Genomic DNA, 119,448 nt, shown 5'->3' with positions numbered 1-119,448 from the left:
GGGTATGGAAGATTTCTCTGCGCACCCCTCCTAAACATGCTCACCTAAACTGTTGACATATATCCTGTTAGAATTATAGAGTTAGACCACCCGAAAAACAGCCAGGTTCAGCGAAATCATGCTTCAATGCTATAAACTGCTAAAGGCTAAAATTAAAATAGGCATGAGACAGCTGAATAGTAATCTAAGCCATTTTAAGGTGTATAGAATACGGTTGAATGTAAACCAAAATTGAAATGTCTATGAAGAAGTCACAGGTTGTGGTTGAGAACCTGCATTTTCCTATTAACATATTGGTTAATCAATACCATGTCAATTAATGCCATAATGTTGTAAATAGTTGGAAATATTATGTTGGGACTTTTAATTGATTGGAATGATACTCTGCCGGCTCTACCTTCAGACCAGAGATGGTCTCACCAAGAAACCATTGAACTTACCAGGACAATAAGATGCTGGACTTTATGCTTGGTAAATACCTCCAATGAAAGAATGTCAACTGAATTTGAACTATGGAAATGCATGCAACAAAGTGGAGCAATCCACCGTGGGGGGAGGGTTTTGGGAGGGGTGGGGGTAATCCCAGTGCATAAAAAAATGTATCACATAATGCAATGTAATTAGTTTAAAAAAAAGGAAATGTAATAAAAATATATGTTAAAAAAAAAGAGATTAAGGATGTCTGAACTGACGTACAAAGTAATACAGGGAAAGGAAGCAACACAGAAAAAAAAACAATTAATTGCATTTTTAAAATTATCTTCATGAGAATTTCAATGAATGGCCATGAGAGAAATGAAGCAAAGAGCCACAATACAATTGGCAGAAGAGAAATAATAATCAAAAGAGAGCATTTTTCTTCTCTACAAGTTTTCTTAGAGCCTCTTTGACATCTTTGTTTCTCAGGGAGTAAATCAGAGGATTCAGCATGGGAGTGACAAGGGAGTAACACAAGGAGGCCACTTTACTCAGCTCAGGAAACCTGTCAGGTGTGAGGTACATAAAGAAGACGGCGCCGTACAGCACACCCACGACCCCCAGGTGAGAGCTGCAGGTGGAGAAGGCTTTCTTCCGGCCCTCCGTGGAGCGTATCTTTAGAACTGCGGACACAATGTACACGTAGGAAACAATAATGACTGTGACGGTAGGCAAGATAATGATACCGGATAAAGAAAAAGATATCACTTTATGAATAAAGAGGTTAGAACAGGACAACCTCTGCAGTGGACGAGCATCACAGTAGAAGTGGTCAATAGCCCGAGAAGCACAGAATGATAAACTGAAGGTCATGCTGGTCTGAAGAACTGAGGTGAAACAGCCACAAAAATAGCAACCAGCCACCAGCTGAGCGCAGAGACGTGTGGACATCTGGACAGAGTAGAGGAGTGGGTTGCAAATGGCAATGAAGCGGTCATAAGCCATGGCTGCCAGGAGGAAGCCTTCCGTCACAATGAAGAGTGCAAAGAGAAAGAGCTGGGCCACACAGCCTGCAAAGGAGATGGACTTGCTTTCAGACCAGAAGTTGGTCATGGCCTTGGGTGCAATGACGGACGAATAGAAGAGATCAATGAATGAGAGGTTGCCTAGGAAGAAATACATTGGTGTGTTCAGGCGGGGGTCAGTCACAATAATGGCCATCATCCCAACATTCCCCAGGAGGATCATGGCATAGACAAGCAGAAAAATCAGGAAGAGGAGAAGGTGGAGCTCTGGGTGGACCCTGAAGCCTACAAGAATGAAGTCGGTCATTTCTGAGTGATTGCTCGTTCCCCTGTCACCCATGGCAGACACCTGCTGAGAGGCACAGGGCAAAATGAACAAATGAACTCCTGGCTTCATTTCTAGTTTTACAAACAACGTCTTACGTTAGTAGGGCTTATCAGATTATTCTATAACCATTAATTTCAGCCTTATGGAAATGCAATGACAAATTGAAGCAATTGATTAATGCAAATGCTTGTTATTTCCTAGTTCTTGCAAGTGGCAAAATTCTTTGCCTGTAAGCTGACTACCAAGGTGACTTTCACACTTCCAAGTATCACTTTTCTCTATATTTTCCTCATAGTTTGCCTAGTAAATTTAACATCAAAAGCCAGTGACTGTAAGAGGGTACATTTGATAAATGGTATTCAGGAAGTAATTTAGCTAGTCTGGCGTTAGAGACAATGGGGATTTTGGTATTGAAGATGAGAAAAACATTAGGGCTTAATGTGGAGTACCAATAGATATAAAGAAATTGACTAAGTTTAATATTTAATATGTGCAATTAACTCTTGTGAGTCATGGAAAATTTGAATTCTGAAGGAAGATAAAATGTGTGTGCTATCAGACACACAAAAAATTAGTATTTAATTTTCTAGAATCTTTTCAAGATATGCCATGAAAACTTCCCTGAGGAAAAATTTTCTCTTTCCTGTGCTTTTTTATTTTTTAATAAGATGCGTAGAGACAATTTAGACAGAATAGCTTCTTTAGGAATGGAAACCTAACCAGAGATCCTTAAGAGAGTCTTAAAGACTGTGCTCTCACTTACACTGAAAACAGTGTCATCATTGATTTATGTTTTAGCTTGCTCAAATAAATTTAATTTCTTGTATGAGAAATCTTCTCTACATTAATGGAAAATACACATTTTAAAAATCATGCACAGATTTCAAAAATTTATTGCACCATAATTTATCTTTAATTCCACTTTTCCATGAACTGACATATCCTCATATTAACATTTTTCCTCTTCTCTTGGAACTGTGCATGACGTTGTATGGGAAATTAAAATAATAGTAAACATTTATGTGGCATTACTTAATATGCCAGACACGTTTCTAAGGGCTTTCATGGGACCTCGTTTAATCCATACCATAATGCTGTGGGATACATGTTATCGTTTCCCAAGTTTCACATGAGCAAACTGAGGTTTAAAAAAATGAAATCTGTTGAAATTCACTATTGTAGTTATAAGAGGAATTTAAAACCAACAAACCTGGCTCTCGAATCTTTGTTCTTAATGATTCTTTTTAAAGTTTATCTATATTTCACAGTTTTGAATGCAGAGACAAATCATCTTCTTGATCCATTGCTGCACTGTGTAATCATTTGAATAGGAAGGCTTCTGGTTCTTTTAACGGACTTGCACCTGTCATAGAAAATGAGTAGAAGGATGTATTTCAGCAGGGGAAAACAAATATTTGTAATCCATATATGGCTTTTTTTAAAAAATTGTATTTTTCATGAACTTTTTCAACACCCCCTCATACCTCAGAAAAAAAGTTAAAATTTCTTTTCATTAAAATACATTTTCTACTTCTCAATCCATGCCAAAAATCTTTTCCATTTCACAAGTACTATCATCACATATTCATGTGAAAATAAGTTTCTTAAGATTATATATAACTGGGCCTGGCAGTGTGGCTTAGCAGTGGTTAAAGTCCTCGCCTTGAACGCACCGGGATCCCATATGGTCACCGTTTCTAATCCCGGCTGTTCCACTTCCCATCCAGCTCCCTGCTTGTGGCCTGGGAAAGCAGTCGAGGACAGCCCAAAGCCTTGGGTTCCTGCATTCACGTGGGAGACCCGGAAGAGGTTCCTGGCTCCTGGCTCTGGATTGGCACAGTACCAGCCGATGTGGTTACTTGAGGAGTGAATCATCGGAGCGAAGATCTTCCTCTCTTTCTCTCCTCTTCTCTGAATATTTGACTTTGCAATAAAAATAAATAAATCTTTAAAAGAAAGGTTATACATAACTTCTACAAATATTGTCAGTGTAGCATTCTGTGTCTGGACTTTAATTGGTGCAGGGGGAATCAGTGATAAGCGTGGAGCCTGTGCAGTCCCACTGTAGTCAGCACTACTTTCACTGTCAGACAGATTTGGGTTGGGGTCTAGTTCAGCTTCTTTCACTTTCTCAATGGGATCTAGGACAAATTTCTTGTACTCTCTATACAATAGCATCCCCGTAGTCAGAAGAGAGACAAGAATTCTGCAATCCTCAAAGATTTTTGCAGATAGAAAATGAACAATGTAACATAAATCAAAGGGTACCATTATGGCCCAGTAAATATTCAACAAGTGTTTATCATTATTCTTTTTATTACATTTCGGTATGATGTTAAAATTCACAGCAGTCCTGTTTAAGTTGAAACATAATGACATATGTGGGTTTTGTTGGATAAACTTTTATAAACTTAAATTTCTATTAATTGTGGGACAGAATCAGAAACACTATTAAAAGTCCAGAAAGAATACAAAAAATATCTGCGGAAAATGTAATATTTTGTTTGAGGAAAACAAAAATGACTAAGGGGAAAATTACATGCTATGTGTTACCATTACGTAAGATTTCTTTTTTAGGGCCCGGCAGCGTGGCCTAGCGGCTAAAGTCCTCGCCTTGAAAGTCCCGGGATCCCATATGGGCGCCGGTTCTAATCCCAGCAGCTCCACTTCCTCCTCCAGCTCCCTGCCTGTGGCCTGGGAAAGCAGTTGAGGACGGGCCAATGCATTGGGACCCTGCACCCACGTGGGAGACCCGGAGGAGGTTCCAGGTTCCCGGCTTTGGATCGGCCCGTTGCAGCTCACTTGGGGAGTGAATCATTGGACGGAAGATCTTCCTCTCTGTCTCTCCTCCTCTGTGTATATCTGGCTGTAATAAAATGAATAAATATTTAAAAAAAAAAAGATTTCTTTTTTAATGTAGAGAATAAGGTATTCACTAACCCCATTAAAAATAAATATGCAAATAGCTCTATTTCAAAGGACCAATATTTTACATTAGATCATCCTTAGGGTCTGTGGAGATCTAGCTGTGTGAAAGACAGCCAGAATCAATCATGTAACATTATTTTTGAGAAATTTTACATTGACATTTTGCTAGTTTCACATCCTAGCAATGACTTACATTACTTTAATATTTAGGATTCATTCCTATCATGTATATTCCAATGTCATAGTCTTGCATTACTATTAAATATTTATCATTCATTCTTTGACAAAATTTTCTGAGTATTTGTTGTCAGTATAATGCTTAACATCTGAAAAATGACTATTAATTATGATATATTTATTAGGTGGAATGAGAGAAAAATGCTTAATAATCTGTCATAAATGCTATAATAGTCATAATGTCATAAATATTAATATAGTTGTGACTGAATCGTATTTGTCCTATTTATATGCCTGGAAGACAGAGTTCTTCCCAGGTAGTCCACAAGCAAATAGCCATTCAGATTTATTATTTTTCCAAATCTCATATCCTTTAAAAGTTATCTTTACCTTTTGCTCTTTGAACTTTTATCAGAGTCTCTCAAAAATGAAGCAGCAAATTCCAGGGGTTTTCTCTTTTTATTCTTTTAAGTCTATAAATGATAAGAATAAAGTTAAACACTTACTGTCATGACCACAAATACTGAAAAATTGCCATTTTGTGGTAAAATAAGCCTCTTTCCCCAAAACACATTCATTACCCCAGTTTTAGAGTCTTCCCTTAGAGAAATACAATCTGTGTTTCCATTGCTGTATTTTAAAAGTTGCCTTTTCCAAAAGGGAAAAAAAATTGCCTTTTCCTTCAGCAATAGATCTCTTGAAGCATTCAAAATGTTCTCGTCAGAAGAGAATTGCAGTAAATTATCTAACTGATGTTCTGCCAATGCTAAAACAACCCCAGGAATTACACTCCATAGTTACGTAACTGGAACCTGAGCCATCAATCCACAGGACATTTACTACCCTGCTTTCTCAGATGTCTGTGCGCTTTAAGGAGGGAGCGAAGATGGCCATGCATGAGAAAGTGGAAGCCCTGAACCATCTGGAATTGCTAACAATTTGCCAAAATATCGATAGCAGTTACCCAACGGGCTTCGGTTTAGGTATAACCATGTAACTTTTCCAAGTAATTGAAGCGTTGAGATTTCTGTCACCTTCTGGGACAGTGTCCTCCAGAGAGCAGAAAAAAATAGAAGTCAATTACTGAGACTTCCAGGTTTTGGAGACAAGGTCCGTAGAGGACCATGTAGGCTCTGGATGTAAAAAATAAATTAAAAAAAATAATTTTGTTAATTTAAGCTTCATTGGACTTAAAATACATTAGAGAGGTTTTATTTTTTCTTTATGTGAATCCTTTGAATAGAACCATAAAAATGTTTCAATATCAATTTTCCACTAAAACAATGATTTTCAATTTACAATAAGTTTTTTTTGGTAAGAAATTAAGTGTTTTAGTTCATCAGAAACTTGATAGGGAATTTTATGGTCCTACATATAACCAGCTGCAATGGCCAGAGCTGGGCCAGTTGAAAGCCAGGAGCCTGGAACTTCTCCAGGATCTACCATCTGAATGGAGAGGCCCATCTTTTGATGCTTTGCCAGGCAGATTAGCAGGGAGCTGGACTGGAACTGGAGAAGCCAGGACACAAACTAGCGCTCATACAGTATATGCTGGCACTTCAGGGGAAGGCTTAATCTGTGAAATCACACACAAGCCCCTTGAACTGTATTTCAACCAAGAGAACAGTAAGACATGCAACTTAAATTTATGCCCATTAGGAGTATTTTTTTTTAGTTCAGTACTCTTTAGGGAGCACCTTTGAGTCATATTTGTATGACAATAGTCTTGTCCATTTCTTGCTGCTGCCAGGATTACATGCAGCACCTCTGTAAACTTGACCCAACATCTTTTATCTCAGAAGCTGCAAGGAGGGAATGTCCCATGTGATCACAGCTATATGCTGAAAGATAGTTGGCTGTTAGGAGCAGGTGTACTGGAAATGGTAGTCACTGGTCACAAAATCTATTTATGATTTTGAACATACTTGATGTAGACATGACAAACATTGCAGTCAGTAACTTCATGAAGTACCTGCCTACAAACCCGGACTAATGCTTCCTTGACGGGACAGACCTGCCTACAAACCCGGACTAATGCTTCCTTGACGGGACAGATGCTAACTGTTCAGGACACTGCAGTCACACGATTATTGCAATCGAGAGCACACTCTCTATCAGGGTTCACATAGGACCTATTTCCAAAAAAGAACACGTGCATCAAGCTCACGTTCCTCTAAAGCCTTCAGGAGCCTACACTTTGATTTTCCAGTCACCATTTGCTGGTTTCACAGACTATCAGACTATCAGATTCAAGTGTTTGTGAGTTCCAATGGACCTTACTCGGAATCCTGATCCATGTGAAAAGGGCTGGCAGCATTTTATGGATCAGGTCATTTTATATGTGTTGTGACTACCCACAACAATTATAAGCAATATACAAGTATAAACATTAAACAATATATTGCCTGCTAAAACCAGAAAAAGAAACATTTAACTCTTCATGAACGGAGATGGCTAGGTAGACATGAGCAAATGGACAGGAGCCAGAAACCCTCATGTAGGGGAGGGATCAGGAACTCTGTTGTGTGCCAGGATAAACTTGTGGGTAAGTATCGTGATGAGAACTCAGTCCGACTAGAAAAGTCTGGCTTGAGGCCACGTGTACAGTGATCCCAAATGTGAGCCACATGGCCAATCAACCATCTACTTCAGGGACAAAAGTGCCATGCCAAGACGTTGGCTTGTCATGTGCTCTGTGTCCTGGGTCACTGCTTCTCTGAAATATATTCTAATGACCTTTTGTTTTGTTGTCCCTTTTGTTTTGTTTCTGTCTCTGAGCAGTAATTCATTTTTGTGACAAGGCTGGGAAGAGGAAGGGACAAGGATCAGCAGGTGCCTGAGCAACCCCAGAGAAGCCCCACACCCCCTCCCCGGACCCTGTGATAACTCAGGGATGTGTGCCTGAAAACCTATCCTATGAGAGACTCCGGGAAGCTCTGTTCTTGGGACGGTTTTCTCCGTTGGCTGCATTCCATCCCAGTTCCTGGAACGCAGCCTTCACCTGTTGACCTGTAAAGACTAATGTTTGTGAGAAGAAACACTGACATGTGTTCTGTAAAACAACCTGGTGAAAGTTCATGTGCATGGCAGATTGCTTTGTGATGATATTCTACTTAGCATTGTTCAGATAGCCTGGCTTTGCATGAAAAACATAGTATAAAAACATGGTGCAATGAACATTTGCACCTTGGAATCATAGACCGTGGACCCTGTGTCTTTATTCAATCAACAGTGCTCCCGTGTACCAAGCTCTGAGATCCCTGAGGCCCACACATTTTCTCTGTCAGAAAAACAGGAACAAAAGACACCGAAACTTACGGAATGCAAAAAAATGTTTTAAGAGGGAAGTTTCTGAACGTCAAAGTTAAAAACTAAAAGGAAAAGCTCCTAATCTAACTTTAAATTCTAAAGAACTAAAAAAGAGGAAGAAACAAAAAGCAAAGTTGGCAGAAGAAAGGAAATAATGCAAATTAGCCCAGAGATAAACTGAGACCAGAGAAACAGTAGATAGACAAAATGGAGAAACGATTCTTAAAAGATAAACAAATTGGTAAACCTTTAGTTATGATAAACACATAAAAGAGAGAGGCCAAATGATTAAAACTAAAACAACAAAAATTATAATTGATATTCTGGAAGCACAAAGCATCGACAAACAATTCTATGAACAAATATGTGCCAAAAATTGGACAACATCAAAGAAACAAATGTACTCCTAGAGACAAGATTGAATCTTAGAAGAATCAGAAAATCTCTTCAGAACAACAGCAAGAGATGGAGATGGTGATCAGAAATCTCCTACAAAGAAACATCCATGGTCAATAACCTTGACAGGTGAATTTTATCACAAATTTGAAGAATCTATCTCCTTTTTCCTCACATTTTTTGAAAAAAAAAAAAAAGAAAGAAAGAAAAAACTTGAAGATCACTTCCAAATTCCCTTTATGACACCAGCATTACTCTTGCATGAGAACTAGATAAGGATATTACAAGAAAAGAAAGTTAGAGATTCGTAATCCTAACAAACATAAACTCGGGCCCAGCGTGATAGCATAGTGGTTAAAGTCCTCGCCTTGCATGCCTGGGATCCCATATGGATGCTGGTTCTGATCCTGGCAGCCCCGCTTCCCATCCAGCTCCCTGCTTGTGGCCTGGGAAAACAGTCGAGGATGCCCCAAAGCCTTGGGACCCTGCACCTGTGTGGGAAACCTGAGAGAACCTCTGGGCTTCAGATTGGCTGAGCTCCAGCCGTTGCGGCCGCTTGGGGAGTGAAGATCTTCCTCTCTGTCTCTCCTCCTCTCTGTATATCTGACCTTCTAATAAAGAATAAATAAATCTTAAAAAAAATAAACTCAAAAATTCTCAAAAATATATTAGCAAACTGATTCCAACAACACAAGAAAAGGTTTCTGCAAAATAATCTGGTGAAACTTATCCTAGGAATGTAAGCATGGTTCAAATATTCAAAGCAATAATATGATCTCTCTATCAAAGGTAGTATTTAAAAATCATAGGTTAATCTCAATGGGTGACAAGAGTACATTTGATAAAATTCCATATTTTCATAACAAAAGATCTCAACAAATAAGTATATAAAATATCAACATGTGTGCAATAAAGTTCATATATGAGGAACTCACAGCTTAATACTCGTTGTCAGCGTTTCCCCTTTTGGTCAGGAGCAGCCACTGCCCTGGTCCCAAAGCATTCAATTCTTTAACTGAACCATTTGTTTCAGAATGGGCATATAGGTTAAGACACTAACTAGGGCAACCACATCCCTTATCAGGGTGTGTGGGTTGAAGACCTGATTCCACTTCGAATTCGGTTTCCCCCAAATGTTGTGGGCTGAGGAGTTGATTTACATTCCTTAAGCTGAGCACTCAGGAATCGGGCCTAAGGCAGTAGCACCTAGCCTTTGCAGATTCATTGGCGTCCTATTGTCCTGTTGATGGGCTTGGGGGAAAGAGGAGAGAATATGGTAATAAAGAGGCTTGTTGAGGACGGCTCGGGGGAGTCGGCTCCCAGCACTTGTAACACCATCATGGTCTCCGTGTGTCGGTGCTTTTCGCTCGGACATTCGCCGTGCCTACTACGCCGGCTCAGCTAGCCGCGACACCCAAACACGTCCCTTTGGATGCCGCATTGATGCCGCAGGAGCCTTCATCCCTGTCGTGCACGTGGGAGACCCAGACTGAATTCTGGACTCCTGCTTTCAGCTGCCCCGCCCCCACCCCGCCCCCGCCCCGCCCCCGCCCTGGAGTTACGAGCATTGGGAGTGCATCAGAAGATGCATCATCTCTCTCTATCCCATTTCAAATAAATCAGTAACTTTTTTTAATCCTGTAAGCTGTGGATTTTTCAGAGCCTTTTAGCCCATTGTGGAAATCAATTTTAAATATTTTGACTAGAAAGTTTCATTTGTGACTTGTAGTAGAAAAAGATGTATTCTGAAAGAATGAATCCACTATTTACCCAATCACAGTATTTGAAAATAAGACTGCATTCAGCTTAGCTATAGTGTGTCACTATAGGTAAGCTTTTTTCCAATATGTGCTCCTGCTCGATGTGCTATTACTAAGAACCACTGGTATAGAGAAAAAAATTTGTAATTCTATTACTAGTCAAAAAAGTTTACTTTTAAGATGTAGTCCCCGAGTATGTAATAGTTAAATTCGTTTTGTGATTGGTTCAGGAGATATTCAACAGCAAATATTTATAATAGCAGGCATCTGTTGGGAAGCACCAAGCTCCCAGTCTGACTGCTGTGGGGAGAATGGTCAATCACAGAACCATTTCAATGGACTGGGATTGAATGTTGGGAGGAATGACTTTTCTACTACAAATCATATTTGTTCAGAGGACTATTTTGTTTTCAGGTCTACTTAAAATGAATATAACTGTGTGCATAGTGAGAAGTGGGGGCTCAATGGAGTGGAATGATAAGAGAAAATATAAAAATCTCGTAAGAGAAAATGTAAAAATTCAGGTAAGTTAGCAAAGCCCACAAAGACTACTGGAAACACTGAAATCGGCATGCATTCTACTTAGCTACTGACATCTATACACTAGGTGCACCTCATGGGTGTAGATGCATTTAAGAAGTCTGAGTGTGCGTGTGTGTGTGTAAACATGGTAAGCAAAATGGTGTAAGACACGCTTCATTCAATAGAAATGTGATTAATATAGTAAAGATTAGATAGTCACATTAGCCCATTGTTTTCTTTGCAGCATCCTAAAACAATGGCCATTAACAACAAGAACAAAAAGATGAAAAGTAATGCGTGCTAGTGAGGATTCAAAGAAATTAAAACAGTTAACGGGAATGTAAATTTAATACAATCATTATAGAAGAGAGTATGAAAGCTCCTTACAAACTGTGAATAGAACCATCATATGATCCAGCAATGCCCCTACTGGATATATATCCCAGAGACATGAAGTCATTTTCTCAAAGCCATATCTGCTGCACTGTGTTTACTGCAGCACAGCTGACAACAGTTGGAAAATGAGATCAAGCAACATGTCTGCCATCAGTTACATGGATAAAGAAAACGTATATATACACAATGAAATTCAGCTACAAAAAGAATTAAACGCTGTCATTTGCAATAAAATGGATGGAACTGGATGACATCATTTTAAGTGAAATAAACACGACATAGACAAATGCCACATTCTGAGCCTCACATGTAGAAACTGAAAAAACTCACTCTGGCCACAGAAAAGTAATAACTAGAGCTTGGGGTTAGGGGGAATTTGTAAAATGAGTAGCAAATCAATTAGATCAAAGGAAAAAGTTTCAAACATTACCCAGTAGAGTGGGAGTGATGACAACCCACAACCCATTACGTTATTTTATGAGCAAGTGAAAGAAAGGCACCCCAAAGTTCCAATCATAAAGTAATATGAACAAAGGACAAGTGTTGATTGCATTGATTTGAACAGTACACTTTGTATACATGTATTGAAATATTACACAATCGTACATAAATATGTATAATTCTTAATAAATATTTAAAGAGAAGTAATAATACTATAAAAATTTAATAATCACTGAGACTAACAATTTGGTAGAATATTTCCTTTTATTATTTATCTAAACACTTTCTGCTTTATCCTGAAAAGGATGGATCTCAGACCATGTCTCTGATGATAGAAAAACTGTAACTAAATAATAAACGATTGGTAAAAATAACACAAAGTTCTTTTTCCTTTATTACGTTATTGTAAATATCCTCTCTGCTTCAGGAAAACAAGGCAGTTAAGCAACTGAGAACAGAAATGTGCTTTATGGATCTTGCTGTCAATTTTTGAGACTGTTTCTGTATTGATAGACAATGTTTTAATACACATATTTTGATTCTTAGAAAGAAACTGGGCCTAGAATATGGTCTGTGAAAATCACACCAGAGTCACTGAATTCATTCTTTTTGGTTTCACAAACAATCCCAAGATACAGGTTTCCCTTTTCATCCTGTTTCTGGCCATATATATGGCCACTTTGTTAGGCAACTTTCTCATTGTCACAGTTACAAGTATGGACCCTGACCTTCACACGCCCATGTACTTCTTTCTCCAAAACCTGTCACTTCTGGAAGTCTGTTTCACTCTAGTCATGGTGCCCAAGATGCTGGTGGATCTACTGTCCCCAAGAAAAATCATCTCTTTCGTGGGTTGTGGAATCCAGATGTATTTCTTCTTCTTCTTTGGGAGCTCTGAGTGTTTTCTTCTCTCTGTGATGGCTTATGATCGCTTCGTGGCCATCTGTGCTTGAGGATGGCCGTGGGCTCTTGGATGCCTGGTGTCCCTGTATCTATGCTGCAGACAGGTTGGCTGATGGCCCTTCCTTTCTGTGGACCCAATGCTGTAGAACATTTTTTTGGGGGGGACGGTCCTCCAGTGTTGAAGCTAGTCACCGAAGATACAACCACATATGAAATGCAAGCACTTGCCTCCACACTTCTATTTATCATGTTTCCTTTCTCCCTTATTTTGGTCTCCTATACCCGCATTATCATAACCATTCTGAAAGAATAAAGAACAATAAAATAAATAAAAATAAATTTTAAAAAACAGAAAAAAAATCATAACCATTCTGAGGATGTCTTCTGCTACTGGTCACCAAAAAGCATTCTCTACTTGCTCTTCGCACCTCATTGTGGTATCTCTCTTTGATGGAACAGCCAGCCTGACCTACCTTTGGCCTAAATCGAATCAGTCCCCTGAGAGCAAGAAGCTTGTATCATTGTCCTATACAGTCATCAGCCCCATGTTGAACCCCATCATTTATAGCCTAAGGAACAGTGAAGTGAAACGGACAGTCAGGAAGATAATGACTCACAAGGTCTTGCACAAGACAGAAGTGTTTTTGTTTTTTTTTTAAGATTTTATTATTATTGGAAAGCCGGATATACAGAGAGGAGGAGAGAGAGAGAGGAAGAGCTTCCATCCGATGTTTCACTCCCCAAGTGAGCCGCAATGGCCGGTATGCGCCAATCCGATGCCGGGACCTGGAACCTCTTCCGGGTCTCCCACGCGGGTGCAGTGTCCCAATGCCTTGGGCCGTCCTCGACTGCTTTCCCAGGCCACAAGCAGGGATTTGGATGGGAAGTGGAGCTGCCGGGATTAGAACTGGCACCCATATGGGATCCCAGCAGGGCTTTCAAGGCGAGAACTTTAGCCGCTAGGCCATGCCGCCGGGCCCCAGAAGTGTTTTGAGTCCTATAGTAAAGTGTGCTCTAAACAACCTAGGAGAAGCAGAACCCACTAACAAAAGCTACAGTGGGTTACTTACTATCACTACCCCCTACTACAGTCAGTGCATCTCAGTGGATATTTCAGAGTCTTACTGAGAAAGAGATAAGTATGCTTACCTGGGAAGACAGGAAAAAAAATTCTGAGAGGACTATTTAAAAACTGAGTCAAGGGCCCAGTGTGGTAGCCTAGCAGCTAAAGTCCTCACCTTACATGTGCCAGCATCCCATATGGGCTCCGGTTTGTGTCCCCGGTCACCCAGCATCCCATCCAGCTCCCTGCTTGTGGCTTGGGAAAGCAGTTAAGGATGGTCCAAAGCCTTGGGACCTTGCACCTGCATGGGAGACGCAGAAGAGGATCCAGGCTCCAGGCTTTGGATAGGCGCAGCTCCGGCTGTTGACCGCTTGGGGAGTGAATCATCGGACAGAAGAGCTTCTTTGTCTCCCTTGCTCCCTGTGTATCTGCCTTTCCGATAAAAATAAAACGAAGCTTTTAAAAATTGAGTCAAAAAAGAATTAATTCCACCTGCCTTAGCAAACATCATAGCCTAGAAACATAGTTCACTATAGCACATTGATTATTTAGCTTCATGATTGTGGGCTGACTGAGAGCTGTGACTGAAGGATGCTCCCCAGCTGCCCAGCATTGTAACAGAGTATCTGCCACATATTGTGAGTTTTAGAAAACCTCAACATTCAAAACACAATTTCTATGAAATAAATATCTTCTTGACACCATAATGAAGTAAAAACAAACAAATCAGAAGTTAAGCCATTGTCAATCAGAGGCCACCTGACTGGATGAAGGTGGCCTTCTCAATCTTACTACGTTCTGATTCTCTTAGTCTGCTGTTGGCTTTTCTGCTTGGCCCAACCAGATCTGAGATCGCTGGATGATTTCAGCTCACAGATCATACGGAAGGGTAAGAGAGGTTACAGAAGGTAAATAAAAGTCACCCTGCAAATCATTGTATATTCTGCAGCTGATACAATGCAAAGATGGATTATACACTGTGTTTTAGTTACTTAAATGAGAGGGCAGTACTTGATGATGCAAATTCTTTATATTGATTATATGTTTAAGTTAGCTTATTATTAAATAAATTACTTTGGTACTAATATTTAATGACATAATTCTGTATTTTTTTGGTCATTGTCTAAATTATCCTCTAATGAACTATTCTTTTATAGGAACATTTGCTTGATATCAAGGTAAAGCAAATTACTAATGCTGATAGAAAACACAGTTTTTTGTGGCACTGCCTTTAACACATGCCTTTGCAACCACTTAAGAGATAGATCCTAGTATATCTTTATTTGCCTACAAGCTCAATTAGGAGCAGAAAATAATTAGCTTTCAAGGCAAAGGTAAGTATACGCAATGACTTTTAATCTAGAGGGTAGGTATTATGGTGCTAAGAGATTGCTTGTTCTGGCATCTCATATTGAAGCACCAGTTCTATTCTCAGCTGCTTTACCTCGGATTCAGCTCCGTGCTAATGCACCTGGGAAGACAATGGCCATTGACCCAAGTGTTCAGGCCTCTGCTGTACACAAGGGAGACACAAATGGAGTTCAAGCTCTTAGTTTCAACCTGGAAGATACTCCAGTCATTGTGGCTATTTGGGGAGTGACCAGTGCATGAAAGCATGCAAGCTTTCTCTTCCTGTCTTTTTCCCCTTCACTCTACCTTTCAAAATATAAACAAATATTTAAATAAATAAATAAAATTTAAAGAATATGAATCCAGATCCCTCTAAGATTATAATCGATTATAATAAATCTTTGATTTCTGGTTACATTTTCTCAGGGTCATCTCCCCACCTGTGTGGGAATTTGGTTTCCACAACAGTGGAAGAGACAAAATAAGACTGAGCAAAACTTAATTTTGAAAAATGCTTTGTATGTTCAGTAGCACAGCATATTGGATTTGAAAATACAAAGTACACGTAGAAATATCAGTTCACTTATATCTTAATTGACCAAAGTGTCTCATAACTGTCCAGCTTATTCATCATGTGGTAAATTACATCCATCATTTTTTTTGGTCAAATTTCAGGAAATTCAACAGTCACCAGAAGTTAGCAATTTGTAATGATTATTTGGATCCAATTGCAATTTGAATTTAATTGTGTGTGTGAATTTAATTGTGCATATCTATTGAACGAGATGAGAGTTTGAAGCAGTTCATTTCTGTTTCTCTCTCCACTCAGAGTGGGCATTTGGGAAAACAGTTAAGATGCCTCATGGGACATCTGCATCCCATACTCGGGGTTGAGGGCTGGCTTCTCTTCTGATTCCAGCTTCCTGATAATATGCACCCCAGAAGGCAGAAGGTGATGGCGTTAGTGCTTGGGTACTGATTACCAACCCACTTGGGAGGCTCACATTGAATCCCTGGCTCTTGGCTTCAGCTTTACTTAGCTTTGGCCGTTATAGGCAACTGTACAGTGACCCAGCAAATAGAAGAAAATTGATCTCTAGCTCTTTTTCTCTTTTTCTCTCTCGCCATTATAGATAAATAAAAATTAAAGTTCTATTTAAGTACTTCTCCTTTAAGCCTTTTTAAAGCTCAGCTCAAATACTCCTAAGGTACTAAGCACAGTGATAACCTGGTGAAGTTCTATTGCAATGGTTTTTCTGCTGTGTATGACTCATGAGTATATCATGAAGTTGTAACAGTAGTTTAGCAGTGCAGTCTAACAAGCTAGCACAGTAGAACAGAAAAAGAAACACATGAAAGGTGCTTTTGTAGCATGTGAGACGTAATTAACATTCTCCAGGTGTTTGATAGCCTGATTAGGAAAACAGATAATACAGAGTAGCAAAAGATCTGATTCATTGTCCTGCAAATTAGATCCTTACTTGTTGTCATGTTAAAAACTTAGCTGAAGGGCCCTGCTGCAGTGAATCATCAGACACAAGATCTTCCTCTCTGTCTCTCCTGCTCTCTGTTTATCTGACTTTGTAATAAAAATAAATAAATCTTAAAAAAAAAAAAGTTAGCTCAAGATGGATCAAAGGCCTAAATTTTAGATCTGAGCCTGTGAGGTTTCTAGAAAAAGACATAAGAAAAAGACCTCAAGTCATTGGTGTGAATGATGACTTCTTCGATAAGACCCCCCCAAAGCACAAGCAACAAAAGAAAAGCTATGTGGAATTACATCAAGCTCAGAAGCTTCTGCAAATCAAAGGAAATAATCAGTAGTGTGAAGCACTCTGACAGAACAGAAAAGCACTGTTACTTATCCAAAAAAAAAAAAAAAAAAATGAATATCCAGAGTATATCAGCAACTCAAAAAACTCAGCCAGTCCAGGTAAGAAATACGAAAAGGACCTGAAAAGATGGTTCTGGAAACAAGAACTATAAATTGCCAACAACCATATGAAGAGATGCTTAATAGCAGCAGCCATCAGGGAAATACGAATCAAAACCTGACCCCTGTCAGAATGGTGAGTATTAAAAAGTTAGAATAACAAATGCTGATGAGGATGTGGGAAATGTAACTTTTATGCACTGTTGATAGGAATGTGAAGGAGTGCATCCATTGTGGGAAAACAGTATGGATATTACAAAAAAAAGCTAGAAATAGACCTGAAATATGATCCAGCAATCCTGCTAAAGGGCATATACCAAAAAGACATGAATATATTATCCCAAACAGACCTGCAACACAATGTTTATAGAAGCACTGTTCACCATATTCAAAATATGAAATCAATTAACATGTCCTTCATCAGAGAAATGGATAAAGAAAACGTGACATGAAAAAATTCTTGCTAAGTCATGTACTTGTTACATATAGCCTGTGATTTATACTCCAGGGTTCTATGAGGGACTCCTAAGTTTAACACTAATTGACCGTGTCCATATAAATGATCTCAACTATTATTTTGAAGAAATTCCAAGAAACTCCTCTATAGATCATTGTATTGTAGTGTCAAAGGCCAAACAGAGCATGCCCAACAAAAAAAAAAACTAGGTAGAAGATCATTGGGTTACATGTCATGCAACCCTGCCACACATACAGGAACTAAAGTAAGAAGAAAAAGCAGTTCATCTACATATTTTAGCATCATTTAAAAATTCTATCTTCGGGTTATGTATTGACACTCAAGTCAAATTCATATCTATGATCTATTGTGCAACCCTTCTGTTTTAAAGGGCAACAAATAAAACTATCCTAAGGAGTTTTAAATTTTGTTGAGAGAAAACTTAAGCACAGTTAGAAAAATAAACGCGTGTGTTGAGTTGTCAATTGTCAAAATAAATTCAACCCAAGATACATAAAAATAAACTCATAAATTAATCTTGAGGGTGGGTTTGGGATTTTTCAGATACTAGAATAAAAGTTACACAAGATAGGTTGTAATAGAATTTTGCTGTGCAACACAAATCACAGACTTGGTAATAGTCATTTATGAGTTTGAATCCAGCACCAAACACTCAGGAGCCACAAAAGATGATAAGGAAATGTGTATCTTCTTGTGAGTCATGTTCCTACACAGGTTTATTGTAAGGTCATGTGAACTCTGCTTGTGCTGTTGAGTTGGTATGTGCACTAGGGAGGGGCAGGAAGGGCTGCATAGCTTCTGAACTTGATTTTATAAGCTCTCATGGGAGGCAGAACTACTTCCCGGGGAGAAGTTGTGAATGCCAGCTGTACCAAATTACCCTTCAATGATAATTTCTGGGCTAGTAATCCAAGCTCAAATAATGAGGTTTTGAGTTGCAATACACAGATGTAAGGAAATGAGCACTGGGGCTTCACGTGGAACGTGTATTTTTCGGGGTCAGGAAGGGACGGAGACAGCCATTGCAGTATGACAACCAATGTCCAAGTGCAGACGCGGCAAACGTAAGCTGTGACATGTATGTTTTCAATTTGGCCACAGCAGTCTGGTGTATGCCTTTTCTATTTTCCCTGTGGTCCTGGCTGTACAGCTATCAATTTTCCCATTTTCCTTCCCATGTTTTCATGCTGTGCCATTCTGTGATATCTTTTCAAGATTTTCTTCTCTCTGTACAAGTCAGCAAGAATCAGTTTGCATTTTTTGGCAATGAAAAATGTTTATAGGTATAACCATAAAAATCTATTACTTGTAAGTAGCCAAGATATTTCAACAACTTAGTCTTACTATGAACAAAATCATATGTGAATGAAACAGAATTGAACATCATAGGACAAAAAAATAACCAATCTTAGTTTATTTGCTTATTTTTAAGAAATAAGTAAACTTCTATATATTTATGTTGCGCAATATGGAATATGTAAGGAGACGGCAGCAGAGTTGTTGAGAGTTTGCATTCTTCTTTTACTTTCACTTAGCGGTTCCTGGTTCCCGGCTTCGGATCAGCACAGCACCAGCCGTTGCGGCTCACTTGGGGAGTGAAACATCGGATGGAAAATCTTCCTCTCTGTCTCTCCTCCTCTCTGTATATCTGACTTTCCAATAATAATAAATCTTTAGAAAAAAAAATCAATTCCCCCCCCCCCCCAATTTGCATCGTCTTCAGTTGTGTACTGTGGAAGGTCTCCTAAGTGTATTTTAGAATATGCAGATCTTGTTCAGAAGGCTGGAGATTCACTCCTGGAGGTGCCAACGTGATCAAAGCCAATTACTCACAAAAAAGGCTTAAAAGACACAGTCATGCCACTAGACTTAGGATATGAGCAATGAGGTGGTTTTTAAGCAGGATAATTAACGTAAAATTGGAGGCCTCGGGGGCAGGCTTTGACTAGTAATGGGTTAACCTGCTTCTTGCAAGTTCAGAAGCTCCGCTTCTGACTGCTCCAATTCCAATCCAGATCCCTGCTACTGTCTGGGAGATCAGTGGAACGTGGCCCACATTCTTGGAGACCCAAATGAAGCTCCTAGTTCCTGGCTTCAGCTTGGCCCAGCCCTGGCTTTTGTGACCATTTGGGAGTGAACCAATGAGTGGAAAATCTTTCTGTATGTCTCTCCCTTTCTCTCTGCAAATCTGCTTTTCGAATAAATATTTCTTTAAAAAAAAAAAATAAATTGAAGGGTTATCTGCGGGGTGGGTGCTACATCCATGAACCCCAGGACTGTGAGTCTGGCTGGGTCTGGGCCACCTGGCCCAGGTCTGTGGGCCCACCTATGAGAACTCCACAGTGTAAAGGATGGAGTGCTGGACAGCAGACCATGGTGCACACAGAGGATATGGTAGCCCATTGGGGCATGCAGAGGATACCTGGTACCATAGCAGAGAATGAAGAAAAGAACAACTACCCCAGCCAAGCAATGACAGCAAATATCTGGGCTAAAGACTCTAAGGTTGATTATCAGCCAATGGACATTGGAAGGGATTTTCACCCACAGATCTGCCGGATCAACAGCATTTCACAAATAACACATCCACTGGGGCAGACTCTTCTGAGCATGTGCCACATTGGGACCCTGGGTTGATATCAGGTGACTGTTCCCCATTCTCAGGATGGTGCGAGGCTCAGTATGGCTTCTCCCTTATCTCCTCCACGCCCCCCAGGAATGGGAAGAAGAAACAGGAAGTCCGGAAACAATCATCATGCCCACTTCTCCCTAGCCCTAGATCCTTCCCACCCTGATCTACTAATTAAAATAGCAATAATAATAAAAGAAATTGGAGGACTAAGACTGAAAGGTGGGGAAAAAAAAAAGCAAATATTTGATTCAGAGCGATTAAGAGGAGTAATATTGTACCATAGGTGGTATGAGATGTTAAGCCCGTGTTATGGTACAAGCGGAGAGATGGAGAAGAGAGGGAGGAGCAAAACGGAAGTCATATGGCAGACATTTGCTAAGCTGCTGGCTTAGTGAGACAAGTGAAAGAACAGCAAATGTACTCCAGAGACGAGGAAGAGTGGATCCAGACAGATTACGGGCCTCCTTCTTTTTTTTTTTTTTTTTTTGTAAGATTTATTTATTTTTATTGGAAAGGCAGATATACAGACAGGAGGAGAGACAGAGAGGAAGATCTTCCATCTGTCTGATGATTCACTCCCCAAGTGATCACAATGGCCAGTGCTGTGCCAATCCAAAGGCAGGAACCAGGAGTTCTTCTGGGTCTCCCACGCAGGTGCAGGGTCCCAAAGCTTTGGGCTGTCCTCTACTGTTTTCCCAGACCACAAGCAGGGAGCTGGATGGAAAGCAGAGCTGCCAGGATTAGAACCGGTGCCCATATGGGATTCGGGGCACATTCAAGGTGAGGACTTTAACCACTACGCTATTGTGCCGGGCCCTACGGGCTTCCTTCTGTATGTGGACTTAGAAGGTAAAGGAAAGGAAAGCTTTGAAAGACCAGTTTGTACGTGATAATGTTATTATAGTCCTTTTGAAAGTTCCTTCTTTGTTTGAATCAAATAATAAAGTTGAAGAATAAAATTATGAATATTTGATGTTGTTTTTAAAATATGGACCCCAAAATACTACAGAGAGATAGACTAAACATAATATTTCTAATAGTCAGTGTTGAATGAGGGTCAGAGCTGTGGCACTTCAGGTTAAGCCTCTGTGGTGCTGGCATTCCACACGGGAACCAGTTCAGATCCCAGCTGCTCCGCTTCCAATCCAGCTCCTTGCTTATGCCCAGGGAAAGCATCTCAAGTACTTGGGCCATGCACCCACATGGGAGACACAGAAGAAGCTCCTGGTTGTTGACCCCTGGCTTTGAATCAGCCTAACTCTAGCCATTGCAGCTATTCAGGGACTGAACCAGTGGATGGACGATACCTCTCACCTTCACTCCTCTTCTCTCTTTACCTCAGCTTTTTATTTTTTAAGATTTATTTATTTATTTATTAGATTTATTTTATTTTTACTACAAAGACAGATATACAGAGAGGAAGATCTTCTGTCCGATGATTCACTCTCCAAGTGAGTCACAACGGCCGGTGCTGTACCGATCCGAAGCTGGGAACCTGGAACCTCTTCCAGGTCTCCCACGCAGGTGCAGGGTCCCAAAGCCTTGGGCTGTTTTTGAGTGCTTTCCCAGGCCACAAGCAGGGAGCTGGATGGGAAGTGGAGCCGCCGGGATTAGAACCAGCGCCCATATGGGATCCCGGGGCGTTCAAGGCGAGGACTTTAGCCGCTAGGTCACGCTGCCGGACCCGTTAAGATTTATTTTTTTTTATTGCAAAGTCAGATACACAGAGAGGAGAGACGTAAAGGAAGATCTTCTGTTCACTGATTCACTCCCCAAGTGACTGCAATAGCTGGAGCTGGGCCGATCCGAAGCCAGGAGCCAGGAGCTTCTGGGTCTCCCATGCAGGTGCAGAGTCCCAAGGTTTTGGGCCATCCTCAACTGCTTTTCCAGGCCACAAGCAGGGAGCTGGATGGGAAGTGGAGCAGCCAGGATTAGAACCGGCGCCCGTATGCAATCCTGGTGCGTTCAAGGCGAGGACTTTAACCACTACGCTTTCATGCCAGGCTCTACCTCTGCTCTTAAAATAAAAATAAAATAAATCTTGGAAAGGCAGATACACAGAGAGGAGAGACGTAAAGGAAGATCTTCTATCTGATGATTCACTCCCCAAGTGACCGCAATGTCCTAAGCCAGGAACCAGGAGCTTCTTCCAGGTCTCCCACATGGGTGCAGTGTCCCAAGGCTTTGTGTTGTACTCAACTGCTCTCCCAGGCCACCTGCAGGGAGCTGGATGGAAAGTGGGGCTGCTGGGATTAGAACTGCTGCCCTTTTGGGATCCTGATGCGTGTAAGGTGAGGACTTTAGCTACTAGGCTACTGTGCCAGGCCCAATTTTTTTTTTTTTTATAAAAATTTTACTATTATTGGAAAGTCGGATATACAGAGAGGAGGAGAGACAGAGAGGAAGATCCTCCGTCCGATGTTTCACTCCCCAAGTGAGCCGCAGAGAGGAGGATCTTCCTCTCTGTCTCTCCTCCTCTCTGTATATCCGACTTTGTAATAAACTGAATAAATCTTTAAAAAAAAAAGATAGAACATTAATCAATGCTGCAATAGACATCGTCCTGTAGATTATATATACTAATGACATTAACAATAAGATAAAAGCAAACAATCACAACAATAAATAGTGTAGCATGAATTATCTTGTGAAAAAGAATAAAAGAAACTTCAAAAGGTTATGGTAAATAACTTAGTAAGATCAACTTCCAAAGTAAGATTGACTGAATTCAAATCCAGTTCTGTCTGAATCTAAAGTTTTCACAGGTGCGCCAGATTATGGGAGCTTTAGAGTTTGAATTGGGTGGTTTCACCCAGTTGGTATTGCAATGTATTGAAATATATTGTTTAAATATTGTCATTTAGCCTATGGGACATGCCATTTAAAAAAAATCAGGAAAATTCTTGAATATACTAATTATGAACCTTAAATATGTGTTACACTTTAGCATGTGGCCCAGTACAGAGTTAAACTGCCAAGAAGAACATAATCATTTCTGTAAAGCCATGCTGTACCCACCATTACTGTGGCAGAGCCAGGCATCAGGATATTTTAAGGCTGCCAGCTGCCTGCAACACACAGGCAGGGCTCAGAACCACAGACTCCCTGTTTACCCATGGGGAAGTTGAGGTCAGAGTCCGAGGCCACCTACTTACTCCCCCAGGCACAGGTGGCCAGACTGGCCCAAGAGCTCAGCTCTTCTGCCTTCTGGGCATCCAAACGCCCTCAGGGAGAAGGGAGGGACTCACTGGAGAAGCGCTTGAGGCCACTGAACAGGCCCCATCTCCTTTAACAAAGGCTGCTGTCAATACCAACAGCAGGCTGGTAGCAAGGCTCAGGACTCTGCCTGACTCAGCCTCCCACCCCCATGGACTTCTTGTGTCCTGGCCAGTGTGAGAATAGCTGCAGTAGAACGCCCAATGAGGCACCATTAGGATAGAGAGGACAGACCTAAGAGCAGATACGGGTCACCCAACAGCTAAGAATGTCCACCCACCCTGTCCTGTCCTCTTCTGGTTACAGCTGAGTCAAAACTCTCATAGCCTAAATTGTATCAAACAACAACAACAACAACAACAACAACAAAACCCCTCATAGCCTCCTTTATTTTAGGTCCATTACATTAATTTTACTGCTTTTTAAGAAGGAGTCCAAAGAGGGGAAAAAAATTGTAAGATTTACCAATTTGGGGGCTGGCGCGGTGGCTCAACCCACAAGTGGCAGCACCCCATATGGGTGCCAGTTTTAGTCCTGGATTCTTCACTTTCCATCTAGCTCTCTGCTTATGGTATGGGAGAGCAGAGAAGGATGGGCCAAGTACTTGGGCCCTGCACCCACGTAGGAGACCTGGAAAAAGCTCCTGCCTTTGTATGGGAGCATGGCCATTGCAGGCAGCCATTTGGGGAGTAAAACAGCGGATGGAAGCTCTTTAAATAAAGAAAAGAGAGAGAGAATGAGAGTCAGACAGAGAATCTTCCATCTGCTGGTTCATTCCCCAAAAGGCTGCAACTTGCCTGAAGCCAGGAGCCAGGAGCTTCTTCCAGGTTTCCCACATGCATAAAGGGGCCCAGCGCTTGGGCCTTAGTTGCTTTCCCAAGTTCATTTAAAGACAGCTGGATGTGAAGTGCAACAGCAAGAACTCAAATCAACACCCATAAGGAATGTTAGCACCATTGGCGTATCCACTATGCCTCAATACTTCTCCCCTCCCAACAAAATTTTGTGTGATAGATTCTCTCAATCCAGAAAGAGTGAAAATAAAATTATTACCATTTATTTTTCACAATGAAACAATATTACAACTATGATTACTAATCTGTGGTGTTTCTTGATGTTTTGTATTAAAATCTGCATGTCCTAGTCATACTACTAAGGCATCTGGCCTTTATAAAAGCCATGAACTTCTCATGCTTGTGTAGAAGGACATTGTGACCCTGGAAGGTCAGTGAGCACAGGATTACAACTGACAGGATAACATTTGTATGAGAACTGGATGGATGCCATCTGTGTGATTGATTGGGTATCATTTGTATGAGAACAGCTGAGTGGACAGCATGTGAATGAGAACACTTGGTGGGATATACAAAACAAGAGCTCCAAACAAGAGTATAGAAACAATTGATGGGTTCCGTAGATAAGCTCAATACCTCCTCCCTTATCCTAAGTGACCCTCTGGCTGTAAAGTCTGATGTCACTAATAAACTTTGGTAGGCCATTTTTCTATTTTAGCTTGCTTAACCTGGTAAATCCTTCAAACAATCTCATCAACAGTACTGCAGGCTGGAAAAATTTCAAAACTTTTTCCTAGGAGATCATATAGTTAAAACATCCACACACTTGGGTTTCCAATCCAAGTTTTTGATTTCAGGGTCATTTCTTTCAACAAATCAAACCGACATTCTCATTTTGGAAATAACAGACCCTTTGTAAATCCATGTCTGAATGGGTCACTTTCAGGTATTGATCCTAGCCCTCACTTACTCAGTGTTGCAATGTGCTGGCCACTTTCTTGGATACTCTATTTGCATAATTCCATTTAGTTCTCACAAAATTCTGTGAGTTTATAATGTCTGTCACAGAGGAGATGACTGAGGTAGAAAGTTGTCCAAATTTATACAACTCCACGGGTTCAGTCAGCATTCCTGACCCAGGGCTTAGAAATGTGAATCAATCTAGGCTGTTAACTCTTGGATGGCAAGAACTGGTTTGTTTTCTTTAGGCAATACGAAATCCTTGAAGTGTCTGGTTCACTTCTTGGCAAACACAAAGCAAGTAAGTCATCCCAGGAATCTTATCTTTCCATTCTTCAAAAGGGGTTCAGGATATTGAACTACACTTTTGCCCTTTTAGACATATCTCTGGTCACTTAACCCTCTGAAAAACGTTGTTTTGAAGCTGGGTGGGGTGGATTTCAACAATTTCCTTGCTAGGGAAATATCCAAATGAGTTTGACACACCTATTTCTCTAGATACAACCCAGTGAAGTAAAACTGATAGGATTAACCTGTTTTTGCAGATGACTCAAGTGAGGCCAAAAGTTGAGAAATTCTTTTCCAGGTTGATCCAACTTAAAAAAAAAAAAAAAGGAAAGAAAGAAAAAGAAAAGCTAGACCTAGTATTTCAATTTAAGGCTTCTAGTTTCTGGGTCTTAGACATTACTGATACACATCGTGGACTTTCATTTCTGCTCGGATTGGAATCATTTGGAGGAAATATCAGACCATAGCAGTTGGCTAACGTAAAGCAGAAGGCACTGAGCGAAGTCCGTAAGGAAAGCTAGTTAGGTTAAGAGAGCAATGCAGCTTTCCATTCTAAAGAAATGAAAAAAAGAAGTGGAAGTGTGGAAGAACTTCCACAACACGGTCCCGGGGAAGTGAGGGAGGATTAACGCTTCAGCAGGTCCCGCGATTGGCAGTCCCCAGACCCTCATAGCTGGCAGACGACCCTGCATGAAGGACCACGCCAGGAGAGCCAAGCGGGGCTCACCTGTCCCACTTAGCGTGCGCGCCGGCCCCGCCCACAGCGCACTGGCTCCGCCCGCTCCGCCCACAGCACTCGCCGACCCCGCCTCCTTCAAACCCGCTCCGCCCACAGCGCGCGCCGGCCCTTCCCACAGCGCGCCAACCCCGCCCACAACACGTCGGCCCCGCCCCCGCGCTGCCGCTGGTCTCTTAGGTGATGCTGCAGCCAAGATGGCGCCTGCGGCGGCCGCGGTGGCCTGAACGTCATGCTCCGGGTCCTCGGCAGCGGCGGCGGCTGTGGCCTCGGCGGGGGGCTCGTGTCTCTCCCTGCCGTGAGCGCCCAGGCATCTCTCCTGCTGCCGGGCTGCCCTGGACAGAGAGGAGACGGCCACGAAGAGAGGAGGCAGTGAGGAACAGCTAGAGAGAGAGCGGCGGCGCCTCCCGTCTCGGCACCATGGCTGGGATCATTAAGAAACAGATCCTGAAGCACCTCTCCAGGTCAGTCAGCGCCTCTGGCGTGGGAGCCAGTTGGCCTCCGCGCCCGCCTGCCGCCGAGAGGGCAGCCCGTGGCCTCGATAGTGGCGGACGCTTTGCAAGTTGTGTGGGAGGCGACTCCTTGGGTTGCCCGGGTCCAGCTGAGGGCACAAGTCGCGGCCCCGGCTCTCCCTTGGCTTGGGGCGCCGGGGACTGGGCTGACGAGTCAGCCCCTGCCTGGGTTCCCCACCTCGGCCCAGTGTGTCCAGGGAGCTTCAAGTGCTCTGGTGGGGTCGACCCGGGACCGGCTCTCGAAGGCTGGATTTGACCTGGCGCTGCCCGGGTATCCGGTGGCTGTGTGGGCTCGAACCCGTGCTCCGAAAGGAGCCTTTCCGTTACCTGAGGGCTCCTAGCCTGGTGTAGACGCTCAGGGCCAGGCCTGGGTGTGTGTGCTCAGTGAAACGTTAACCTTGTGATTGTTCTGAATTCCTCCCCCTAACCTCCGGCTCGACGTTCCCTCTCGTGCATACGGGTGTGCCTGTTTACACAGGATTCAGGGGGATAGCCAGCCTTGCCAGCCTTACCCAGTTCTCTCCGGGGTCGCAGTTCCACAGCATTTTGCTGTTTTTAAATCGAGACCCTTACATTCAAGGAGTTAACATCTGTGCTGATTCAACGCAAGACATGTCATTCTTTCCATTTCATAACACAGTTTTAGTCAGAAACATGACTCAGGAGAGCTGGCAGTTTGCGAACTGCTCCTGGCTTCTCCATATTTGTCTCAAGATCCGGGCTAAATGCAGGGTCTTGTCCCAAGTTGACGGCAAGCGTGGAGCGCTTGGTTGCTTTCTCTGTTGTTTGTCAGTTAATGATTACTTTTCAGTGATTGCAGAGACAGACTGGGGTATAATGATAGACTTGTACAGTAAACACAATCTTTGATTCTCCAGACTGCTTTATACCAGAGGTTATGGATTGGAAACCAAATCAATACATCTGTGGCTCAGCAAATCAATTACTCACATTGAACAAGATGTGAGCTTTTGAACAAATATCAAATCATAGCATCCCACATGAATATCCGTTTGCCATAATATCTAGTTGGATAGTTTGTTTTAAAATTTGGTACATATAATGAAATACTGAATGATTTATTTTGGTGGAAGGTCTTACTTGTCTTCTGAAGTTAGTGTTTAGGTCAAGTCTGGCATCAGTCGCCTTGCTTGTTTCTTGTACCCTGTCCACAAGGAAGTTCAGACCTGCAGAAAAGACTCGGATGCCTCTTCTGGTGCTCTCTCAAGGATTATGGTACCTGGTTAGTAACATCCTAGATGCTCAGGGAAAAGTTAATCCAATCAGAAAATGCCTTAGGACAGTAGAATTTCATTCTCTTGCAGAATTCCGTTTGAGACTTTCAAAAATTAAGAACGAAGATATCATGGTTTACTTCATAAAAGATAACACACCATTCAGAATTGAATAGTTAAGGTTGCTTTTTCCATTTGTACTGCTTCTTAGAGTTGTGTGGTAAATAATAAAGACTTTTTTTTTTTTCTAAAGATTTGTTTATTTACTTGAAAGGCAGAACTACAGAGAGAGCCAGAGAGAGAGGTCCGTTTTTTATATGCAGATTCACTCCCCAGGTGGCTGCAGTGGCTGGAGCTGGCCTGGCAGAAGCAAGGAGCTTCTTTCAGGTCTTCTGCTTGGGAGGAGGATCGGAAGTGGAGCAGCCAGGACTTGAACTGGTGCCCGTTTGGGATGCTGGCACCACAGATGGTGGCTTTATCCGCCGTACTACAGTGCCAGCCCCAATAGTGGAGATATTTTTGAGAGAGAAATCTAAATGCTGTTTATAATAGACAAGCATGGCAAGTGTTGTGATTTGTTGTATTATTCAAATAGAAATGAACTTTTGAAATTTTGTGGGTCCAGTTTAATTTTACTGATTATACATTGTGTGTTTTTTAAAATTTATTTATTTTTTATTGGAAAGGCGGATATACAGAGAGGAGGAGAGACAGAGAGGAAGATCTTCCATTCAATAGCTCACTCCCCAAGTGACCACAATGGCCGGAGCTGAACCAATCCGGAGCCAGGAGCCAGGAGCCAGGAGCTCTTCCAGATCTCACACGGGGTTTCAGGGTCCCAAGGCTTTGGGTCGTCCTCAACTGTTTTCCCAGGCCACAAGCAGGGAGCTGGATGGGAAGCAGGGCCACTGGGAGTAGAACCGGCGACCATATGGGATCCCGGCATGTTCAAGGTGAAGACTCTAACCACTATTATCGCGCCAGGCCCACTGATTATACATTGTAATGAAAAGCTCAATATATTGATCTAGTGGTCTGGGTTACAATTTCAGACAGTTTCACAAGAAATATGTAGAACACAGTTCTTTTTATTAATGCACAACTCCTGTGCCTGTAGATTCGGCTTCCCTGACCACACAGTTTAAAATTGTGAACTCTCATTCCCACTGTCCCACTCATTAATTTCCTCTTTTCCTCTCATTCTCATCTGTTGTTATGTATCCGTGCTTTTTTTCTGTTTGCTCCCCTATGTTCGGATGTAATACGGGAGCCAGGCTTTTTGTCTCAGGGCAGGCACGGAGTTGGCTCTTAGTAACTGCTGAAGGAATAACATGAATGAGCTGCTTCTCCCTTACCACTCTGTAACTGAGGGAAGGCTGTATGCTACTATTGTAGTTGGCCAAGGTCAGGGCAAGGTACAGTTCCCTGTGGTTTTAGGAAGCAGTGGTTGATTGAATCATTGTGTAAGTGTGATACCATGGATGTCCTGGAAAGGCAGAGCTAGGCAAATGACCTAGTTTTTATAAGGTCTTACATATATAGGGGATTCTTCAGTGAGGACACGACCTAGTTCTCAAATAGGGGTCTTCCCCCTGAGGAAGAAGACCAACAGGAGAAATAAGTGCTCACTCCTAGCCTTGACATTGATGTACAGTGAAACTCCGAAATTGAAACTAGTGTTGCCTGGATGCAGGTTTTTGAGAATCTCTTGTATTGGAAAAGTTAAGAAGAGGAATTGTTTGTAAAACATTAATAAATACTTCAAGTAAGTGCTGAGCCATTTGAGAAATGCAAACCTGCTGACTCACTACTTATCTCATGGTTGAGTTTGCATTCCAGCACTGGTGAAAAGGCTTGTCTTGCAGCACCAACAAAAAGCTTCTGCACTTCATTCATCTGAATGGAGGACACGGAGTGTGTTTGTTGCGAGAGGGGAGTTAGAGCAGTGACATTTTTAAGAGAAGTCAAAGAGGAAAAACCCATTAAGGAGGAATTTCTTCAATGCTTCAAACTAGAACAGCATAAAGCATGTTTTGGGACTTTGCTAGGATAGTCCTTTTTTGAGAGAGTGCAATGCTCTGAAGTTGTAAGAGAAGAAGAGAAGTAGGCAGGGGCTGCCTTTCAGCCCAAGGCCTTATTTACTCTGTGTGTCCACGTGCATAGGTGTGCACACAGGGCCAAAGAGGTTTGTATATTTAATGAAGCAGAACCTCACAAAGAGTGGGAAAGGTTCAGATGTAAATACCCTGGACCTTTGTAGTGCATGAGGCTCAGGACACCAAGTGCTAGGTGCCAGGTTTATTGGGGAGTTAAGAGTTGACTGGGCCTACCTGTACCCCTAAGCTGAGTGGAGTTTTTGTATAGTTTAAAAACCATGATCAACCAGGGATGTTTTTACTCTTTGGGAAATCTGGCAATGTTTGGAAACATTTTTGGTTGATAGATTTTTGGGAAGGGGTGTGATTGACTTCTAGAAGCAAAGGACAAGGATACCATAAAACATCCAGTAGTGAATACGACAGTTACACCAACCATTTCTTGGCCCTCATGTCTGTAGCTTTGAAGGTTGAAGCACAGGTTCAAAGTATACAGATATAGCAGATACGATCAGGTGACTGAGCTGGAGCCCTATGCCAGCAAACAATAGAGAAGTGCTCCAAGTGAAAGAAAAGCAACAGAAAGTGCATTGGAGTGGGTCACAGAGCCGGAGGGAGACAGGAGCGGCCTCACCAAGGGAAGGCCAGGAGCCCAGGCAGTGCTTCCAATCTCATTCCTCTTGCAGCCGGCACTGTTGACATTTTGCACTAAATTCTTTGTTTTTGGAGAGTTGGTCTCTTCGCTGTAGAATGTTCAGTGCCTCCAGAGGTTGCCACCTGCCACCTGGGGGAGAATTGGCTCTTGATTGGGAGCCACAGCCTGGAAGTGCTGTCAGCTTCCTGTTGCTGATGTCTCCTGTCAGGTCTTAGATCCCCAGCACAGAGAATCTGTGCAGCCCAGTTCTGGCTACTCGCAGATAAATTAGCAATGGGTTTGGGGAACTTTTCTTTTTTTTTTTCTTAACCATTCCAGATGTTGTATCTTTTGAAAAGAGAAGTCCCCCCCCCCTTTTTTTTTTCAAGTTTTATTTACTTACTTTAAAGGCAGAGTTACAGAGAGGAAGATCTTCCATTCACTGTTTCACTTCCCAGATGGTTGCAGTGGCAAGACTCTGCCCGATTACTGCAAGGAGGCAGGGACTTCTTCCGGTGTCTCATGTTGGTACAGAGGCCTAAGAACTTGGAAATAGCCTGGATCCATCCCAGCTCCAAAGATAATAGATAAGGAAAACTACCTACTTGATCGTCTAAACTTGACTTGCTTATTAAACTAAGGAGAAGGAAAAATTGAAAAAAAATTGTTTTTTTTTTTAATTTTGAAAGGCAGAGCTAGAGAGGGAGAGAGAGACAGAGAGAGACAAAGACAGACTTCTACCTATTGATTCACTCCCCAAATGATTGCAACCATTAGGGATGGGCCAGGCTGAAGCCAGGAGCCACAGACTCCATCTGGGTGTCCATTGTGGTAACAGGGATCCAGTTACTTGAGTCATCACTGCTGCTTCCCAGGATGTACGTTAGCAGGAAGCTAAGCAGAGGTAGGACTTGATTCCAGGCGTTCTGATACCAAGTGCCAATGTAACCTGCTGTGTCACAGTGGCTATTGTGGTAATGTGAATTTTGACACTAGATACACTAGTTATTTGTTTCACAAATAATTACCTGGATGTCTGTTTTGTAATATGTTTTGTACTAGGTACTGCTTTGTAGTGCTTGTAATATAGCAATGAACAAAATAGGCAAAAATTCCTCCTTCATGGAGTTTACATTTTAATCAGAGGAAACATATATTAAGGAAATACATAAGTGAAATCCATGGTATATCTGTTTGAATTGTATGCTGTCGAACAGAAAAACTAGCATAGGGAAAGAAAGGAATGTGGAGAAATTCACAATATTTTAAAAATTATTATCATTATTTTACAGTGTAGTTCCTTAGGCTCTGAGGTTTTCCCTTCCCCAAGTGGTGATCCAGAAGGCCTGAGAAGAGACCTGAAGGAGGTGAAATGAACAAAGACAAAGGGAATAGAGTTGAGATCTTGTTTCTCATTTTTGAAATCTATCGAGGCTACCAATAATTAAGTTGAGTGAAGGAGAAAGTGAGGGGAGGATAATGTGATAGAAGGAGACAAAGATCAGATTCTGTGGAGCCTTGTAATCATTCTTTCACCCTCAGGGAACATGGAAGCCTTAGAATCAACAATGATTCTGGCAGCCATATGGGAGATAAATGGGGCTGAGGCAGAAGTGGGTCCCCAGTTAACAGGTCAGTTAACACCAGGTTATCTATCCAGGCGAGAGGAATATTGGCTGTGAACAAGGTAGGTGTTGTGCACTTGTAGGGGCGGATCTTGATGCATTTTGAAAGTAGAGCCAGGGTTGACTAAGAGAGAAAATGAGATTGAGTAAAAATTGAGATGATGCCTAAATTTTGGTATAGCAATTGAAAGAGTGAGGTAACAACTTACTTGGAGACAACTGCAGGAGGAGCAAGCTTGGGAGAAGAGCAGCAGTTTGGTTTTGGAGTGAACATTAGATATCTCCATGGACATGAGAGCCATGGAGATATCTAATGTGTGTGTGTGTGTGTGTATATATATATATATATATATATATATACACACACACACACACATTATGTTTATATATATATATACACACAGAGAGAGACATATGCATATATATACATATACATATGTATGTTAATTATTTGAAAGAGTTGCAGAGAGTGAAAGGGAAAGAGAAAGACCCTCTGGATCACTCCCCCAAATGATCACAATGGCCAGAGCTGAGCCCTTCTGAAGCTGGGAGCCACAAGCTTCTTCTGGGATTCCCACATGGGTGCAGGGGCCCTAGACCTTGGGCCGTGCTCCTCTGCTTTGCCAGGCCAGGACTAGCCCCAGCATCCATATGAGATGCTGGCACAGGCACTTCACTAGCTTGCTCTCGCTATACCACTGCACTGGCCCTTTGCTCTGTATTTTCATTATGATCTAGTCAGAATGACGTAGTTTAGTGTGGCAGCAACAATGGCAACACTTTTCTGTGATTATCCTTTGGTTTATGCAATAGGTAATTATCACATGATTATTTTGGTAGGAGAGGGATTTCGGGGACTCTAGAAGTATCTGACCTACAGCAAGTATCTCTTGCATTAGATCAAAACTAGACAGTATGACCCGGTGCCGTAGCGTAGCAGCTAAAATCCTTGCCTTACATGCGTTAGGATCTCATATGGGTGCCGGTTCTAATCCCGGCAGCTCCACTTCCTATCCAGCTCCCTGCTTGTGGCCTGAGAAAGTAGTGGAAGACGACCCAAAGCCTTGGGACCCTGCACCTACATGGGAGACCCGACGAGGCTCCTGGTTCCTGGCTTCGGATCGGCCCAGCTCCAGCCATTGCAGCCACTTGGGGAGTGAATCAGTGGATGGAAGATCTTCCTCTCTCTCTCCTCCTCTCTGTACATCTAACTTTTTAATAATAATAAAAAAGGCATTGATTTATATAAACGTTACTTTCAGGAGATTGAAGGCTTCAAGTGGAAGGGGGATGGATGCTTGTTTTAGTAGATGTAATGTTGCCATCTAGAATTCTGAAACAAAAGGAACCTGTTCTTGTCCCAGAAAAAGAAATCAGTACAAATGTTGACTTGCCCAAGTCCAGTGGTGTTGAGGGATGAATTCACAGAGCCCCTGTCATGTGTGTTTGACTTGCTATATTGCTGGTGCAGGTGGTTATTCCTACCTAATAGTTTGCATTTCTTTTACATGGCAGTTTTCCACACTTCCGCTACTACTCTTTTATGATGTTTCACCAACCTACTGCCGTAACTTGAAAAGATTGTGTTATTACTTGAGCACGCTTTAATTCTCCAGTCTTTTCAAGTTGGAGATCAGGGACCTTGACTCAGCAGTTCTTTAGAGTTGGGAAACATAATTTCTCCATTCACTTCTTTTACTTGCGTAATTCTGCTTTTTGCAACATTATACTTTGCCTTAGTATTGCAGTTGCCTGTAAATATTTCTTTCCCTAGTTAATCTCTTGCATGCTGTGAATATTTATGTGCCTAGGATGAGTATTTAATATTCTTACTAAGTGTTGGTATTTAACAGTTTGCATATAAGTTACAAGTGAAGACTGTTTCCATGAGTGAAAGATGAGGACAGAATGATTTATGTTTTTTCTTTTAAATTTTTAAAATACGCTGATAGTTTAGTTAGTTACTGATTCATGTTGAGATGTCTCCCAGCCAAGACGAATGTTGCCATACAAATTCTGCATGTCTGTATCTTGTCCTGTAAGATTTAATTTGATTTTTATATGCATGTATCTTTTATTACACAAATGTATCATTAAGAAGGGATCTCTGACTCCAGTTGCTTTTGCTAGTATGGCATGAAGTGTTATTTTCCTGTACTGTTGTCTGTGTATGATTTATTATTAATATTTAGAAATAAACTGGATGGAAATTGAGCCATCTTAAAATCTGACAAAACAGTATTTTTAGATGTTAAATGAATTTATCCCAAATTTTTACTTCTGCTATGATTCAACTTTACATACAGCAAAGATGTACTGTGAAAATTAACATCCATAAAATGCAAGGTTTATCTTTATTTTTAAGGAATGATTACCTGACTCACTCCATTAAATGGCTCATAAGTTAATTTTTTTCTGTGTATACTTAAAGAGAGTTCTATAACATATAAATAAGATTAAGTTATAGGAATATCTTTTGGGAATGGTCTGGTGGATGAGTGAATAAACAGAATTCAAGATAGAATCATGTGCGAAGAACGATGCAGCTTGAACAGAAGCAGACAGTGAGGCATAGGCCGTCTTAAATGTTAGATGCTTATAACAAATAATGAAATAAAAGCACATGCATGGCAGCTTGAGTGCATAAAATGAATATTAATTGAGTCTATTTCCTTTGGCTAGGCTGTGATACATAGAAAAACATATTTCAGGCAGATATCTGGATGAGTTAAGAGTAGTTTTGTTAGGTTGTCCAGTTTGATTTTCCAGTACATCACTTTTCGCCTTTGTGTTTTTTCCATCCACCTTTTGTTTCCTGTTTCCTGCAGACAAGTTGTCTGCATCCTTCTGTGACAGACCATCTTCTCGCAGGCTTCATTTTTTTGTAGTGCATAGATAACTTTAATTTGTCTTCACTGATTTCCATTTTTGAACCACTTTAAGTATTGAAATATATCCTGCTTTTTCTTTGGAGGGGTTGAAACAGGCTTTATTTTTGTTCTGTGGCTTGTCGTCTCAGAACAAAATTGCCTTGGTGGGTCATAAGAGCAGTGACTCTGCTTGTCTTGTTCGCAATTGTATTTTTAGCATCTGTCACAATACTGTGGTATGTTGTTATTCAAAAACGTGTCTAAATGAAGAAAGAAATTTAACTACCATGTATATTGATTATCCAGAATACATTTTTGGGAGGTCTAAAAAATTGACTCATATCCAAGAAACTAGCTTAAATTTTTTTTTCTTATAAATGCTGTAGTTCTGCAGTTTACTTTTGAGCATTTATAAAGGGGTCTTTCAGAAGTTCATGAAAAGTCCGTATTTCAAAAACTATACATGAATGTCAAAAATCTTTTGCACCAATGTGTTTATCTTCCAGTGACATTCTGTGAAGTTTTGAAATACCATGCATATATCCGTTGTTGATTCTGTCTTTGGCTTGTGGATTGTTTTTCATAGGTAAACTTAGGCCTCAGTATTCTCTGTAACGTGAGGATTACAGTATAACTGGGGCTTCTGGTAGTTAAGCTAAGCTGGTAATTTGTATTTATAGGTTGCTTGGTTTACAGAGTGGTCAATTGCTTTCATGTAATATTAAATCATAACTTTAGCCTTTGTAACTTGTGAAATGTAACTTTTAATTTTTGTTAATTGTCTTAATTTGAAATGATTTTAGAAAAACACGAGTATAGTAGTCACTGGTAGAGAGAATGAAAAACATCCTAAAATTCATCTTAAAATTTAAGCGATGTTTGCCTTTAGTTAATCCAGTGTGAAGTACAACTGTCTTTTTAAAAGTGCATCACAGCTAAATATTTTTATCGTATCATTCCTTTCCTCCTCCTTCCCTTAAATTTGCTCCCTTCTGTATCCCCCTGTGTACCCATCCCCTGCAGCGTCCCCTGCTGGCTGTGGTGGAGATTGGTGTGCTGTGAATTGCATAATCACCCAAATGAGTACCAGAAGAGTCTAAGAAATCCTGGCAACTGACTGCTTGCTTTCACCAGGAATAGGTACCTTTTGTGTGAAATTCCTGCCCTCAGGTAATACTTCTATTCCCCAGCTTTTTTTTTCTTACTATAAATGCAAGCACTTAATATACCCTCACATAAAGATACTTTGAGAATAGTTTCTGATTCTTACAATGTTTTAGTCAGATTCCAATTTCATTTTTTTTCTTTTTTTTTGTGATTTATTTTTTATTTATTTGAAAGAGAGTTACAGAGAGGTCTTTCATCTGCTGTTTCCCCACCTCCGCCTGCCTGCCCCCTACCCCCCATGGCCACAGTAGCTGGGACTGTGCCAGCCTGAATCCAGGAGCCCAGGGCTTCTGCTTATCACACATGGGGGGCAGGGCCCAAGCACTAGGTTCATCTTCTGCTACTTTCCTAGGAGCATTAGCAGGGAACTGGATTGGAAGTGGAGCAGCCGGGTTTCAACCTCATAGTGCTCATATGGGGTGCTGGCATCACAGGCATTGACTTAACTTGCTGTCCTACAATGCTGGCCCCAGATTTCATTTTCTTTATACCATGAAGCTACAAATTTATGCAATGCAGCTCCTATTATGTCTCTTCCTACAGATAAGATTTGCTAGTGTACACAAGGTTATAACCAGCTCTTGCTGGTATTGGAAGGCAAAGTTTTATGATTTACAACCGACTATTTGGAAATAATAATTAGCATTTGCTTTAGTTTTTAAGGGAAAGGCTTCATAGACTTTTAAAATATATATATATATTTTTTAAGATTTTTGTATTTGAAAGCTAGGATTACAGAGATGGGGGAAGATATACATACATGCACAGAGAAAAGTCTTCTGCCCACTTGTTTAATCCTCAGATGACTGCAACAGCCAGGGCTAGCCAGGCTCAATAGGAGCCAGGAGCTTTTGACTGTCTCATGCGGATGCAGGGACCCAAGAATTTGGGCTATCTCCCACTGCTTTCCTAAGCACATTAGCAGGGAGGTGGATCAGAAGTGGAACAGCAACTCGTGCCCATATGGGATGCTGGTGCTGCAGCTGGCAGCTTACTGTGCTGGACCACAGTGTGGGCCCCAAGACTTCAGTGTTAATGAATCCAGTGAGGTATGAAGGCTCTTTTGGAACAGAAAGTGCTTTTGATCAGTTCTTTCATTTAGCATTGACAGGTCTAATTGATGGAGCTGAGAGCCTATTTTGTGTGTTTAATGTTACAGTCTTCATGAGAGTATGAGATAGTATAAATGACAATGCAGATCTTGAAGACTACAGGGAGTTTGCCCATTCTGTTCTTTTAACCCTCCTCTCTACTCCTTTAAAAAATATGGTCACTGGGGGAAACAAGTATGTTATATAACCAGGCAATGATGCTGAATTTCTTTCAACGTAGGATTTAATCAGCAAACTAAAAACTGGTGCTGCATACTTTTAATCATTGGAAATTTATCCACATAAATACTTTGAACCTATTCCAAAAGCCTGGTTTAAAAAATGTTAATTAATAACTAATCGTGAGTGGAATTTTGTGACTCATTACATACTTGCCATAGGAGTCATAGGGCAATTGATAAACTTGTTGGCCATATGCTAACTAGTAGTTATATGATGACTTAAATGTTCTCCATTCCTGTCTGCATTGATTGCATACTATTAATTGGGAATCTGGATGGCACCCTTAATTGCCAAAGGAGAAATGTCCCACTTTAGGCTCTGGTAGATCTTTGAGATTCACTCCAGTATATTGATAGTTTAGGTCTTTTGTTGTTTATAGTTACATTCAAAGGATGGCTCTTGTTTTGCATATACGTGCAGGAATTCCTCTGTGTTACCTATTTAAGTTTAGTCACAACTGTAATGCTTTGCTTTTTTTTAGATTATAACTGCTTAGCATATCTTTTTTTTTTTGACCTGATGTGAACCAAGTTTATAGAAGATGAGTTGTAATAATCATGTTCTGAGTTTAAAGTACAACTAACACACATTAATTCAAGTTACTTTCAAAATTTAATTCTTTTTTTTTAATTGTCTCATTTTAGGACACTAGTCATGGATCCGTTATATTTAAATAACTCTTGAATGTATCCTGCTGTTACAAACCTAGGAGACAGCAGCCTGCTTGGCACAGATTTGAATATCTGTTGACACTACCCAGATTTAATTCAGCATTTCTTACGTCAATTGTTGTAACTAAATATTCACATTTCCTTCTGTTCTCATATTTCTCTTCCATTCTTGACACTGTTACCAGAGAGAGGTTTCCAAAATGTTAATTTTAAGTTTCTTGCTAAAAATTTGTTCAAACTTTTCTATTTTTTTAAAGCCATATTGATAACAGTAGAATTTTTTTTTTTTTTTTGCCTGAAAATAAATTTAGGGAAATTTCACTACATAAAATAGATAAAAGAGATGCTCCTCTAGTTGAATTGTTTTTTTTTTTTTTAAAGATTTATTCATTTTTATTGGAAAGCCGGATATACAGAGAGGAGGAGAGACAGAGAGGAAGATCTTCCGTCCGATGATTCACTCCCCAAGTGAGCCGCAACGGGCCGGTGCTGCGCCAATCTGAAGTCGGGAACCAGGAACCTCCTCCAGGTCTCCCAACGCGGGTGCAGGGTCCCAATGCATTGGGCCGTCCTCTACTGTTTTCCCAGGCCACAAGCAGGGAGCTGGATGGGAAGTGGAGCAGCCGGGATTAGAACTGACGCCCATATGGGATCCCGGGGCGTTCAAGGCGAGGACTTTAGCCGCTAGGCCACACCGCCGGGCCCTCTAGTTGAATTGTTAACAAAAGCTTGGTCACTATCTCCAGTGCCAAATCCGAATAGCAAGGACAAGGTTTGGGGCTGAAGAGAACATTTAATCTGTCGACAAGCAAAAGAGTAGCATGTCTCAAGGACTAGTGCTTCAGCTGCATAAGAGTGGGAGTTTAACAGGGGCCACACAGAGGGGGCAGGGTGGTGTAATCACCAGAGATGCAGGTCCAGAACCAAAGCTTGTTTTGTCAAGGTGATCCTTGAGATCTGCAGGTGATAATAGTCCATGCTTGACAGGTCCTCCTGCTCTGCAAAGAAGTTGAAATGAGGAACAAGGCAGTCTGTCTGTGCCTTAGGACATGCGCAAGCTTGAAGGCAGTAGTCCAGCTCTGCCTCCTTGGCTTCCTGGCTTTACAGTTTAGTAGGAATTGATTGTGTATGTTACTTTATACTTGACCACAGAATTGGTAATTGGGAAGAGATAATCAAGCATACATTTTCTGTTTTTGTTTCTTCCATTTTGGTTGAATTATGAGCAGCCATCTCTAGAGACATTGTGGGAACAACCCTGATACAGAGGATGAAACGAATGTTCCTTATTATGGGAAACAAAAATCCTTCATGATCTGACTTCATTTAACTTTTGGCATATCATTTCTTTCTAAACTGTCTTGTGCCTTCTGCTGTAGCTTTGTTCACTGTATGTAACCCTATAGCCGTGAGCATGCTGCAACCTTTATCGGAAAGGTCCTCTGTGCCTTATTCATCTGGCAAAAACTCACTCTTAAAACCCTAGCTCAAATGCTTCCTTCTTTGTGAAGTCTCCTCAAAGCTGTCTGCCTTGTTCACAGAATTGATCACTGTCTCCCTTGAGCCTCTGGCTGTCCTATTCTCATGTTTGTTGAAATCCCTAACACAGTGTGTGGCACACAGTAGTATTGCAGTGTCCTATAGTGACTTGTATAGTGATAAACTCTGAAATCCTTGAGCGCTGGGATTTGTCTAACTAAGATTTGTCTCAGTTTGCCAAGAGCCTGATGAGTTTTTGCCATAAAGGTTGCTTGTCTAGTTTTATCATTATCTTCTATTACTTCAACAAAATCTAGATATCCAGATTTTGATGTAAAATTAGCCTATTTGAAATGTTTGCAACAAATTCAGATTTTCTGAAAACATTGTGCAGGCCAAACAAAACATATCTGTGGGCAGAGCATAGTTCACAAGCTGTTACTTTACAACCTCTCATTCTTCTAATATTTATGTGGAAAAACTGGTTACACAAGATTGACTTTTTTATGTGCCTTTACACAAAGAAGCAAACCAAACAAACTTTATTTAAAATTGAGAATTCTAAAAAATGAGGTAATTTAGGTTATTGTGAGTACCTGTAGATCCTTGTTTTTAGGTTTTATTCTATTTTTAAATAACTGTGATCCTTTGAATATATATGCTGTACAAATTGACACAATAGGCTTCTTGAGAGTGAGAACTGCAGTGTTCTCTCCTGGTGCTTGCTACATGCTCAGTAAACTTGGTTAAATACAAAATTTATCAGTATGATAATGAAATGAGAATTGGTTCTAAAATGCCTTTGAAACTAAAAATTATATTTGGGTATAGTTTTAAATCTTCTTTGGTGTGACCTTGAGCGGCTGACCCAACTTCTGTTGTCATAACACTGTCTACTGTCAAATGTGGAGATTGTGTTAGAGGAATGTTTCATGTACAAAAATCAACAAAATGAATTGATCCTTGGCTAGTATGATGCGATGCTCTCTTTTCTAACGTAAATTTGCTTGTAATGTCTTTGTTGATTGACAGATGCAGTGGAGTAGCTTTTTATTATTCTAACAAGTCCAGTCATTCTTTATTAAGATGTGTATGCATGCACATATAGATGGGTATATGTATACATATAATATAATCAGCTTTATTGAATATAACTAGTATATTTGCAGTGAACTATACATGTGAGATATACACTGTCACAGAGTTTTGACATATGGATGTGTTCATGAAATCATCACCATAATTCAAAAATACATATCTACACTCCTAAGTTTCCTAATGCATCGTTGTAATCTTCTGCCTCATTCCTCAGCAGCCACTATTGTATTTTATTTACCTAAGTTAGTATGCATTCGATAGTTTGTTTGAATTTTACTAAATGAATCATGTAGCATGCTATTTTCCTAGTGTCTTTTATAATATATATACATACATATACATATATGCATATTATACACACACACATTTATTTATTTGAAAGAGTTGCAGTGTGAGAAGAGAGAAGCAGAGAGAAATCATTTATCTGTTGATTCACTGCCCAAATGGCCACAGTAGCCAGGGCTAGGCCAGGTAGAAATCAAGAGCCAGGAACAACTTCTGGGTTTCCCATGTGGGAGCAGGGGCACAAGCACTTGGGCCATCTTCTTTTTTAATTAATTCATTGATTTTGATGATGTTTACACAGTGGATTAGGGTAGGAAGGGTTGATTGAGGACTAGGGGAAAACGGGTAAGACCACTACTTCCATAACTTCCTTACCTTCTTCCTATATGTGGTTGGGAGAGAGGAGACAAGGGAAGAAGCCACACTTAGCCTCCCTACTGCCCCAATACCCAGGAATGGGGAACATCTACCCGATGTCACCCCAGCGTCCCCAATAGGGAGCATGTCCGGGGATTCTGTTCCGGTGGTTTCGATAGTTCTGACATGCTGTCAATCTCACAGATCCAAGGATGAAGAAATTCTTCTAAGATCCTTTGTGTAGTGCAGTCCATCCCAGAGTCTCCATTTGCCCAGAAATTTGCCATCAAGCTTCTCTGGGAGTAGTTTATCAATCAGATGTTCTCTGCAGGCTCCAATGGTCTGACATATCCTCCATGTGCATCTGGGTATGCTGTCCCCTGCTTCCATCTTCAGTAACTGAGAAGGTCCAGTTCAGACACATGCACTCCACTGTCAGGTCACAGGTCCTGCCACTCTCCCCATGGTTGGAATTCTGAGTCCAGAGGTTTAGCTGCGGGGACCCTCAAAAAAATTTCATCTGAGGTGATCTCACACCTGACTCCTGTGTACGCCTGCCAGTACCGGGTCTGGCTCATTCTGTCACCCATATCAGCTTACACACACTGCAATTGCTAGGTCCTTTCTGTCCCCAGCCCCATCGCTTATGCAAATCAAAGGGTGATACAGCACGGTTCAACCCTGCCCAGCACACACTTGGTCTCCACATACGCCATTGGGAGCTGCAGCCAAGTCAGAGCGATCCCTAATAATCACTATTTGGCTGGCCCGAACCTTGGTTCTTGTGCCTAGTCTGGTCTATTCCACATCACATTCAGCTCTCATACACATCATTGAGTGTTGAAACCTAATTCAACCCAACTGACTCCACCCTCCAGCCCACATTAATGCCAGCAGGTGCCACCACCTGCCTAGCCAGGCCTGTCCTTGGTCCTGGTTCTCGTGCTTGCCAGTCAGAGCTGCAGCCCATTAGAGAAGTACCCACAATTTCCCTACGACCCACTCCATACCCTGGATCTTGCACTCTTCAGGTGGTCTGTGTCTAGCTTGACAGGACTTGCCCACAGTTCCAGCAGTTGCCAGCTAATGCTGCCACAAAGCCCAACCAGCCTGCCCTTACTCTGGCTCATTCCTGCACCAATGGATATAGTTGGTTAGCTCGATCTGGCTCTCCCACTAACACAGTTCACATGCAGGTGTTGTGACCCTGCTCTGCCTGGTCTGCTTCCAGTCCCAGCTCTCACACTCACCAGCAGGAGCAGTGGCCCAGCAGGGGAGTCCCCACTTCTCCGCTACCAGGACTAGCCACACATGTGCTTTGGGTCTGGTATGGCCTGCTTCTCCTTGACATATGCCAGTGAGTGCTGTAGCATGGCCTGTCCCATTCTGCCCCCAGTCACGGCCCTAATGTGAACTGGCTGGTGCTGCAGCCTGACCTAGCCTGTCCCACACCCCCATCCTTGTTCTCAGATCTGCCAGTGGGTGTTATGACCTGGCCCAGTCTATCTTGCTCCTAGACTTGACCTATACGTTTGCTGGCAGATAGTGTGTAACCTTGGCTGGTCTGGGCTGTTCCCTGTCTTGGTTCTTGCGCTCACCTGCAGGGACTGCAACCTGGCAAAGGAGTTCCCCAAGCTCCTCTATCAGGTTTCCTGCCAGTGGTAGATCTTGCTCATACCAGTGGTTCCTTGGCCCGGGCTGACATAGTCCACCTTCTGTCCTGGCAGAAACAGTGGCCTTGTGCCATGGAAGTGGAGCAAGGGAACAGAAACTAGTGCTCATGTGGTAAGCTGGCATTGCAAAGTGGAAGCTTTAGCCCCTACACCACAGCAAATAATTATCACCGCAGCATAATATATATATATATATATATATATATATATATATATATATATATATCTCCAGCATTTATTTCTGTTTGTTTGAAAGGCACAGTTAGAAAGAAAGAGATCTTCTGTATGCTATTTTATTCCACAATGATTGCAACTGCTAGGGCTGGCCCAGACCAGAACTAGCGACTTCTTAAGAGTCTCCTGCATGTATCGAGGGATCCAAGCACTTGGACCATCTTTCCAGAGTACATTAGGCTTTTCAGGCACATTAGAGATCAGACATGGAGCAGCATTGGGGTGAATAGGTTATATTTGAAGTATATGTATAACCTTTTAAGAAACTGCCAAACAGCTTTCCAAAATGATTGCAAGGTGCACATTGCACGTTCTATTCAATTAACAAGATATGAGACTTCCAGTTGTTCCTTATCTTCACCAATTCTCAGAATAGTTAAATTTTTAATTTTTAAAAAAGATTTATTTATTTTTATTGCAAAGTCAGATATACAGAGAGGAGGAGAGACAGAGAGGAAGATCTTCCATCTGATGATTCACTCCCCAAGTGACCACAACGGCAGGTGCTGCGCTGATCCAAAGCCAGGAACTAGGAGCTTCTTCTGGGTCTCCCACGTGGGTGCAGGGTTCCAAGGCCTTGGGCCGTCCTAGATTGCTTTCCCAGGCCACAAGCAGGGATTTGGATGGGAAGTGGAGCTGCTGGGATTAGAACTGACGCCTATATGGAATCCTGGTGCGTTCAAGGCGAGGACTTTAGACACTAGGCCATGGTGCCGGGGCCCTAAACTTTTAATTTTAACATGCAAGTGGTATATGGAATTTGGACTTGGCTGAAACTAGGAGTCTGGAGCTGTATCATGGCCTCCTATGTTTAGCACAGTGTAGTTATTAGTACAAGTTATGGGTTTTTAGTGAGATGGCCACATAAATAAGTGTTATTTTTCATGAATTTTTGAAATTGCTTCAACATGATATTAACTATAGATTTTTTAAAAGATTTATTTATTTTTATTAAAAAGTCAGATATACAGAGAGGAGGAGAGACAGAGAGGAAGATCTTCCATCTGATGATTCACTCCCCAGGTGACCACAACGGCCGGTGCTGTGCCGATTCGAAGCCGGGAACCAGGAACCTCTTTCTGGTCTCCCACGCGGGTGCAGGGTCCTAAAGCATTGGGCCGTCCTCGACTGCTTTCCCAGGCCACAAGCAGGGAGCTGAATGGGAAGTGGAGCAGCTGGGATTAGAACCGGTGCTCCCAGGGCATTCAAGGCGAGGACTTTAGCCGCTAGGCCATGCCACCGGGCCCTGTAGATTTTTCTTATATCTGTTGTGTGAGAGTGTTGACTTTTGTCAGATGCTTTTTATTCCTCAGTTGAGCTCATTGTGTGATTTTACTTCTGATGCAGTGAGTTATGTTAGTTGATTTTAGAATGTTAAACCAACTTTATTCCTGGAATGAGCACTTGTTCATCTAATATTCTTATTTATAGTTGGCCTTCTGTACCCTCAGGTCCTGCATACATATGTGCAATCCAACCAATCTCATATAATAAATATTTGGAAAAATTGTGTCTGTATTAAATGGGCATAGAATATCTTGTTATTCATAAACAATTCAGTGAAACAGTTGTTTATATGTCATTGATACTGTACTGGATATTATCAGCAGCATAGAAACATGATTGAAAGTATACTGTGGGATGTGTGGGAGGATATTACATAGATTATATGCAAATATTACACTGTTTTTATATTTGGGGGTTTTCCTAGAACTAATTTTGGCACCAATTTGGTTACCTAGGAATGACTATTATTTCAAATTGAAGGTCATAGTTTGTCTTGTGAAATCAATTTAGGGGGTCATAATCACTTTTTAGAAGAATAAAATAGTCTAATTTTCTTTTTTTTTTTTTAAGGTTTCTTTTTTATTTGAAATACAGAGCTACAGAGAAGGAGAGAGAGAGAAAGAAAAGGAGAGAGATTCCATCTGTTGGTTTACTCTCCAAATGACTGCAATGGCCGGAGCTGAACTGATGCAAAGCCAGAAGCCAGGGGCTTCTTCCAGGTCTCCCATGCAGGTGCAGGGTCCCAAGGCTTTGGGCCATTGTCTGCTCCTTTTCCAGGCCATAAGCAGGGAGTTGGATTGAAAGTGAAGCAGCTGGGGTTGAACTGGCATCCACTTAGGGTGCCAGCACTGTAGGTGGCAACTTAGCCTATTACGTTGTCCTCAATAGTCTACTTTCCTGATACCAATCTGATAGAAATGTAAAGAACCACTCTCCTGTTTCCAAGACGAGTAAGCAATTGTAAGGCATTTGTGTAAAATTGAAATACATATGTTAAAGCCAACATACAAATAATGAGAGATAACTTCATATATATGCTATCTATCCTGTATTCTGGATATATATTCTGGAAATATCTATGTAAGCTTTCTAATAGCAATGTCTGTGACAGTTGCCAATATGTTTTGTATCTATCTAGTATAGTTATGTATATAATACATAGTTATCTTTTTAAGGTAAGATGACATATTTGAATAGATGAATAATCATATGGTTTCAATATTAGTTTCACAGCTTAGCCCTTCAAAAGGTTTTGGGCCCGGCGCAGTAGCCTAGTGGCTAAAGTTCTCGGCCTTGCAGGGTCCCAAGGCTTTGTTTGGGCTGTCCTTGACTACTTTCCCAGGCCACAGGCAGGGAGCTGGATGGGAAGTGAAGCACCCAGGAAATGAACTGGCACCCATATTGGATCCCAGCACTTGCAAAGTGAGGATTTAGCCATTGAGCCTTTGTGCCAGGCCACTTTTATTCATTTTTAACTGAAGGTAGAAATTAGATTCTGTAGATAAATGACTTAAAAGGTCCCACCATAATCTGGCCTCTGTTAGATCTCAAACCTCATCCCTTTTTTTTTTCTTATTTTCTGCATCCACATTGTCCTTGTTAGCCCTCATTAATGCTAAGCATGGAAATGTGTAACTAACTCTCATTTGATTTAGATCTTTCCCAATTGCTATATTTTTTCCTGTGAGATTTGTCCTGTCTACCTCCTCCACTTAGACTTCTTACTGTTGTACGGTCCTGTCTCCTTATGTCAGGATCTGAGCTATTGTATATCTGTTTGAATTCTTTGCCTTCCCCCATTACACTCCATGAAGGCAGAGGGTTTTTTAATTTATTTTTTATTTTTTTATGATATAATTCCATAGGCTCTGGGGTTTCTCTTGTCCGCTTCCCAAACTACCTCTCTCCCACTGATTTCTGCCATATTTTAACAATGGTATAGTCCTTCATAAGCAGTCATAAGTCCTTCATTCTATCAAAGTGTATCCCGATGCTGTGGGTACGGACAACAGCAGACAGCCAGCATCCTATTGTCAAGGTACATTTAGAAGTTTTATTGGGAGTGCATCATTTTTTTTTTTTTCAATCTGCTTATTTTAAAATCCTCATGGAGCCAGTACTGTGGCTCAATTGGGAATCCTCTGCCTGCAGGGACTAACATCCCACATGGGTGCTGGTTCATGTTCCAGCTGCTCCACTTCCCACCCAGCTGTCTGCTTATGACCTGGGAAATCAGCAGAGGGGCTCCTGCACCCACATGTGAAATCTGGAGGGCGCACCTTGCTCTTGTCTTCTGATTGGCTTAGCTCTGGCCATTGTATCCGTTTGGGGAGTGAACCAGCAGATGGGAAGATCTTTCTCTGTCTTTCATCTCTGTTAATCTGCCTATTCAGTTAAAAAAAACACATGTTTAAAAAAAGTCCTTAGTACCTATTAAATTACAACTGCTAACATTGAATGAATAAATGAATGAATGAATGAATGAATGAAATGTTCAAAACGTTAAATAATTGTTCACTTCCCTGCCTCTTTTTCTTTCCAAATTTGTCTTCTGATCATCTAGACCTCTTGCTACATGTGATTCTGTTTTATATCATGTTTCCTCCTGTCGCTGAACCTCCACTTGGTGTAGCTCCTCTTTGTTTCTTTCCTTGTCAAGCCCCTCCTCCTTCTTTTCTTTACCTATTTAATTTCTACTCGTCCTTTAAATATCAACTTACAAAGAAGCTCCACAGTAAGACCCCTACTAATTGCTCTCTCAGTTGTGCTAGTTGATATTCTTTCTCATAGCTACTCTGAAGACTGTGTGGGCAGGACCTGAGTGTAGTGCTTACTAGTGGATTGGAATAGCAAATCCCATGAGTTCTCATGTTAGTACTCCCTTCTAATGGGAATATTCTGTCTCAAAGAACTGACAGGGCGTATATGCTTAGGAATGACAGCCTGTCAAACTTTATGGTCTTGAGTCACGATTAGTGGTGAATGTACAATCCACCATCTTTGGTCAAATATGGATTTTATTATGTATTTTTTATTTCTCTATTAGAATTTTATGAAAAAAAAAATCCAGATAGTTACCTGGTTCAAGAAATTGGAGTTTGGGGTCCACTGATCATGTGTATATTAATATTCTTACTAACCTTGTAGGGCATTAAATGATCTAATATATTTGGTAACCTTAATGTTTAACTCCAGAAAATGGTGAAAAACTGATTAACTCAATACTTTTTCAGTCATTTCACTTTTGAAAAATTATTTGCTGAGTAGAGTTAAGAATGTTTCATTTTCTAGGATTGTTTGAAGACTAAATACGTATATGAAGGTATTTTAAATTATACCTGCTGTTGTTATTATTACTTGCTACATTGCTTTATTATAGCTTGCTACATTTATATCTATTAGTACAAAAGAACAGATTACATAAATATAAGTTTCAGAATATAAGCACACTTTTAATTTTCCCTCTCCCTTCCTTCATTATTTTTTTAAAAGAAAGTGTTTGTTTAGAAAGAGAAGCATTGGGCACGGAGCAGTGGCCTAGTGGCTTAAGTCTTTGCCTTGAATGCACCTGGGTCCTATATGGGTGCCAGTTCTAATCTCGGAAGCCCCACTTCCCATCCAGCTTCCTGCTGGTGGCCTGGAAAAGCAGTCAAGGACGGCCCAAAGCCCTGGGACCCTGCACCCGCATGGGAGAGCTACCTGGGAGAAGCTCCTGCTCCTGCCTTGGGATGGGCTCAGCTCTAGCTGCTGCGGTTGCTTGGGGAGTGAATCATCAGATGGAAGATCTTTCTCTCTGCCTCTCCTCCTCTCTGTATATTTGACTTTGCAATAAAGTAAATAAATCTTTCTAAAAAAAGAAGAGAGAGAGAGAAGCATTGTTCCAGTAACAGTCTCTTAATTTACTTTATGATCTCAGGCTTAATGCTTGTCTAAACAGGTCTTGAAAGTAAAAGTAGAAAGATCACTGTACCACAAGAATATGGACAGGGCGATAAACAGTAATCAGATCATAGTATGTCAGCTTTGCCTACACACATTAAGGTTTTGTTTTATCTCTGTGCTCTATATTAGCTATCTGTCTTTTGGGGTTTAACTTATTTCAATAAACATGATCGTCTCCAATTGCACCCCTTCTCAGCACTAATTGTTCAAGGGACTATTGTTTCTCCACGGATTGATTTTAGCTCTTTTGCTTAGATGTGTTGGTTATATCTGTGTATATTAATTTGGTGGTTTTCTATTCATTTTCATTGGTCTGTATGTCATTTTGTTTTTTTAAGATTTATTCAGTTTCTTTTGAAGGGCAGTGTTTCAAAAGTAGAAAGGAGAGACATAGACTTCCTGCACTTGTTCACTCCCGAAATGGCTGGCCCAAACTGAAGCCAGAAGCCAGAGCTTCTTTTCTTAATCCTGTGCGGGTCCAGGGGTCAAGTACTTGGGTGATCTTACCCTGCTTTCCTAAGTGTTTCTGTGCCAGTATTAGGCTACTTTGTGTACAGGTATCGTGTAGCTTGTCTTGAAGTCTGGTGCTGTAAGGCTTCTGGCTTTGTTTTTCTTGTCTAAGATTGCTTTAGCTAATAGGGATCTTTTGTCCTTTATGTGAATTTTAGAATTACTTTTTTCTTGATCTGGGAAGATTGTGCTTTGCATTTTGACTGGGATCACATTGAATCTGTCAAATGCTTTGGGTAGTACAGACACTTTGAGGATATTTATTTTTCCAGTCTATGAATATGGAAGATTTTTCTGTTTTTTGATGTCTTTTTTTTTTTCCCTTAATGTTTTGTAATTTTCACTATGGTGCTGTTTCACATTCTTGGTTAAGTTTTTATAGCTGTTATGAAGGGACCTATCTTACACTTACTTCTCAGCCTTGGCATTGTTTGTGTATCCAAATGCTGTTGCTTTTGTGTGGTTTTATATCTTACAGCATTGCTATCATCTCTTAAAAACATTTATTTTGTTTTTAATGTTGTTTACATAGTTGAGAAGAATGTATGCTCACGTGGGCCACTGGCCAGGGTGGAGAAGGTTGAGGCATGGAGGAAGGAGGAGGGTGGGACAAATGTTTCCAGTTTTGTTTTTTTTTTTTGCTGTTGTTCCCTTTTTCTCCTGTATCTGTAGTGGCTGCAGGGTAGGGACCTGCTCCGTGCTGTCAGACTACATCAGCACCCAGGAAGGGAGGACCGTCATTTGATGTCATCTTAGAGACCCCAGTGTGGAGAAGAATGTTCAGAGGATATTACTTGAGTGCTTTTAATAGTTCTGAGATGTTGGATTCATTGATCCTAGAATGAGAAAATCTTTCCAAGGTCTGTTGGTTGACAGCCCACCTTAGTGCAGCCACACACCCAGACACAAGCCTGGCCACGAGAGATATCCAGCCTGTTCTGCTTTCCATTCTCTGCTGTGGCACTTGACCTCCTCTGCCTGCCTCAGTGATCTGGCTGTCATGTGCCCTGTGTGCATCTGTGTATTCTGTCTACTACGTGGGCACCAGCAACTGAGGAGGCCCAGTTTCAATAACGTGTGCTCCAAGGTCCCACCACATATCCTGTGATTTTTCCCTGTGGTTGGAGTTTGAGTCCAGCGGTCTAGTTTGGGAGTCCCCCAAAAAACCTCTCCTGGGGTGACCCCCAGACCTATCTCTTGTGTGCACCAGCTAGTGTGGTATCTAGTTCAGTCCGTCACTCACATTGGCCTACTCAAATACTGGTGAATGCCATTGCCTGTTTAGTTCTGCCCTTGACCCCATCTCCCATGCAAGCCAACAGTGTTGCTGCCTAGCCCAACCCAGCCCACCACAAACCCAGACCTTATGCACACTGTTGGGAGCTGCAGCCCAACAGAGGAGGGCCCACTCCCAGGACCAGATCCTGTGCCTTCCAGGGAGCACTGCAGTCCAGCCTGACATGACTTGCACCCAGTTCCAATACTTGCCAGTGGGTGCTGTGGCAAAGCCCAGCTGTCCCAAGCTTAACTCTGGCTCTTGCATGTGCCAGTGGATGTTGGGCCCGAACCATGCCAGCCTGGCCCTCTACTAAACCCAGTCCACATATGTGCTGACAGGTGCTGCAGCCCTGCCCAGCCTGATCCGCCTCCAGTCCCAGCTCTCATGCTTACTAGTAGGAGCAGAAGCCCAACAAGGGAGTCCCCGAATTTCTGCCTCCAGACCTTCCCCAGCCCCAGGTCTTGCATGTGCTTGTGGGTACTGCAGCCCAGTCTGGCATGGCCAGGCTCACTTTGGCATTTGCTAACGGGTGCTGCAGTCTGGCTCTGTCCTGCCTGCCTGCAGTTCCAGCTTATGCTGGTTGGGTTACTGTGGTCCAACCCAATCTGGCTTGGACCCCATCCTGGCCCTCGGTTCTGCCAGTAGATGCTGCGGACTGGCCCAATCCGGCTGACCCACATGTATGCCAGTGAATGTTGTAGCCTGACCTGGGCTGCAGTCTAGCGGGAGTTTCCCAGGTTCCCCTATCAGACCAGCTCCTACCTCTGGGTGTTGGTGTGAGGAGAAGTGGTGCTTGGCCTAGCCTGATCTGGACTGCCAGCAATCCCGGTATTCTTCGGTAGGAACTGCAACCCTGCCTGATGCGCCCAAATACATTCCAGCTCTCACTGGTGGGTGCTGCAGCCCATCCTCACCTGGCCCAGCCCAGACCTGGCTGTTACTTGGCCCGGTGGGTGCCACAGCCCAGGCCACCCCAACCCAGCCCACACCTACTTGGGCTCTCACAAGCACCTATGGATGCTAGGGCCTAGCCCAGTCTGGCCTGCCCCCAGTCACAACCCACATGCATCCCAAGGATTGTGCCCGGTCTTTCCCCAGCCCTGGTCTTTTACGCTCACCAATGGAAACTGAATTTAGGGGAGTTCCCTTTGTTCCTCTACCAGGCCTGTTGCCAGACCTGATCATGTGCATTACTGGTGGTGTTCTGGCCAGCTTGGCATGGCCCACCCCCATTTTCAGCTGTGGCCTAGCCCTGCCCAGCCTTCCCCCATTCTTTACTCTTTGGTGAACCATTGGGTGAATAGCCTAGCCTGGCATGGCCCACACTCTGTCCTGGTTACCGCATGAGCCAGTGGATGTTAAGGTTTAGCCCAGCCTAGCCTGACCCATCCCTCTAAACACATGTTGATGAGTGGTGCATCCCTGCCTGGCCTGGCCTACCGCCATCCCTGGCTCTCAGGCTCTTCATTGGGAGCTGTGACCCAGCAGGGGAACTCCCCAAGTTCCCTCACCAGGCCCGCTCCCTGGCCTGTATCTCAGTTTGCCAACCCTTGCTGGCATAGTCTACCCTGGTCCCTGCCTTTGTATATGCTGGTAGGTGCTACAGTCAGCCTACCCCCAGACCTGATTCTCAGGTTCACCCGGGGCGACCTGCTCCCAATCCCAGTTCCTGCAAGTTTTGGTGAGTTCCATGATCATGCCTAGCTTGGCCCATTACCAGGTCCGGCTGTTGTGAAATCAGCGGATAATGCAGGCCCTCAGGAGTGAGCTGTCGTATCTCCTACAGAATCTGCCTCCAGACCCAGCTGTCTTGTGTTCTGGTTGATGTCATGGCCCAGCATTGCATGGCCCATCCCCTGCCCCAACAGTGGTGGGTACTGTGGCCTCACCCTGCCAGGCAGGTACTCTTCATGTGCGCTGGCTTGTGGTGGGCGATCCCATCGAGGCCAGCCCAAGTCTCCCATATGCGAGCGTGCATTGGTCTGACCCAGACATCCCCTCTGGTTTTCTCTCTCTACACTACTTGGTCTCAGCTCTCTTGTTTACCTGAGAGTGCAGAGACCCAGTCATTGGGAGCCCCCAGAAGTCATTCCACACCTGTAAAGTACTCCTTCAGCAGCCTTTACTTCCACATATCTCCAAATCCCCTCCTTGGGTTACTATGACCAAACCAGGGTCATATTCTCATGGGTCCCTCTTGCCTTTGTGTGGCAGTAGTGGCGATGGTGGTGGAATAGGCCCCAGAGTTGACTTCCCCACATATCTTGAAAAAAAAAAATAGGCAACTATGCTGTCATTCTGGTATAGTTAGCACAGATTTGGCATTAACTAGGCCCAGAACCTGCCAGTTGCTGCTTTTCTCCCAGCAGGATAACACTTGCCTAGGTACAAGGCAAATACAGCTGGGGCAGCCTTGCTGTCATCTTCAGAGTTCCAGTCTCTTAGTGGAGCTTTTTGTTCCTTTAGATATAGGATTACATCATCTGCAAGCAGGGATACTTTGACTTCTTCCTTTCCAATATACATCCCTTTGATTTGTTTCTCTTGATTAATAGCTCTGGCTAAAACTTACAGAACTGTATTGGATAGTAATTGTGAAAATATGCTCTGTCTCCAGTTCTTAATGGAAGTGCTCCAGCTTCCTTCTTCAGTATGATGCTGGCTGTGAATTTGTCGTATATTTCCTTGATTGTTGTTGAGGCCTGCTCCTTCTGTACCCAGTTTGCTTAAAGGTCTTTTAAAGAAAATTATTAAGGAATGTTGTGTTTTATGAAAAGCTTGCTCTGTATCGATTGAGATAATAATATGTTTTTTATTCTTCATTTTGCTAATGTGATAGGTCACTTTTATCAATTTGTGTTTGTTGAACTGACAATATCAGACAGCTGTGTGTTCCTGAGTGCTGATGTGGTGTGATAGCACAGAGCGATGCAGTATCCTGCACCCCCACAAAGTTGAGAAGACTGAAACCTTTGTTTCATCCACCTTCAGCCCCCATCCTGCTTTCATCTTTCATGATGCTGGTTATCTGTCCCTGTTTCTGTGTAATACTTCCTAAGTATCATTTGTAAGGCTTGTCAGATGATCACCACATTCTTTCCATTTTTCTTTGTTTTGGAAGGTCTTCATTTCACCTTCATTTATAAATGGAAGTGTCTCAGGATAAGGTATTCTTGATAGTTTTTCTTTAAGGACTCAATGTACCTCTTCATTGTCTACCAGAATGTTGGATTTGTAATAAGAAATCTGCAGTCAATCTAAATGAAGATCCTTTGAAGATAATCTGGTATTTCTCTCCTGCACATTTTAGAGCCTTTTCTTTATGCGTTACTTTTGAAAGCTTGAATGTAATGTTGTGCTGAAGATCTTTAATCTATGTCTTTGGGGTTCTGTGTGCTTCCTGTACTTAGGTATCTTTCTCAAAGGAGGGAAATTTTCCTATTTTCCTGCAGTTGTTTCTCTGATTAAGTTTTCTTAGCCATTTTGTTTTTCATTCCTTCAGAATTCCTAAGATACATATATTTGATTGTTGACATCACATTCCTGAACACTTTTTTTGTTTTCTTATTTTGTTCCTTATTCTTTTTATTTTTTTCAGCCTGACTGAGATTTTCCCCTTGGATATACTTTTCTTCTGCATCACCTAGTCTGTTGTTAAGGCTTTCTACTGTATTGTTTGTTTGACATATTGAATCCTTCATTTCTAATATTTTTGTTTAATTTTTTCTTGGACATGTTTGTCTTCCTGTACAATTTTTTGTCCATGTCTGGTACTGATTTACAGTTAACTCCAATAATTGTTTCTCTGTGCTGTGAGTGACCTTACAATCATTCTTTTGAATTCTTTTTCAGGTATGTTATCATTATCCTGGTCTTCAAAGTCTAAGTATTTCTGGTTTCATTTAGGGAGTCATATTGTCTGTCTTGTTCATGTTTCTTGTATTTTTAAGTTTATTGTTATGCATCTGGGGAAGCCCTTGTTAATATCTCCTCTGAAGCCTTTGCTCTTGGAAGGTTGTCTGTATGATGTCGTGGCATGCCTACAGCTTCACCAGGTATCCAGCTGTATATGCTGGGTAGGGCCAGGGAACTCTGGCCAGTGTTTGTGGGTGGGGCAAGAGTCCAGGGTAGCAGTGAATTAATTCAGCAGGGTGAATCTCCTCTGTTGTCAGTATGGGGAGAGGATGGTCCTGCTGGCTGGCATGTTGGCTGACTGAGCCCTTTTCTGAGCCCAGGTTAACCAGCTGCCAAGATTGAGTTCATGGTGCCCACAGAGCTCACCCACTCGGTTCACACACTTCACAAAGGGTCCGAGCACTCCGAAACGTGATCCCTGAGCCCTCTGTAGGTTCCTTCCCCTGCACGTGGAATTCTGAGCTTTGGGAGTTGAACTGAGCAATTGCTCAAAGATTAGCAACATTTCAGTCCCATCTCAGTCTCCGAGCCTATAAACATCACAGTCACAGGATCTCTACAGTCACAGGGTGCTGGGAGCCCTGCCCACAGCCAATTCTCCAGGCTGAACTCAGTGATCACCTCAAAGTTTTCTCTTAGACAAAAATCCACCAATGGTTGTGCTGTCGGGAGATGGCATTCCCCCTGCTAGCCACCAGGTGCTTTAGTGGAAGGAGCAGTGGGAGGGAATCAGCATGACCTCTCTGACTATAGATAAGTGGGTACCCTCCTCTGAACCACCTCTGTAGGTCTGACTCACAGTTGGGGTCTGTGGGTTCTTCCTCAGATAAGGTCACCAGTGGCACTCTGGTTGGCACAGCCTCCTTTCTCCTTGCTCTGGACTGAGGACATCTGCACTGCCAGTCATGGGAGTCCTTGGGAGCTTGCTGCCAGCTGCGGCACGTTGGTATACTGTTCACTGCTCTGTGAAATCTCTTCTCATGTACACTTTCCAATGAAAACTTCTCTCCAACTGTCTTTAGGGAACACAGACTCCCCTGTTCTGGTATATTCCTGTGGTCAAAACCAATGTTATCTTTCCCTTATTCAGCCAGCTTGGAACTCCCAACATAGACTTTAATCTCTTAAGTAAATGGTAATTGTGTCTTCACTAAATCTGTTGTTATCATTGTTTAGGCAAGTGAATTCAGATTTATTTTTGTTTGTTCACTCAGTGTGAGAATAAAATTAGTACCAAATGTAATGATGTAACGTGCGTGCAAAGAGCCCAGTTTCTGATTCATTTGAAAATACTATTATGCTTAATTTGTAAGTTAAAGGACTTTTGCTTTAGCCATTGTAAAGAATTTGAGTTCTTTAACTAGGAGACTGCTTTTTGATTAAGCATTTTGGGCATTTTGATTAAGCATTTGACTCTTAGAGAAAGACTAAATGGTGCACATATAGCTAATTAAGTGTTCTAAATAATTGGCGTTTTTAAAAGTGAAACAGCAAAAATTAACCCTGAATATAATTGTATAATCCCTTTCCTCAAAATCTTAAAATTTTTTTTATGCCTGGAATGATTAGTTTCTAATACCAGGAGCCAGTCAATGATTGTAAAGGAAACATGGATGTCCTTTGGTCATTCAGTCTGAAGACTGGATGACATCTGTTGCTGCTGTTGTTACTGTTTGCTGCAGGAGGGTATCTCTCATTCCCTTCTTTTAGGTTGGCTGACAGTGTAGGGCTGTTCCCTTCTGTGATGTGATCCCTAGGGAAATGAACAAAATGTAATTGAATGTTGCTCAAGCCACCATTTCCTCTCTTGCATAGTGCCTTGAAAATACTGGATACCCACTAAACAGCAAGTTTGAAAGGCTGTAAGAACCAGTGCTTGATCATATATGGGAATATGATTTTCAAATGAGACCTCCAAATTGTAGGCTTTGAAGGAAGGTATAAATAGGAGATATCAAGACAGCACAACACACTGTGTGCGGATTAAAGCAGAGGTGGATGGCATTGTTAGCAGAATGTGCAGCTGGAGTCTCAGCCTCTCCTCTTCTTACCCAGTTTCCTGCTGCTGCCTCCTGGAGAGTGCTTGGGCACCTGTCCCTCAGGTGGGACAGAGTTGGAGATTCCTAACTTCAGCCCCATCTAGCCCTGGTTATCTTGGGCGTTTGGGGAGTGAACCAGCCAATGGAATAGCTGTCTAATCTTCTGCCATTCTAGAAGAGGTTAAACCTTTTTGTTTTAACGTGAGGCCTATCACTGTGGTTCTGTGGTTCTCAGTGCTGCTGCTACATTTTTAATGCTCTGTATATTTACAAGAATAACTATGGATTACAGTAACTGACACTCAAATAAATCTCAATATATATATTCTCTTTCAGGTTTACCAAAAATTTATCTCCTGATAAGATAAATCTAAGTACTCTTAAAGGAGAAGGTGAACTGAAGAATTTGGAGTTGGATGAAGAGGTGCTGCAGAATATGTTGGATTTGCCCACGTGGCTTGCTATCAACAAAGTGTGTTGTAATAAAGCATCCATTAGGGTGAGACTGATATCTGTATTTTCTTTTTCTGTTTAAAAGGAATATATTTCAACTAATTTTTAAAGAAAAGTTTTAATTAACATAATTTAGAAAAATTCCTCTATGTAAGCAGTCGTATGCCTGTACCTTTTGAATGTGATTGAATTCATACAAGTGTACTTTACAAAATTTATTGAAAGTGAACATTATTTATAGTTTAATTGTATCCCAGACATTTTGAAATACCCCAATTACTTCTCAGCCTTTTGTCTAAGATCAAGCGTACATTTTGAAATACCCTAATCTATTAATGTTATTAATTTATGTATTTTAATTTTAAGGTTATCAATACTTTTCTAATTAAAATTTTTAGTGTATTTTATTGTCATGAGATTCTTTAAGTTTGCAGTGAGGAAATCACTTTATTTTGAGTAAATACAGAGGAACTGATAAGACATGCTATACACTTTGTCTACTTTCATTTGAAATTTCTCTTTTCATTTGTTTATTTTTCATTTTGAAGTTTAAAAATTTTCTGTTTACTGCTATTATTATCCTAGTGACAGTATTGTTTGATTAAGGATGCCATTTATATCGTATCTTGCTCTTCATTGTCATAGTTTGCAAGTCTGCCTAGTGGAAATACTGTGTGCTATCTTGCTGCATAAAATGAAGATACAGCTACTCAAGAAAAAGTTGTAGAAAATTTTCCTATATTCTTTGCTAGTTTTTTTAAAAGGACCTTTTTCAAAAATGTTTTTTTCTTTATAAATGCAAATAATTACAAAGACATGACATTTTTAGTTCATTTGCAGCATTTTGAATGTTATTTATTTGGTTTTGCCTACATTTTATGTTAATGAACTCAACTTTTGTATTTGGCTATATATAAAAACATTTTATGATTAAATAAGTTATTAAATGAACAGAATATTGATTATACTTTGCTGGAAACTATTTAAATTATGAGACTAAACTATTTCAGGACTAAGAAAATAAAATAACTTGAAGTTCCTGAGTTAAGGATAACTAAGAAAATAATAATTTTTTGTATTTCTTATATAAAATGGATAACAGCTTGTTTTAAAATTGTAGATATGTCTCTCATTCTATTATTTATAATTTTAGAAGAATGCCGTGCAGTCCAATTTGATGTCTATCACTGTATTAACATAATATTTGTTTTGCATACTTTCATTTTTGAAAAAAGTTACATGTTTTAAAGAAAAGTGTTTTTATTTGTAGATCCCGTGGACAAAATTGAAAACACATCCCATCTGTTTGGTGAGTTTTGAAACAGCCTCAAAAAATAAACATTTGTATATATGCATTATCTATTCTATTAATTTCTTTTTCCATGCAAATAATTTTCTGGATTTTTCATTACTTATCTTTCACTTTATTTTGATAGAACCTAATTTTCTTAGACATTAAATGAAAAGGAAGTTCTTGAGGTCTAGTATATTAAGATCTAAGTAGATATATTACATGATTAAATGCTTTATTGATGGGATTTTTCCTTTTTTTTAATAAACATTTTTGTTTATTTGAAAGGGTTACAGAGAGAGACTTTAGAGAGAGATTTTTCTTCTGCTGGTTCACTCCTAAAATGGCCACAGTGGCCATGGCTGGGCCAGGCCAAAGCCAGGAGCCTGGGGTTTCTTGCAGTTCTCCCACATCTGTGCAGGGACCCAAGCCTCTGGAACATTGCTGCTGGCATGTTAGTAGGAACCTGGAGTGGAAGTAGAGCACCCAGGTGTCAAGGTGGTGCGTGTGTGGGAGGGATACTGACCTTGCAAGCAGCAGCCTAAACTGTACCACAACGCTCTCCCCAGTGGGATTTCTCTTTAATCTTGTCCTACCTATCTAGTAAATTAAGTAGTGTGTTCTTGAGCATACAGGAGTTAATGAGACAGAGCCAGCAAAGGGGCGTGGCTTTTTCTGTCTGTTGGTTTACTCCCCAAGTGAGCATGCCTTGGCCAGGCTGAAGCCCAGATCTTTGTCCAGGTCTCCCACATTGGTGTAGGGACCAGAGCTTTCCAGTCACATACCAGAGGCTGGGTGGACAGTGAAGTAGCTGGGGTACAAACTAGCACCAAAATGGGATTGCAGTATTGCAGGAAGCAGCCTAATTTGCCAAGTTAAAACACTGGTCCCCAAATACACTTTGCTTGTTAAGGAAAATTGATCACTTTATGATTTAGTGATTCATTCCTTCTACAGACACTTGTTCAGCACCTATATAGTTGGCTGAAGAAATGTGTTTAGTCTTACAATGAATAATTCAAAAAATAAAACAAGATTGTTTTAGATGATAAATACATAAAATAGGGCCCAGCGCAAGGGCCCAGCGCAAAGGCCCAGCGGCTAAAGTCCTCGCCTTCAACGTGTTGGGATTACCATATGGGTGCCGGTTCTAATCCTGCAGCCCCACTTCCCATCCAGCTCCCTGCTAGTGGCCTGGGAAAGCAGTTGAGGACGGCCCAAAGCCTTGGTACCCTGCACCTGCGTGGGAGATCTGGAAGAGGTTTCGGGCTCCTGGGTTCAGATTGGCTCAGCTCGGCCATTGCAACTGCTTGGGGAGTGAACCATCGAACGGAAGATCTTCCTCTCTGTCTCTCCTCCTCTTTGTATATCTGACTTTATGATAAAAATGAAATAAATCTTAAAATATATTATACCTGTATAAAAAATACAAAAAGGAGAAAGACTAGTTATATTCAGCCAATAAGGGTGTAAGGTCTTTCCTCAAGAAAGATTACTCTGAAAAACAGCTTTTTACATTATGAGAGTGTTTACCTTTTCACACCTCCTTTGTCATACATCAAAGCTCAGTTCTTAAATTGAATAAGGTGTTTAAGTTTTTAGAGTAGTCCAATGCTATTAATATTTTGTCTTTTGACATTTATTTTTATTTTTATCTTTTTGAAAGGCAAAGCAAGAGCACTTGCCTGTGTGCATATGCATATAAAAGAGAAATTTTGCTGATTTGCCCACCAAGTGGCTACAATTGCCAGGGCTGAAGCAGGCCAGAGCCAGGAGACAAGAACTCTTTCTAAGTTTCCCCCCTGGATGATGGTGGCTAAGGGACTTGATCCATTATCTGCTGCCCCCTGGGATGCCTTAAGCAGGAAGCTGGGTCAGAAGCAGAGTTACCAGGACTTAAGCTGGCTCTCTAATATGAGATCCTGGCATTGCAAGCAATAGCTTAATGCACTGTGCAATAGCTCCCATCTTTATTATCATCTCATTTGTTCATTGCTAATATCACACATCCGAGATGAGAAATTCTGTTTCCATGACAATCTGATCATCTCAGTAGTTAATGGATACTTCCTGATTTTAATGTTTAATTTTCGTTTTTTAAGAGAAATAGAATCTTCCATCTGCTGATTCAATCCCAATATTCTTGCAGTAGCTGGTGCTAGGTCAGGCTGAAGCTTGGCACATGGAAAACAATCCAGTTCTCCCAAGTGGGTAGCAGAGATACAAAAGTTGAACCATTAGTGACTGCCTTCCAGGGTGCACATTAGCAGGCAAGTGCATCACAAGTGGGCTGGGACTCCACCCAGGCACTCTGATGAGGGGTGCAGGCATTCCAAGTAGGTGGTGTCTTTAGTGCTGCCCCAAATATTTGCCCATTAGTTTTGCTTTTGTTTTGCTTTTTTTTTTCTTCTATTTTGTTTGTTAATACATATAGAGTTTCCAAAAGTTAACAGATGCCTTGAGGGAAGACAGCCCTTTTTTCCTTTTTCATATTTGTCTTTTTAGGCCTTAAAATAAGCAACTGAAATGACTCCTCATTTACTGTTTTATTTTCATTTGTTGCTCAAGAAAAAAAGAAGAAATGAAAGCTAGAAGTCTTAAAAAATACTTTTGTAATTTAAGGAAACTATCTTACTTTTTAAGTATCTTTTTAAATATCTTTTTAAGACTTTGGATAAAGTAATAATGGAAATGAGTACGTGTGAAGAACCACGAGCTCCTAATGGCCCATCCCCAATTGCAACTGCTTCAGGACAGAGGTAAGCTGTGTAGCTGTCACAGTGTGTGGTTTTCTTTTTTTTGTTGTTTGTTTGTTTTGTTTTGTTTTAAATAGTTAACTTGGTCATCTTCAGTAATGGAACAGAAGGAAAATAGAATCCCTTATCCTCAAACATCTTCTGTTTCAGTTATTGTCCCATTATACATTTTATAATGTTAGTTATATACACTGTGAAAATATCAGCTTCTTTTAATATTTTTTCTGTTCTTACTGTTAAGTAACAGTAAGTAACCAGGACAGAGCAGTAGCAAGTAAAGAGCTTTGGCATTCTGTAAGTCCGTCTCTTAGTCTTGAATATATAATCCCGTTGTTTTCCATGATTTTGCTTAGTGCAGTTTTAGGCTGTGGTCAAATATGATCCAAAAATACTTAATATTTCATAAGTTTTAAATTATATATCTGGTCTGAGTGGCATGGTGAAATTTTGTGTGTCATTACTCCACTCTTCCAGGGATGTGAATCATTCATCTGCCCATTGTAACCATGCTGTAGATGCTGTTTTCCCGTTAGTCACTTAGTAGATTTCTGGCTTATCAGGTTGACTGTCATGCACCACATTGTGTGTGTGTTCAAGTAAGTAACCTTTATGAACTCTAAGTCACAGTGCCCATCATTCATCATAGAGTATCTTACTGAGTAGCCATTGTATCATCTTATCACAAGAAGAAAGGTGAGTATAGTTCAGTAAAATATAATTAAACATGTTTTTACTTTTAAAAATAAGATTATTTATTTGAGTGGCAGAGTTACAGGGAGAGAAAGATCAGTCCATTGGTTTACTCCCTCTGATGGCTGTGTTTTCTGGGTCTGGACCAAGTGGAAATCTGGGTCTCCATATGGATGGTAGGGTACAAGTAATTGGGCCATCTCCTGCTGCTTTTCACAGGCTGTTAACAGGGAGCTAGATATGAAGTGAAGCAGTTGGAACACACCAGTGCCTATATGGGATGGCAGTATCGCAGGCAACGACTGTACCCACTGTGCCACAATGCTTGTCCCCACATTTTTACTTTTTATTTTAAAGATAGAGGTATTTTATTTTAAAAAGGGTTTATTTATTTATTGGAACATTAGAATTACAGAAAGAGAGTCAAAGAGCTCTTATAGCCACTGGCTCATTCTGCAGTGCTGAGCCAGGCTGAAGCCAGAAGCCAGGAACTACTTCCAGGTCTTGTGTGGTTAGCAGGCAATCAAATCCCTGGGCCACCTTCTGCTGCTTTTTCCTGGCTGTTAGTAAGGAGCTGGATTGGAAGCAGAGCAGCTGGGACATGAACCGACATCCATATGAGACACTGGTATTGCTGGTGGCACCAGCCTGGAGACACAGCTCTTGTATCTCCTGGTTCCTGTAACCCATATGCCTGCAACAGCTGGGATTGGGCCAGCTGAAGCCAGCAGCCTAGAACTCAAGGCAGAAATCCCAAGTAGGTAGCAGGGGCCCAATTACTCGACCCATTGGTAGCTACCTCCTCGAGTACATTAGAGAATTAGAAGTAGAACTGTGATGTGAACCCAGGCATCTGACATGGGATGCAGTTAACTACTACACCAAATGCCTAAACCCAGTGAAATATATATTTTTTTAAAGATTTGTTTATTTGACAGAATTAGAGATGCAGACAGGCCATGATCTTCTATCCGCCTGTTGGCTCCCCAAGTGAGTGCAGTGGCTAGTGCTGGACTGAGCCAAAGCCAGGAGCCTGGAGCCAGGAACTTCTGGGGCTTCTAGTGGGTAAAGGGGTCCAAGCAACTGGGATGTCTTGCTGCTTTCCCAGGTGCATTAGCAGTGAGCTGAGTCAAGTGTAGTAGCTGGGACTCAGACCAGCATCCATATGGGTGGGATACTGCCACCGCAGGCAGCAACTTTACCCTGTATGTCACAGCACTGTCCCCCCCCAGTACAATATTCTAAGAGAGAGAGAGAGAGAGACCACATTTGCATAGCTTGTATTACAAAATTGTTTATATATGGTAAGTGTAGTACTACTGTGTTTCAGGCTTCCACCTGAGATCTTACAATGTTTCCCTTTCAGATGAGAAGGAACTACCATAGTTTCTTTGCATGTCATTTCCTGTACATCATTAGAACTTTTATGACTTTCAAGGTTTGGATTGATTGATGCCATAATTAATTGAAATCCGTTTGGATTATCCTAAAATTCAATATAAAATGTTAACACTTCCCACAGGTTGAATTTTGATAATTATTAGTAAATAATAGTGTAGAAACATTGGGCTAGGCTCAATTTTTTTATTTCTTATTTATTTATTTTTATTTATATAAAAACAGAGAGAACCTTCTCTTGGTTGGCTCATTCCTCAAATGCCTACCACAGCCAAAGATGGCCCAGGCTAAAGCTAGAAGCCAAAAAGTTGATCTAACTCTCCTACCTGATTAGGCAAGGACCCACCTGCAAATGTGTGCGTACAAAAAGCTGAGATTAGGGGCCCGGCACGATAATGTAGTGGATAAAGTCCTTGCCTTGAATGTGCCCTGGTCCCATATAGGTGCCGGTTCTAATCCTGGCTGCCCAGCTTCCCACCCAGCTCCCTGTTTGTGCCCTGCGAAAGCAGTGAGGTCAGCACAAAGCCTTGGGACCCTGCACCCACGTGGGAGACCCAGAAGAAGCTCCTAGTTCCTGGCTTTGGACCATAGCGCTGGCTGTTGTGGTCACTTGGGGAGTGAATCATCGGACGGGATCTTCCTCTCTGTCTGCTCCTCTCTGTGTATCTGACTTTGCAATTAAAACAAATAAATCTTTTTTTTTTTTTTTTTAAGAAAAAGGCTGAGATTAGGAGCAGAGCCGAAAATTGGGCTACAATATGGGACAGGAGCATACCAAGGAACATTTTCATGGCTATGTCCAGTGCCTGACCCATAAAACTTTCTTGAAAAGTTAGAATAATATGTTATGAAATTTGCTTGTTTTTGTAGTCAGTGGATCATGTAACATTTTCTTAATGATTGATGCCTATATTATGTCTAGATTAGTTAAAAATTATCTCATGTATTTTTTTCACATTTTATATTTTATTATTATTATCATTTTATGATACAGTTCCATAGGCTACTGGTATTTCCCTTATCCCAGCCCTAATCCCCCCCACCTGGTTCCTCTATATCATTACTATAGTATAGTTCTTCATACACAGTCATATGTCCATCACTGCAGGCATGGACAATGGCAGAGAGTCCAGCATCCTATTGTCAAGATATAGTAAACAGTTTCATTGTAAGTCCATCTTTGTTTGGAAGTAGAGATGCATACTACCTTGTAGCCTCACATCTGGATATGTTAGTCTCCATTTCACAGCTACTGTACATCCCCTCAATTGAAAAATCGTAATACAAAATCAACAATAGAAAGAAAAATAGAAATTTACAATGCCATGAAGTTAAATAGCATGTTACTAGATATGACAGTCTCCATTACACAGTTACTATATAATCTCCTTGAATGAAAAGCCACAAAATAAAATCAACATCAGGATAAAAGAGATCAGCAACACCATGAAGTTAAATATCATGCTACTAAATGACTAACGTGTAGTTGAAGAAATGAAAATCAAGAACCTTCTTGAAGAAAATGATGCTACTGTATGATCTAGGAGTCTGAAAAATTTAATCAGAAGAAAGTGTTTTGAAGAGGTGAAACTAAAAGAAAACATCTAAACCCATGTGGTATAGTTTCGCTGATTTTTGTTGGTGAAATGTGTCTCTTCTAGACGACAAATACCTGGATTTTGGTTTTTAATCCAGTCTACTAATCTATGATGTTTGATTGAGCTTAAGCCAGTTACTTTCAGGGTTAATATGTATGGGTGATAATTTGGTCCTGTCAATTTAGGAATGGGTTGTTCATTGGTTTGGTCTTTTGTTGTCATTTTACTGGGATGTTCTTCCCGTTTGCCTTTGGTTTTGTTTGGTGCTATTCCTCTTCTCTGTCAAGAGAACGTCTTGAAGTATTATTTGTAGGGCATTTTTGAAAGAGGCAAATTCTTGTAACTTTTCTTTACTGTGGAAGAATTGTATTTCATTTTCAAAGACAAAAGAAAGCTTTGCTGGATATGTTATCCTAGGCCGACAATTTTTTTTTCTTTTAGAATCTGGAATATGTCACCCCATTCTCTTCTTGCCTGTAGAGTTTCCTGTGAGAGATCTCCTGAGTTAAATTGGCATTCCTTTATATGTCAATTGATCTTTTTCACGTGCACATTTCAGGATCTTTTCCTTATGTTCAATTGAAGAGAGCTTGATGATCTTGTGTCTTGTTGAAGAACACTTTTGATCAAGCCTGTTGGGAGGTCTGTGCCCTTCCTGGATCTTGTTTCCCAATTCTTTCTCTAGATTAGGGAAATTTTTCTTTATTATTTCATTAAATACATTTGCAAACTCAGCTTCTCTTTCTGCACCTTCTGTGACTCCCATAACTCTTTTATTAGGCCTCTTAATAGTGTCTTTCAATTCTTGAATACTTTTTTTTGGCCTGATCCAGCTCTGCTTCTAGCTTTTTGTTTGATTCTCCCTGATGACAGGAAATATCTTCCAATTCTGAGATTCTTTCTTCTGCTTGCTTCATTCTATTTTGGAGACTCTCCACTGTACTTTTAATTTGCTCTACTGTGTTCTTAATTTCTGATATATCAGCCTTGATTTGCTTTATTGCTTCCTTAAATTCTTTGAACTCTTTTATGTGCTTCTCATTGTGGATCAGAAGCTTTAAACTGAGTTTTCTGAATTCTGCGTGCCCCATTTTCTCTATGTCTTCCTCAGTTGACTCTGAGGTTGGCATAGGATTTTGCTCCTTTGCAGGGGAGTTTTCAGTATTATTCATTGTGCCTTTGTCTCTTCTTTTGCTCTTGGTCATTGCACTTATGGTTAGCAGAGTCTTCTTGGGGCAGGTTTCTAAGCTGTATCACCCACAGGTCTACATTGTGATTTTACTTTTTGCGGTTGGTACACAACTCTTTGCTTGCAGCCAATTGTGCCACTCCCTCAAGCGAGTTCCAGGTCTGGGTTCCTATGTTAGATTTCCACCAAGAACTCCGTAACCCCAACTCCTGGCTCACCACTCTCCACCTTCTGTGATACTGTGCTGAGGCTGCAGAGCTGTCTCTGCAACCTTTCTCCCACTTCTGGTTGGAGCAGGTCCCAGGATTAGGGAGACACCGGGTATCCTATATAGCTTGGTTGTTGGTGGCACTGATCTTGCTGGTACCTGTTGGCCATTAGGTCTGGGTGCCACACGGACCTATTTTGAGCTGCACAATGCCACAGTTGGTATTATTTTCCTGTGGGACCAGTGCAACCCATAGAAATCAGTGAGTTCTCACAAGCTCAGCACATGTGCAGTTCACTGTTGTCCCCTGCAGTCCTAAAGCTTTTGCCACAGTGTACAAAATGGCACCTAACATACCACTACTAGAATTCTTGATCTGATGGCCGTCAGGTCTGAGGTCTACCCAGACCTGTCTTGGGTGGAACCTGTGGAATGCCACGTTGCTGCAGTTCACTGAGTCAGAAATGAGTTCACTTCCAGCTCAGCGTTTGCTCAGTACTTTCCCTTGCCTTTGCCTCCTTACTCAAAATGGCTCCCAGTTCGGCTCTAGGGGGCTGACTGGGATGTGAAATCCACCCTGTTCTCTCACTGCCTGTCTGGGATGTGCTGCTCTGTCTCTGCTCCTGGTCAAATCAAACGGACCAGCAGGGCAGACAGTTCTTTGTCTGGGTTCACCTCCCAAGCTCCCAGTAAAAGTCCCTTCCCACCTGGTTGCTGCTGGAGTTCCGGCTGCTGGTGGAGTTCAGATGGCTGTTAGCTGAATGATGCTGGAATATCAGTCACTGCAACACCACACCATTGTTTTCGCTGCTTTCCTGTGTCTGTCAGTCTCCAGGTACCCCTCTGCTGTTGTTCTGTCCTCTCCTATTTCCTGGAATGTGTCCTCTCTGCTTCATTGTGATTAAATGTTTCTCTGCCCGTTTAAACGTGTCCTTACCCTATTCCGCCGTCTTGATTCTCATCTCCATGTATTTTAATGTGATTATACTCCCTCAAGTTGTGTGCCATATGAATCTGTACATCCATAATATCCTAGATGCTTTGTAAAACTACTAGTAAAACTTCTCAAGGGTGAATATCATCATGTGCACACACACAGTCATGCACTCCTCTTTCACAAAGGTTAATGCACATATGTGTTAATGTGTTGCATGAAAATGCCTGTATTTAAGCAGTCACTTTCTACATGAGAAAATAATGATGATCCATCCTCTTCTTAGGTGTTGACTAAAAGCTGTGTTTATCTGATAAACAGTTTATGTTTGGGCTACAGTAATGATAAACTTGAAAATGATATTCCAGATTAACTTTGCAGTTTATGCAAAATCTACAAGTTGATTTTTTAAAAAATTTGCTTGTTTTATTGGTGAGACAGAAAAAGCTCCTACCCACTGGTTCGCTTCCCAGTTGCCTGGAAAGGTTATGGAGGCTGAAGCTGGCAAGCTATAGCTATCAGTATCTGAGTTGCTGCTACCCTTGTGGGAGACATGGATGGGTCTGTGGGTCCTGGGTCCCTGGGTCCTGTCTTCGACCCCCCATTGTTGTGGATGTATTCTCTCTTTCCTGTCTTTCAAATAAAATAATTTTTAAGAAAATTGAAAGAGGAAAAGAAAACTAATAAGAAGGAATGAGTTTTTAAAAATTAAGTATTGCGGAAATGCACCATTTTGTCCATGTATGCTTAGTGTGTTTGATAATATTCTTTGTAATTTATGTTTGTTGTCATATTAGCAAGCTTTTAAATTTTGGCTTTGTAATCATAGTAATTGTTGAATTTTTACAAATGACGATATGGTTAATCTATTTAATGTATTCCAGAATTGGTCCAAGTTTACTGTTTTGAGTGATTACTGACACATTCTCTTTTAAGCTACTTCTCTTAAAGTTGTGATTCAGTAGGTCTGGAATGGATATGGAGAATTTGAATGTGTAGTAGGCATTTGGCCGAGTGGTTCAGCTACGCGATGTCTGTGTTCTATATTTGAGTGCCTGGGTTTAATAACTGATTCTGGTTCTTATTCCAGCTTCCTGTTCGTGCAGACTCTGGGAAGTACTGGGTTCCTGCCACTCGTGTGGGAGATTGGGATTGAGTTTCCAGCTCCTGCCTTTTTTGCCGGGTCAGCCCCAGTCGTGGTTGGGAAGTGAAATAACAGATGAAAGATCTATCTGTCTGTCTTGCTGCTTCTCCCATAAGGGATTTTTTGGGGTGCAAGCACTTGGTGTGTCATTCATCATTTTGCTACTGTTAGGCTGGGTCAGAGGCAGAGTAGCAGGACTTAGAGCAGCGCTCTACACAGGTTGTTGGCATCACAAGCAGTGGCTTCACTTGCTGCACTGTGGTGCCACCTCACATAGGGAGATGCACTCCTCCACGAAGGTGATCAAACTAAAAACAAACAAACACCTTAATTATAAAATATAACTCCATCTTCTTGGCAGGATTTCAGTAGAACCTTAAAAATAGGCTATAGTCATTGATTCTTCTATATATTGGTAGGTCCTCCAATATATGTATTGTAAAATTTTACTTTTTTTTTTGTTGAAGATATGTATTTTTTATTTAAAAGGCAGGGCATGAGGGGAAGAGATGTTCCATCCAGTGACTGCAGTGCTGAGGCTGAAGCCCAGAGCCAGAATGGCATCCTGGTCTCTGTGAGACTGTCAGGGACCAAAGGATGGGTCATACTCCACTGCCTTTCCAGGCAAGCCAGCAGGGGGCTGTCTAGAGTTAGAACAGGTAGAGTTAGTTATTCCTAAGGCTTCCCTCAGGCAATTGTGATGGACATATTCTTTTCAGCCACAAGAATATTTCTGCATTGAGTGACCTGTATTTGCTCTTTGGATCAAATCAGCTACTCTCTAGGATGAAGACGAGTTCTTTTTCTTCATTTCTCAATTTTCTAAACTCAGTAGTTGATCACTTCATTTTATACCACTTCATTTTATGCCAGAATTACCTCAGCAAGCCAAGGAGTTTGTAAGTTTCTGTACCTACATCAGTTCATTTAAGTACTACAGCAGCCTTTTCAGGCAGGTGTAGTTTTTGTTTTCTAAGTGAAGAAACAAATTTTAAATAGTTTGTTGATAATTATATGGGTATTGTTATTTTATTATGAGTGATGCTTATATTTTAGAAAGTGTCATGAATTAAGACTTCATTTACTTGGTTCATTTGCTCATTTTATGAGGTATTACCCCATTTGAAAGATAAATTTTCTGAGGCTTAGAAAATAGAAATAATTGATGCATTCATTAAGATAGTGCATACACACAAAAAACCAGCAGGTATAGAAGAGGGACATGGGTGATGTATTCATTTTACATATAGTGGATTTCAAATGCGTGAAAAATAGCTGGGTAAAAATATCTGGTGGGCATTTTAATTTTACAATTTGAAGTTCCAACAAGAAATCTGCTTAGGTGTATAAATTTAGAAATAATAGACATTTAGGCAAGCTTCTACCATTCTTGCTACCAAATTACAATGATAGTGTACTGTATTCTAGTCATCTTTTACTACTCATCAAAATGTGACCTCTACTTCCCAGATCCGGCCATCACATATGCTGACAGGCGCTGATCTGGTCTTGTCTAAACTGGTCCAGCCATGGTTCTTGCGCTCACCAGCAATAAGTACAGCCTAACAGGAGAGTGCCCACAGTTTCCCTGCCTTGCATGTTCTCAGCCCTTAATTTGTGTCTTCCAGGGGTACTATAGTCTTGTATGACATGAATCACATCCTGTCCCAGCACTTGCCAGCTGGTACTGTGGCCTAGCTTGGCTGACCTGCACCCATTCTGCGTCTCATGAATACCAGCAGGCATAGCAGTCTAGCCTGTCCCCAGAGCAATCTACCTGTAGGACTAACTCTCACCAGTGGAAGCAGCAACCCAGCAAGGGAATCCCCAAAATCCCCCAACCAAGCCCACTGCCAGCCCTGGGTTTTGTGTTTGCCAGTGGGTGCTGCAGCCCAGTCTGAGATGGCTCATGCTCAGTCTTGGCATTTGCCAGTAGGTGTTACAGCCTGGTTCAGCCTGCTCCACCCCCAAATAATCCCCCACCAGTGCCAGCTCTCATTAGCACTGTTTTCTCATTACCCCAGTTCTCATGTAAATTGGCAAAAGTTGTGGCCTAACCTGGCCTGGCCTGCACCCTGTCCTGGCTCTAAGTTATGCCAGTGTGTGTGCTATGGAATGACCCTGCCTTTCCCAGATCCAGCTTGCACATGTGCCAACAGGTGTTAGAGGCCAGCTTGCTCTAGCCTGTTCCCAGCTCTGGCTCTTATGCTCCCTAGCAGAAACTGTGCCTAGCAGGAGAGTCCCCACAAGTTCCCCTACCAGGTCCACTCCCAGCAGTGGGTCTCACATGTGCCATCAGGTGCTGCTGAACAGACTGATGGCTGGCTCCTTATCCTGGCACCCAAGTAGTAGATACTGCAGCCTGTTCTGACTGTCCAATTCTGATTCTTACCAGTGGGTGCTACAGCCTATCCGAGCCTGGCTCACCCCTAGACCTGGCTCTCATGTGATCTGGTGGGTGCTGCAGCCTATCCTGGTCTGTCCCACACTCATTCTAACTTCCATTAGCACCAGTGGTTACTGGATCCCAGCCAAGTTTAGCTTACCTCCAGACCAAGCCCACACACATTTTGATGATGTGCTGTGACCTTGCCCAACCTAGTCTACCCACAGCCGTGGCACTCATGCTTACCAGTGGGAGATGCAGCCCAGCTGGGGAGTCCCCAGAGTTGCCTTGCCAGGACCGTCCCCAGCCCCAAGTGTTGTGTGTGCTGGCAGATGCTTTGACTCAGCCTGGCATGGCCTGCCTACAGTCTCAGCTCTGGCTGGCAGGTGTTGCAGCCTAGCCCAGCCAGGCACTCCCCACACCCTGTTCTGGCTTTTGTGTGTGCCAGCAGGTGCTAAGGCCTGTTTCAGTCTGGCCTGTCTTCATATCTGGGCCACAGAAATGCTGATGAGAGCTGCAGTCTTGCCTGGTCTGGCCTGCTCCCAGCCTTAGAGGAAGCTGTGGAGTAGTAGGGGAATTCCCAAGTTCCCCTACAGGCCTACTCCCAGCCTCAGCCCTGTGAGTTTTCATGTGGGTTCCTATCAGGTGAGTTCCATGGTTCAGTCTGGCTCGACCAGTCCCCACCCCAGTTCTTCACATAAAGAGCAGGTGTTACAGTACCAAAGAGATGAGTCCAAAATCACCCTGTAGAATCTACCCTGATACTCTGTTCTCTCACAATCTGGTGGGTGCTGCAGCCAGGCCTGCATGGTCTACCTCCTGTTATTATGCCCACAGGAAGGTATTGCAGCCTATCCCAACCAGGCATACCCCTTAGCCCCAGCTTTTGCATGTACCAGTAGGCAGTAGGCGATGCTGTTTAGCCTAGCCACCTGGCCTGACCCAGACATGCCTTCAGATTCCCCCCTCTAAACCATTCCATCTAAGCTCCCTTGACTACCTCCAAGTGCAATGGCCTGGCCTGTGGAAGACCCCAGAAATTCCTTCCATGTCAAATTCCAACTTCCCCTGCAACTCCAATATGTCCCCAGATCCCTTCCCTGGGCAATCAACAGTTCCTCCCAGTCCCCTGGGAGCACAGTGGCATATTTTGGCCCAGAGTTCCTTGCCTTCTACATGCACATGTAAATAAATAAATAAATAAATAATAAGCAACCATACTGGCATACCTATACGGTTAACACAAATTTGGCATGCCCACCAGTTACTGGATGCTTTTCTCACAGCAGTGTAACCCTTGCCTAGGTACAAGGCAACTGAGGCAGTTGCCTACAGTTGGGAATTGGTTTGATTGCTTGTTGAAAAGCACTTACAGACTGACTAATGTTACGCTTAATTGTGTTTTCCTTCTCATGCTTTTCTGAGTCCTGTCATGCTACTATAACATTTTGGTTTTCTTTGTGTCCTGTTGCTATTTACATGGATCGGTAAATATTTGTTGAATTAAGAATGTATTTTTCTTTTCTTTTTGCCTTATTCCTAAGATGCTTGGTTCTATTTCACTTAGACCCTGTAATCTTTTTTTTTTTTTTAAAGATCTGTTTATTTTTATTACAAAGTCAGATATACAGAGAAAGGAGAGACAGAGAGGAAGATCTTCCGTCCGATGATTCACTCCCCAAGTGAGCCGCAACGGGCCGATGCGCGCCGATCCGAAGCCGGGAACCAGGAATCTCTTCCAGGTCTCCCACGCGGGTGCAGGGTCCCAATGCTTTGGGCTGTCCTCGACTGCTTTCCCAGGCCACAAACAGTGAGCTGGATGGGAAGTGGAGCTGCCGGGATTAGAACCGGCGCCCATATGGGATCCAGGGGCTTTCAAGGCAAGGACTTCAGCCTCTAGGCCACACTGCCGGGCCCCCTATACCCTATAATCTTTTGAATATTTACTCCTTATGTCCTTTAGAGATGCCAGTTGTCCAGATTAATGCTTTTTTTGCAAGGAAAACAGCTGTGGACATTGATTTTAATAAAGCAATTCAGAGAATAATTTCCAGTTTTAAAAATCTTTACAATCTTAGAACATTTTGGATATTTATTTGTTTGTTTGGAAGACAGAATTACAGAAATAAGAGGAGAGACAGAGAGTTTGATCTCTACCAGCTCGTTCATTCCTCAAATGGCTGGACCAGCCAGGCTGGGCCAGGCCAAAATCAAGAGCCTAAAGTCCAGTGCTCTTGTTCTGTGTGGATGGCAAGAGCCTAACTGCTTTGGTCTTCATCTGCTGCTTTTTGGGCATGTTAGGGAACTGGGTAGAAAGTGGAGCAACTAAGACTAAAACCAGCACTCTTGTGGGTTGTGGGCATTGGAAGCAGCACTTAACCCCTTGGGCTGCAAAACCTGTATGTACCTAGGACAGCATTTTTTCTAACATACATGTAACAAGACTAGATTATTGTTTTAGCAGAAAAACAAATTGGTTCTTTTAAGACAAAATTGAAATGATATAACATTATGATAGTCTGTGCATGTATTTGTATGAGAATGTTAGTGTTAATAGATAAACTTTTCTGATTTTACTTTTTTCCTTTAGTGCATTATATATTTTTTGACTCTTTTTCCAGTGAATATGGCTTTGCTGAAAAAGTAGTTGAGGGAATTACTGTTTCTGTGAATTCCATTGTTATCAGAATTGGAGCAAAAGCTTTCAATGCGTCCTTTGAGCTTTCTCAGCTGCGGATTTACAGTGTAAATGCCAACTGGGAACATGGAGATTTAAGGTTCACGCGTATTCAGGACCAGCAAAGAGGAGAGGTAAAGGTGTTTTAAAATTCTTTATGTTTTCAGTTGACAGAGTATATATTTTTAGAGTGCAGCAAGATATTTCAATGTATGTAGTGTATAATGATCAGATCAGGGTAACTGGCATATCCATCACCTCAGACATGGATTGTTTCTTTGGTTTTTCTTTCCTTCTTTCTTTTTTAGATCTTTGTTTTAAATTTTTGCAGAGCTTTAAAAAATAATTATGTCTTATTTGCCCAGATTAACATGTTTTTCACCATATTATTCTTAACCATTTAATGATGAAATGTACATATTTTATTATTTTTTATTTTAACAAATCAGTCCTTAATTAACAAGCCATATTTTAGCTACTTAACTACTCAGAACTGAATTTTAAATGTATACAGCTAAAATATGTTGTTTAGCTGCTTTTTGATTTTGTAATTTATTTCACATTAAATTCCTTAGAATAGAAATATTAACAACTCTCCAAGTAATCAATAGAATGATAGTTATGTAACTGAATTTTTTAAGTATATATTTTTTGATAGTAAAAGCATGATAATATATAGAGAATGTTATGAAAATTGAGATAGTGTATTTTTATATGCATTTTAAGGTTACAGTTTTTCTCATTTTGCATGAGTAAGTGAAGCTAATCTCTGTATTCTCCTTAGGTTTTAACATTTAAGGAAATAAATTGGCAAATGATTCGAATAGAAGCAGATGCTACCCAAAGTTCACATCTTGAAATTATGTGTGCTCCTGTTCGATTAATAACCAATCAGTCAAAAATCAGAGTGACACTTAAAAGAAGAGTAAGTCACCCAGATTGTGTTTGTGATTCATGTATTCACTTTTGGAATTGATATGAAATTTTAAATAATGTTGACATGTTACTATTGATCCATTAAAATGATGCAAAAGAAAGGATGATGTAATCCTTCAAGCAATATTTGTAGAAAGAGTAGGTAAAAGATTCCTCAGTATTTTAGATTTAATATTTGAATTTTCAAGGACTGACTTTTTATAAATTCAATAGATTTCTCAGTTGTTAGATATCTGTTGAGCATTTACTATGTTAGAATTTCATTTCTTACTTTGACTCTTGCTGACAAAAATAGGAAAGTGTTCGTTGTTAGTAACCAAAACTGTTAGCTGTAATTAGAAATTAAGTTATGGCTAACTTAGATGAATGGTGAAGCTAATTAGTTATGGATATTAGGTTGAATATCTACTGTGGTTTGTAATAAAGTCTATTAATGACCTCTTTGAAATATTTGTTACTGTAGTTCTATTAAATTCTTATGGTATATTCTGTATTGAAAAATTTTTTTCAGAGTATAGCGATTTACACATATTCTGAAATGTGATTAAAATAGCATTTTAGTTTAATTTTAACATCCTTTATTTCTAGAATGAGTAGAATTATTGCAGATAATTATTTGCCAGCCTAAAGTGCAAAAATTAATTGTATAATTCTGTATAATTTGTACTTGGAAAAAAGTACAGAAATTTGTTACTGTTGTTTCTGTAGCACTAGGAGATATTCCTTCTATGTTATAGGAGTGCAATTAAAATTTATAAAGTACAGTACCCATCTTTAATTCCATTCGAAAACCTTGCACCTTTTTTACATAACAAATACATTATAAGATGTATTGGCTTCGTTTTGTAAATCTTTTTTTTTTTCTTTTCTGACAGCTGAAGGACTGCAATGTCATAGCAACAAAGTTAGTTCTAATATTGGATGACTTATTATGGGTTTTAACGGATTCTCAGTTAAAGGCTATGGTACAATATGCAAAATCTCTCAGTGAAGCAATAGAAAAATCAACAGAACAAAGGAAAAGTATGGCTCCTGAACCTGTACAGGTATGCTGTAAAATTAGCAGATGATTTACTTCACATGTAAATATGACAGATCTTATAAAAGTTCATTGAAAAGTCTTATGATAAAAAAACTAAACATGGATTTCAAAAAATTTTGCACCAAAATAAATGTAGCTTTTAATTTTACGTTTTTAGAGGCTTTACAAAGCATCTTCATAGTTTAACAATCATAATGCTTACTTGGTATTTTTTTTTGTATATAATAGATTGTGATTGATTCTAAGAACCTTCCCTATGTCTCTTATTGACTGTATAATTTTATACACATTTTATTTGAAAAATATAATATTATGTGTCTATGTCGTGTTTATTTTATTTGTAGTTATATAGCAGATACTAGATTATGGATAACCAAATATGTGACATTAGAGCCAGCATTGTGGTGTAATTGATTAAGCTATGACCTGGAGTGCCAGCATCCCAGCAGCTCTACTTCTGATCTAGCTTCCTTCTGGTATGCCTGGGAGAGCAGTGGAAGATGGCTCAAGTGCTTGGCATGTTCCTCCCGATGGGACCGTTTGGGGAGTGAACCAGCAGATAGAAGATCTCTTTCTGTGTCTTTCCCTTTCTTTCTCTGTAATTCTGCCTTTCAAATAGATAAATATTTAAAATGACATATATATTTGGTGTTAAGAGCAGGCATTTAGGTTAAGATGTCTGCATCCCAAATTGGAAGACTTGGATTTGATTCTCAGCCCTGGCTCCCTGCTCCAGTTTCCTGCTGCTGCTGCAGAACCTGGGAGACAGTACGGGATGGCTCCAGGACTCCATGATTCCTTTCGCTAAGAGACATGGCTTCCGAGCTTCCAGCTTCCAGCTTCAACCTGGCCCACTCAGTTATGGTCATTATGCAGATTTGGAGAGTGCAGAAAGGTGGATAGGTTTGTCTATCTCTGTTTTTTCTGCATATTATTATTTTTTTAAAGCATAATGTTATAATTCCTTTTTTCATCAAGTTAAAATGCATTTTCCCTCTGCTTAAGTAAAGACAAATAGAATTGAAACCTGGGCAATAATGTTCATGAGATAGGTAAGAATTAATAGTACATAGGACAGAGCTGTGAAAAATTACTAAAGTTGAACACAAAACCTCTGTTACAATTCTCTGGGGCAAAAGTGGGGGGCAACATAGTTTTAGATGATCAATTTTTAAGTCAAAAGCATTTCTAGGTTGAAAAGAACGTTTTCTGGTCCTTCCCAGTATTAAACTCTGAATTCTAATGTAAGATTTTATTTTATGTGAAAGAAAGAGTCAGAGAGAGAGAGAATCTGTTAGTTCACTCTCCCAAATGGCCACAGTGCCCAGATTGAGCCAAGCTGAAAACAGGAGCCTGTAATTGCATCTGGGTTTCCCACTTGGCGGCAGCAGCCCAAGCACTTGCACCATCTTGTACTGCTTTCCCAAGAGCAGAATTGGAAAAGGAGCAGCTGGATGTTTTGAAACCGCACTTGTGTGGTAAGCTGCCATCACAGGTGGTATCTCAGCCTGCTGTGCCCTTTGCTGCTTGCTTTATTGCAGGACAACTGCAGTGTGTAGTGTAGGAAAATGTTATAAAACGTTCAATTTTTTTATGTCTATGCCTAATAAAAACTTAGGATGAAAATTATACTTTTTGTGAAACTGTTTTGTTTGAAACAGTTATGATACATCTCAGATGTATAGGTTTTTGGTTGGTACTCATGCCTGGCACTTGATAATTGTTTGGGTTCCAGTTTTTCAGTGACTATCAGATTGGCATTATTGCCTGCCTGCTGTGTTATGAAATGCATGATGTTAAAAATAAACATTGTCTAAGTCTGTCCTCAAAGTTCTTAGACTGTAATGGGGAGTCAGTTATAAAAGAAATACATCAGCTCAGCATAAATAGCAGAGTGTTAAAGGAGGAGGCGTAGGAACTTTAGAAGTACAGAGGTTACATTCATTGCTTACAGCTTTTGGAAAGGTTTTAGCAAGAGGAAAATCAAATTAAGTTCTGAAAATGGCCAGTGGTTCAGGGAATATGGAGTAAAGGAATTTCAGAAGAGAAAATAGAATCTGTGAAAGTATAGTGTTAAGGAACATGATATTTTCTGATAAAAATGAGTTTAGTGTTACTAGAGAAGCATTTGTAGGAGTAAGATAAATAATATTTGTGTTGATATAATAAAACTGTTTACATTTTGTGTTTTAAAGGAAATTAAGTTCCATATAGTCCCCTTTAATGTGGACTCTTTCTTAAACTTGACCTGGCTGATTGTGTGTTATAGTCCACGTGTCAGGTTGGTTCTCCCTTTCCATAATTACTTTTACTCTGCCTTACATACAAATGAAGGACACTGATTCTCTGTGATGGGTTTGTCCAGGAAATAGGGGGTAAAACAAAACAAAACAAAACAAAACAAAAAAGTGTGAAAACACTGCAGGAAATAAGACTAAGAAATATGTCAGCGCTGACGTGACATTATTGACTGTAATGACAAAGTACTGAGTCAAGCAGTTTCCAGCTCTTTTGCTTTTAAGGAGAATCTGATAATTGTCAGCTGCTAGATGATGTTAGAGAGGGAGACAGAGATTTTACATGTTGGTTCACTCTGCAAATGGCCACAGTAAAATTGAGCCTATCGAGCCCAAGCCAGGAGCCGGGAAGTCCATCTTTCTCCCATGTGAGTGGTAGAAGCCCAGGCACTCAGGCCTTTTTCTACTCTCTTCCCAGACATTTTAGCAGGGAGCTGGATAAGAGTGGAGTAAAAATCAGTCCCCATGTGGAATGTATGTGTTACAGTTGGTAGCTTAGTGTGCTGTGCTGCAACACCTGCCAAGGACTTGGTATTTTGTGTTAAGAGTATCCTGTTGGGCGCAGCACAGTGGCTCAGTGGCTAACTGCTTAACTTCTTGTCTTGCAAGCTCAGGCATCCTGTATGGGCACCAGTTTGTATCCTGGCTGCTGCACTGCCCCTCTGACTCCCTGCTTGTGGCCTAGAAAGAGTGCAGTGGAGGATGGCCCAGAACCTGGAGCCCTGCAGACACATGGGAAACCCAGAAGAAGCTTTTGGCACCTGGCTTCAGATCAGCTCAACTTCAGCCACTGTTGCCATTTGGGGAGTGAACCAGCAGATGGAATAGCTTTCTGTCTCTCCTTTTCTCTGTAAAACTCCCTTTCCAACAAATAAATAAATAAATAAATACCCTGTGAATCCTAGGTTCTAACTTGAAGGAATCCAGAAAAAGATCATTTTGCTAAAACAAAACTCCAATACCTATTCATGTGAACAAGGTTTTCAAGAACTTAAATCTATAAAAGCAATTAGAGAATAGTGGAGCTTGTGTTGTCTGTGTATTGTTTTACCAATAAATAGCATTATCTTCTGAATTCTTAAGGGGCCTGATTTCTAAAGTTCACCCAATAGTTTTCCCAAACAAATGACCAGTTTTGGACATGATAGGTATTTTATGTTGAGAAATTTGTACATTTTCCATGAAGTATCTCAGTGCCAAAGGAAGTAGAGGAGAACAATCTTGAATTTTCTTTGTACAAATAAGGAAGCTTTCCTGCAGTGCCACTGCGATTACTAATCTGTTAAAAACTCCGGAAGTAGATGGGAAAAACATGAAAAGGAAGTCATTTTTCTGAAGGAGATCAGTTTAATTTAGTAATTAAATTTAAAAGTTTTGCTTGAACCCTAGAGTTTAAGGTTTCAACTGTATTTCTTGTTTCCAATTACTTTCCTCCTTTTGAAAAGGTTTTAAAAATTTATTTATTTGAAAGGCAAAGTATAACAGCAGGGTCTGGTTTAGACTGAAGCCAGGAACCAAGAATACTGTGCCTTCCACTTGTGTGGCAGAGACCTAGGCAGTTAGGCCGTTTCTCTCTGCCTCCCATGCGCATTAGGGGAGCTGGATCAGAACGGGGTAGCTGGGACTGGAACAGGCACTTGAATAAAGGATGTGGTCATTTCAGGCACAGCTTTCCTGCTGCTTCGCAATGCTACCCCGAAACTCTGATCTTTCCAGTTACTGTGGGTCCCGACTGTACTCCTTGAGAGATTCTTATTTTCAGTTCCTTCAACAGTATGATTATAGTTCTTTTTCTTAAATTATTTATGTATCCATTTATTTAAAAGGCAGAATATGAGAGAGCAGGAGACAGATTGAGAAGTAGAGATTCCCGGTCTACTGGTTCACTCCCCAAATCAGAGGTCCAGGATTTGGACTGTCTTCTGCTGCTTTCCCAGACACATCAGCAGGAAGCCGAATGGCAGGTGGAGCAGCCAAGACTCAAACTGCTGCTTAGCGAGTTAGTTCTTAATAGAAAGTAATTCATATAAATATATATGCATTAAATAAATTTACTTCGCTATCCCATGAATAGTTTCCTCTGAAAGTTAAATTTAAGTGGAATATTTAGTATTGGTTTTTATAATTACCAGGTTTTCAGTGCAGTTTTGTACTATGAGTCAGATCATTTCACCATATATATGTACACATAGTCATCTTAGTTTGTTAGAGGCTCTTAAATTGCATTTACAACTCACCAATATTCCATGGTTTTTCTCTTTAGAAAAGAAAAACTTGGATTAACAACCTCTTTGTTCCTTTTGCTTTTTATTTCTTCAGATGTACAAATTTAAAGGATACATCCCATTTCTTATGATAGAGGAATACCAGAATACTTAAAGTTCTAAATAATATTACCAGGGTTTTTTTTTTATGAAGTGAATTATGTTCACAGGTTTTATAACAGGGCCTACATTTGTTTCGTTTTAATATCTAAAACAAATAGTATTCATTATAGTTGATGTATGTTTTCTAAAATTAAGAACCACAAATAAGTAAATGAAACTACTCATATAATTATTAAAACGTATTGAGCTTGTATTCAAATTGTGCATCTGTGTCTAGTTTAAGACAATGTAGTTTTATTCTCTTATAATTCAGAAAAAGATTTCGAGGCACTAAATTACTGATACAAAAGAACATATATACAGATATTTTCCCCAACTTCACTACCATTATGCCTAATGTACATACAATGTAAGACCTGTAAATGGTAAAGATAATGTAATTTTGAATCCTTTTAGAGCTCTACAGTAACCCCATCTACCCAGCATGTAAAAACACCACAGACTTCAAATGTTCCTGATGTAAATGATGCTATTGTAAAATTGTTCAATGACTTTGATGTTAAGGAAACCTCTCATCATTTAGTGATCTCTCATTTGGATCTACATATATGTGATGACATTCATGCTAAAGAAAAAGGTAATAAAATCTGCCAAGTTCAGGTTATTTGTTTCTTCTAGAATTAACTGCAAACTTGATTGTTTATTGGATTGTATTATTTAGTGTGTACCATAAGAAAAGTTGTCAGTTCTGTCGTTTAAGTGAATATACTGCTTTCCCAGTTCACAGGCAGATAGGTGGATTGAAAGTGAAGCAGCCAGGATACGAACCAGCACCCGTATGAGATCCAAGACCTTGAAGGGGGAGAATCGCCTTGCTGTGCCACTGCACCTGCCCCAGTTTATATTTTTTTTCTCTAACTGATGTACTCATGTGGCTTTCAAATTTGATTTTTGTGCTGGAGTTATACCAAGTTCTTACCTGCTTTTGATCACATGATAGTAAGGTGACCTTGAACAATCAACACAACCAGGTCGACTGAGTTTCCTCATGGTTAGAGGCAAGATGAATAGTGAAATGGTTAGAAGTTTTTGGAGTTCAAATCCTAGCTTTGCCCTTAACTAAGCCCTTAACTAGCGACGTGACATTGGCCTATTTACTTTTTTGTTCCTCAGTTCATTGTCCAGAAGAAATAAAGATAATAATAGTACCTCTTTCATGTGGTCATTATGAAAATCAAATAAGTGTATCTGGAGTAGGTAAGAGAATTCCTGCTATGTGAGCAGGCGTGAAGGGCGAAGGTTCTGCTGTTACGTTCTGTGAACTCTCAGGACAGGGAATGTAGCATTCTATATCCTTAACCATTAGTCCAGTGCCATGCAGATAATAGGTGTTCACTAAACACATATTGAACTGTTTCCTACAATTCTTACTATTATTATAGCTGATAAAAGAGAGGTCTGAATCATTTCTTTTAATAAATTGTTTCAAATGTTTACTTAATTTTTCCTCTTTTGTTCTCTTAATTTCATTATTTTGATTTTCCAGACTCAAACAGGCGTATCACTGGTGGTGCTATGCAGCTCTCTTTTACCCAACTAACCATAGATTATTATCCTTACCACAAAGCAGGTATGTAGAGCAATTTTTTTTTTAAAGATTTATTTTATTTTTATTACAAAGTCAGATATACTGAGAGGAGGAGAGACAGAGAGGAAGTGGAGCTGCTGGGATTAGAACCAGCGGCCATATGGGATCAAGGCGAGGACCTTAGCCACTAGGCCACGCTGCCGAGCCCTGTAGAGCAAATTTTAAAAAAGATTTGGACTTTAATATTACATAGCCAGTTTATTTTTTAAATTTGTCAAGGAGAAAAGAGATCAAAAGAGCTTTTTATTTTTTGATTAATTAAAATATTTTAATTTTAATAAAAACTTGTTAATTTCCCTCTAAAAGTCTAGTTTTATTTTGCCAAGAAAATAGGATTTTCATGGAAGTTAATTTATGTATTTTATGTCTGAATTCAGGTAGATTGCTAGAAAATGTAATTGCTAAAAATTGACCGTTTTCAAAGTGATTAAAGTTTTAAGAAAATCAGCAAACATGTATTTGTACTGTTTTGTTGAAATAAAAATGCATTAATATGTTTTGAATTTTTAAATGATACTTAAGAATCAGGAAAGAGAATAAAACAAAGGATAATTACAGCATTCTAGCAAATTTTTTGTTTGGTGGTTTTGTTTTGTTTTCTTTATTTTATAAATTTTAGCAATAAGATTTAATAGGTTCCTTGGAAATCCAGTATTAATAGGTTGCTTTCTCCTATATAATAAAGTAAAACTCTGGGATCCTTTTTGGCCAAATTAAGTAATTCGACCTTCTACCCATCTGCTTTTTACTGTTGTGTGGGGTTTTATTTTCCTAATTTACACAGAGAAGAGAACAACAAAAATATTTTAAACTGGTTAAAAAAACTTTTGTATTCGTGCATTTCACCTACCATTGTTTGTCATTTCTTGTCAGTACCTGACAGAATTTGAAGGTTAGACATTTGTTTTGAGTTTTCTATCTTATATCCTATCTTCCTGATTTGTGAGTTACATATAAGTATTTAACATTGTTAATTGTACAGACTGTTCATATTTGTGGAGGTAAAATTTTTAGTTATGGAATTGTTTTTATTTTCTTAGTATTTTCCATGAACCTAGTAGATAGCAAAATCAATGAAATTCATTCATTTACTCATTCAACTAGAGAGATGCAAAGCCCCCACCTGCTGATCTTCTTCCCAAAAGCAGCAACTAGGGCTGGACCAGGCCACAACTAAAATTTAGAAACTCAACTCCTATTTTCCACATGAGTCCCAACTGCTTGAGCTACCACCTGCTGTCTCCTGGAGTGACCGGTATCAGGCATCTGTAATCCGAGCGTAGCCAGAGCTTAAGCCCATTTCCTTCTCTACGGGCTGTGGACATCCCGAGTGTATGTCAGCCATAAGTATGGGTTCTTTGTTTTTTTTTTTTTTTTTTAAGATTTTATTATTATTGGAAAGTTGGATATACAGAGAGGAGGAGAGACAGAGAGGAAGATCTTCCATCCGATGTTTCACTCCCCAAGTGAGCCGCAACGGGCCGGTGCGCGCCGATCCGAAGCTGGGAACCAGGAACCTCTTCCAGGTCTCCCACGCGGGTGCAGTGTCCCAATGCATTGGGCCGTCCTCAACTGCTTTCCCAGGCCACAAGCAGGGAGCTGGATGGGAAGTGGAGCTGCCGGGATTAGAACCGGTGCCCATATGGGATCCCGGGGCTTTCAAGGCGAGGACTTTAGCCTCTAGGCCACGCCGCCGGGCCCAGTATGGGTTCTTGATAGCACTCTGTCTAGACATTTGCTTTTCATATTTTACTTCTGTGTTGTTCACATTCCAAACTAATAAAGCCTTTCCTTAGAAAAATGACTACATTTTGTTTAAACATTGCTATAGTGAAATAAATGAAAATTGTGTACTTTATCTTTTATTTGTTTTCTAGGAGATAGTTGTACTCATTGGATGTATTTTAGTGATGCAACCAAAACAAAAAATGGATGGGCCAACGAATTGTTACATGAATTCCAGTGTAATGTTGAAATGCTTAAACAGGCTGTGAAGGATCATAACGTAGGCTCACCTCCTAAATCTCCAACACATGGCTCTCCTCAGCACATTCAAACAGGTATTTTACTTATAACAAGATTGTGGCATTCCCCAAGGAGATGGAGAGAGAGAGAGAGAGAGATCATAATAAATTTCCTGTTAATAAGTAGTGTTTTTGAAAAAATGGGTTTTTTCATACACTTGATGAGAGCGGGAGAAAAAGAGATTAGCTGAATTTCGATCTGCTGGTTCACTGCCTAAATATTCACAACAGCCAAGGCTGGGCCACATCAAAGCCAGTAGCTTGCAGCTTTATCCAAGCCTGCTACATGAGTGGCCAGGACCCAAGTGCTTGAGCACACACCTGTTGCTTGCTGTGGTTCGGTTGCTGGATATTGGCCCAGCCACCTACTGGCTGTGCAATGTGGAATGAAGATGTCCTAAGCTGTGGCATAACCTACTGTGCCACAGCACCTATGCTAAGAAGTATTACTTTTAGTTAATATTTAGAAAATCTGTTACCTTTATTCAAACCCACGTAGATTGTGGGTCAAAATACTTTTATGAGAAATATGAACAAAAATAGGATATTCAGGTAGAATTTATAAAATATTTCCATGTTATCTTGTTTAAATAAATGTCTTCATCTGTATTTGTACCGGTTCTCTCAATAATAAAATCATGACTGTTAAAAAGTGATTCTTAATGAATCAAAAGGAGTTTTGTTTCCACAGAGAAGGATTCCACTGTGAAGGGAACTTCCAGAACACCTTCAGTATTATCTCAGCAATCCAAAGCTAAGCTAATGTCTAGTTCAGTTGTGGTTAGACTTGCAGATTTCAATATCTATCAGGTATGTTTTGATTTCTATGTTAACTTTCCTCAGTATCTCTTACAGACAACTGTAGTCACACATACCACCCTTTTGTTTAGAAATAGCTTGATCAGGTGGGATGGGAGATGGCAGCTCAGATGAGGTAAGCATATGAGTTGAATTGACAACTTTTGACTTGATTATTGTTTATACTCCTTGTGTATATTTCTGGTCTTTTCTACTTATTGAACTCTGTTTAGTGGAACATTAAATTTTTGATTACAATGCAAATTAAAAAATTGCTTTCATTTAAAAAAAAATGAGTTTAGCACAATTAACTAATCCTTGCCTTGTAAATGTGAGGATCCCATATGGGTGCCAGTTTGTGTCCTGGCTGCTCTGCTTCCCATCCAGCTCCCTGCTATGGCCTGGGAAGTAGTAGAGGATGGCCCAAAGCATTGAGACCCTACACCCATATGTGGGAGACGCAGGGGAAGTTACTGGCTTCTGACTTCTTTTTTGGCTCAGCTCTAGCTATTGTGGCCACTTGGGGAGGGAACCAATGGATGGAATAGTTTTTGGTCTCTTTCTCTCTGTAAATACCTGCCTTTCCATTTAAAATAAGAAAAAGAAGAAGAAAAAATAAGAGAAAAATAGGAGTTGGGAACCTTTTTTTTTCCTACCAAGAGCCATTTGGATATTTACATACAAAGTAAGTTGAAAATTAAACTGCTATAGATTCAGGTTGCCTAAATGTCAAATCATGCTTGCAGTTGTCTTAGCAAGTTCAGACCAAGTAATTTTACTTGGTGTAACCAGTGGGCTGGACATTCCCACTCCTGGTTTATATGGTTACCCTTAAAACTCTAAAGCCAGGGGCAGAAGGCCTGGTTCATCAGACTACCTTTGCTGCCCTAGACATCTGACACCTTTTGCAAGTTCAACAGATTTTCAGATTGCCCTTAAAATATATTAGAAAGACTCACAGAACTTACTGATACCTGTTATAGTCACTTTTATTAGAAGAGAATTAATGCAAATTAGAACCAGACATTGGAAGGGGATGCATAGAGCTTAGAGTAAAGGGATTCCAAAGGTGGTACGTGTCTACCGGCCATGTTAGTTTGTGGTGGTGGATATGTAACAATGTGCAGAAGTAGTACATTGAGAGTGAGTCAGTCTTTAGGCAGCCTAATCCCTAATAACCCTTACCTACCTTTTCTGCGTATGACGAAGATTATAAAATATGGCCAGTCCTTTGTTAAGTCATGTTGGTATGTAATCAGTTGTGGCCCCAGGGCTCACCATGGAAAGGAAATGTTTCCTTTCCAGAAACAGAGGCAAAATTTGGAGACCAAATTCCTTACTATACAGTGGTCTCTGTGGAATAACCTGAAATGCCTTTTTTTTTTTTTTTTACCAAATTATCAAGAATTTGCAATAACATGAACATAATTTTATGTGAAGAACTATATCACACTATAGCAGTCTTATAAAGAGTATAATCACACAACATAATCTTACATCACAATCATTGATAACAACAAAATGGAACATACAGAATTTACTTTAAGCATGAAATAAATGACTTTATACTGTGTTGTCAGTTATGAATTGTTTCGGTTTATTCTGATAATCTTATGACTAAAAGATGTAGTATTGTTGGAAAAGCTTAAATTTTAGTTTGGTTGTTAAAACTGGAACCAGTTAGGCAATGGATAAAGATACTTTTGGTTGTCACAAATGAAAAGAAGAATGCTGCTGACTTCAGGTGGAGCATGATGCTGTGAAATATCCTTCAGTGTGCTCAACTCCCGGAGTGATTATGCAGCCCAAAATATTAAGACTTTTTTGAGAAACCTTAATTTAACTGTTCTTTTCTCATTGTGTATTTGCTTTTTTAAAAATTCTTTCTATGATAAGGAGGTTATTTAAAGGACATTTTAGATTTTTTATTTAAATAATCCCAATGGAAATAAGGGAGGAAAATCTTCAGTAATTCCAAGTGGGTGGGCGTACAACAGATAAGAAACTTCACATACACAGAAGTAAGATAAACAGGAGAGGAAGTTAAGATATAATGTTTATCCCATTTTGAATGTCTTAAATATTAAAGGGAAGATGAAATAACTTGTTCATTAAATTAAAAAGATTTACTTCTGTATGTGTAAAGAAGTGCTTTTTAGTTAGATAATATAAGGAATTGTCAGACTTGTAAAACTACAAATAATCAAAAGGTTTGATTCATTGATTTATACAAAAGGAAAACAAAGTAAACCTTTGAAAAATGTATTCCATATCTTGTAAGAAATATGCACGTTGTTGAATGGATTAACACATTACATTATTTTGAGTTGCATCCCTTGGCTACTGAATGAGTAGAAATAAGTGCAACTGATAAACTTTGTTGAACTTTGGGAAAATTAGTTGGGGAGAAAGTGAAAATACATAATCATAACTTTAAAATGAGTAGTCCTTTTGGAAAAATAGCTGAAGATATCAAATTATTTGACCAAACTTAGTGTGGTTACATTATTTTGAATTAATTATTGTATGATAAAATAAGGCAAAATATAATATTATTTTTAAATGTGTAAGTCATTGGCAGTAAATACATCTACATTCAGAATTTGCTATTTTTTGCTACAGTAGAGGAATTGTAAGCAGTTTTAGTGTAAGGAGCATACTGGGAAAACTCATGTCCTCAGGATTTGAATCTGCATTTTGACGCTGCCAGTGTTTACCTGTTACAATACAATGATCATTGTTTTTCGGTCAATTTAAGCCTCAAAGTAAAAGTTTTCAGTGAATATTGTACAAAAGTTGATTTTGTAATTGCAAAGGACCTAGAAAGGTTATTGACTTTTCTGAATAATTGGTACATGTTATTTTAAAATAACTTATTGTGAAATAAAATATGTAATCAAGTTTGCATTGTGAATTAACCACTTAAATTATTTTAGGTAGCTTTAAGAGAACTTGATGTGATATTTAAATTCCATAGATTCTTTGGGAAGAGCTTTACTCAGTATTCTTTCAATAAATGTGATCATTTTCCCAGGTCTCTACAGCGGAACAGTGTCGCTCTTCCCCAAAAAGTATGGTTTCCTGCAATAAAAAATCCCTGTACCTTCCACAAGAAATGTCAGCTGTCTACATAGAATTCACAGAATATTACTATCCAGATGGAAAGGATTTTCCCAGTAAGAAAGTTTTGTTATTATTTGTTCAGGTTTTTGAGAGTTTTGTTTCTTGCTAAATATTGTCTTATTGTGAAAAAAGAACTAATGTGTGTTTTTCTTTCCTTAGTTCTTGTGTGTAGCATACAACTCCAATAGCATTTTTCTCTGATTTGTTCAGAATTCCTTTTCCTTTTCTGCTTGTGATATCCTTGATGGCAGTACTTTTGCAATTTTGTTGATTAGTTCTATCCTTAAAACATTCTTGATATTTGATTTTGTATGTGCTTATTATCGCTTCTCGGCCTTTTGGCTAAGATCATGTGTGATTTTGCATGTGCTTATAGTATTTTTTTATATTTCTTTGTCGTAGTTATTTCCTAGCATAAATTTCCCATTAAAATCACAGTTGAGTAAGAATGTTTATATAAAATGGCTTATGTTATTACAGAAGAAAAATTATGTCCTCTTTTTAAAAATGGAACTACAAAGCACTTAGACCTGGTCTGTCTCTTGTTTGAAGTTGGCTTGCTATGTAAGTCCTTAGTTTTGGAAAGAATGACTGTTTTTCTTGCATGTGAGTTTGTTTTACATGTTCCTGCCTCCTATGTTAATTATATGAGCATATTTGAGGTTTCCACAAGTTCATTTTAAGTATCTTTCACAGCTGTATAGTGATATATTTCATAGATAGACACTGTTGGAAAATATTCCCTTTCTAGAAAGCTTGTTGGATTCTGTTTGAAGTCCCAGATCTGCCACCAGGGTTTTCTGTCTGTGTGTCAGCCTTGGGCAATTACATTTTCTCTCCAGTGTTCTCCGTGATTTCCTGTCATCATTCAGTCTGTCAATTCAGATTCCTTCCCCTTCTTTCCCAGAGAGGGAGGCCATCTCCTCACTGCCCACTCCCTTTCCTTTCCCCCAGACACACACCTGCACTTCGTAATTGAGTGTGTCTAGCACACCTAAGTGGTAACATTTGCTTTCCTACCTGTTTCATGTAGTGCATTATGAATATTTTAAAGGAATGGGACCATGCTTCTTTGGATACTTTTTGTGATTAATGTAATACACAGTTTATATTTGATATTCAATGGATCTTTACCAACAAAAGTAAATGAATTAATGAATGAGATAAGCAAGGAATCCATAGTCAGGACATGTACTTCTTTGCTGGTGCCTCACACCTTCAATTTGTTTTCCTTACATTATGTTAGTCTACAAGTTCTAAATATGCATATGTTTATCTTTGGTAGAAGTAATTATGTCCAGATTTTTAGAATAAATGATTTTCATCAAGATGGTCTGAAAATTAAATGGCTTTAGATATAGAAATATATGTGGATTTCAAGCAGTTATATACCCTGTAATTATAAATATTAGTTTATTTTACAATAGCAATGGAAAAGGATATAGAGGATTTCCTTAAGTTTTGCTTTCCCTTAGGTACTTTTCCCCAGGCCTTGATTCAGATGGAGAATAAAATGATGTGTGAAACCCCCTGTCGAAGAAATCTGCCAGTCATTACATTTTTGTAATAATAAAGTGGCATATGCTTAGTTTTCTCTTTTTTTAAAGAGGTTGTAGATTAAGATTGCAATAGGAAAGTCCTTTTAGAAAAATGTAATTGAGGATCAGAATTTGATGTGGTATTTCAGCAAGAAGTTAATGTGTTTAGTTTACTTCTTAGTGAATATAACTTCAGGAAAAGAAACCTAAACTGTACTTGTTATTTATATAGTTTTAGCTTAAATATATATAATTTTAGGTTAGTGAAGTATAGAAAAATGTTGTTTCAACCTAAATCTGTTTTGTATTAGTCACATGTGTTACTCTAATTATGTACATAAAATTTCAAATAGGTTAGGAAAAAATATAAGTTGTGGGAAATGTGTTTTCTATTCCCCAAAGATATAGAACTATCTGTTCATTTAAATTTTTTAAACTTTCCTTTTTTTCTCTGCAGTTCCATCTCCCAACCTGTATGGCCAGCTGAATGCATTGCAGTTTACTGTGGATGAAAGAAGCATTCTGTGGTTAAATCAGTTTCTTTTGGATTTGAAGCAAAGTCTTAATCAGTTCATGGCTGTGTATAAACTGAATGACAATTCAAAATCTGATGAACATGTGGATATTAGGGTTGATGGCTTAATGCTGAAGGTACCGTAAAAAAAAAAAGTGACTTGAAACAAAACTATTTCATAGAGGAAAATCAAAAGCATAATGAATGCCAGAATATAAATCAGTTTTACTATAATCTTAGTTTTGATTTTGAAACTTCAGGTTTAATTTTGAGGTGCGAGTATTGTGTGCGTTTGGGAAATGCATGAACAAATGAAAGATACCTCTTCCTTGCTCTCTTTCAAATAAATAAACACAAATAAAAATTACTGAAAATAAAATACTTCTAAGGATTTCATTTGGTTATCAATTATATCCTCTTTAGAACGATGATCTCCCTACTCATTTTAGTATTTCCTATGCTCCCCCAAACCCACTTTTTTAAAAAAAGAGGGATTTCTTTATTTTGAAAGAGGTGCAGGAAAGGGCAATCTTCCATCTGCTGGTTCATTATCAGATGGCTGCAGCAGAGCTCTGGACCTGATGGGAACAGGAAACAGGAACTTCTTCCAAGTTTCCTTCAGGATTGGAAGGACTTGTCCATCCTCTGCTATTTTTCCAAGCCATTGAGAGAAACTGGGACTTGAACCACTGCTCTTCTGGGGTTCAAGTGTTGTAGGGAATGGTTTTACTCACTGTGCCACCAATATTGGGCCCCATCTTTTCCCCTTCTTATTTATTTTTATTGATTTGGTGGTGAGCTGTAGAAGTAAAATTTAAATTGATAATTTTTAACATTTTACTTTTGAATATATTTTTCTTTTAGTTGTCAGTGATCAGACATGCTTCTGAAGTATGTGATACTTTATAATTTGCATAAAGATTTATTTATTTTTATTTGAAGGGTAGATTTACAGAGATAGAAGGAGAGACAGAAAGATGTTCCTTTCACAGGTTCACTCCCCAAATGGTAAACAACAGTTGACTTCTTCTGAATCTCATGTCGGCACAGGGGCCCAAGTGCTTTGGCCATCTTCTGCTTTTTATTGTATCTTCTGCTTATGTTAATATATAAAAATAGCAGAATTTTGCTTTATATTAAGCAGAATAAGACTTTGGTGTAGATGAAAAATTATAGTTACTAGATATTTATTGTCTATATTACATATTTTTAATTTTTTCCCCTTGAAATGTGGTTAGGAGCAGATACTAAGGAATAGGGCAACCACATTCCTGTATTGGAGTGCCTGTTGGAATCCCAGCTGCTCCGCTTCTCTTCCAGCTTTCTTGCTTGCACATGTCCTGGGAGCCAGCAGTGAGGGTTCCAGTCCTTGAGTCCTTGGCACCAACAAGGGAGCCTTAGATGTGGTTCTGCCCTGTTGGCTTCATCTGGCTCCACCCTGCAATTAGGGGTATTTGGGGAGTGAAACAGCAGATTGAAAGTTTCTCTTCTCTGTGTTGTTCTGATTTTCAAAGAAGTAACTAAACATTAAGAAATTAGTTTTTAATATATTGTGGTTAGTATTGCTTAACCATTGCACTTCAGAAATGTCTTAACGATGGGTCCTACAACCTCAAAAAGTTTGTTTTAAAGGTTCTTATGATGTTTGTGATCATTGTTTGCGGTACAATTATGTAATTTTTACATCTTAACTATTTAAACCAACTACTTTGAACTTTGATGTCATTTTTTTGGGTAGGATTTATTTTTTTTTAATTGGAAAATCAGATTTACAGAAAGAAGGAGGGACAGAGAGAAAGACCTGCCATCCCAGAACCCCTCAGAATATGCACACATTGGAACTCGGGTTGATATCAGATGGCAGTTCTTCATCCCTGGGTACTGGGACGTTTGGAAAATCATGCGTGACTTCCCCCTTTATCTCTTCCCTTCCACCAGAAACAAGAAGAAAAATTAGCAAATTTGAAAGCAAAGAGTACACCCTAAGCCTCAATCCTTCCCACCCTGATCAACCATGTAATCCTTATAAAAAATAAAACATTTATTTTAATAAAAGAAAAGACCTGCCAGCCACTGGTTCACTCTCCAAGTGGCCACAATGGCTGGAGCTGAGCCAATCTACAACCAGGAAGCCAGGAGCTTCGGTTGCAGGGTCCCAAGGCTTTTGGGCCATCCTCGACTGCTTTCCCAGGCCACAAGCAGGGAGCTGGATGGGAAGTGGAACAGCCGGACTGGAACTAATGCCCATGTGGGATTCTGGTGCATGCAAGGCAAGATCTTTAGCCACTAGGTTACTGCATTGGGCTCATGTATCAGTATTTTTGAGGACAGGACATAATTATTTCTTGGAAAAGTATCCTAGCAAATAATATGACCTGTACTTTTTGCTTTATTTTAAACATTAAATTTGTTTGAAAAGCAGAGTTAGAGAGCGAGCGAGTACAGAGATAGAAGAGGTCTACTTCACAAATAGCCACAACAAAGTGAGGCTAAGCCAGGCCGAAGCCAAAAGTGAAGAGCTTCTTCCAGGTCTTGCGCAGGAGTCCATCTCTTCTGCTGCTTTCCTTGGGCATACGCAAGGAGCTGGATCAGAAGTAGAGTAGGCCTTGCCCATATAGGATGCCAGTGCTGTGGGTAGTAGCTTAACCTGGAAGCCACAATGCCAATCCCATGACCCATCTTCTTAAGTTTGTTTTTAAAATACCTTTCTTTCAGAAAAGCAATTCTAATAACATCTAGTCATTTCATTCAGTTTCCTAGTTAGGCTCCAAATCACTAACAAAACAACAACAAAAAATCCGTTTCTAGACTTGGTAATTTCTTATGTATTCAGAAATAGTAAACATTTGAAAGTAATTATTTTGTGATTTTTTTGTGTGTTTAAAAAAAAACTGTTGAGTGCATTATTAGCCCATATGTTTTTGAAAGATTGTCTACTCTTTAGTGATCTATCATTTGGCTTCCTTTTTCTCAATTTATTAAAAAGATTGGGAGGGAAAGAGAAAATTTTATGTCTTGATAAGAAAGTCATATTTGGTCAAGGAATGGTAAGAAAAAAAGAATTCATGAACTAACTTGTTTTCTTGGTTATTTTTCCTTCACAATGTACAGATTTGTGAGACTGCATTTTTTTCCCTTTTAGTTTGTCATTCCTTCTGAAATGAAATCTGGGTGTCATCAAGATCAGCCACGTGCCATTTCTATTCAGAGTTCTGAAATGATTGCCACAAATACAAGACATTGCCCAAACTGTCGGCATTCTGATCTGGAAGCTTTGTTTCAAAACTTCAAAGACTGTGATTTTTTCAGTAAAACATATACCAGCTTCCCCAAATCTTGTGATAATTTCAATCTTCTACATCCAATCTTCCAGAGACATGCTCATGAACAAGACACCAAAATGCACGAAGTCTATAAAGGAAATATTCCTCCCAAATTGAATAAACACACCCTTAAAACTTCTGCTGCCACTGACGTGTGGGCTGTGTACTTTTCCCAGTTTTGGATAGATTATGAAGGCATGAAAAGTGGTAAAGGACGACCCGTAAGTTTCATAGACTCTTTTCCTCTCTCAATTTGGATTTGTCAACCAACAAAATATGCAGAGTCTCAAAAAGAGCGTCAGCTTTGTAATCAGGTGTCTCTGAACACATCCCAGAGTGAATCTAGTGATCTGTCTGGCCGATTAAAACGGAAAAAACTCTTGAAGGAGTATTACAGTACAGAGTCTGAGCCCTTCACAAATGGAGGGCAGAATTCATCGGACACTTTTTTAAGATTTTCTTCCTCAGCGTCAGATGCAGATATTCATATCTTGGTTCATGTTCAAAAACATGTCAGTATGCAGATCAATCACTACCAGTATGTTTTCCTGCTTTTCCTCCATGAGTCACTTATTCTGCTTACAGAGAATTTAAGGAATGATGTAGAAGCGGTGACTGGTAGTCCTGCTAGTCAGACATCCATTTGCATAGGAATTTTAGTTAGAAGTGCGGAACTGGCTCTGTTGCTACATCCAGTGGATCCAACAAACGCTCTGAAGTCTCCTGTTTGTGAAAATGTGAGCCCAGTGGTTCCTGATTATTTGCCTACGGAAAATGGAGAGTTTTTGTCTTCTAAAAGAAAACCAGTTAGTAGTGGCATAAATCAGATTAGAAGTGTAACTGTTAATCATTTGTCCGACAGTAGATCTCTGAGTGTTGACCTTAGCCATGTCCCTTTAAAGGATCCTTTGCTTTTTAAATCTGCCAGTGACACAAATCTGCAAAAAGGTACATCTTTTCTAGACTATTTATCAGATAAACATTTAGGGAAAATTAGTGAAGATGAAAGCAGTGGACTTGCTTACAAAAGCAGCTCAGGAGAGATTGGATCAGAAATAAGTGACAGAAAGGACTCATCTTGTACAGGTGTGAATAGTGTCTTAAACTACAGAGAAAGCTCAGATGTGCTGTCATTTGATAATGGTGGTAACCAAAACATACTTTCAGATAATTTAACTAATAAAGCAAATGAAGCCATAGAATCAATTTTTAAAGCTGAAGATTTGTGTTCAGAAACATCTTCACTTGCTGAGAACTTGGAAATCAATAAGGAAGCATCTGCAGTCAGAACACTTAGATCACAGACATCTTTAAGGTAATAAATGGTGTGTGATTTTTCAATTTTTTTGTTTTGATGAATGTGTGCATGTAATTTATTTTGGGGCAAAAATGACAAGATGAGGCATTGTTAGAATTGGCACATGAAAGAAAATTTTGAAAATGAAGAAACACTTTTGAACATGCATGCTAAAAATAATTTAGAAACTTGTGGGTGCATATTTTTCTTTTGTTAGAACTGTCTTTTACATAGAATTCTTCATATATAATAGTGTTCTATTAATTTTATTTCTGAACAGCGGAAAGCATAAGGAACGCTCTTCCCCCAGTCTGGCTCCACTCTGTGTTTCTTACAAGAACATGAAACGAAGTCCCTCCCAAGTCTCGCTGGATAGCATTTCACTCGACAGCATGATCTTAGAAGAACAGTTGTTAGAAAGTGATGGAAGTGATAGCCATATATTTTTGGAAAAAGGTAAAGCAAAACAGTTTACAGATATGTATTATATATAAATGTGTTTTATGAGAAAGTGATGTTGAAAAAATTTTTAGCTATATTCAGTAATTAGCTAAATTCGATAATTGTTAATTATATTCCCCACAAAAGACTTGTATTCACTCACACAAACTTAGATGCATATTATGTATATAAGAATACCTAACTTTCTAATTTCTCATTCCGTTGCCTTTTTAAGCAGATATTCTTGTCCCCTTATGGTTGTCATCCGGCAATTTGTACATAGTCATTTATGTCACAAGATAGTCACCTTTAAGGCTAACAGCCTCTGTTACAAGGACTAATGAAGTAGGCTTGGTCTACATGGTGGATTTCCAGTTGTTTGCTCTATGACTGTAATTTTTCTGGGCTGGAACTCATGATTCACAAACCCCGGTTCTTTCACATGTGTGATGTGGATGGCGGGGAGCTAGATGATTGTCTCAGTTTCATTCAGAGGCAAGCAGTACCCCATTGAAAACCACTAGGAAAGACTTTAGAACTGTTAGATACATTCCCTTTAAGACACTGGCAACTTTTTTTAACAGAAATGAAGTCCTGAGCTGTAATCAGAGAACAGTTGACACAGACACAAAAACATGGGAGGCCAGAGACACACAGAGATTATTTTCTCTTTGAAGGCAAACAAGCTTAATAATTACCAGTGTATAGTATGTAATAGCATATTAAATAGTCATATATAGTCATAGATACTATTTATTGTCAGACACTATGTCAGTCCATTTTCATGCTGTTATTACAGAATAAAACAGACTAGGTAATTTATGAAGAACAGAAATGTATTTCTACAGTTTTGGAGGCTGAGAAGGCTTTCTGGTTAAGTTGGCATCCTTCAGAGGGGAAAATATTGTGTCCTCACGTGAAGCATAACAAGGAGGGCAGAGGAGCCCAGTGGAGTCTGTTTTGTAAGGGCCTTAGTCTTATTAGCTAAGGCCAAGTTCTTGATGGCCCAAAGGCCCCAAGTGTTGATGCCATCACCTGGCAGCACCTAGAGGGTGCACATTTAAACCACAGCTAGTCCTTAGACAGTTTACACTGTTTAATTTGAACTACAACTCTGTAATGGTATATAATATTTACCTAGCATATCTACTTTGTGTTGCTACTTTTTAACCCCCAACAATAATATCATCAGAGAACTGGTATCTTCAGAGAGCTTGTGTAACCCAAGGTACCACAGCTAATACGCAACTTAAATCAGGGTGTTCTGCACTAGAGTCTCTTGCAACATTCACTAAGTACTTACAAAGTTAATTTCTATTACACTTTATGTGTTTTATTTAATCATCACTTGAATCTGAGGTAATAACTATTGTCTCTACATTAACAGGAAAATAAAATCTAGGAAGGTTATACAGCTTGTCCAATTTAAACAGTAACATGAAGTAGCTATTGTTGATTCCTTTTCTATAGATTCAGAAAGAGAGGTTTATAGAAATTAGGTGAAGTATCTTACCAGATGCTTTCCAGCAAGGGGATAATAGAGGCAAGTTTGCTAGTCTAAGTTGTCCAAAATGTGTGTGTGTGTGTGTTATTTGAAAGGCAACGAGAGAGCTTTTATTTACTCCCCAAATGCCCACAATTAGCTGAAGTTCAAACTATGCAAATTCAGAACCTAGAAACCATTAAAGATCTTTCTGTGCATATGGGGACCCAAGTATTTCAAGTATCCTCTGCTGCCTCCAAGCATACAGATTAACAAGAAGTCTTGGCACACACTCAAACTATATTCAGGTTATAAGCAGCTTGAAAATGAGTTGAAAGGATGATCTCTTTTGGTTAGGTAAGCTTAAGTCTGCTTGGGGCAGGTGTTGTGATAAAGCTGCCTTTTGTGATGCCTACATCTCATGTCTTAAATACCTGGTTTGGTCTTGGCTGCTCCATCTCCATCCAGCATCCTGTTGATGCCCATTCTTGGGGGCAGCAGTGATGACTGAAGTGCTTGGGTCCCCGCCACTCTTGTAGAACACCTACATGCAGTTCCTAGGCTTGAGCCTAGCTGAAGTGAACCCTGGCTGCCGTGAACATCTGCGCGATGAACGAGTAGATGGAAGATCAATGTCTCTATCTCTTTCACTCTGCCTTTGAAATAAAGAAAATTGTAGGAAAATCAGAAATATATATGTTTATATGTGTGTATGTATATATTATTTTGAGGTAACATCTAGCATAGATTTTCATTTGTTAGTTTACTTTTATATTATTCTAGGAATTAAAAAAAACTCCACCCCAAATTACCAGAGCCCAGCAGAGAGTGTGAACGCCAGTGCAAATCTACAGAATTATGGTGAAGTCTCTCCAGATGCCATCAGTACAAATTCAGAGGGCGCTCAGGAAACCCACGATGACCTGGTAACCATTTCAGGGGGATTCTGTGAAGAGAAATACCAGCAGCCTTACTTCATATTTGATATGTACACATATTAAGGCATTAATATAGAAAGTAAATTCTTAGATGGTGGGTGATTTATAGTGCTGCTTCTCTTGAAAATGTTTTTTTCCTCATAGATTCAGTTAAGTTTCTCCACGTTTTACTTTTCTAGGTTTGTCTTATTCGTAGTTGGGAAAGAAAGTTCTTTCCTTTTCTGTAATATCTTCTGTTTTTTATTCTAGTTCCCTTTAAATACTTGGCAAAACTGATGGCCAGGATGACCAAATGCAGGGCCATCTATGCAGTAAAATAGGTTTCTGGTTTCTTTTAAGCTTTCCTGACCTAGTGAAATATTCTTACAGAAGACTTAAAACTGTGCCCACCTCTTAATGAAAATGATTTACCTGGAAATGTCATACAATTGATCTTTGTACTCGAAAATATTTTCTTGATTAAATGAAGACTCTGCTGCTTGTCACCTTAAGTTGTGCATCACTTACCCTACCACCGGCCAGAGATATTTGGGATTTCAGATATTTTTTTTTTTAGTTTGGAATATTTTAGCATATGTAACATATCTTGGACATGTGATCCAATTCTAAGTGTCAGTTTTTTTTAATATTTTATACACAAAAATCAGCCACATAGGCTGGTGTGATTTTATACAATATTATAAATTAGTAACATCTGTGTTCCATAGATAACAAGTATATTTTTTGGTTTGGTCACTCACAGTTGCATTTTTTGAGGTTTATGGTAGTCTCCCTATATTCCTTAAATTTAATTTAGAATTGCTTGATGTACTAATATTATTTATGCACTCATTAATAGATGTCAGTTGTGGTATTTAAAATTACTGGTGTTAATGGGGAAATTGATATCCGAGGAGAAGACACGGAAATCTGCCTTCAAGTGAACCAGGTGACACCAGATCAGTTAGGCAATGTCAGTCTTCGGCATTACCTTTGTAACCGTCCGATTGGTAAGATTCTTCTTTTTTTTTTCTTAAAACTTAAGCTTGTTGTTTGTTTTCCCATGTAGTTCATTGGTAGTCCTGTCTTTAATGTCATTGGATTCAGGGGAAATGACATTTTATTTATCCTTGTTATGTTTGAATATATGTACTTTTATGTTACCTTATCTCCATAAAATATTTTAATTAGGTTATTGGAAATATTTGTTCGAAGTGTAATGTGATTTCTTTTTGTTTGTGCTATTGATAAAGTCCACTTCTTATTTTTACTTGTTCTTTTGCCACTATTTGATTGTGATTCTGAGAAATTGAAAACTTTGTTCATGAAGAGTGTTTAATTATGCTAACAGGTAAAATTTAGTTCTATGCTGGAATAAATATAATTTTTATGTTTCATTATCCTGCTTAAAACTGAACTTTTTCTGAGGGTAGCATGCAGTTTTATATGAAAAAATATGTGTCCTGGGGCCAGCACCATGGTTCAGTTAGCTAATCCTCCACCCAGAAGTACCATCATCCATTTAGGCATGGGTTTGTGTCCCAGCTGCTCCGCTTCCCATCATCCATTTTTCTGCTTAAGGCCTGGGAGAGCAGTGCAGGATGACTCGGGTCCTTGGACCCCTTCCCCTATGTGGGAGGCCTGGAGGAAGTTCCTAGCTCCAAACTTTGGACCAGCTCAGCTCTGCCATTGCATCCATTTGGGGAGTGAACCAGTAAATAGAAGATCTGTCTCTACTTCTCTCTGCCTTTGCAATACAAATATAGAAATCTTTTAAGAATTATTTATTTTATTGTTTTAGGTGATTTATGGATTTGATCAGGGTGGGGAGGATCTATGGTTAGGGAGAAGTAGGTGTGATCGTTGTTTCCAAACTTTACATTTCTTATTCCCATTTCTGGGGAAGGGAGCAATAGAGGGAGAAGCCTTACCCAGCTTCCCAGCCATCCCATTACCTGAGGAAGGGGAATGACCACCCGATATCAATCCAGGGTCCCAATGTGGCACATGCTTCGAAGATTCTGCCCAGATAGATGCAGTAGTTCTAAATTGTTGTTGATTTCTCTGATTTATGGATGAGGAATCCTTTTCAATGTCCATTGCCTGACACAGTCAATCTTAGAGTCTTCATTGGCCTAGATATTTACTGTAATCATTTGGCTAGGGTAGTTGTCCATATATTCTTTCTCTATTCTCTGCTATGGTACCAGATGGCCTCTACAGGCCCCAAATTTTCTATATGCACCATGGGCTGCTGTCCATCACTTGATCTTTTATGCTGTGGAAGACCAGTTCCCATAGTTGTACTCCATGTGCCAGTGTCAAGCATGCCCAGCCAGACTCCCAACCCTGGTGCTCAGACTCTGCCTCCACCTGAGCCAGGCAACCTGAGCCCCACCCCTGGGGCTCACGGATCCAACATCCACCATGCAATACAGATACAGAAATCTTAAAAAAAATTTTTAAAAAGTATTCTGCTTTTATAATTTTTTTCAGCGATAAACATAAGCAGCAAAGCATTCAGTATATAAACAGGAAATCACAGCATGCTGTCTTGTTTTCAAAGTTTTATTTGGAGGGCCAGGCATTTACTAGTAGTGAAGATGTCAGTCTCCCATATTAGAACACATGGATGTAGCACCCAGCTCTAGCCCACGCTAAAGCAGACCCTGGAAAGCAATGGTGATCTCTTAAGTAATTGCATCTTGAGTTCCCAGCTCCCAGGTTCAGCCTAGCCCATTCCCAAGTGTTGTGGAGGTTTTAGGACTGAACCAGTGAATATATATGTGCACTCTCTCTTTCTCAAATAAATATTTAAAAAAAATTTTTATGACAGTTTCACTTATAGTCTTCAGTTCTTTGAAGAGTGTGTTCAAATGGTTATATTAAGAATTTAAAGTGAGGCTTCTCATAGGATAAACAACTTTCATACTGTAGAAATCTCAATGGTTTTTTTTCTTTCCAAAATCACTAGTTTTTGTCTCTTGAGTTCTGTGAATTGTGAAGTTGATCATATATTTCCTTGTTGCTAGGGATTCTGGTCTATTTTTTGCACAGAAATTTAACTGTTGTGTTTTGGGTTACTAATCTTCATCACTCAGCTTTTTTTTTTCTGTCCTTTTCCTTAATTCCTTATTTTTTAATCGGTTTTAGTAAGTGCATGTTATCATGTATTTTGAAACAAATACATAAAGTGCTTAAGCAAACTAGTTACCAGGATTGTTCAGTCTAACAAATTTATTCCAGTGGTTCCATTGGTAGTATAATCTTTACAAAAAAATTTTTTTAAAAGCTATATTTATTTCTGTGAAAGAGTCAGAGAAAAGCCATCTATTGATTCCCTCCTCAGTGGACTACAAAAGCCATTTTGGGCCAGATCAGATCAGGGACCAGATTCATGCATGTCTCCTACATGGATGACGGAATCCCAAGTACATGGATATTTGTTGCCTTCCGAGACACACTAGCAGGAAGCTGGATTGGAAGCAGAACAACTAGGTCTGGGACTTGGACTAAGGGATGCCGATATCGCAAAGCAGGGGCTTAATTCTTCTGTGCTTTGATGTTGGTCGCTAATTTATTTTTAGATTGATTTAATTATTCAAAGGTTGAATTGGAGAGAGAGGAAGAGAGAGAGAGAGAGAGAGAGTTTTCTATCCACTTTCTCACTCCTCAAATGGCTGCAGCAGGCAGGGCTTAGCCAGGCAGAGCCTATCCAGGCCCAAGCCAGGAGCCTAGAGCTCCATCTAGGTCTGCCATGTGGGTGCAAGGACTCAAGGAATTGTCCGATCTTCTGCTGGGCACATTAACACAAAGTTGAATCAAAAGTATAGCAGCTGAGACTTGAACCAGCCACAGTATGGGGTGTCAGTATCACAGGCAGTGGTTTAACTCTCTATGCCACCATGCTGGCCCCTCAATTTTTTTTTAAGCTTAAATATTTGTATCTTTATATGCCATCTCAAATTTGTTTTTGGAGCATGGCCAAAGTATACGTATGTAATTTGTACACACACACATATGATTTTAATTTCAGTTTTTAGTTTGTCTTGTAACAGAAGCATTCTAGTGAGGTCTGTTACTTTCTTTTTTTGAAAGATTTGTTTATTTTTTATTACAAACTCATATATACAGAAAGGAGGAGAGACAGAGAGGAAGATCTTCCATCCGATGATTCACTCCCCAAGTGAGCCGCAACGGGTTGATGCTGCGCCGATCCGATGCCAGGAACCAGGAACCTCTTCCGGGTCTCCCACGTGGGTGCAGGGTCCCAAAGCTTTGGGCCGTCCTCGACTGCTTTCCCAGGCCACAAGCAGGGCGCTGTATGGGAAGTGGAGCTGCCAGGATTAGAACTGGTGCCCATATGGGATCCCGGGGCATTGGAGGTGAGGACTTTAGCTGCAAGGCCACAGCGCCGTGCCCTGTTACTTTCCATTATTTAAGAAAACAATTTAAAACAAAGTTGCAAAGCAGCTTTTGCTGCCTCTTCAGAAATGGCTTAAGAGTCCTTTTAAATGCAATAATTGTGTCTGCATCACTGTTGTCCATTATGTTACAAATGTATAGGTAGCTAGACACTCAGACACACTCTCAGTCCATGTAAGGTATATCATAATCAGTTACATCTTGACTTGCTTTTTTTCTGTTATTAAAAAATGTGAGATGCTGAAAAGTCAACATTATTGTTGTATAAGGTTGCTTTAAAACGTTAGTAAATATTTGATGTTTTGTATATGTACTATAGAATATCATTTAAATTAGGGGAAATATAAGAATTATTTCATTGTCCATTGTTTTAGTGTACAGAGTGACAATAGCTTCTTAATAACACTGTTTTGTTTCTTTGAGTAGTACTACAAGGTTGTGATTTTTTTGTGTGCATTTTCTTTAGGGTCTGATCCAAAAACTGTAATTCATTCCAAATCCTCTCCTGAGATTTCTCTGAAGTTTGAAAGTGGGCCTGGTGCTGTAATACACTCTGTACTTGCAGAAAAAAATGGATTTCTGCAATGCCATATAGAAAATTTTAGTACTGAGTTTCTTACATCTTCTCTTACGAATATTCAACATTTTTTGGAAGATGAAACTGTTGCGACAGTAATGCCAATGAAGATACAGGTTTCTAACACCAAAATAAATTTAAAAGTATGTTAAATAACTTTATATTTTCATATTATGAATGTTTACTTTTTCTTGCCTGGACTTTGATTATTTCTTAGAATGTGCCTGTCTATACTCAGCATGTATAAAATGAATTCATTGGTCTTCATAATAAGATGGTAGAGATTCTTCTCAGAAATTAGAAAATGTCAGAATAGAACAGGCAGTTTTCCTACTGCATCAGCTGACTTAGCAGTAATATCATTAATTAAAGTAATACTCATTTTTGAAAAAGGCATTGTTTTGGTTAAAGCATGCTAATGCTCTTTGTCTGGCAGGATGATAGTCCTCGGAGTAGTACGGTGTCCCTAGAACCAGCTCCAGTGGTTGTACACATTGATCATCTTGTGGTGGAGAGAGATGACGATGGCGCTTTTCATATCAGAGGTATATATGAAAGCCAATGTAAAGACATATTCAGATTTCAAAGGCAAACTTTTTATGAGCTACTTGCTGATTGTGTAATATTTACTGTATTTATACAATATTTACTATGCAGTAGTGGATAATTGGACACTTACGATACCTTGTGATGAAATATCCATGCATAGTCTTCTAACCTGCAAGTAATTCATCTGGTATTGGTTTACTGCTTGACCTGCACGTGTGCTCTGAATGGAAGTGAAAGAGACTTCCATGGTCTATGCCTGTAGTTTATCTTCGTGTCTTTTACTTCCCACTGTGACCTCATATATATTCACACAAGCTGACATCTTCTTTGGAATGGAACTTTGCATTTTTCCATCTGAATTTCCTTATTTGTTTTATTACCCTTTATTAGAATTGTTCATGCATGTGTATACTTCTGGTTTTTCAAGATTGTCTCATACTTCTCCTTTTTAATGAAGCCTTGTTTATTCTCTGATGTGTTACTTTATGATAATTTTGTTTATCTTTATAATACATTGCTACATATTTATTCCCCTTCATGTTTGTCTCTATTCTAACAGGATTTTTAAGGTGGCTCAGGAAAGGACTGTCTTTTACAGAATATAGTGTGGAATAGTGGAAAGAGCATGAGCCAGTACACTTAACTGTTCCTGTTTTAATAAGTGACTGATGCTGAAACATGATGACATGATGGACTGATCTGTTGGATCTTATCTCTTGAAATAACAAGAAATATTTAGAAAAAAAGTTGATTATTCTGCAGCAGAAGAATAAAATTATTAGGGAGCCAGATTTTTTTTTCAACCTCCTGTTTAAGAAACATAGAGGTAGTGAATGAGGGAGCGAGTAAGAGAAAAAGAAATCCAGAACCAGATACACAGAGCTCTGCCATCCATTGGCTCACTTACCGGGCCTGGGTGAGGTAGAAACCGGGAGCTGGCAGCTCAGACTGGGTGTCCCACACTGTTAGCACAACCCAAGTACTTTCAGGTTGTGAATTAGCAAGAAACTAGAATCCAGAGCAGTGATGGAATCAAACTCTAGCAGTATGTTATGAAATGCTACTATCTGATGCTGTGTGATTTAACCAGTAACCCAGATGCTCACTCCAGAAATCTAAAATTGTTATCATCCTTGAAATGTAGAGAAAATTTCAGAGACAAAACAAGAGATATTCCATCTGCTGGTTTACTCCCCAAATGCCTACAGTAGGCAAGGGCAAAGCTGGCAGTGTGGAGCTCACTCCACATCTCCCATGTGGGAGGCAGATACACAGGTATCTGAGCCAACATCTGCTGCCTCCCCAGTGTGCATGAGCAGGACGTTAGATCCAGGACAGAGCCAGAACTTTCCAGGCACTCCGATATGAAGTGTGAGCATCCAACCAGCATCTTAACTACTGCACCAAAAACCTACCACAATAAATTCTTCAAAGGGTCAACCAGAATATAAATCAAAGAGGCAGAACTAGAGAAATACAGCACTATAAATTCATGCGAGAGGACTGTGCTTGAAATTAGAGCAGTTTGTAGAGACAGTCATAGAAGCCACACCACCAAAGATAAAAAATCAGCACCTTCCTTGGTGATAAAAGTTCCAGTGGAAAAAGGTAATTCAAGTCTGTGAGAAGAGGTTCTTGATGCATCGCTCTCCTCGGCTTTAAAAACAGCAAATCTGTCTGCCAAAGCTGGAGCACACTGAGACATATGCAGTTCCTTTCTTTTAAATAGATTTATTTTATTTTTATTTGAAAGAGTTATAGACAGAAGGAAAGACTGAGAGAGCGAGAGAGAGAGAGATCTTCTATCCTCTGGTTCACTCTCTGGATATCCATAAAAGCTGGAGCTGAGCCAATGTGAAGTCAGGAGCCAGAAGCTTCTTCTTGGTCTCCCATATGGGTTCAGGGGCCTTAGAACTGGAGCCATCCTCTGCTCCTTTTCTAGGCTGTAAGCAGGGAACTGGATTGGAGGTGGAACAGCTGGAACTTGAACCATCCACATGGGCTGCCAGCATCACAGGCTGAAGCTTAACATACTATGCCACAGTGCCACTCTTGGTAGTTCCATTTTCTAAACTCATGAATAAGATCAATCGTAACTTCTCTGGGCATGGATAAACAGGGGCCATGAAAGTTCTTGGAAGTTTTAGAGAAGTTCTTCCTAAAAAACATTAGAAATCTCTCTAGAAGGATACCAGAATTAGAATTGGACCTGAGGCACTGGCATGAACAGTCTAGACCCTGCTCTGACTCTCCACCTAGTAGCAGACTTTGGTAGACTTTGCAAATAGAGTAAGATGTTGAAGGCATAATCTGTACCTGTTAGCCTCAGAATGAGGAGGATTTCATGCTCAGCTGATGAACTTGGTGTTTCTCACCTGGTATCACAGTCCCTTCTCACGACCACTGGAGGGTGCCTATAGCAAATAGAAACAGCAGTAGACTCCAGGGATAGAAAATGGTATGAACATACACCCAAAAGTCCTCAGACATTTGAATGAGGCAGTACCAGTCGTCCTTCATAACTGTGAGCAGGGAATTCTGTCACTGATAGAGCACAAGATGAGCCTTCTAAACATGATTGGAATTGGGGCCAGCATTGAGGCACAGCACTTCAAGCCAGTTCATGTCCGGGCTGTTCCACTGCTGATCTAACTCCCTGCTACTGGCCTGGGAAAAATTCAAGTGTTTGGGTTCTTGCCACTCACGTGGGAGACCGGGAGGAAGCTGCTGGCTCCTGGTTTCCACCTGTCTCAGACCTGGCCATTGTATTTTGGAGTGAACCAGCAGATATGGAAAGTCTGTATGTCTCTCCCTTTCTCTGTATAACTCTTTTTAATGATTTTTCTTTAAAATTATAGAACTAGGGTAGAGTTGATAGTCTAGAAATAAGCCTTTGTTTGTATGGTTAATTGATTTTTTTAACAAGGGTGCTAAAGAAATTCAGAGGGGGAAAGGCTAGCCTTTTCTGCAGTTGTTGCTGGTAGTACTAGATGGCCACATGGAACTTCTTCCTTTTTTTTTTTTTTTAAGATTTATTCATTTTATTACCAAGTCAGATATACACAGAGGAGGAGAGACAGAGAGGAAGATCTTCCGTCCGATGATTCACTCCCCAAGTGAGCCGCAATGGCTGGTGCGCGCCCTTCTGAAGCTGGGAACCAGGAACCTCTTTATGTGCAAAGTTTACTTTGAATAATTTAAAAACCTAAATATTAGAGCTAAAACTATAACATTCTTAAAATGTAGGAATAAATCTTTGTGACCTGGGTTAGGCAAAACCTTCTCAGATACTTTATAAAAAGTACAAATGTTCCCTCCCAAAGTGACTTGGATTTCATAAAAATTTAATTTTTATAGCTTAAATGGTACTATCAAGAAAATGAAAAGGCAACCCAATTGGTCAGGAAAAAATATTTGTAATTATGAATCTAGTAAGGGAATGATGTTCAGAATGTAGGAGAAATAAATGCTTACAGTTCAGTAGTAAAGATATGACTCCATGTAAAAGGTACTGAAACAGTGTAGAAGGGGAGACTGTACCCCCCAATTCCACTCTCTTCCCACCCCTGTCCTTTCTGCTCTGATCTTCAGCCTGCATGGGTCTGCTGTACCGTCTGTAACTAACACTAAAGATAAATTTTTAAAGATTTATTTATTTTAATTGGAAAGTCAAATTTGCAGAATGAATGAGAGACAAATAAAGATCTTCCGTCCACTGGTTTACTCCCCAAGTGGCCACAACAGCCGGAGCTGATCCGAAGCCAGGAGCCAGGAGCTGCTTCTGGGTCTCCCATGCCAGTGCTTTCCCAGGACACAAGCAGGGAACTGAAAGGGAAGTAGAGCAGCTGGGATACAAATCGGCGTTGATATGAGACCCTGGGCGTGCAAGGTGAAGGCTTCAGCCACTAGGCTACTGCACTGGGACCTAAAATAAGTTTTTTTTAAGAAAAGAAGAGTGGACTTATCTCCAGAGAAGATATGTAAATGACCAATAAGTACATGAACAGGTGCTTGATACTAATTAGCCAGTAGGGAAATGCAAATAAAAACCACAGTGAAGTACACTTCAAGTCTGCTAGAATGACTACAATAAAAAGGCAGGTAGAAATGTTGGCAGGTGTATGAAGCAGTTGGAGCCCTGCTACACTGCTGGGATTATCTCCACTGCAGATGGGTTGGTGACAGTTTAGTAGTTCCTCAGAAAGCTGCACAGCCTTACCTGAAACTCAGCAGCTGCACTCCTAGGTGTATGCTCAAAAAAAGTGAAAGCATGTCTATACAAAACTTGTATGTGAATACTTATAATATTCATAATAACCAAAATGAAAATGGCATTATGTAACAGTGGACTTTTAAAATGGTAGTAAAAAGATCAGTACCCTGATAAATATGACACCATGAATAACTCTTAGAAACATTATGCCAAATGGAAGATGTCAATTACAGAAGGCCACATACTGCAGTTCCATTTATATGAAGTGTCAGTGGAGAAAGAAAGTAGATTCATGGTTGCTTAGATCCGTTGGGGTGGAATTTAAAAAGAATGAAGACTAAGAGGCTAATGAGGGGAATTTTTGAGAGTGAAATAAACAGAATGATTGTACCATCTGCAAACATACTGAAAAAATGGGTGAAGGAGATGACATCAGTTTTCCAGTAGGACCATGAAAAATCTGGAATAGCGTTTTCAAGGCTTATTCTCCAGGACTCATGCCCTAAAGCCCAGTACAGTGTCCGGAGTGTCTTGAGGTGCCATATGCTCATGTTTGTGGGTGGACGCTGTCCATCATCTTCTGTGTGTCCACCCACATTTTGCATCCTTACACCAATTTCTGTGTCTGTGAATTTAGCCGTGGCTTTTGTTGCCTGAGAGGCAAGTGAAGATTATTGAGTTTTTTGGGAAAGCAGTTCTTTGAGTATCACCCCGTGATGTGTCCTCTGTCCTCACCTTGCGTCTAATACATGTGAATTCTCAACCACAGGTACTTTCATTTTGTAACTGTTGCTCTTTCTGTCCTGCTTTCTCTCTGCACTTATTTTACTCCAGTGTGTATTTCAACATTTGTATATCTTTTGTAAAGATAAGTAGAATCTTCAGAGTTCTGTGGAACATAGAATTGAACTTAAATTTAACAGGCAAAATAAAAGTAATTCTGCAGTGAAAAATGATTGCTTAGTCAAGATGAAAAAGAAAGAACAGCAGTAAACCAAGGAACTGCTTAATTTTATTACATAGAAGTACTATTAAAGATTCTAAAATGTAAATTTCAGTAATATCTAGTAACATTGTGTATATGGTCATACATGACTGAGAAATAATTACTCTTAAACCATGAAGGCAAGAGGAAAATTGAATAAAAATATCCAATCTAACTCTATCTTCCCTGCCTTACTTTTTTAATTTATTTTATTTTTTTATTTTTTTTTGCTTTTTTATTTTTTTTTTTGTGCCTGTCATAGTTTGTCAATTCCCTGCCTTACTTTTTGCACCGTGCATCCTTTTTTCTTATTTCTCTTTAATTTTTACATTGACATACTTTGAATTTGCCTTATAACTGCAAGTTTAACCCTCTGTTATAAATAATTCAACAAGTACGAAAGTTTGAAATCACTGTCCCTCAGGAGTACAAAATCTATAAATAGTGAAATCTTAAAAATGTCAGTGTTGCTCATGTATACTGTATTTATTTATACAATGTATATTGATTGATATGCATTTATTTATATGTGTATGTTGGTTGCAACAAGGCAAAGAAGACATAAAATATTTGTCTCTCTTTCTAGGTTTATCTTATTTCACTAACGTAGTGATCTGCAGTTGCATCCATTTTGTTGAGTAACACAGAATTTCATTCTTTTTTACAGCTGAGTAGTCTCTTTCACACACACTTATGTACATGCAAATATGTAATCACAGTCTTCATGCAGTCATCAGTTGATGGGCGTCTGTCTGAAGTCCATGTCTTAGTGATACTAAGTTTAACTACTCTATCTTTCCAGGGACAGATAGCTCTTTCATGTGCTGATTTCCTTTCCGTTTGGGTCAATTCTCAGGACTGGAATGACAGTCATGTTGTAAATCTATTTTCAGGTTTCTGAGGGACTGTCTTCAATAATCATTGTATTAGTTCACATTCCAACCAGGGTATCTTTTTCCATACATCCTCTACAGAATTTATTATATTTTAATTTTTGGAAGATAGCCATTCTAACTGCGGTGAAGTGAAATTGATTCTGGGCACATGGATAGAATGGGGGTGAACAGTGGTTCACACGCCTAAGTGGGTTCCCTAGCACTGCCATCTCCCCAGGCCAGACTCAAATCGCTGGGAGTTACAGATGTCTCTTCCATTAAATCCCCCAGTATTATATGGGTTACTGCAGCATCTTCTCTTTGAAGATGGAGGCAGAAGAGTATGTGTTCTCTCTTCATTGGTTTAGGTGGGCACCTTAACCCTTCTAGCGCTTCAGATCAGACTCAAAGTCAATGCTGTTATGTACTGTTCTCACTTGGGTAATAGCTCCGATGGCATGGGCTGGCTGTTAGGATTCCTCCAACCCAATGTGGTGTCCCCTCCAATCAGCACCTATGGGATTCACAGGTGGTGTCCCACTCTGTCCTGTGTGATTGTTACATCCCTGCGATTTCATGGCTGCTCTGTTCTATAGAATTGTCACTGCTGACTTCTCCCTAACTGTGCCATGAACGTTCATCCCTCCCCCTCTGTTATCTTCTCCTGGTTAAAGGTAGCACACTTTCCTTTTTCCTTATTTAATCATTTGGATCTCCCCAAGTCTCCCTGTTGAGGAACAAAATGCCAACATACTCTAAAATATTGATTCCATTGAAGCCATTTCTTTCTTTTTTTTTTTGTAGTAAAATTTATCATTAACACAAAAGTGTTGCAGAAAACAAAACGCTTGTTTAGGAAAATTTTAGTATATTGTCTGAAACATTTCATGAGGAATTAGTCACAATTGAGATTAGATTACTTCTAAAAGACCATCTCTATCTAATGGAACTTCCATAGTATTTTTCACATGACTAAAAATGTACTTGACTTGCTAAATAATTACTGTTTGCTGAAGAAAATAGTTATTTTCAGTAATTTTACATCATGCAAGGAAAAAATATCCATTTATATACACATGTTCAATAAACATAGAATCAAACATCAACTTGATGAGTAAAACTAATCGTAGTTCTTAGAGGTTTCTTCCCAAGTAGTTTCTTCTACTGTGCTTAATCTGTATTATATAGCTATACGATAGTAAAACATGACTTTCCAGCTAATGATGTAGTGGTTACAGTCAAAAGTAAATCACTGTTTCACTGAGCATATATTCAGATGTATGACTGAAACTATAATGTCAGTTATGATAAACGGTTAACCAATAACCTTACTTGCTTCTCGAAAAGGAAAAGTGTCCTTGGGGAATGATTGGAATGGCCCAGCTTTTTTAAACTGCACAAAAATTAAGTAAATTACCAACCCATACTGTATTTTACATTCTCAAAGTAAATTTTAGTTAGTAACCAGAGGCATTCAAACACTATTTTTGTGGTGATAACAATAGCTTACCTAACATTTTCTCTTTACTCTTTCCTGTTCTTTTAATATATTCTAAACTATACTGTAGCTCTTCTGGATGTGATTAAAGTCTATTTTGAAACAACAGGTGTTTTAATGCATTATTGTTTTGCTGCTTATCATAATTCCTTGGGAAAGTCTTAAAACCAATTAAGACTTAAAAGGGCACATCCCAATTCCTTCTTGCTCCAGTAAAATGTTGCTAATTAATAATTTAGGAGAAAAAGATGAAATGTGGGTTTGTGCATTCTTTGTGTCGATAGTGCCATCTGTTGTCAGTGAGTTTTCGCAGCAGTATACACTGTCAACAATTCTTAACCTGCATGTCTGAAACAGAAACTATGGCATTGAGTCTCAAACAGAAATTTAAGAGAGAGTATTATGTTTGGAGTTTTCCATTTCAATTCTTGAGATAATGTATTTTAAACTTCAGTACAATCAAGGGATGAATGCTTCACCAAATAAGAAATTTAACAAATAAAAAGCAAAGACCATCATTTAATTGAAAATACATAATTGCTGTAAATAATAATCCAGTAGAAAGATAACCATTTCTTCCGTGTACAGTATACATTTAAAAATATTTACAGGTCATCATAATTTTTTTGAAAGGTAGAATTAGAGAAGGAGAGGTCTTCCTTCCATCTGCTGGTTCACTTCCCAGATGGCTGCAATGGCCCAGGACCAGGAGCTTCATCCAAAATTTCCCATGTGGGTGGCTGGAGTCCAGGCACTTGTGCAGTCCTCCACTGCCTTCCCATGCACAGTGCCAGGGAGCTGAATTGGAAACAGAATACCCAGGACTGGAATCGGCACCTGTGTGCGAGGCCAGTGTTGCAGGTGCTGGCTTTAACTGCTGTGCTGTAAGGCTGATCTAATAGTATGCATTACTTACTACTGGCTTGACCAAACTGTAAAAAATTGACAATAATGTTTTGTAGCAATACTACTGATACATGTTATTTCTCTCTCTCTCCCTCTCTCCTTTTTAAAAAAGTTTAGTTCCCATATATGAGAGAGAATATGGCAAGGCAATTTTTTTTTTTTTTTTTTTTTAGTAGATCTTCATAGTGCGTTCTGCAGGGATCACACTAATCTACAATCTAACGAAGCCTAAGAGCTACCCTTTCAGCGCATCTTCACCAGCATTTGTTTCTGCCTTTGAATAATAGTTATGTTTTTATTTGTTTGAAAGGCCAGTTACAGAAAGAGATCATCCATCCACTGGTCCACTCTGAAAAAGGCCACAAGCTGGAGCCGGGCCAATCTCTAGCCAGTATCTTCTGGGTCCCTCATTTGGATATAGGGACCCAAGGACTTCAGCTGTCCTTTGCTGCTTTCCCTAGCCGTTAGCAGGGAGCTAGATCAGAACTGGAGCAGCCAGGACATGAACCAGCATTCTTATGGAATGCCAGGAACACAGACAGAGGTTCAGGCCACTAAGCCACAGTGCTAGCTGCATTATACCCATTTTGACAGGTGTGAAGTGATAGAGATATCATTATGGTTTTGATTTCCTTTTCCTTGATGGCTGGTGATAATTACCATTGTTTTTCTTTTATTTTTGGCCATTTATATTACTTTTGAGAACTATCTGTTGAGACCATTCTTTTTTTTTTTTAAGATTTTTTTTAAAGATTTTTTTTTTTTATTTGATGAAGGACAGGGGCAGAAGACAGAGAGATCGTCCATTGCTGGCTCACTCTTTACATGGCCGTAACATCACTGGCTAGATCAGAACCAGTAGTTTTTTCCAGGTTTCCCACAATGTTGCAGGGGCCCAGCATTTTGTCTTCTGTTGCTTTCTCAGGGCGTTAGTAGGGAGCTGAATTAAGAGTGGAGCAACAGATACTTACATTCTTGCCATATAGAATGCTGATGCCACAGGTGGCGCCTTAAGCCACTCTGCCACACCATTGCATCTTCTTCTGGCTTATTGCTGTTTTTATCATGAAATGGTGTAGAATTTTTCCAGATGTTTATCTCTGTGTCTGTTTATATGATCATGCACCTTTTGCCCTTTTGTCTATTAATGTAATGTCCTAACTTAATTGATCTTTTTCTATTAAATCCGTGTTGCTTTTCCTGTAGGATTAAGTTTACTGATACTGTGTTAAAGATTTTTAAGTCCATGTTCCCAAGTATATTGATCTTTGTTTGCTTGTCTAACTTTGGTATCCTACTTCATAGACAATCTTTGGAAGGACTCCTTCTGTTCTGTTTTCTGGAAGATTCTGTATAATTTAAATATTGAAAACAGTTCAGCAATAAAGCCAACTGGCCTGAGCTTGTCTTTGTGGGTAGTCTTGATTGTCTTGATTGTAGATTCAATTTGTACCACGTGTAGGTGTGTTCAAGTTGGTTTCTTGGGTTTATTTGTGTAGTTTGTTTATTTCTAGAAATCTCTGTCATATGTTGCTTATTTGTTGGCATACAGTTTTACTTTATTCCCTTTTGTTTGTGTAATATTTTTGGTAGTAATGCTTCCTTTTTCATTTCTGATCCTGTAACTTGCTGTTTTCTTAGTTATCCTAACTAAAGGCGTTATGTTTTTTTCTCAAGAAATTCATTGCTGATTCTTTGTCTTTTTAATTCATAATTTTGTCTTCAAACTAATAGACATATGTTCATTTATAAATTAATTTTCCACTACTGAGTTTTTAAAGGTTTCTCAATTATTTGGAAATGCTAACTGATAATTTTATCTGATCAGATTCTCCCTTGTTCAACACTGGAAATGATTTGAAAGAAAATGTAAAAAGTGACTCAATGCTGCTTACCAGTGGAAAGTCTGATCTGAAGAAGCAGCGCAGTGTCACTCAAGCTACTCAGACAAGTCCCGAAGTTCCTTGGCCTTCCCACTCAGCTAATGTTCCTAAGGGCTCCTTTGACGTTACCAAGGAACAGGTAATAGGAAACTTTGATTCAAATATGTTTTCAGTAGTTAAAAAGTAATTAGATGATAAGATGCTAATAGTTAAAATGTTTTATCACCAAAATCATTGGAATTGAATGTCTTTTTCTGTTCAGGCACTGTGCTAAATACTGTGATTTCAGTGCAATTCATTCAACTCTTCTGCAGTGTTTTCCATATTTTTGTTTGCCCTCAAGCTCCTTTCCATTACTTTCAGAGCAATATTCAAGTGAGTAGAGTATATACACAAAATAGTTTGACCCAGTATTGTTTAACCAACTTTTTTGTATTATTTGAAATGGATTGGCTAAGACAGACAATGGTGACAGGACCAACCATGAACTGGCCTCTTTAATGTTATTGTCTTTTTCAACTGATCCATATCACTTTTAGCGCAGACACCTGATCGGCATAGCGCACTACAGCCCAGAATTCCTGAACTCGAGCGATCCTCTGGCCTCAGCCTCCCAGCTAGCTGGGACTCTAGACGCGTCCCTGAGGCCACAGGCCTTCAGCTTGCCAAGTGCCTCACCTGAACTGGCACTTTTGCAGAGTTCATGGTTGGTCCTGTCACCATTGTCTGTCTTAGCTGATCTATATCAATTTCTACATCTTTTTTGTAATTAATTTTGATGGGTGATTAATGGGGATATGGATATTTATCATTTTTGAGCTTTCCTCTTTATATTTGTTAATGTTCAAGTTACTTCTAATTTTTAGCCCTTATAAGTAAACAAATGTTTCATTGGAATCCTAATTCTTAATTCTGGAACTGCAGAATGAGTTTATTCATCTGTTCAGTAAAGATTTATTGGATGCAAAAATCAGAGCTGGGGGCATAGAATTGAACGATACACTATACCTGCCTATTGAGGAATATAGCATCTAATAGGAAGGACAAGTATGCAGTCAGTGGTCAAACATACCATGTCGAGCGCTGTACTACAGATTGGGGGAAGTATAGAGAATTACTGAACCTGTTTGTAAGGCAGAAATTCCTCAGCTGTGACCAGGAATCCCATGCTTTGAAAGTATATGCTTTGAAATTAAAAGCATATACTTTAATGTATCTGAGTAAATGCAAAAAGTCCTTGTTTTCATTCTATCCTCATTCTTAGGGTTTATGGAGTAGATCCAAGAGATTTAAAACTTTGAACTTGAATTTAAAGAAAGGAGGGGAATCCTCTTGGCCTTTTAGATGAAATGTCTAGTGAGATATTCAGAAGGTCCAGAGTCCGGAGCTCAGGAGAAGTCCCATTGAAGTCACAGAATTAGATGAGATGATCCGAAAGAATGAGTCACTTGACAAGAGAAGAACACCTGAGAGATCTAATGGACTGGCAAAATGTAAAGGTTCTTCTTTAAAAGGAGAGAAAAAATTGGAAAGGACATAGCTTGGGAGGGATAAGCCGGATGATGCCACAAGGGAGGGAGAAAAACTTAGAGCAAGACCTCAGAAGGATCTGAAGTCACAGAGCAGTCCAGAGATGTCACCATGAAACAGAATCACTGTTAGATTTGGAAATTAGGAAACTAATTTGTTTGGAATTTCTAAACCAAAATTAGGGCTATTTTTATATGTTGTATCTCAAAGCAGTTTTCAGCCTAAGTGGACTCTCACTATCACTGGATAGATACAGATAGTTTGTAATTTCTGGACATGATTAGATTTTCTTCTTTTTCAAATTTGTCATTTCAGCTCATGGAAGAAAATGAATCTCTTAAGCAGGAGCTGGCTAAAGCTAAGATGGCTCTCGCAGAGGCCCACCTGGAAAAAGACGCTCTTCTTCATCATCTAAGGAAGATGCCAGTCGAATAGCGGAAATGGCAGTCAAAACTCAAATTACAGCTTTGGAGAAGGAAGGCTCTCTTTGCAATGGTGATGTTATCAATTACTGAAAGACTTGATTTTCCATGAAAAGACAATAAAGTAAAATTGAAAATAGTAAAGTGATGACTATTCTAAAGGTGGTTTAGAAAGTATAGGTCCAGGTGTGAACACTGTTTTGATCATTTTATGTTTTGGGGTTTAACTCTCCTGTAAGCTGGTACGATGATCTAAGGCAGTCAACACGTATTACAAAATAATTCATGCTTAGTGGAAAGATAACATTTCCTAATTTTGATATCATTATAGGCATTTTTTAAAAAAAGGAACATGAAAACCTATTGTGTTTATACAGATTGTTGAATTTATTTCTCACTGTTTGTTAATAATTTACTATTATTGCAAAGATTCAAATGCTGTTAGGTATAATGTAAAATAAAAGCAGGTAGGGTGTACATTTTAAATGTTATTAAAATTATGTACTTAAATCCATGATATTATATAAAAAGCCCAATCAAATTAATGAATTATATATTTAAGGAGTTTGAGAACTGGAAACTTACAAAGTATTAAACTTAAAATTAAATTATTAAAAAACAGAAAACATTTAAATGATGGGTAAACCATGTAAGTGGAAGCTATTCTTTTCAACAAAAAGATGGTACAGATGTAAAAATAAAAAGCACAAACTGTAAAAAAGAGCAAGTTACTGAAGTATATGGCCAAGTGATTTAAAACCATTACTTGTACATTCCTTTAGAAATTTACTGTTAGAAGTAAAAGGAATAATTTATTCTGCTAAATTTGGCAGCATTTGTAACTATGATACTTTTAATTAATACTGTTTATATTATTTCTTTATCTTTCCTCTTTAAGGAGAATGTTTTCAGAGAATTTGCTTACCATGCACATAAAACAGTTTCATACCATTCTTACAGTATCATATTAGGTGTTTGCACATAATTTATAATGCTAGTTTTGATTAAAGTTCTGTGTGATATATACATATATATACAGACTTATAAAATGAGAGTCATTGATAAATTTTAAATTCTATTTTCTAGAGATTAAGGTTGAAATCAACATGAGAGTATTAAAGTCTTGCACTATGAAATAAAGTACATGAATGTTTAAAAAAGGGCCTTTTAAAGATTTTAAATATATTTCTGATAGAATTAAACTAAGTGATGTCTATTTTAAAAATACACATTCTTAAATATATCCAAGATAGAATGTCAAGTAGCTGGACTATTCTTTCTTTAAAATACTTGAAAATTCTAGGCCATGTTGTGACATTTTATTATGGTGCTTTGTTTCTTTCACATGACTTCTCTCGCCATCCCTGTATCTAAATCCTTGGCAGAATACAGATTTCATTTACATTAAGGGTTGCAGTGATTATTGGAAACGGTTCTGGCCTTCCTTTCTCTTCTGTGTCATCCATTTTCATTGGTATAACTTAAAAATACAGGTACTGTTTTGGGAACTGAGGGTATAGCTAATAAATTGTTTAACATTTAACCTCAAATATGTTTTAAATCATGTAAATCTAAAGCTATTTGGTATCCTCATATCAGAAGCAGTGGTCTAATGAAAGAGTTAAATATGCAGCGGAAGTCCCTCCCCGGTGGATGTATATTCTGCGGGAGCAGTCTCAGTGTTTCTCAGGACTGACCTCTTCTGTATGCATGTGGATGTTTTGCATTTGCTTAGTAAACAAACGAGGTGTTTTTTCCTTTATTCCTTTAGGTCTGTTTGGCCTTCCCAAGAAAATCATTTAAATAGTAGAAAGGGTAATATTCTGAATATTATGGGTGCTTTGATTATTTTCAGTAGATGTTTAACATTCACAAAACACTTCTAAAAAATATTACATCATATAATTCCCATAGCAAAATCTTAGGAGCAGTTATCATTCAACTGCTACAAGTTTTTTTTTAAAAAAAGTATCTTAACATTCAGAAAGATCAAACGGCTTAACCAAAATCAGTTAGTGCCATAATCTTACATGCTTTTATGTTAGCTTGGCATTAATTGACAGAATGGGGCAGTGGGAGGGAGCCACTGTCTTATCCCAGTTTTCCTTTCAAACATGACTATGACACATTTAATTGTATGTGTGTGTATATATGTGCATGAACGCAAGAAAGATACATTGCCATATGTGTATTATTGAAGCTACTCACATAGGAGGCCAAAAAAAAAAAAAAAGGAACGAGTTTATGATAAACTACAAGTGTTTTAAAAACACTGACCACCAGTCACAAAGTTGCCATACCTTGAATTGTTTTCTGTTCCATCATAACAGAAAGACATTAATAACTGGTAGAGGTGCAGTTTTTTACTTTCTGTTTGTTTATGTTTGCTTTAGGCTTCTTTTTTCTTTATTTTGCACTGACAAGCTGGAGATTGTATTTACAATATACAATATATTTTATGTTTACATTGCACAATGGCTGAATCAAGCTAGTTAATGTGTGTGTTACTTCACATCTTTGTTTTGAAAGCACTCTGAGCCATTTCAGATACACAATCTATAAGTTTATAACTGTAACCAATGTTAGACAATATGGTTCCTGAGTTTATTCCTTTTAATTTGGGTCCTTTGAAAAGTATCTTTCTGCCTCTTCCAGCTCTTACCCCCGCCTTTGGCAAGCACTGTTGTACTCTCTGCACTTCTGAGTTCAATTTTTAAGCACACTGCATGGAAGTAGTAGATCATCTACTCATTTCGCTTTCTGTGCTTATTTCATTTCATATAGTTTCATTTACAGGCCTTGTTCTTACAAGTGGTGAATTTCCTTAAAAAAAAAAAAAAGGCAAATATCCCTCCATTTTGCTTATATTTTAAATTTTTAAAATTCATTCATCTGTCTTGGCTATTTCATAATGCTGCAGTGGACATGGGATTGTAGCTAACTCTTAACATACTGGCTTTATATTCTTTAGAAACGTGCCGATTGGTAGTACTGCTGGATTATACAGTAGTTCTGGTTTTGTTTTTGAGGAATCTCTGTGCTGTTTTCTATACTGGCTATTCTAATTAACATTCCCACCAATGGGACAAAGATTTCTTTTTCTTTTTTTTTTTTAATATATTTTTATTTTGAATTTTGAATTCTGTGGTACAATTTCGTATAGGCTGGGATTCCGCTCCCCCCCCCAACTCTCACCCCCAAACAGATTTTCCCCATTTTACTACAATGGTGTAGTCCTTCATAAGGAATCATAATTCTATCATTCTCTTATTTAAGTGTAAAAGGTTCCTTTTTCTTAACGTTCTCACCAACACTTACCCTTCATTTTTTTAAGGATGGCCATTCTATTGAGAAGTGGCATCAAACTGTGATTTTTATCTGCATTTTTCTTGATTAGTGGCATTGAGCATTTTTCACATACCTGTTGCCTACGTATAGTTTTTGAGAAACATTTGTTCAGATCTTTTGTCGTTTGATTTTTTAAAAAAGTTTTATGTCTAATTTTAAAATTTTATTGCTTCTTACAGATTTTGGATAGTAACCTGGATTAAATGTACGGTTTGCAAATACGTTCTCCCATTCTGTAGGTTGCCATTGTATTTTACTGATTATTTCTTTTGCTGTGCTTTAGAGGTTACATCTTTGGTTGGATCAGTGTTTTGGAGCTTTTTTCTAGTATTTTTATAATTTGTGGTCATGTGTTTAAGTCGTTAACCCAGTTTGAGTGGAGTTCTGTGTTTGGTGTGAAGTTAGGTTCTGATTTCCATCTTCTGCGTGTGGATACCCAGTTTTCACAGCACTGTTTATTTTTGTAAATTATAGCTTTTTGTAGATTTTCTTTAACTTTTTAATTTCATAAATGTCAAAACTTTTAAAATATTAGTTTTCTTTTCTCATCCTGGAATTTCGAAGTACAACCACTAGTTGTCACACTAGTGACAAAGCGTTATTTCAGTTAAGCTATGTAAAAATAGCACCAATAACTGTGTGACCACAGGGACATTTATGTGAAGAAAATGAATTTAAAACATTTGAACTTATTGTATTGTCATTAAAAATGTATCAGTATGAGAGTTATTTGCCCTCTCTGACAACAATCTATGATCTAATCAAAGCCTCTTCCGATTATTAGTGAATAGTACCACTACTTACCCGGGCTGTAATCGGTACCTTTCTCCATCATCAACTCCTCATCAACAAATATTGTTAACATATCTCAACATTCATGTATTTCACTGTGTGCCACTCAGTCCATAAATAAGTTGGCATCAGGGCCGACATTTACTTCAGTTGTCTGCTAACTGGTCTTCCTAAAGTTAAATGGAGCTCTTGTCACGTCCACCCTCCATTCTGCAGACAGAATCCTCTTTTTTGTTCAATGTGAACTTCCGGTCAAGTGAATTTAACTAAATTCACACACCTCATCTTCATCTCTAAATCAAAACATCTCAGTGGCCTTTTCAAGGTTCCTCTCTTGATACCAACAATGCTTTATGGGACTTTACATACTGCTCTATATGGCGAGCTAGCTCTCTGGACAGCAGCTGGCACATCACCTTTTCACTTGATGTTACTTATCATCAGTAACCTATTGGGTACCATGTTTCACTTTGTGTTCTGCCTTCATTACCGTTCTTTAAGTAGCAGGTGAGAAATAATCCTGCTTCATAGGCCCTATGCTCATGCGGTTCCTTTGGCTTGAAATACCTGTTTGTCCATATTATCTAGTTAACTCTTGTGTGTCTCTAGATCTCAGCTTATTTGTCACTTGCTCAGGAAATGTTCCATGATTTGGGTCAGTGTGTAAGACCTTCCTGCTGTTAACTCATTCGCATATGACCACATGCCTCTGGTTGACA

General features: G+C 39.7%; 3 protein-coding genes across 4 annotated transcripts; 2 read left to right on the top strand and 1 right to left on the bottom strand.

The window, feature by feature from the left end:
• Positions 1-820: 820 nt before the first annotated feature.
• On the bottom strand, positions 821-1,868 carry LOC101525027 (olfactory receptor 9K2). The gene has a single exon (XM_004583137.4). The coding sequence runs from the start codon at positions 1,837-1,839 to the stop codon at positions 841-843; it is 999 nt and encodes a 332-aa protein (XP_004583194.1). The 5' UTR covers positions 1,840-1,868; the 3' UTR covers positions 821-840.
• A 10,397-nt stretch (positions 1,869-12,265) lies between these two features.
• On the top strand, positions 12,266-13,261 carry LOC101517559 (olfactory receptor 10A7). Its single transcript, XM_012926298.2, is given in 3 exon segments — positions 12,266-12,638; positions 12,641-12,890; positions 12,961-13,261. Coding segments are annotated over 3 exon segments (924 nt in total).
• Positions 13,262-26,210: 12,949 nt separating this feature from the next.
• Positions 26,211-115,150, top strand: BLTP3B (bridge-like lipid transfer protein family member 3B). 2 transcript variants are annotated; one of them, XM_004583136.3, is made up of 21 exons: positions 26,211-26,516; positions 56,631-56,793; positions 58,018-58,056; positions 60,706-60,797; positions 72,963-73,152; positions 73,803-73,943; positions 74,830-75,000; positions 80,077-80,257; positions 81,167-81,250; positions 83,146-83,328; positions 83,984-84,102; positions 87,125-87,266; positions 89,209-89,402; positions 92,408-93,903; positions 94,166-94,341; positions 96,593-96,735; positions 97,586-97,736; positions 101,618-101,871; positions 102,165-102,273; positions 112,583-112,776; positions 114,483-115,150. In XM_004583136.3, the coding sequence occupies exons 1-21, from the start codon at positions 26,473-26,475 to the stop codon at positions 114,600-114,602; spliced, it is 4,386 nt and encodes a 1,461-aa protein (XP_004583193.2). In that variant the 5' UTR covers positions 26,211-26,472; the 3' UTR covers positions 114,603-115,150. The 2 variants fall into 2 exon arrangements, with proteins under 2 accessions (XP_004583193.2, XP_058529217.1); XM_058673234.1 differs by lacking the exon at positions 114,483-115,150 and adding an exon at positions 112,900-113,017.
• The last annotated feature ends 4,298 nt before the right edge of the window (positions 115,151-119,448 follow it).

Source organism: Ochotona princeps, chromosome 15 (assembly GCF_030435755.1).
Source record: "Ochotona princeps isolate mOchPri1 chromosome 15, mOchPri1.hap1, whole genome shotgun sequence".
Classification (NCBI taxonomy): Eukaryota; Metazoa; Chordata; class Mammalia; order Lagomorpha; family Ochotonidae; genus Ochotona; species Ochotona princeps.
Note: the sequence above shows the minus strand (reverse complement) of the source record. Positions and strands in the feature narration are given on the sequence as shown.

Excerpts from the sequence above, each read along its gene's own strand:
- LOC101525027 (XM_004583137.4), bottom strand. The coding sequence starts at position 1,839 with ATGAAGCCAGGAGTTCATTTGTTCATTTTGCCCTGTGCCTCTCAGCAG.
- BLTP3B (XM_004583136.3), top strand. The coding sequence starts at position 26,473 with ATGGCTGGGATCATTAAGAAACAGATCCTGAAGCACCTCTCCAG. Across the intron at positions 83,329-83,983 it reads TCCTCAGCACATTCAAACAG|AGAAGGATTCCACTGTGAAG; the intron begins GTATTTTACTTA and ends TTGTTTCCACAG. Across the intron at positions 112,777-114,482 it reads TTGACGTTACCAAGGAACAG|CTCATGGAAGAAAATGAATC; the intron begins GTAATAGGAAAC and ends TTGTCATTTCAG.